At 43.3% G+C, this 144179-nt stretch overlaps 1 long non-coding RNA gene across 1 annotated transcript; it reads right to left on the reverse strand.

Moving 5' to 3' along the window:
- Positions 1–64107: 64107 nt before the first annotated feature.
- On the reverse strand, positions 64108–100400 carry LOC135967889 (uncharacterized). Its single transcript, XR_010582188.1, has 3 exons — positions 100067–100400; positions 64420–64509; positions 64108–64245 (listed from the first exon to the last, which is right to left on the reverse strand). It is a non-coding gene; the product is annotated as an uncharacterized lncRNA (long non-coding RNA).
- Between the last annotated feature and the right edge of the window lie 43779 nt (positions 100401–144179).

Genomic DNA, 144179 nt, shown 5'->3' on the forward strand with positions numbered 1-144179 from the left:
GTACTATCACCACTTCCCCTGTTACCTCAGGTGTTGTGGGCTCAATTGTGTGTCTCCTCCCCCACCCCCAAATTTATGTGTTAAAGTCCTAACCTCCAGTACTTCAAGTTGTGACTGCATTTGGAGATACAGTCACTGAAGAGGTAATTAAGTTAAAATGAGGTCACGAGAGCAGGTCCTAATTTACTATGACTGGTGTCTTTATAAGAAAAGGAGGTTGGGACACAGATACCCTCAGAGTAAAGATCATATGAAAGCAGAGGGAGGCAGCTGGGCACGGTGGTTCATGCCTGTAATCCCAGCACTTTGGGAGGCCGTGGTGGGTGGATCACTTGAGGTCAGGAGTTCGAGATCAGCCTGGCCAACATGGCGAAACCCTGTCTCTACTAAAAATACAAAAATTAGCCAGGCATTGGTGGCTCATGCCTGTAGTCCCAGCTACTCGGGAGGCTGAGGCTGGAGAATTGCTTGAGCTTGGGAAGTGGAGGTTGCACTTAGCCAAGATCATGCCACTGCACTCCAGCCTGGATGACAGAGCAAGACCCTTTCCAAAAGACAGGAAGGAAGGAAGGAAGGAAGGAAGGAAGGAAGGAAGGAAGGGAGGAAGGAAGGAAGGGAGGAAGGAAGGAAGGGAGGAAGGAAGAAAGGGAGGGAGGGAAGGAAGGAAGGAGAGAGAAAGAGGAAGGAAGGAAGGAAGGAAGGAAAAAAAAAAAAGAAAGAAAGAGAAAGAAGGAAGGAGGGAAGGAGGGAAAGAGGGAAGGAAAGAAGGAAGGAAGGAAGAAAGGAAGAAAGGAAGAAAAGACAGGGAGAAGACAGCCAACTGAGCCATGAGAGAGACCTCAGAAGAAACCAACCCTGCTGACACCTTGATCTTGGACTTCCAGCTTCCAGAACTGCAAGATAATAAATTTCTGTTGTTGAAGCCACCCACACTGTGGTACTTTATTATGGCAGTCCCTTACAAACAATACACTGGGCAATCCTCAAAATAACCTGCTATTAACCCCCTTTTAAAAAGAAGAAACAGTGACTTGGAGAGTCTTAGTCACTTGCCCACTGTCACACAGATAGCTGGTGGCAGAAATAGATTCAAATCCCTTTCTTGTCATTCAGAGTCCAGTGTTCCTTCTAACGTCCCTCCAGAACGTAGTGGAGAGAAAGAAACACAAACAATGGGCAACACCTGCCTGGGAGGTCAAACCCTCGCTGACGTCGACTGTGTTTCCATCCTGCAGCTCAGCAGGGACAGGCCTTCCCATCTCATAATGTGGAGACACAGAGTTTTATTTAATAGGGAACCCAAACGTGGGCAGGAAGACCCTGTCAATTGCAAAGCAAACGGGGCAGAAGGGCTTCTCAAGGTACTCTTAAAATGCAAGTTTGGGGCCGGGTGCAATGGCTCATGCCTGTAATCCCAGCACTTTGGGAGGCTGAGTCAGGTGGATCACTTGAGGTCAGGAGCTCAAAACCAGCCTGGCCAACATGGTGAAACCCCGTCTCTACTAAAAATACACAAATTAGCCAAGTGTGGTGGTGCACGGCTGTAGTCCCAGCTACTTGGGAGGTTGAGGCACAAGAATTGCTTAAACCCAGGAGGTGGAGGTTGCAGTGAGCTGAAATCACACCACTGCCCTCCAGTCTGGATGACAGAGAGAGACCCTTTCTCAAAAAGAAATAAAAATGAAAAAATAAAATAAATGCAAGTCTGAAAAAGCCTAACTGGCTCCTCAGGGGGATAATGCAATGGGTCAGTGCATCTAGAACTATAAGAAAATTCCTTCAGATGAAAGAACATGCTGGTCATCACCAGGCTAGGAAAAATGTGGATTTAGGCCTTCATAATCAGACTTCCACTTCAGTACAGGGGCATGATCACCATTGAATTAATAGAAATGGATGACTAAGTTCCACAGTCCAGCTCTAGCTCTCCACGTCAAGGTAGGAGATGGAGCCTACAGGAGAGGGCAGTCCTAGGTGCCAAGGGCTCTAAGGGGCCCCCCAGAGATCATCAGGATCTGGCTTCCCTGGAGGAAGCTGCTTTCTGGATGGGGAAGTGGCATCAGGAGGCGGTTGTGGGATTTGCTCAGGGATCTTGGACCAGAGGAGATCCAATGTCCTCTGATTTCTGCCCATGAAGGGTACAGTCTTTGTATACCACAGTGATGACTACCACCTATGACAGGTGCTGTGAGTACCAAGTACTTTATATCTATTTTATTTCAAGGCTTGGTAACATTTCAAGATATTCTTATTTTATATGGGAAGAAACAGAAGCACAGAGAAGTAATTAAACAGAAGCCACACCAATCATAAAACTGGCAGATCCAAGCCTTGAACCCAAGTCTGCTTTATTCTAAGACTCCTGCCCTCTAAAATATGCTGTGTTTTCTCCCCACTCCTATCTTATCTTTGCTTTTCAACCTTCAGCCTGATGCTATACCCAATACGGGTGCCCAGTTCTGCTGTATCAAATAACAGCCGTGATAAAACGCAACCCAAAGAATCCATCTCTCCATTGGACCAAAGCATTATTTGAGTGTTTCTCAAAGTGCCCATTGGGATGCGTTGCTCCTCACCAAAAGTGTTCTATGGTGAGATAAGAGTGAGGGCCATGCATATCACAGCCCCTTCTCTGGGAACCACAAAGCACATCAGAGTGTGGAAGGAGCAGAGGATGCTGGGTGGACTCAGCCCAGCCCAGCCCTTGACTTCAGGAGGAGCTCAGCAAATATTTATTGACCAAACAAATGAATGAATGAATGACTGTGTTGAAACCTGTTCACCTGGCTTACCAAAGTGTAGTAGCCTGCTCAGGCAGCCATAACAAAATGCGGTAGATCCGGTGGCCTCAACAATAGAAATTTCTTTTTTCTTTTTCTTTTCTTTTTCTTTTCTTTTTTCTTTTCTTTTCTTTCTTTCTTTCTTTCTTTTTTTTTTTTTTTTTTTTTTTTTTGAGACGGAGTCTCGCTCTGTCACCCAGGCTGGAGTACAGTGGCCGGATCTCAGCTCACTGCAAGCTCTGTCTCCCAGGTTTATGCCATTCTCCTGCCTCAGCCTCCCGAGTAGCTGGGACTACAGGCGCCCGCCACCTCGCCCGGCTAGTTTTTTTGTATTTTGTAGTAGAGACGGGGTTTCACCGTGTTAGCCAGGATGGTCTCGATCTCCTGACCTCGTGATCCGCCCGTCTCGGCCTCCCAAAGTGCTGGGATTACAGGCTTGAGCCACCGCGCCCGGCCTCTTTCTTTCTTTCTTTCTTTCTTTTTTTTTTTGAGACAGCGTCTTGCTTTGTCACCCGGGCTGGAATGCAGTGGTACAATTTCTACTCACTGCAACCTCCACCTCCCAGTTTCAAGCGATTCTCCTGCCTCAGCCTCCTGAGCAGCTGGGACTACAGGCATGCGCCACCACACCTGGCAATTTTTTTTGGTATTTTTAGTTGAGATGGGGTTTATCCATGTTGGCCAGACTGGTCTTGAACTCCTGACCTCAGGCGATCCAGCTTCCCAAAGTGCTGGAATTACAGGTGTGAGCCACCATGCCTGGCCCCAGAAATTTATTTTCTCACAGTTCTGGAGGCTGGACATCCAAGATCAAGGTCTAGTAGGATTGGTGTCTGGTGAAAGCTCTCCTCTTGGGTTGCAGACAGCTGTCTTCTCACTGTATCCTCACATCACCTTTCCTTGTTACACACAGAGAAAGAGAGAAGGAGAGAGAGAGGAAGAGAGAGAGAGAGAAAGTGCACTCTGGTGTCTCTTCTTTTAAGCACACTAATCTCATTGAATCAGAGCTCCACCTTAGTTACTTTCTTGGAGGCCCCATCTCCAAATACAGACACACTGGAGGTTAGGACCCCAACATATTAATTTGGGGGGAGACATACATATTCAATCCATAGCACCCAGTATCTCAAACTTATTTATCTAGCAAATCTCCCCTTGGCAGGTATGTATCCCCAAAGCATTGTGTTCTGGAAGCCTTTCTTATAGAAAGGCTGGCCGGTGTTAGGGCTGCCTGGCAAGGCACCCCCAGATAGCTGTGCTGGGGTGGGAAATTCCCACAGGGCCAGGTTTTTCAAAGTCTCTCAGTAGAGAAACTGGAGACAGAGTGGTGAATGAGCTCGAGGTTTAGGGAGGAGATTCGGCCATGTCCAGATGCTATCTGAGGGTAGAGTGAACAGAGGGAAACAAGACATAAGACCAAGCTCAGCTGGGGTGAGACAGGCAGAGTTCAGGGCCATTCTTGGGTCAAACTTCAGGTCACTCTACAAAGAGCAGATTTTCCCTGAAGCTAAGGGGTATCCAGGAGACCTAGTGTCTTAGTCTGTTAGGCTGCTGTAACGACAACAACAAAAAAATCCCACAGGCTGGGTGACACAACAGACATCTATTTCTCGTGATTCTGGAGGTTGGAAAGTCCAAAATCAAGTCTCCAGCAGATCTGGTATCTGGCAAGGGTGTCCTTCCTGCTTTGCAGACAGCCTCCTCCTGGCTGTGTCCTCACATGGGGCAGAGGCAGAGGACGTGTCTCTCTGTGTCTCTTCTTATAAGGGCACTAACCTCATCACAAGAGCTCCACTGTCACGGCCCAATCACCTCCCAAAGGCCCCAACTCCTAAAACCATTACTGTGGAGTTAGGATTTCAACATATGGATTTGGGGTGGGGGACATAAACATTTAGATCATAACATCTAGGAAAAGGATCCTAGTATTTTTCTTGGAAATTGAGAGGGGAGAGAAATTGGAGAGAGATTGAAAGAGAGAAAGAGAGAGTGAGGAGGAGGAGGGGAGAGAGAGGGAGAGGGAAAGAAAGACGGAGAGGGAGAGATTGAAGACTGAATAAGCACAGCCTGGACACCTAGGGGTAGACACAAAATGACCTCGCAGAAGGCAAAGCATACAGCAGGATGGAGGCAAAGTCAGTGAGTGCCTGTAAGAACTGAATCCAGTGCCACAGACCCATGCTGAGCCCATGGGTTGACAGCGGCTTGCTCTGCTGCAAACTTTGAACCCTTCATGCCCACTGGTGGACACAAGGGCAGTGGGGCTGGACGAGTTGGCAGGATGAAGGCTCAGCATCAAGTCGACAAAGTACCCACTGGTGCCCTGAGTGACTCAGGCTGTGCCATACCCAGGGGAGCTCTGGCTCGGGGCTGCGGCTTCCTGGGGAGGGGGCGGCCCCATCACGCCTCCCCTCAGAAAGCGCACTCAGGTTCTCCTCCTGCCTCTGCTGCTGACCCAGTTGTGCTGACCTGCGGTGGTCCACTCTGGCCTTGGCTTTTTACCTTCCCAGGGCCCCTCTGTAAGCTCCCTTCCAGTAGTGACGACATGGCTTTACATGATCGTGAGGGCATCTAGGGAGGCTTAGAGCCCATCGGCCAGGAAGTGAGAAGGTCTGGCTCCATGGGAAGGAGGAAACCACACCACATCCCCTTCCCTTCTCCAAAGCAGGAGCCCAGTCTTGTTGAATCCATGACATGACAGAGACAGTTTGGAATATTTTTGTTCCATTCATGGAACTCTAATGGAATCAAGACCAGGCTATTTATATTTACAGATGGTGCAAACTTGAGTGGAACATCAAATGTGCCAGATGTCGTTAGGACAGAGGAAAATTAGCGAACTTGGCTAATCGAAATCAAAGAGCTCCCCCTCCCACCCCGCCATCCCAGAGAAGGCTTTCTGGTCCCAAAATGCAAAGGGCTCTGAGTGTGCAGAAGATAAGGAACTCCGGGATTGGAGACCCGCTTGATTTAGTGCAACTTCTGCAACCCAGCATGGAAAGTTTGTTCTAGCTTGTTTTGCTTGGGGAAAAAGAAAAGCAGTCACTGTCTGCCTCCATTGTTTCTTCTGAGACTGTGCGGGGGACCAAGCAGCAGGCGTTTCATCTCCAATTATTTTCAGCCAAGGGAGAAAACAGATGGTAAATAGCATTGAAAAAATTCTTTTTAGAATTAATATTAATAAAAGATGTGTTGGAGGCTCTGACTGAATCCCAAGGAACTAGGGCCAGCCTCAAGTGTGAGATGGGGGAAGGGGAGGTGGAGGTGTCGGAGGAGGGCCGGGACAGGAAGAGGGGGCACTAGAGGAAGACCAGGCACATGGGTCTAAGCTGAATGCTCCCCAAGTGACCCCAAGGTGCCAGGGGACAGTGCGGTGGTGGTGCACCCTTGGGACCCCAGCATGTGGCCAGGAGCTGGAGCCCTAATGCCACGTGGCGCTTCTGGAGGTGGTGAGCACTGCCGGGGAGGAGGGTGGTGGGGCCAGGCGAAGGGCTGCCCAGTGCTCCCAAGGAACACTGGCGCCACTGGGCCCCCCCTTCCAGCCGGGTGTGACCCAGATGTCTCTTTTGTGAAACTGCAACACACAGTAGAGGTCGGGGGCGGTGGTAGTGTCCTCACCTCCCTGGCCAACGCCAGACTCTGTTCCCACCCCAAGTGCTATTGAGTGTCCACCAGCTGCCCGGCTGCCCTCTGAGAGTTGAGATTCCACATTCGAGCAGAGAAACTGTTTGGCTCCTTTGGGGTTTCTAGACTTCACTGGGAGAAAGGGCTGACACAGAACGGGACATGTGTGGAGGGGGAGAGGCTGGTTCCTAAAGACATTCATTTATTCAGAAGAAAACCTCTTGGGCACTCACTCCATGCTTGAGATTATTCTAGGCCAGCAGTCCCCAACCTTTTTGGCACCAGTCATTTGTTTCACGGTAGACAACTTTTTCCACTGGCTGGGGTGGGGGGAGGGGTGGTTTCGGGATGATTCAAGTGCATTACATTTATTGTGCACTTTATATCTATTATTATTACATTGTAATATATAATGAAATAATTATACAACTCACCAGAATGTAGAATCAGTGGGAGCCTGAGCTTGTTTTCCTGCAACTGGATGGTCTCATCTGGTGGTGATGGGAGATGGTGACAGATCATCAGGCATTAGACTCTCATGAGGAGCACACAACCTGGATCCCTCACATGCACAATTCACAGTAGGGTTTGCGCTCCTATGAGAATTTAATGTTGCTGATGATCTGACAGGAGGTGGAGCTCAGGTGGTAATGCCAGCCCTGGGGAGCAGCTGTAAATCCAGATGAAGCTTGATTTGCTCACCAGTCAATTACCTTCTGCTGTGCAGAAATGGGCCATGGAGGTTGGGGACCCCTTTTCCAGGCCCTAGAGAGACAATGAGGAGCAAAACAAATGAGGTCCAGCCCTCCAGTGAGGGAGAGAAGCAATCATCCAATGCACACTCAAGTGTGTGTCAACTACTGTTTACCAAGAGGTTTCTTCTAGCTTCTGTCTCCCTTCAGCCCAGAGGTCAGGGACACATGAGTTTGGAGAAGAAGCTGAGTAGAGAGTTTGTATTGCAGTTGTAAACTATAGACACTAACATTAAAACAAAATCTATCTCACAAGATAGAACTCCCAACCTAGGACCATCCCATTGTCCTGCCTATCCATTCTTGTTTCTTTCCTTGCCTTGGCCGCTAGAAAGCTTAGAGGTGAAAGCATGGCTTACTTAAGCAACAGACATGAAGGACTTCAAGGTATGTCCTTGTGAAATGATCTCATCCGCAGCTTCAGCTTCTCTTTTCTCATATCCCCTCTGTTTCATTTATTTCAACTGATATTTGTGGTTTGTATTTTATCTTATTATATATTTATGTCTTTTTGTATGCTGTTTGAAATCCTTTCTGAAACCCATTGTACAGTACATAAACCAAACAGCATGGACATTGTTGGGGTTCAATTAAGGCCTAAAGATCATCTTTACTTTACGTGATTCTGGATAGATCACAAAAAAAATAAGAATTGCTATAATGGACACATGTTGGGGGTAGCTGATGAAATTGGAATAGAACTGTGAATTAGATAAAGCGTTGTCTTAATGGAAATGTCTTGAATTCAGTAATTTACTGTAGTTATATAAGAGAATGTTCTTGCTCTTAGGAAATGCACATCAGAATATTAAGCGGTCAAGGGCTGCAAGGTATGCAACCTACTCAAATGGTCCAAAAGTGAGGGAAAAATCTCTATCTATCTATCTATCTATCTATCTATCTATCTATCTATCTATCTACTTATCTACCTATGTACCTACCATCTATCTAGAAAACCGAACAGGAAAAGAGTAATGGTTGCAATCTCATACTTGAAAAACGAGAGCACTTGTATGTCCATATGAATTTGCTCCACAGTTTTCATTACAGAGGGTGCCCCTTTAAAAGGGAGTCTCAAAAAAATGATTTTGTCTTGCTTTCCACACTCCCTTTTCTTACTGCCTTCTTGTATCCTCTCTCCCAAGATTCCCACCCCCGCTGGAACGCTAAAAGAAGACCGAATTGTAGAGCCATTCCGGGAAGAATTGTTTTCAGACAATTAGGCATGGTCCGCATTTGCCTCTGGCACTGGTGTAGATCTAAAAATCCCATCTGGGTCATCAGTGAGTGTTTAAGCTTTTAAGCATTTTCTTTTGGAGGTTTTTATTAATCCATGAAGAAACACCCTCAGAGTCTCTCCCCAAGCCCCGAGTTCTTGTCATTTGCAATCCAACTGCTTTGGGCTTCAGAAGAAAAGAAAGAGAACACTGCCAGTAAGGGTAGTCACAGATTCTCTAGAATCAGAAATAAGCACTTTCCACCAGCTCTGCTGCAGCTGTTGAGTCCCTTCCAGCCCTGTGCCCCTCCCTCCCTCTCTCTTACAGCTCACTCCCCACCCCAGGAAGGTGGGCTTGGCCAGAGCTCTGCAAGGGAACTGTGAGCTCAAATGTGTACCTGTTGTTCAAGAAAACCCAGTGTGCTCCAGACTTCTCCCCACTCTGTACTCTTATTCCCGAGGCATCAAGAAGTCAAACTAAGGAAACACCCTTCTAAGAAGGTGGCGCATATACACATCCTGGTCCCTGGGCTACCTGGCCAGGTCTTCAGTTCTGGCCAATGCTCCCTCTCTCCACTGTCTTCAGACTACAGGGCAAACACCCCAGTGCCTTCTGGGCTGGCTCAAGCCCAGTTGAAAGGACTTTGATTTGTACCCAGCAAGAGAAAATTGATTACACCTGCCTCTCTACTGAGCGAAACCTCAGTGGCCTTCTTATTTGTTCACCTTCCTCTTTCTAGTGATCCTCAACCTTCTGTGGGTATTCCACTCATCTGCACTTAAGTGAATGATAAAGTGATCTTTGACTCTCTGATGGTCCCTTTCTACAAGTCATGGAAAAGGCTATTGAAACACACTTCTTTAACCCAAAGCAATTCCAGGTGACTGGGGCTCAGTAGGAGTTATCCCATTCTGTGTATGGGGGTGGGCAGGGAGAGGGAGGGAAGAAAAGATGGTAATGGCAGAAAGGCTTTTACTGAATTAAAAGGTGGGCCGGGCACGGTGGCTCACGCCTATAATCCCAGCACTTTGGGAGGCCGAGGTGGGTGGATCATGAGGTCAGGAGATCAAGACCGTCTTGGCCAACATGGTGAAACCCCATCTCTACTAAAAATACAAAAATTAGCCCGGTGTGGCGACGCACACCTGTAATCCCAGCTACTCGGGAGGCTGAGGCAGGAGAATTGCTTGAACCTGGGAGGCAGAGACTGCAGTGAGCCGAGATCGTGCCACTGCACTCTAACCTGGGTGACAGAACGAGACTCCATCTCAAAAAAAAAAAAAAAAAAAAGGTAATGGGAATTCAGAGAAGCAAAGCAACTTTCCTTGCCACACCTAGAAGTGGCATTTTGTCCCCATAGTCCATTATCTCACTCTTTTCCAACACTCTCCTTCGAACACTTTCATACACGCAGTTCAACGTGTTTTTCCAACTCAGAGCTCTTTAATCCCAGCGATAACTGCCTGACACCGCAAATGATGACGGTGATTAAGCTGGGAGAGGGAGGAACCGAGGCCCGGCAGAACAAGGGGATTAAGCCTGGGACACAGTCGAGTTGACCTTGGCACCCCACAAGCTGCTTCTGGGAGGTTGGGCTGGAGAAGGACTCCAGGGACAGGTGGAGGCATTGGAAGTGGGGAGAGTGGGCTGACCCGGGGCTCCTGGGTCTCTCCAGCCAGGGGCAATGATGGCTGAAGGCCAAGGTCAAGATTGAAAATAGACGCCCTTCATCTTGAATCTGCACAACCTCACTGCTCAGCCCCTGCTCTGCCTCAACCCTCTACTCTGTCCCTGGGTCCCTCATACTCTCAGACCACCCATCCTACAGATGCCAACTGGTAGGTTGGAACTTGAGCATATTTTGGTGTCTCTGGGGAGTCAAGGTGTCTGACTTTCTTGAGGTGGTCTGTACTTGACCTGGACAATCTCATCCTTCTCTTTCTCTTGTTTATTTATTTATTTTGTTTGTTTTTTTTGAGACAGAATTTCGCTCTTGTCGCCCAGGGTAGTACAATGGCATGATCTCGGCTCACTGCAACCTCCGCCTCCTGGGTTCAAGCAATTCTCCTGCCTCGGCCTCCTGAGTAGCTGGGATTACAAGTGCTCGCCACCATGCCTGGCTAATTTATGTATTTTTAGTAGAGATGGGGTTTCACTATGTTGGTCAGGCTGGTCTCGAACTCCTGAGCTCAGGCAATCTGCCCGCCTTGGCCTCCCAAAGTGCTGGGATTACCATCACACCCAGCCCTCTCTCTTACTCTTAAATGAGTTTGCTTTTATTTTTCTTGGAGCCCTTCTGCTCTCAGCCTACAAATCAACTTATATTGAGGCTGATGTAGGCAGATGGGTGACTGGGGTTCCCCTTCTGGGAAAATGTTCACATTAATTATTCAGACCTTGTGTCAAGGGCTAAGTGGATGACAATTGGCATGTGTGTTGAAGAGATGCATTGGGCAATCTGCCTCCCCTGCCCCTTAATAATAGCAGTGACAATGACCACCACAGCACTTACCACCAGAGCCACCAGAGCATTTACTAAGCATTCATTCTGGGCTGGGCACCACGCTCATTTTGCCCCAAACCAGATTGGCCTGGTGTGGTGGCTCACACCAGCACTTTGGGAGGCCGAGGCAGGTGGATCACGTGAGGTCAGGAGTTCAAGACCAGCCTGAACAACATGGTGAAACCCCGTTACTACTAAAAAAATATATATAAAAATTAAAAAATACAAAAATTAGCTGGACATTGTGGTGCCCAGCTACTCAGGAGGCTGAGGCAGGAAACTCTCTTGAACCCAGGAGGTGGAGGTTGCAGTGAGCCAAGATGGCGCCACTGTACTACAGCCTGGGTGGCAGAGTGAGACTCTGTCTGAAAAAAAAAAAAAAAAACAAAACATAGGCTGACATCGTCCCCATTTTGTAGATGAAGACACGGAGGTCCAACATGTTTACATAACTTATAGAAGGTCCTCGTGCTGGTAAGTAGCCAAACCGTTCCTCACATCTGCCCAAAGTCATCATCTTGAGTCAAAGGCACTTCAAAGAGCTCCCAGGAAACAGACAAAGGGCAAAATTTTATCCATTAATTCAAAAAAAATGTGTATTTCCATTGCCAAGATGTGCCATGTCTTATCCTAGGCACTGGGGAAAAGTGGTATATCAAATGCAGACCAAGCCCTTGGAGAGTTTCCAGTCTGGTGTGAATTGCATCCTTACAGATTGTGGTAAATTCCCAGAGTGAAGGGGGCAGTACCTGGCAGGGAAGGGACCACTTTGGGTCACGTGGTTCGCAAGGGCCCCATTGAGGAGGTGACATTTGGGCTGAGATCTGAAGGAGGAGAAGGAGCTAGGAGAAGCAAAATCCTGGTGGGGATTACTGCAGGGACAAAGGTCTAGAGGCAGGACTGAGTCTGGCAAGTCAAAGGACCCCAGACTGGCCCAGCATGGCTGCAGAGAAATGAGCTCAGGCCAAAAAGGCCACATCAAGGGGGCCTTTGCAAGTCATAGGAAGGTGTTAGGGTTTTATTTTACTGGTGAGATTCTAGCAGGGAGCAGAATGTTTTGATTTGTGATTTAAATAGATGGCTCTGGTGTTGAGGGATGGGTTGGAATAGAAGCTGGAGACCCATCACGAGTGTCAGGGAGGAGGCCTATGCATCTTACACTGTGCAGAGAAGAGTCTTAGGAACAAAATCAGTAAGCAGAACCCTAGCACCTGTACTGACACTTTGCTGAGCCTGGGAGGCAGCCGATGCAAGGCACAAATAGGCCACATGGAGCCCATTGGGATGGGGCTCAGCCTGCTTAGACATAGCACAATGATAAGGTCCATTGCAGGCACCGTTCAGAGGGGTCAGCACCAACTTCGCCCTCCCCAGAGCTCCCTCTCGAAGCAGCCCCTCCAGTGGCACAAACGCTCCTCTGGGTAGACAAATCCCCAACCATTCCCCCTTCCCATCAGCAGCTGCAGTTTCAGCCTCCGTTTTAGCTCCCAGCTGTGAGCTCTTGTCCCACACTACACAACGGGCAAGCTCAGAAGGTGATTAAACCCCTTATGTGGAGCTATCGGGGGCATGAGGCAAGGAGCAGAAAAATCATGGTAGCTGACAGTCTGTGGATGTTTCCCTGTACCAGGCACTCTGGTCTCGTCCTCAAACAGCCTTATAAGGCAGACACTAGGATTATCCCCACTTTACAGGAAACTGAGGCACAAAGCAGTTAAGCAACTTCCCGAAGGTCACAGAGAGAGTCAGGGAGCAGCCAGCATTCCAACCCAAGCTGTCTGGCTGTGGAGTTCCTGCCGTTGTCTTATGCTGACTGCCCTCTCAGAAAGTCTCTCCCAGGGGCTAAGAACGCACAGATCCTTCAAGGTCTAAGCAGCCTCAGCCTTCTGTAACCAGAAGCAATTCATCTTCCAAAATCATGCCATCAGAAAATGGGGAAACCCCAAAGAGAAACGAAAAGGATGAGAATTCTGAGAAACCCTAAGGTGCAAAAATAGTTAAAGAAACACAGTCCTGTGATTATCAGAGGAGAAAGGCCCCTGTTGTGGCTGAGTCCACAGCCTCGCTTCCCTGGGAAGGCAGAGGGCTAGGGAAACCCTCTGGTGCTTGGTTGCTGATGCTGGGAGAACCAAGCCCTTCTGTGGGAAAGTCAATGGTGGAAGTGACTTTTTCCCGGTCACAACAAACCTATACTTAAACATGATTAAATACACTTTCTGCAAAGGAAATACCCTATGGTTTATCCAAATACGGGGTCACCCTCTCCCTCCCATGCACCGTTCTGGTGGTTTACGTGGCATACTATATTCTGAACGGACTCAAGTCTGTTAGGCCAAGTTCCAAACTATTTTTTTTTTTCTAGCAGTCAGACCTCACTTATGCCAAACAGGTCAGACCATGGGTGCTCCATCCCTGAGCCCCACTCTCCCCTGAGACTGAGGAAGGGCAAACACCAAACGTCCCCAGATGGTTCCTCTCTGTGACTCTGTGTCCACCTGCGGACTTTCCAGTTCATTTTTCTGAGTCTGAAACATTCAACTTCCCTTCTCCAGGGGGAAACATTGGGAAGAACAGTGTATTTCTAGGTGACAAAAGAAAAACATATATATTTGTCCCTTTCTCATATCAGGCAATTAAAAGAATTAGAGGGTGACTTGGTAAAACCAATCCCCTTCCCTCTCCTCCCACCCCCAATTCAACTCAGAAATAGAGATAATGGTTTCCATTTTCCCTCTCCAGTGTAGTTGGAGGAAAGCCATTTTATTCCCCTAATTATATGGACACCCACTCACATACATAAATATCCTCATATGAGATGATACGTGTGCTTGTGTGTGTGTCTACACCCTCACGCTTCTGCTTCCAGATCCTGTAATTAACACCCCATAAAGGACAATTCTCTGCACTTGAAGACACCAGCCTAGATCCTGGGTGATTGACAAGCCAGAAAACTGAATTTTCCCTCTTTGTAGGAGAGATCTTTTAAGCTACTGTTTGATAGCCTTACCAGATTAGCTAGCTCTGAACTGCTTTGGAGAATTTTGTTCCTTTACCCAAACTCCCTGCCTCTCCCTCCCCGCCCCCAGAGCGATAAGGCATCTGTAAACACTCTGAAACTCCTTCCCCAATGTTCCTGGGTTTGCCACTTTGAAGTAGAATTGCAGGAAGACCTCTGTATGAGATGAAAATGTCTTGCCAACTGATAAAGAAGTGCGGATCCAGCTAAAATCCACTCGGTAATAGGGATTAGTGAACCTGAGAAGGTTTGTTTGGATTGAAGACTGTGTTGAAAAAAAAAATGTGAGATTTGGATTCCATCAAAATGAACCCAAACCCCAGTCTCCCACCCTCCCAGCCCCACCTTGTAGACACTGTGAGTGCCCCTACCTTCACATTCAGAAAGTCCTTCAATTTCAGAAATGGTTATCACTTTTCCTCTACATTGTGGTTCTCAAATTTCATCAGATGTTCAAATCACCCAAAGAGCTGGTTAAAATGCAGATTCTTGGGACGATACTGCTGCAGGATCTTATTTGCATAGCCTAGGTTGAGACCTAGTGAATCGGATTTTTAATAAGACTCCAGGGGCTTCTAAAGTGATCAAGACTAGATTTTTTTTTTTTTTTTTTTTGAGAAGCAGTATCACTCTGTCTCCCAGGCTAGAATGCAGTGGCGCCATCTTGGCGCATTGCAACCTCCGCCTCCTGGGTTCAAACAATTCTCGTGCCTCGGCCTCCCAAGTAGCTGGGACTAGAGGCACGCCACCACACCTGGCTAATTTTTGTATTTTAGTAGAGACAGGGTTTCTCCACATTGGCCAGGCTGGTCCAGAACTCCTGACCTCAGGTGATCCGCCCACCTCGGCCTCCCAAAGTGCCGGGATTACAGGCGTGAGCCACCGTGCCCAGGGCAAAACTAGATTTTTAAAAATACTGTTCTAGAACCAGCTGACCAGTGGCTCCAATACCACATATGCAGGGCTGTGATCCAATGGGACATCCTAGCACTGGGGTGAAAATATTGAAATACTGGGCTAATGGTTGATAAACAGCCACAGCTTTTAGTTTCTTGCATGCCATCTGTGTCCCAACTACTTGCCTGCTCTCCCAGGACCTGCTGGACTTCCCCACATTTCAGACACCTAAGAGTGAATGACTGATACAGCAGAGGGTCTCTGGGTCCCTGAACCTGCTGCTGGGGCCCGCATCTGCTCTGACTGGCCTGTGTCTTATCACTGGCTAAGTATTTTCACTGCTCCCCTACACATGCAATTGTACGACAGAAGCATACCCAGCCATGGTTGACATCGGGGACGTGGTTAACCACTTGTTCCTGCCTACAACACCTCCCCTGCCACCTGCCTGGTGTCCTCCTACCCTTGACCTCTGTCTGCTGGGTCTCCTTTGCAGTTCCCTTATTTTTGTTCCGTAAGTGTTGAATTTAAGCTCCATCTAAATGTCCTGAACTCAGAAGGCAATAGACAAGCTTATCAGACTTGTGTAAAAAGTAAAAGTTAATAATTCTGAGGAAGGCAGAGACTCTTTCTCAAAAAGAAAAGATGCCTATGGTTTATTGTGATGGTCCCCAGACACTCATTTGTGGACTAACCATAGCAGAATTACCCAAGACACATCTGAACAATGAAGATTCCTTCAACTCCTTCCCTAGAGGACCTGTTTCAGTAGGTATGGAAAGGGTTCTGAGAATCTCTATTTGTTCAGAAGCAGCCCAAGCAAAGGACATGAATAGATAGTTCTCAAAAGAAGATATGCAAATGGCCAAGAAACATATGGAAAAATGCTCAAATGCATATCACTAATTATCAGGGGTATGAAAATTAAAACCACAAGGAGCTACCTACCACCTTACTCCCACAAGAATGGCCATAATTTAAAAATAAAAAAATAATAGATGTTGGTTTGGATGTGGTGATAAATGAACACTTTTACGCTGCTGGTGGGAATGCAAACTAGTACAACCGCTATGAAAAACAGTATGGAGCTTCCTTAAAGAACAAAAAGTAGAACTGCCATCTGATCCAGCAATCCCAAAAGAAGTTGTACGAAAAAGACACTTGCAATGCAGGTTTATAGCAGCACAATTCACAACTGCAAAAATATGCAACCAGCCTAAATGTCCATCAACCAATGAATGGATGAGGAAATTGTGAGATTTATATATGTGTATATAAACACACCATGGAATACTACTCAGCCATTAGAAGGAACAAAATAATGGCATTTGCAGCAACCCTGGGTGGAGTTGGAGACCATCAGTCTAAATGAAGTAACTCAGGAATGGAAAACCAAATATTATATGTTCTCACTTACAAGTGGGAGCTGAGCTATGAGGATGCAAAGGCATATGAATGATATAATGGATTTTAGGGACTCAGGGGAAAGGTGGGAGGGGGGTGAGGGATAACAGACTGTACATTGGGTACAGTACACTGCTCGGGTAACAGGTGCACCAAAATCTCAGAAAATTACCGCTAAATAATTTATCCATGTAACCAAACACCACGTGTTCCCCCAAAATCAGTGAAAAACAAACAAACAAACAAATAAATAAATAAATAAATAAAAAAGCAGCCCAAGCTGTTCTCATGCTTATTTGGTAACTGCTAGCCTGGTGCACAGGCTGCAGGGAGAGACTTTACCGACTGCCTCTGTGACTTGCCACTATTGACATTTTGGGAGGGGCAATTCTTTGTTGTAAGAGGCTGGCCTATGCATCCTAAGGAGTTAAGCAGCACCCCTAAACTACCTTCTGGATACCATAGCACCTCTCTCTCACTGTGACAACAAAGTGTGTCTCTAGATATTGCTACGTTTCCCCTGGGAGGAAAAATTGCCCCTAGTTGAGAAACTCTGCTCTGTTCTGGACAGCTAGATGGTTGATAGGAGACCTCTATATCCTATGGTCTAGAAGATTCAGTTACCCAAAATATACAACAGTATACGCAGCTGCTCATAAGGCCAACTTCTTGTATACGAAATGATTTCCTAAGCTGATAGCCATCTGTGCTGCCTAATTGTGTACACGAAAATCAAGAACAGCTTTTCACTAATCAAAAAGAGATATCCTGGTCAAAGCTTATTTGAAGACTGCCATGTTTTAAAACTCGACACGACTTAAAACAGAATCCTATAAGTTCCTTTGCTAAAATACTTTCAGGATGTGTTAGGTATAACAATAGTTTGCTACATGAAAATGGCTTTGAAAATCTTAAAAGTGTTTTAAAAGAAAAGGGACTTTTTTTGCAAGGCATTAAATCAGATGTGAATATGACAGATTTCAAAGACTGTCAAAATAACGAATTTACATCATAAATGCGTCGGCTTTCTTTTTAAAGGCTCTTCCACCACTCAGGAAGGCATTTAATGGTGAGCAGGTTCAAAATGTCGCCAACTCCCACTGGTACAAAAGGGAGGCGATCCCCACCAGAGTCTCCGGGCTTCAGATAATGTTTCTGCCTCTTTTCAAGTTAATAAACTGCACTCCTGTCAAATTGCAGATAAATGAAAGAGACGGCACCATTGTTTTCTCCCACATCTTGCTAAGAAAGATATCTCCCAATATTTCGGGAGGACCAGTATGCCAAAAAATAAACTTGAAATAAATCCACCCTGCCGTGACTTTACCGGATCAAAGACGATGGAATTTCCACAGAAGCACTTTTCTGAAGTTTGCTGTGTTTTAGTTCAGATAGTGGCTCATTATGAAGCTTCTAATGCATTTGATTGTTTCAAAGTTAGCCATCTAAATTTTTAATCATGTGTGGATGCAAGATAGTCACAGGGTTGGGCCCAAACACTGCAAATCCTTGATATTCTAAAGAGTCATGTCAATATAATATTTTCCTGAATAATCAGCAGGTAGGCTTGGGGAGGGGGCTGCTTCAAACAGCTCCACTCTTTGATGGAGGGTGGACAGGTTTCTGAAGTTGCCTTTTGAAAGAAAAATAAGTCTGAGCGTTTGAAATCTGGATTCCTTTCTTTTTCAGGGAGTGAGGCTGCTGGTCTCTTTTTTCCTCTCTCTCCCTTTCTTTTGGCTGAGATGGGACCGCTGTTAATAAGATGGGGAGCAGAAGTGTTTAACTGGGATCCCACCCTCTTCAAGTGGGGTCTTTAGGACAAGAAACACACTCATTTACTCACACTGTCAGGTTAAGTTTCTTCCAGCACAAACCACAAAATGGTTTTTGTATTTACCTCCTCTTTGGGGACAGTCTGGTTTTCTTTCTCAAGACCCTAGTATTTGATTGGGAGCACAGAAGGGCACAGGAGCTTGCTACCCACAGCTGCGTAGCTCTCAGCCTAGTCTCAGGGCATCAGCTGCTTTGTGCATGTTGGAGTAGGAGCTGCACTTACTCTGGGCAGAAGATGAGGAAGGGGAAGGGGCTTGGAAGAGACCTGTCTGCAACCTCCTTGTAGAAAATATGGCACAGTTGACCTGGATCAGAAGAACCTTGAGGGGCCACCAAATTCATCCTTTGGCCTTGAGACAGCTCTTAAGCCACTCCATATTTATTGAGCATTTACTCTGTGCTGACCCCTGTTCCAAGCATTTTATACAGATTAACATATTTAATCATTACATCAACTCTATGTGGCAGGTTCTTTTATTGGCTCCATTTTATAGGTGAAAGAGCTGAGACTCAGAGCTAGTGAGTTGCAGAATGAGGACTTGAACCTAGGCACTCAGACTCTGGAGTCCATGCTACGGATGTCTGGATGTTGTTCTCATTGATCAAGTCCAGGTAGCAGAGTTGGTTGCCAAGCCTACAGTTTTTAGAAATACAATTAAACTTTGCTGTTTTCCAGGGCCATGAAACTGACCCTTCTCTCTGCCTCAACCAGCCCTTGACAATGAACATGACCAGAGACAGGAAATGAGATGAGCTAAAGCATTCAGAGCAACCAACTCTTCCACTGGGAAGATGGCCCTAGACAGGAGGTCCGTGGCCTTGCCTTTAAAGATGAAGTGACATTGAGCATCAATGGCTTAATTCCATCATCAGACGACTTGATATTTAGGGTAATGAGATTCTGCCTGTTCATAAATTCCTTTATGCCTAACCTCTCTTTCGTGCTTGGATACCTTATACTTTATCTCCTGCAAAAACTGTCCTATTTAAATGCTTTGTTGTCTAAGTGGATATCAGGATGATATTTCCCATCGAGTGTTGCTTTTTACTTTTTCTTAGAAGTTATTATATATTTTCCAAAGACTCCCATTATTTTGATGCAACATCCAGGAAGAAATGGCCCCTGTGTTTTGTAACAGCAACAACATATTCCATTTACCAAGTTTTTATTATGTATCAAGTACTGTTTTAAACATTTAATATATATCAGTGCATTTAATCCTCTTGTCTAAAGTATGAGATTTTGCAATTATCACAATGGGAAAAGTGAGGCATAGCAAAGTTAGGTTACATAGTTGAGGCCATATAGCTAAGAAGTGGTAGAATCAAGACTATATCTAGATAACTATATCTACACCTATATCTATACAATCTGTATATGTCTATGTCTATATGTCTTTATCTGTGTCTGTCTATATCTATAATTATCTATATCTATATTAGAGCAGTATTTATGCTTTTTTTTTTTTTTTGAGATGGAATGTCACTCTTGTTGCCCAGGCTGGAATGCAATGGCAAAATCTCAGCTCACTGCAACCACTGCCACCCGGGTTCAAGCGATTCTCCTGACTCAGCCTCCTGAGTAGCTGGGATTACAGGTGCATGCCACCACGCCCAGCTAATTTTTATATTTTTAGTAGAGACAGGGTTTCACCATGTTGGCTAGGCTGGTCTCAAACTCCTGACCTCAGGTGATCCACCCGCCTCGGCCTCCCAAAGTGCTGGGATTACAGGTGTGAGCCACCACACCCAGCCTATTAGGGCAGTATTATACCATGACCCACTTTTGTTTGGTGATTATGAATTCATCTTAGATCTTATTTTAAAAACCCTTCCAGAAACACAAGAACTTTTCTAAACTTACAGTTCCTCTATGTGTGCTGCTTTGCACAGGACTCTGAACCTTAGAAGGAAGCCATGGCTGTTGTACGGGAGAATGCTCCAGAAAGTCTCCCAGGAGGTCTCAGATGAGGACAGCAGGATACATTTGTGGAGAAAGAATCCATGGTGACTCAGAACCCACTGCCAAGAGATGGGCCAGGTCACTGTCTGGGTAGCAGAGCAGGAGCAGGCTCTTATCAGTCCAGCCAAGGGGGTCCCCAAGGTAAGACAAACATGTGAGCAGAGAAGTGCTCATGAATACTATTCTATCTTTCTGATTAAAAAAAAAAGATAAAACTCAAAGTGGGCACAGATGTGGGGAAATAGGCACTCTCATAGTGTCAGGGTGAGACAGTAAATTGGCGCTACCTATCTGGAGGGCAATTAAACCAACATAAACAGCCCTAAAAATGTGCATACTTTTCAATGCACCTAGCAATTTATTCTAGAAGAAGCCTACATATACACAAAGATTTAGCTGGATGTTCCTTGCAGCACTTTTTATAAGAGTGATATATTTGAAGCCATCTAAATATGCAAAAAATAGAATATTGCTTATATAATTTGAAGTAGGTCTACAACAAAGAATATTCAATATTAAACATGTTGCAACCACTACATATGACATATGAAAGAGTAATGACATAGTACACAATGCATACCATACAATTAAGATAAAAAGCAACTTACAAAGTAATATATAGTACGATTTCATAAATAGGAAATAAACACATTCACAGAGAAAGAAGGGTATAGAGACGGTATTAGTCTGCTCAGGCTGCTCTGACCAAGTGCCATAGACTGGACAGCTTAAACAACAGAAATCAATTTTCTCATGGCTTCAGAAGTTGGGAAGTCCGAGATCAAAGTGAAGTTGATTTGTTTCCTGTTGAGGGCTTTCGTCCTGCTTTATAGCCAACTTTTCTTTCTGGGGTGACATGGTCTTTCCTCAGTGCATGTGTGTATTTAATAGAGAGATCTCTTTATTTTTCTCTTCTAGTAAGGCCACCAATCCTATCAGATTAGGACTCCATTCTTATGACCTCATTTAACCTTAATTACCTCTAAAAGCTCTATCTTCAAATACAGTCACATTGGGGTTAAGGCTTCAACATATGAAGTATGGAAGGACACAGTTCAATCCATAGCAGAGAAAAAAATGTTGAGTAATTATATGCAAATGATGCTGATGATAGATTTTTAGTTCCTTTATTTCCACCCGATTTTTTTTTTTTTTACAATAAACATAATTTATTTGGTGTAATAAGAAAAAAAAAACTGTTTATAAACTTCAGACTTTTGGTCCAAGTGATTTTAATCCACTTGGTACATATGAATCCTGCAGGCCTCACATTTAGCAAATCCTTTGGCCCCATCCCTCCACATCTAGGGTTATTTTATTTTATTTCTTGAGACAGAGTCTCACTCTGTCGCCCAGGCTGGAGTGCAGTGGCGTGATCTCGGCTCACTGCAACCTTCGCCTCCCGAGTTCAAGCAATTCTCTTGCCTCAGCCTCCGGAGTAGCTGGGATGACAGGCGCCCGCCATCACGCATGGCTGATTTTTTGTAGTTTTAGTAGAGACAGTTTCACCATGTTGTCCAGACTGGTCTCGAATCCCTGACCTCAGCTGACCTGCCCACCTTGGCCTCCCAAAGTGCTGGAATTACAGAAGTGAGCCACTGCGCCTGGCCTAGGGTTATTTTATAACATGGAGCCCTGCCTTTCTCTGCTCTGAACTAGCCTGAGAAGTGCCTAGATCAGAGCATCTCCTGAGGCTGGTTCCCAAGCAGGCCCTGTGTGTGACTGATGTTGTTGGACCAGGTAGAACCTGGCAGTGGCTGCACAGTGGCTGGGACTTCTGTAGATAGCACCTTTTTGTAGCCATGCTACTTAGAAGCGGAACCAAAGTGCATTTGGCAAGGTGGTAACTTGAGAGACAAATATTTGGGGCTCTGTTCAGGAGAATGCCAACAAATCCACAGCCTGAATGTCTGGGAGGAGAAATTCAGCAGACTGGAACAGCCTCAGCTTTGTGGCCAAACCATGAGGTTCAATTACCACGTGGGAGGCCCTAGACAGGGAGTCTCCACTTACAAATTCCACCATTCTCAAGCAGGGAAGCCAAAAGGATCACTGTCCTACCAACCTAGAAAACATATCAAGGACAAGATCCAGGCTTTGACATTCGTTCAAGTGTTTCTTCCCCAAAGTTCAGTCTCTTTCTAAGGTCAGGCCTGCAGTCTTCGACTGATTTGCACAGATGAGCAGGAAGCATGAAAATGAACTCAGATATGCACTGTTGCAGTTATCACTGCAATGCAAAGTATGGCCTCAGCCAGGAGACCTGCACCCTGGCCCTCCTCTACTGCTGACTGCAGGTGTAACTCTGGGCAACCCATTTGCCTCTCTGGTCTCCATTGACTCAGCTTTCAAATCAGAATAAAAATATGTGCCTGCCTACCTTATAGGATTGTACTGAACATAGAGTCCCTCTTGTTTACTGGTATATCCCTTGTGGCTTGTGCAGTGCCTGGCAACAGGACAAAGCTGTAGGGAAAGATTTGGAAGTTGAAACTGCTTAGCCCAGGGCTGGGGTCAAGTCGCTGTGCAGGTAGCAGAGCAAGAATGAGCTCTCATCAGCCCAGCTAGGAGGACACCTAAGGGGGAGACAAACCTGTGAGCAGAGAAGCACCCACAAATGTTTCTAGGGACAAAGAGGAAGTGCAGAAGGCCACTCATGTCTTCTTGAGCACACAGTGGGTGCTCAACAAATATATCTTGAGGCACTGGATAAAGAAAAGAAAAACATGAGTTAATACCTATGAAAGTGGTCTTCAAAGTATAAGGAACCTTAGCCTTTGTGGCAGAGGCTGAGTAGCTAGGCATCTTCTCTCTTTCCTAGACTCTTTTTGTTGTTGTTGTTGTTGTTGAAACGGAGTCTTGCTCTGTCACCAGGCTGGAGTACAATGACGTGATCTTGGCTCATCGCAACCTCTGCCTCCCGGGTTCATGCAATTCTCCTGCCTCAGCCTCCCAAGTAGCTGGGATTGCAGGCGCACACCACCACACCTGGCTAATTTTTTTTTTTTTTTGTATTTTTAGTAGAGACAGGATTTCACCATGTTGGCCAGGATGATCTCGATCTCCTCACCTCATGATCCGCCTGCCTTGGCCTCCCAAAGTGCTGGGATTACATGCGTGAGCCATCGCGCCTGGCCTCCTAGACTCTTTTGCTCTTATGGCAGTGTGGTAGCACGAAACCTGGCCATGAAAATACCTGGGAAGCCAGGCGTTGGACACAGCTCAGCCATGAGATGAAAGGAGACTGCATCTCTGAATGTCCATTTGAGGAAAGCCTGCCCCCAAGTCACCAATTAGGCTGACTTCTTTTGATTTTATGTAAATAAGTAACAAACATCTATTTTGCATGATCCCTTATACATCTTGGAGGTTGCTGAGCATCTAGTGGTATCTTAACTAACACAGAGTCTCTGATATAATTCCCATCATTGCACTCTGACGTTTCTAGAGGCTGTGGGATGTTGGACCCAATTCTATGGCAGTGACTAGCATGGAAATAAGCCTCAAGAGAGTTGGAAGCTTGTAAAAATGTAGCTGTGACTATGCAGTTTCAAATGGTCCCAGTGCAGACTCACAAGCGGATATGCCTGAAGAAACTAAATGTAAAGGGAATGCCCAGAAAGCTTACATTCTAAAAGACACATATAACAAAAGGTGAGAAGGTCACATAACCAAGAACAAAGATGCTAATTGTGGACAGGTAGTTTAGAATTAGAAGAATAGCATCAGGCAGGTGAGACTTCTGAAAAATACTTAGGATAACTCTATTAATTAGAGCAACACTAGCCACTGAAATCAACAAAGCACAGTTCAATGGGCATATCATAATTAAAGCTTCTTTCTCATTCATGTAACAGTTCAATGAGGGTGTTCTTATCACCAGGAGGTCTTCCATGTGGTGATGCAGGGATCCATGCTCTTTCCACCTTGTGTTTCCACTTTCCTCCAGGAGCCCTTTGCTGTCAGCCCACAGGGGCAGGAGTAGGGGAAGAGGAAAACAGCACTCACATCTTAAGCTGTTAAGCCCAGAAGTGACACTTATCACTTCTTCTAGCATTTCACTGGAGAGAACTAGTCACATGGCCTCTCTAGGTGCAAAGAAGGCTGGGAAATGTAGTCCTTGGCAAGCAGTCCTTCACAGGTAAAACCCTACACCATGAAAGGGAAAGGATACATTGCTGATGGATATCCAGCTGTCTCTGTTACAGCAATATGAAAGACTTTTCTTTTTTAAAGTGATAGTTAAAGCAAGAAGATGACCAAGAAAGGGGTAGACCTACCTTCTGTGCCTAATGTTAGAAAATTTATAATGGAAAAAAGAATAGGAAGTTCTTCATCTCCTCTTGCTTTGATTCTCTGTCTGGAAAGAGAATAATCAGACTGACTAGAGTAGAGTTGACACTGGTAAGAAGGAACTAAAGCCCAACCTGAAATACTGACTCCAGTTGGATCTCCTCTCTTGACTGGATGGTTCTACCCTAGAGATCTCAAGAAGACTTGATAAAATAGCACCAAATCAAGCATCACAAATAACAATAAACATCAGACAACCAAAGATGGGTAAAATGCACTCTTAATTGTTATAAAAAAGAAGATGGTGTTTTCATGCATGCTTGCTTGGTGATTGATGACCAATCCCAGGTTAACTCCTAGAAAATCCTAAAAACAATATTTTAAAGGGTAGTTTGTATGATCTTAGAAAGGTAAATAGTGATAGTTAAGAGTCAGCATAGGATAGGTGCGGAGGCTCACGCCTATAATCCCAGCACTTTGGGAGGGCAAGGCAGGTGGATCACGAGGTCAGGAGTTCAAGACTAGCCTGGCCAAGATGGTGAAAACCCATCTCTACTAAAAATATGAAAATTAGCCAGGCTTGGTTGTGGGCGCACGTGCAATCCCAACTACTCGGGAGGCTGAGGCGGAAAATTGCTTGAACTCGGGAGGCAGAGGTTACAGTGAGCCGAGATCATACTACTGCACTCCAGCCTGGGCAAGAGAGTGAGACTCCATCTCAAAAAAAAAAAAAAAAAGAAAGAAAGAAAAAAAAAGGAGTCAGCATCGTTCTCCAAATCAAGACAGGTCAGGCTAGTTGCAGTTTTATCTTCCATGGTCTTGATAATCTGTAAGTCAAGGAGACCCAGTGAACCCTGGTAGCTGAGTTTTATGCATCATTTAACAAGATCTCTTATAAAATCCAAGGGAGGCTATATGGCCTGGCAGATGGTACAATTAGGTGGATTTATAACCGGTTGAGAAATCATACCCAAAAGGTGCTGATAAATTGGGAGTAGAGGCTACTAACTTAATACCTTTAGGAGTGAGATAGGTATCATCAATGAGTGCGAGTGGTCAGGTGCTTAGTAACAAGGAATAATGTGGGAACAGAGGCAAAATAGAGAGCCCATGTCTTGCCTAGTGGCTGTGGTCACTACACGCATCCAGGTGGAATGTGCAGTCTAAAACCTATACAATCACACATAGCTGCTCTTGTTGTTGAATTGTGAAGTCAGTGTTGAGACATCTTTGATCATCCAGGGAAAGCTAGAAGTCCAGATGTTGGCCACTAATTCAAAGTTTAAAAAAAAAGAAAACATTATGCAGGCCAAACAAAACACATCTGCAGGCCACATTTGGCAATCAGACCATCAGCGTGTGGCTTCTGACCCCAAGAAAGATTTCTAGTAGCACAGGGCTGTTGTCATTGGTCAGGTTCTATTCAACATTTTTATCAATGGCTTGGATTAAGTTCTAGAAAGCATGCGAATCAAATTGGCTGTTGACCCAAAGCCAGAAGGACAGCTGGATGACCGGCTCGGGATTTTGAATAACCTTGACAGACTAGGGAAGGGACTGAGCTGCACGAGAAGGAACTCTTGGGTAGTCAAATGTTAGATCATGTACTTACGTCAAAAAAAAATTAGCAGTACAAGTACAGAATGACTTAACAAGGGCTCATGTTAAGAAAAAACAAACACTGTCAAGTTTTAGTTGCCTGCAAATCAATATGAGGCAACGGTGTGATGTGGTTGCCAAAAAGCAAAGGCGATCTTAGGCTGCAGCAAGAGGAACGAATCTTGCACTGCTCAGGCCAACTGTATCTGGAGCTTTGCCTTCAGTTCTGGGAAACATTTGAGGAGGAACATGGAGAAACTGGAACACATTTGGAGGATTTCAACCAGGAGGGTGAAGAGATTAAAAAGTATTCAAATGAAGGACAACTAAAGACGCTAAGTCTCCTTCCCTTGGAGAAGGGGAGCCTCAGAGATACATAAATGCTGGGTTTCAACATTTTGGAGAGTTGTCTTGTAGATGAGGATGCAAATGCCAAGGCGGAAATGGTACAGAGAGCCAGAGCTCAGTTCAACGTTCACATGCCCTTCAAACATGTGTCTGGTTAGGGGAAGGGCTGCCCAGGATGAAGTTAGCTCCCCAATCCCACCCCTAAAGATAGAAATGTGGAAGCAGTGGGTGGGTAACCTTTGGCCAGGGATAGGGTGGATGGAATGGGTGGCCATCACAGCAATGATGGACACACCTGAGATGGAATGCACAAAGAGTCCAGGAGGGGTGGAGGGCTTTCCTAATCATTGCTGAAAATAAATAGCCACACAATAAACCTGTGACAGACAGGGCTGGTAGGGAATAGCACATCAAAGAAACTTACGGGGGAGGCAGGCTGGGCATGGTGGCTCATGCTTGTAATCCCAGCACTTTGGGAGGCCGAGACAGGTGGATAGCTTGGGTTCAGGAGTTTGAGACCAGACTGGGCAACATGGTGAAACCCTATCTTTACAAAAATACAAAAATTAGCCAGGTGTGATGATGTGTTCATATAGTCCCAGCTACTTGGGAGGCTGAGCTGGTAGGATTGTTTGGACCTGGGGGAAAGAGGTTGATCACGCCACTGCAGCCTGTACAACAGAGTGAAACCCTGTCTCAAAAATAAAATAACATAAGAGAAAAGAAACTTATGGGAGAGGGAAGGGCAATGACAGTGTGGATTTAGAAGAAATATAAGTATGAGCATCATTGCAAAACATAGTCTCAAAAGAGTAAATCATGCAAATTAGAGTCAGTTGAAGATGGCACATAGTCCTGTGGGAGGATAAGGGGACTGAATGTTCTGTTGAATTTTCAGTAAGGTTGTGGAAATTCTGGGTCCCCTTGTAATTGTCTTCCAATTAGCTTAATTGTGTATCACCAATTGAGCTACAGTTCTAGAACCATGTCTCCTTGAGTCCTTCAACCAGAAACCTCATGGATGAACGGTTCAACCTCTTTGTAGCATAAATTAGGAATTTGATTCTCAGAAAGGAAAAATGTCTTGTCTAGGGTCAGATAGCTGGTAAATGACAGAAAGAGAACCTGAACCAGGTCTCCTGACCCAGGCTTTTTTCATAATCGTCATGACTCAGTTTGGACATGCCACAGAAAACTTGACCTTGGAATCACATTCATGCTCAAAATCATCCCCATTGTGTGGCGTTAAAAATGGTCTTGGTCGTCATGACAATGGTTTTCAGACATGGAACCCTCAAGAACCTCAGAGATGAGTCTTCAAACACATCCATTCTGGTTTCCATGTATTTTCCCTCCAGGTGGATTGGTTTTGAGACTCATGTTTCATATACATTCTTTCTGTATTATAGAACTCTATTCTCTGTGGTTCCTTTGGCATTTTCTTGCCAAAAAGCAGGTCCAGTAGGGTCCCTGGGGAGAAACTGGAGCCTTCTCAGTTCATCTGTGGAAGCCAATTTCCAAATCCCCTTCACAGTCGTTTCTCTTCTCTGAAGTCCAACTGGCATGATGAGGCAGGTAGAGGCTGCCAAGGTCCACCCATCCATCAGACTGGGCCTGAATTCATTCCATGGGTGGAGTTCAGACTCTGCCTGAACTCATTGCCATGCCAATCTCATCCCTTGATCTCCTGGGAAATATTGCTGAAACACTGCTGTGTGGAGATGAAGACAGCCCCTGCCCACAAGGGTTGGGTCACTCCATGCTGGCATACCATCACAGTTCAATGAGTCCCCTTCACCTTCCGCCCACCAGTGGCCAGAAAGGGTGATGCAGCAATGCTAACCGGAGAGTCTATGTGTCGTCACACCAAGGTCCCCCGGGTAGAAGCTTTCTCTTGGAGGTTTGGATGTTATTCTCTTGGGACAAGGCTTCCTGAGAATAGAGCTGAGGTGGCATCCACAGGGTTTTGACTCCTTGCACATCAGCAGAGACCTTGGTTCTCTCTGTTACCTTTCCCTTCTGTCTTACTGAAGTTCAGTGATTTCATACTTCGATAGTTGTGATTTTCTCAACAAGTTATGTGACCTTTTTCCACTCCCAAGTTCTGAAACAGGAGAAACCTGGACCAGGTGGGGTAGCTTATGCCAGTAATCCCAGCACTTTGAGAGGTCAAGGTTGGAGGATGACTTGAGGCCAGTAGTTCTAGACCAGCCTGGGCAACATAGGGAGACCCCATCTCTAAAAAAATGAATAAAAATTAATTGGATGTGGTGGCTCATGCTTGTAGTCCCAGCTATTAGGGAAGTTGAGGTGGGAGGATTGCTTGAGCCCAGGGGGTCAAGGCTGCAGTGAGCTGTGATCATACCACTGCACTCCAGCCTTGGCCACAGAGCAAGACCCTGTGAAAGAAAGAGAGAGAGAGAGAAAGAAATAAAAAAAGAAAGAAAGAAACCAAGAAAAAAAGAAAGAAACCAAGAAAGAAAGAAACCAAGGAATCAAGGAACCAAGGAAGGAAAGAAGGAAGGGAGGAAAGAACCAAGGAACCAAGGAAGGAACCTGCGCCCTTAAGCCTAACTCAAAGCAAAGCACGGGGATCAATTGTCTTCCAATGACAGGAGGAAATGTACATGTTACTATTGCCAAAGGAGGAAGAGAACCTTTGGAGTCCAGAGTCTTTTCCTATGCTCATGTAGGCCTAAGGCTGCTCTAGGAAGTATTAAAAGCGCTTGTCAGAACAGGAAGTGAGATGACCTCTAGGTAAGGCAGGGAATCTGAGCTAGGGCCTGACCTCCTGGTCCTCTTTTACTTCATATCACTTCATACTGACTGTCCTGTGGTTGAACAAAATGGACCCAAATTTGTTGCAGACCATGAGTTTGGTCCTTGGTTTTGCTCAAGAGGGTTCTGCTCATGAGCCTTTGTTGGCAGTGCAGTGATGCTGGCTCACAGTGAGCAGAGAAGGCCTTTAGGCTGAGACTAATCCTTTTTGTCTGTACCTTTAAGGTGACCTCCCACTGGAGCTTGAGTGTCATCGAAATTGTGCACATCAATGGCACAGTAATTTTCCTGAGTGCAAGAACATCTAATTCAATTTCTGTCCTTAGTACTTGGCCTTGCTCACCACTCTGTGATAGCCAGCCTCCAAGATGGTCCCTAATCATTCTTGTTTTCTGAGGCTCACACCCATGTGCAAATCCTTCCCACACTGAATAGGGCCAACCTGAATAAGGCTGGCCCCTGAGTGAACATGATATTGCAGGAATGATAGGGACTACTCAGCCAAGGTTGTAAAAAATATTGCTCTTTCTTAAATCACTTACTGTAGGAGAAGCCAGTTGCCATGGTGTGAGGACGCTCAAGGAACCCTACGGAAAGGTCACATGTCAAGGAACCAAAGTCTCCTGCCAACATGCGAGTGAATGAGCCACTTGGAAGCAGATCCTCCAGGCTGAATCAAGCCTTCAGACAACTGTGGCCCCAGCTGACCCCTTGACTACAATCCTGTGGAGGACCTGAGCTGGGACCACCCAGCCAAGCTGCTCTTGAATTCCTGAGCCATAGATATTATAAAAGATAATACATGTTTATTGTTGTTGCTACATTTTGGGGGTAATCTATCACACAGTAATAGACAGCTGATACATTCTCCATAAATTCTTGGTGAATGAATAAATGAATAAAAAATGAGTGAATAAATATGACAATGTCTTACAAGACTCAATGGTCAGTGCTCTCAATTCTATTGAAAAGAGGCAAATGGACCATGTCCTGCCACAAAAATTCCTCAATACCTGTCAATACAGCAGGAAGGGAGTGGAAAGCCTGACATGGCTCCCGTTCTGCCAAAATAAACTCATTTTTCACCATTCCCCATCAGGCAAGATCCTTTTTTCCCCCTACAACAGACCATCCTAAATATCTGAAACCTGTTCCTTCATACCTCAACACCAGTGCATGGGCTCTCTACCTTCTCTGGGAGGCTCTTCCCTCGTTCTTTCTCCTTGTAACTCCTACTTATATCTTTAAAAAATGAGAAGTTATTTTTATTTATTTTTTTTGAGATGGGGTTTCACTCTTGTTGCCCAGGCTGGAGTGCAGTGGCGCGATCTCAGCTCACTGCAACCTCCGCCTCCCGGGTTAAAGTGATTCTCCTGCCTCAGCCTCCCAAGTAGCTGGGATTACAGACATGTGCCACCATGCCTGGGTAATTTTGTATTTTCAGTAGAGTCAGGGCTTCACCATGTTGGCCAGGCTGGTCTCGAACTCCTGACCTTAGGTGATCCACCTGCCTTGACCTCCCCAAAAATAAGAATTAAAAAAATGTCCAGAGTGAACTTATAAATCCCTATAAATCTTCCAGGGACTGTGGACCCCAGTTTAAGAAACTGAACAATATGATGGAATATTATAGTCATTTAAATGGATATTGCAGAAGAGTCCATGAAAGAAAAATGTTTGTAAGATACTGCTAACTGAAAAAGAAAAAACAAACATGCACACTTGAACAACTATTACATCATGTAATGTTTGTAATTACTTATATTATTAATAAGGATTATATAGTTGTATGTATAAATGTATGGATAACAAAATAAATCCTTCCAGGTATTAACTCTTATGTAAAAAATAAAATAAAATGCATCCTCATATAAACTTAGAGGTAAGTCGATTGAGAGAGAGAGAGTATACACAAAATGCTAAGAGTTCACATCCCTGGGAGGGTATGATGAATAATTTTTAAAATAATTTTTGATGTTCTGTAATATCTAAATTTCTACCATGAACACGTGTACATTGCTTATAAGCAGAAAAAAAATGAGTTTTTTTTTTTTGAAAGGCTGAAGACAGGGCTTGTGGCTGACTCCTCACTCTCTGGGAGAAACTCTGCTCCGGGGAGCTGGAAGAACAAAGGGACAGTCGTGCCTACTGGTCCTTGGAGAATCTCCCGCAGTTACAGGGCAAGGCCCGATAGGGAGCGGAGGCCTCGTCAGGCTCCCACAGGCACGAGGAGCTGGGAGCAGCCTAGGGGCCACCATCTGGGCTGGAAGGTCAGAGTCTTTTCCTTCTAGCACAGCAGGAGTGGGATGAAGGGGTGTTGGGAGAGTAGGAATACAGAGCAGGGACAGGGAAACTAGGTCACCAGGAAATCGAGGAAATAAACAAAGGGTTCCTGTGGAGGGAAGCTCGCTTTGATCCCGGGTGGGAATGGGATGGACCAACTCTGGGAAGAGTGACCAAGTAACTCTGACATCCTCAGCCCACCGCAGGCTGACACAGTGAGAGCCTTAGAGCTGCGCAACTGGGAAGGGGACAGGTCCCAGGAGCCACTCACCAGCCTCCCTCCGCTCTCTCACTCCCCCACTGGCCACCCCACAGCTCCACTCCCACTTCTGGTGACCACACCAACCTCCGAATGAGGTCTCAATCAGACACCCACCTTTGCCTCTGCCGATCCCTCTGCCCGGACCACTCTCCTCAGCTCTGCTTGGTGAACAACCCTCCCTTAGGAGTAAGTTCGGCTCTCCATTATCCAGAGCAGAATTATCCATGTTCATTTTCTTTCTTTCTTTCCTTTAGTCAATTTTTAGAAATCATGGTGCAATGCACATAACACAAAATTTACCATTTTAACCATGTTTAATTATAGAGTGGTGTTGAGTATATTCACATCATTGAGCAGCCATCACCCCTGTCCATCTCCAGAATGCTTCGTCTTTCCAAACTAAAACTCTGTACCCAACACACACTAATTTCCCATTCCCTACTCCCCCAGCCCCAGGCAACCACCATTCACTCTCTATATGAATTCGACTATTCCAGGGACTTCATATAAGTGGGATCATACAATGTTTGTCCTTTTGGGGCTGGCTTATTTCACTAGCATAATGTCTTCAAGGTTCAGCCATGTTGTAGCATGTATCAGAATCTCCTTCCTTTCTAAGGATGCATTATATTCCACTGTATGTATGTACCATATTTTGTTTATCCATTCATCTGTCTTTCGATGGACACTTGGGTTACTTCCAGGTTTTGGCTATTGTGGATAAGGTTGCCATGACCTGGGTATACAACTGGGTTACACTTTGACTGCAAAAAATCTTACTTTGGACTTTGCTGACATCCAGCAACACTATTAGCTCAATAACTAGCTTTATTGGTGTCGGAATTTTATATTCTAAAATTCTAAAAATGCTTTTCTAAAAGAGGACATTGGAAACCTTCTTGTCTCTTGTGTAAGATAAGTTTTCAGAAAGGGTAAATCCTAGGGCTGCACCTTGCATCAATCTAAACCACAAAGGCAATTGATACAGTTTTTGTCTTCACTGAATACTTACAAGTTAGGCAGAATAATGCCCTCCAAATATGTTCACATCCTAATACTCTGAACCAGTGAATATGTTACCTTATATGGCCGAAAGAACTTTGCAGATGTGTTTGAGTTAAGGATTTTAAGATGCGGAGATTTTCCTGGATAATCTCAGGGGACACACCGTAATCACAGAATCTTTATAAGAAGGAGACAGGAGGGTCAGAATCAGAGGAGGTGATATGATAATAGAAACAGAGGTCAGAGCAATGCAAGGACGAGACCATGCACCAAGGAATGCAGGTGGCCTCTAGATGCTGAAAAAGACATGAAAATGGATGTGTTCTTCCAGAAAGAACACAGACCTGTTGTACCTTTATTTTAGGACATTTGACCTCCAGAACAGTAAGTTAATAAATGCGTGTGTTTTCAAGCCATTACGTCAATAGTGATGTATTGCAACAACAATAGAAATGAACACACTGACTGCATACCAAACTTGTTCTAAGCATGTCACTCACTTGTTACCCTTAACCTCTTGCTACCCCAGGAAATAAATGATATTATTGTACTTATTATATGGGTAGGAAACTGAGGAAAGGGAGTGACTTGCCCAGAGCCTCCTGGTGATAATTGCTTTAGCTGTCCAGAATCTTTGCCCCCTACTTTTAGGAAAGCAGCCCCATTTCTTTGTGGCAGATTATTTCTCTCATCGAGGCCAATGTGGGGTCACATGACATAAACCGGGCCAATCCTAGGATGTGACTCTTGAGTTGAGTCACCTAAAGACAGAGTGGTTGCAGCAAATTCTTTCCAACAGAGGCATTTTCATAACTGCCTGCTACTTCTCTCCACCCACTGCATTCCCACTGCAAGAGTGGCCCTGGTGCCAGCTCATTTTCCAAGTCAGAGACAGTTTCTGTTGTTATGTATGAGGAACTTTGCACAAGGTTACAGCCTCCACCTGAGATAAAGTAGACAGCAGGAGTAAGGGGAGCAGATCAGACTTCCTGAATTCCAAAATACCTGCCACAGTCAAATACGGCAGATTTGGAGGGTGTATTAGTCCGTTTTCACACTGCTATAAAGAAATGCCTGAGACTGGAAAATTTATAAAGAAAAGAGGTTTAATTGACTCACAGTTCGCATGGCTGGGGAGGCCTCAGGAAACTTACAATCGTGGCAGATGGGGAAGCAGGCACATCTTACAAGGTGGCAGGTGAGAGAGTGTGTGAAGGAGGAACTGTCCAACACTTATAAAACCATGATAACTCATTCATTTTCATGAGAATAGCATGGGGGAAACTGCCCCCATGATGCAATCACCAGGTCTCTCCCTCAACACATGAGTTATTGACACAATGGTGATTACAATTTGAGATGAGATTTGGATGGGGACACAGAGCCATACCATATCAGAAGGTCACATTCCCTGGTTATAATTCTGCACCCCTCATCTGAGCACAGATAGCCAAGAGTGAACCACATGGTAATACACACACTTTTTCATCCTCTTGAACAAGCAGGGGAAGCAGTGACAAGCTGGAAGACCTTAAAGACAAGCCTCTAAACTTGCAGTTACAATCGCATCCAATAGAAGTTCCCCAATCTGGCAAATCTTACAGGGTTTTTTTCCCAAGAGGTCCCTTAGGGCCCTGAGTTGCCCTCATGACTCTCACCACCCTGCATGGTGATGATGTCATTTACCTGTCTGTCTTCCCCAAAGCCCTATTGAGACTATTCTTATTTGTTTTGTGTCCTCAGTGCCTACAGAGTGTCTGGTACGGTTTCCATGCTCCCACATTGTAAGTAGGTGAGTGAGCAAATAATTCCAGAAAGAGGATACGCTGTTTGCCTAGATGATAGATTTCTATTCCACCCAGAACTAATCTTCAGTGGCTAGATGCTTGGGCCTGCCTGGCTTTGCTTGATGTTCAGAGTAGCATGTCCCAGAGAGTGCAAGTCATTCTGACATCCCAGCATTTTCCCACGCGAGGCAGAGCTGCAAGCAGGGGCAAGCCACTGCTCAAATGTTTCTGCTGTCTTCTTACTTCTGTGTATATTATGCACAGAAATGCATTATTTTAATTTGTACCCAAACCTCCCTACCCCCTTCACATCTATATCCCAAACATGTATCCCTTAGGTCCAGGAGGCGGGCAGCATGGTGGCCTCAAATGCATAGCACTACAACTAATTTTAAGGAAAAAATCCAGAAAACAAAAGCAAGAAAAGGCTGCCTTTGTCTATTGCTACTCTTTGGGGTTGGCTTGACCAATAATAAAATGAGGATTAATCAGCCTTCAGATTGTCTCTTTCTTTCTCAGACCTGCTAAACACAAGCTACAGTAAGTACAATTTATTACCGAAGAAAGAAATTTTTAAATATTTAGTGTCACCTAGAAGTACAGTGCTTATAAGTCTACAGTCACGTGCAGTAACCTCCTAGGCCCTCACATTCACTCACCCCTCACTGACACACGGGGCAACTTTCGGTCCTGCCAGCTCCCCTCATGGTAAGTGTCCTATCCAGGTGTACCATTTTTAATCCTTTATATTGTATTTTTGTTGTACCTTTTCTATGTTTAGATATACAAATACCTCTGTGTTACTGTCGCCTACAGTAGTCCATACAGTCACATGTTACACAGATTTATGACTTAGGAGCCATAGGCTATACCATATAGATAGTAAGCTATACCATCTACGTTTGTGTGAGAGTACTCTATGATGCTTGCATAATGATGAAATCACCTATCGATGCGTATCTTATAATGTATCCTCATTGTTAAGTGGCACATGATGTCTCAATGTTGCTGTGAGGACCCGAGGGGCAGATAACTGTCAGGCATGTAGCATGGTGGGAGACACTGTAAAGGCTCTGAATAATGACCACTATGGTTGGATAGCAGTCCCCATGACTCCAGTCAGAGCTAAGTTAATTATTTCTCTGGCTCTTGACTGCTTTGTCCATCAAATGAGAGAGGAAAGGGCTAGGCTGTGCACTTCAGCTGTACAGATCCCTCCATTCCCTGTCTGTATCTCATTCCTTCTCACCATTGGGACTTTGTGCTCATTGTTGGGGCACAGAATTAGTTAGGATTAAATTAATTAGTTAGCATAGGTAGGATTAAATTCAGCTGCATAGAGAGAAAAAAAAACAACCAGCGTGTAAAATGATATTGGAGTTAATTTCTCTCCAGGTAGGTAGTCTAAAGCTGATCTACCAGTTTCAAAACAATCAAGGACCCAAGCTCCTTCTATCTTGTTGTTGCACTGTTCTCAACCCGTAGTTTCTACCTTGGGGCTAATACAGCTACTCAGTTTCGGCAATCATATCTACATTCAGCTAGCAGAAAGTTGAAAAGATAAGGCAAAAGGCACATCAGCCCCTTTTAAAGACACTTCCTGGAAGTTGCACGCAGACTTCCACCTATATCCTATTGGTCAGAATTTAATCACATGGCCTCACTTCCTGCAAAGGAGGCTGGGAAATATCGTTTTCATGCTGAACAATCGTATACACAACTAAAATTTGTTGAAAATGTGTCAAAAGTTTAGTTAAAACTGAAATATGTTAAAAATCCTCTAGTACTATCGAGGAAACAATAGATATATCAGGTATTGAGGAAAACTAGCAGTCTATGATACAGTATTCTCTTACCTTCCTTTTCTTCTCCTAGTAAACTCCCATTCATGAATTAGGTGAACAATTACTTTCACAAGGAAGAATTATTTCCATCCTAAAAGCCTATTCATTTCCTTTACAACATTTATTTCATGTTGTAATTACACATTTTAGTGTGATTATTTAATTAGTCCCTCTTTTTTCCTAAAGTATAAACACAATGAGAATGACGATATTGTCTGATTTTATATACTCACTTTATCCCCAGTGCCTAGCATAGAATCTAAAATATAGTAAACACTCAGTTAATAACGGAGTGAAATAATCATGCGTTGTAAGGACTCTACTAGCTCTCACTTACCATGGCCCTGTGATGTTTATTACATTAGTCAGAGTGCCTCATTTGGCACCTCTCTAAGTCAGCACTTGAATTTCTTCTTCACAGATACATACAGCCTCCCACAGGACTCACAGCTCATCCTCAAAACTTACTGTAAAACTACAGCAATCAACTACTGTAAAAAACAAAATATCAGTGTGATATTGGTATAAAGAAAAACTGATCCACAGAACAGACTAGAGAGTCCAGAAATAGACCCATGCATACCTGGGTTCTAAATAACTGACTTTTAAGAAGAGTGTAAATGCAATTCAGTGGAGAGAGAAGAGTCTTCTCAACAAATGGAGCTGGAACAATTATCATTAAAATGAATTGGACATAAATTCAGTGGAGAGAGAAGAGTCTTCTCAATAAATGGTGCTGGAAAATTGAGTACCAATAAAATGAATTGGACATATTGGAAAATATTGAACATGAATAAAAGTGGACAATAAAAAGGGAAAATAAAAAGAAATAAAGTTGATTGTCAATAAAAGTGAACTTGAACATCAAAAATGAATAAATAAATGTTGAGTCATACTTTATATCATGTGAAAACAAATTAACTTTAAATGGATCATTGACTTAAATGCTAATACGTAAAACTATAAAGCATCTGAAAGGAACTAAACTTTTGTGACCTGAGGATTAGGCAAAAGTTTCTTAGAAATGACACCAAAAGCATAATTCATAAAATGATAAATTATTAAATTAGACTTCACCAAAATTTTTAAAATCTGCTCTTTAAAAAAGACTGTTAAGAGAATGAAAAGACAAGCTACAGACTAAAATAAAATATTTGTAAAGCATATATCTAATTTTAAAAACTTAAGTATAGAATATGTAAAGAACGCTCAAAATTCAATAATAAGAAAGCAAAAACAAAACAACCCAATTAAAAAATAGTCAAAAGATTTGAAAAGAAACTTTATCAAAGAAGATATATGGATGGCAAATAAGCACATAAAAAGATCCTCAACATCGATTAATTTAAATTAAAACCAGGGAAAGATACAATGACATATCTATCAGAATGTTTAGAATTGGAAATGTCTGACCATGTCAAGTACTGGCAAGGATGTGGAGGAACTGTAACTCTCATACACTTCTGATGGAAGTGTAAAATGTAAAATGGCACACTATGGTACCTTGGAAAATAGTTTGCCCGCCCTTCCTTCCTTCCTTCCTTCCTTCCTTCCTTCCTTCCTTCCTTCCTTCCCTTTCTCTCTCTCTCTTTCTTTCTTTTCTTTTATTTCTTTCCTTGGGTATCTCACTCTGTCACCCAGGCTGGAATGCAGTGGCAGACAAAGGCTTCCTGCAGCCTTGACCCTCTGGGCTCAAGTGATCCTCCCACCTCAGCCTCCCAAGTAGCTGGGACTACAGGTGTGTGTCACCATGCCCAGCTGTTTAAATTTTTTAATATATATAGAGAGATGGGGTCTCATTATGTTGCCCAGGCTGATCTCAAACTCCTGGGCTCAAGCGATCCTCCGATCTTGACCTCCCAAAGTGTTGGAATCACAGGCATGAGCCACCATGCTTGGCTTCAGTTTAAAAAAAAATTAAATACTTAGCTACCATATGATCCTGCCATTTTACTCCTGGGTATTTACTGAAGAGAAATGACATCATATGATCTACAAGGCTTTTGCATGAATGTCTACAGCAACTTTATTTGGTTTTTTAATTTTAATTTTAATTTATTTGTTTTTTTAATCATCCAGCCCAAAATGTCAAGCAACTTTATTTGTAATAGTCCAAAGCTGAAAACAACATAAATGTCCTTGAACTATGATATATTCATACAATGGAATACCACTCAATAAAAAAAGAAATGAACCATTGATACATATTACAACATACCTACATTATGCGGAGTGAAAATTCAAACAAAAAAAGAGTACTAAATTATCTTATGTGTCTAAAATTGTAGAAAATGCAAACTAATTTATGGTGACAGAAAGCTGATCATGATTGCCTGGGGACCATCGGGAAGAGGGGAAGGGGCAGGGAGGAAGAAAGGTTCTAGGAAGACATTTCTATAAATACAAAAGAGGAAAGAAGAATTGCTGTGGAGAGTAAAAAAAATACTAGCATATCAAATTCAGCTATATATATATATATAATTCAGCTATATATATATAAAATTCTGCTATATATATAAAATTCAGCTATATATATATAGTAAAGACTAAGTTGTAAGCCTAACTTCCATAGAAAGTATTCTAGGAATATGTTTCTAATTAACTTTAGAAAATCTAGGTATGTGTGGCCAGGAATGATGGCTCACATCTGTAATCCCAGCACTTTGGGAGGCCAAGGTGGGCAGATCACTTGAGATCAGGAGTTTGAGACCAGCCTGGCCAACAGGGTGAAACCTTGTCTTTACTAAAAATACAAAATATTAGCCAGCTGTGGTGGTGTGCACCTGTAGTCCTAGCTATTCGGGAGGCCAAGGCATGAGAATTACTTGAATATGGGAGACAGAAGTTGCAGCAAGCTGAGATTATGCCACTGCACTCCAGTCTGGGCAACAGAGTGAGACTCTGTCTCAAACAAACAAACAAACAAACAAAGAAAAGAAAAGAAAATCTAGGTATGTGATTCAACACATTAACATATTTTTAAATGACAACCATATTATCATCTTAGTATATGTGACATAAAGTATTCAATAAATTTACCACCCAACAAATCAGTAATATAAGGGAACTCCCTCATCCAATAACTTTAATACATTTCATACCTAATGTAGAAACATTACAAGCTTCCTTTTAAAGTCAGAAATGATATAAATGTGGTCCCTATCACTGTTTCATACATCTACTCAACATTGCACAGGTGATCCTAGCCAATGAAATAAGACAAGAAAAATAAATGAGAGGTAAAGTTTGAAAAAGAACAAATAGTTTTGGCGAAGATACAATTTTCCACACAGAAAATTCTTAAAGACTCTACATAAAACCTATTCAAACTATTAGTATAATTTTTAAAGTTGATTACTTGGGTATAAATTGCATGTTGAGCCAGAGTCAGGCATCCAGGGCTACAAGGGACTGTGATGAATAAATCTAGTTAACTTCCCTACTACTAAGTAAAATAACAATAACTACTGCTTATTAACAGTCTGCTATACCACACAAGTGCAATAAAAATTACACTTTATTAACCATAATATCATCTACCTATAATGAAAATATAAGATGGAATATATGTATAAGACATAGTATTTACATAGCCTATCCATAGTGCCTGGTGCTCCTGCAAATATGCATAAGTTGAAGTAACCTCACCAACCCTAGATGTCTGCAACTAACAGGTTGAGATCCACTGCCATGGAGAATTATAGCTTTTGGAGTTAGTTAGGCTAAACACTATTTCCTTAAATATTTTTGTCCTGTTTATGCATGTGTCTTCTTTCCTTGTATCTAGTAGTAGGGAAACAAAAGCTTTCTTTAGACTTAGGGAAGTCACAATATTTACCTCTTAGAAGAAGTATGTGATGAGCAGCAAATGCCTTTGGTGGGGAAAGGGAGAGTCTTTAGATCATAGATATTGTTTTCCATATTTGCAACAATTTTTTTGAGGCTGATACTGTTACTGTCTACACATTATAGTTAAGGAAATTAAGGCAAAAAGAAGATATTAATAAGTCAACCTGCTTAGGATCACACAGCTACTAAGAGATAGAGTTCAGATTTCATCCAGGTCTGTCTGATCTTAGCTTCCAAGCTCTTTCATCCTGCTAGGCTACACCACTCCAAAAAGATGAAAGGTTACACTGTTTTAAAAATATCTTCAGATGACCATAGTAAACAAAGAAAACAGTCAAGCAGGTAGTTCAAATTGGCAGATAATAAAACATCAATGGCTTTGAAGTCAGACAAGTTTTAAATCCCTGCTCTGCCATTTCTACCTGTATGACTAGCAAGTTTCTTATTCCCCTGACCCTGTTACTTTATTTATAAAATGATAATAATAAAATTCCAGTTTTACAAAGTAGTTTTGAAAATTATTTAGTCATTAATTTATTCAACAAATACGTGTTGAGCAACTGCTATGTGACAGGTATTATAGTGCTTGAGATTCACAGAACAGACAAAAATTCTGTCTCCATGGGCCTCTGAGCAATAACAACTCAGTAGCAATAATCACATCTGGAGCCCAGATCATGGTTTCTAACACCATTCTCTAATACAAAGAACCAGGACTTCTTGGAGAAATGGCTGTTTCTGGGCTTTGGGCACAGAATATACAAGATGAGCTTGTAGCATCTCATAGTGGTAGAAAGTAGGAAAGTGCTCAAGGAACAAAACCATGGGGGCATATCAATAACACAGGTGCCAACCAGAAAGGGATCCCAATAGCCAAAACTGAGTAACAAGATAAATAACAGTATTGGGTTACAATCTAGGGTGTAAAATAAATATTCATGAGCCCATACTGATATAAAAATGATTGCATAAATAATTGAATGGGGGCACTGCTCAAAGAAACCAGAGATGACACAAACATATGAAGAAACAGTCCATGCTCATAGACAGGAAAAACCAGTATTGTTAAAATGGCTATATTGCCCAAAGCAAATTATAAATTGAATGCTATTCCTATTAAGCTACCATGACTTTATTCACAGAGTTAGAAAAAACTATTTTAAAATTCATGTGAAACCAAAAAGGAGCCTGTATAACCAAAGCAATCCTAAATAAAAGGAACAAAGCTGGAGGCATCATGTTACTTGACTTCAAACTATACTACAAAGCTACAGTAACCAAAACTGCATGGTACTGGTATAAAAACAGACACATACACCAATGGAACAGCATAGAGAGCCCAGAAATAAAGCTGCACATCTATAACCATCAACAAAATAAGTTAAAAAACAAAACAAGCAATGGGAAAATGTCTCCCTATTCAATAAGTGGTGTTGGGATAACTCACTAGCCGTATGCAAAATATTGAAACTGGACCCCTTCCTTACACTATATACAAAAAGCAACTCAAGACGGCTTAAAGACTTAAATATAAAACCTAAAACTGTAAAAATTCTGGAAGACAACTTAGGAAATATCATTCTGGACACAGACCCTGACAAAGATTTCATAATGAAAATGCCAAAAGCAATTGACTAAACTTGAAAAAGTGGACCTAATTAAAGAGCCTCTGCACAGAAAAAAACAAAAAACAAAAAACTATCAATAAACAGACACCTACAGAATGGGAGGAAATATTTGCAAATGATGCATCTGACAAAGGTCTAATATCCAGACTCTATAAGGAACTTAAACAAATTAACAAGCAAAAAACAATCCCATCAAAAAGTGCGTAAAGGACGTGAACAGACACCTTTCAAAATAAGACATATATGTGGCTAACAAGCATATGAAAAATGCTCAACAACTCTAATCATTAGAGAAATGCAAATCAAGACCACAGTGAGATAGAATGGCTATTATAAAAAGCCAAAAACAGTCTTGCTCTGCTGCCCAGGTTGGAGTACGGTGGTGTGTGATCTCGGCTCACTGCAACCTCTGCCTCCCTGGTTCAAACGAATCCCACACATCAGCCTCCTGAGTAGCTGAGATTACAGGCAGGCACCACCATGCCTGACTAATTTTTACATTTTTAGTAGAGACAGGGTTTCGCCATGTTGGCCAGGCTGGTCTTGAACTCCTGACCTCAAAGGATCCACTCGCTTCCACCTCCCAAAGTGCTGGGATTACTGGCGTGAGCTACCGTGCCTGGCCCCACTGTCATTTCTTTAGTTGTGACAAATGTACCATAATAATGTAAGAAGTTAACAATGGGAGAAACTGGATGTGGGGTGCATGGAAACTCCATTATCTTTGCAATTTTTCTGTAAACATAAAACTCTTCAAAAATAAAAAACTGTATTTTTAAAAATTTCCTGCCCTCGTGGACTTATGTTCTGGTAGGTGGACAGGGACAAACAACAATAAACAATCAGTTTACATTCAGTACATTATATGGTATGTGTGAAGGAAATACATACTCTTTCTATAATTATTCATGTGGCAGCTCTGCTTTCCAAATATTTTGGTGGATGTTCAAATGAATTGCATGATAAAGTCCACATAACAGAGGGCAAGGAGAAACAACCCTAAAACTTGCTCGTTCACAAAAGGAAGAAAGATTTAAACATTTGCCTACAGGTGATCCACAAAATGAGATGAAATTTACCAACACACCTGAGACTGATGGCTGTCTATTCCACTAAAAATCTCCTGGGAAGGGAGGGGAACATCACACACTGGGGCCTGTCTGGGGATGAGGGTCAAGGGGAGGGAGAGCATTAGGACAGATACCTAATGCATGAGGGACTTAAAACCTAGATGATGGGGCTCACGCCTGTGATCCCAGCACTTTGAGAGGCCGAGGCTGGTGGATCACGAGGTCAGGAAATCAAGACCATCCTGACCAACATGGAGAAACCCCATCTCTACTAAAAATACAAAATTAGCCAGGTGTGGTGGCGCACGCCTGTAATCCCAGCTACTCGGGAGGAGAATCGTTTGAACTCGGGAGGAAGAGGTTGAGGTGAGCTGAGATTGCACCATTGGACTCCAGCCTGGGGAACAAGGGCGAAACTCCGCCTCAAACAAAACAAAACAAAACAAAACAAACAAACAAACAAATAAACATAAAACCTAGATGATGGGTTGATAGATGCAGCAAAACACCATGGCACATGTATACCTATGTAACAAACCTGCACAATCTGCACATGTACCCCAGAACTTAAAATAAAATTAAAAAAAAAAAAAATCTCCTGGGAAACAGACTTTACAAAAGCCCACTCTTTTAGGTAACAAACCCAAGATTTGGAAAGTTCTATTTTAACATTCCCATTATTGGTGATAAATAATGATAAGAAAAAAGAGTTAAAGCTATGTATGGAGCTATGAAAAGAATTATAGTCACGTATCCTAAGTGTAGAGTATTATAAAGTCTACAGCAGTGAGCAGTAACATCCTAGGCTTTCACGTTCACTCGCCACTCATTCACTGACTCTCCCAGAGCGACTTTTAGTCCTGCAAGCTGCATTCCTGCTAAGGGCCCTGTACAAGTGCACCATTTTGTATCTTTTATACTGTATTTTTACCGTACCTTTTTAGGTTTAGATATGTTTTCTATGTTTAGACATGCTTTTTGGCGTGCCGACTGGGTGTCATAATAACCTCAGAATAACCCTGCAAAGGAGATCATATTTCACCCATTTTACAGGTGAAAAAAACTGAGGTAGTGTGTGTTTAGAAAACTTGCCCCAAGTAGCCAGTAGCCGGGTGCGGTGGCTAACGACTGTAATCCCAGCCCTTTGGGAGGCCGACGCAGGCAGATCACCTGAGGTCAGGAGTTCGAGACTAGCCTGGCCAACATGGTGAAACCCTGTCTCTACTAAAAATACAAAAGCTAGCCAGGTGGGGTGGCGGGTGCCTGTAGTCCCAGCTACTCGGGAGGCTGAGGTGGGAGAATAGCTTGAACCCGGGAGGTGGAGGTTGCAGTGAGCCAAGATGGCGCCACAGCACTCCAGCCTGGGTGACAAAGGGAGACTCCATCTCAAAAAAGAAAAAAGAAAAAAAAAACAAAACAAAAACTTGCCCCAAGTCGTGGAATTGAAACTTTAGTACCTAAATTCCTCCTGTTAGTCTTTGACGTGGAGGACCAAGTACGAGGTGAGGTCAGCTCATTTGTTCCATTCTTAGGAGCCATGAGGGCCCACTACCCCACGCTCCCTTAAAATAGGCTGGCCAGACACCCCCATCCCAACCCACCTCAACACATGCCAAAGAACCAGAAAGGCTCCATTTATGTGGTCCCACAGGAAGCGAACACACGCAGGGCTGATGACGGTGACTCACAACTTCTAACCCTCCTCCTGGTCCATTGCATCAACTTTTCCAATGTATTGAAGTCTTGCAGAAACAGTGCTTCATGGGAAGATATCAAGGAAGGCGTCCCAGGAGCCAACCAGCAGGACCTACTCGGAATCCTCGGCCCCTTTTTGAGGTTTCTCTTTTTTTTTCCCTCAGCAATTCCTTTCAAAAAAATTTTTTCCCTCACCATTGACCTTGTTAGAGTTGCTAGTACTTTTTCCCCTTACACTGTAGCACTTCTGTAAATGTTTTTGTTCTTTGTTCTACTTCCTGCACTCTTTGAGCTTGGCTGTGATGTCTGTTCAGTGGGGCCTTTCTGATCCAATTGGCCCTTGCCTGTACATCCTCTCCCCAGGTATCAAAAATGAGGGCAGCACAGCCTGGAGAGCCCCTCATTAGAGGGAGGCGGCTCAGCTCTCCCACCAGTCACAAGCGGAGAGGGCAGAGCCGACTCCACGAATGACCAGTATTGAAAAGAAAGCTCCAGGGGTGAGAGAGAGACACAGACTGGCAGAGTCAGAAGCAGAAGGTTAAAAAAAGAAAAGGGGGAGAAAAAAACCAAAAAAAAAAAAAAAATTCTTTCTGACTGCCTAAGCGGCTTCCTTTCAGGACCTGAGGCTTTCCAGAAAAATGTCTTGTAAAGAGCAGACCATTTCACGCTGCACACTCTTCCATCAGAGGGCAACACCTTGGTACATGGGGCATTCATTCCCAGGCTTTGGGCCGGACTTGGCTCTCCACTCTGGAGATGAGGAGATGCCTTTTATCCCAGGAAACTCTGCCATGGTAATCAGAGGGTGTGTTGGTGGCCAGCTCCAGTAGGACCAGAGTCCAGGAGCTTTGCTTGGAATCCAGATGAGTCAGTTTCCTTGGAGGGAGGAGGATGAAGAGAGAAGTCTTGGGCCTCTGCCCAGGGTGGGCCAGGGCTGGGTGCAAGACCTGGGCAGACAGCTACTGTGGTTGGCAGGGACATTGGCTTTCCCCAAAATGGAGAGGCTTGGTCCTCTACAAAGAGCACCATTTATTCTGCAGAGTGCAGGCAGCACTGGCTGTGGGCAACTGAAGACCTGGCTTTGAGCCCCGGCTGACCCAGTGTGACTTTGAGCAAACCATCCCAACCCTCTGAACTTTATTTCCTTTTCCATAAAATGGGGACAATGCCTTGTCTTTATTCTGCGTTGACTGTGTGTTTTCTTGAGCACCGACTCCATGCCAGCTGCTGGAAATAGAAAGACATCAAGATGGCAAGATGCCTGCCCTCAAAGACCAACCACTCTAGTAGGAGAGGTGGACACTGGACACTTAAATTTATCATTAAAGTCCAGAGGGATGAGTACAGTGAAACAGGTATGTTCAGGGTGAATAAATAACACAGGGGAAACAGGTATTCTTTCTTTCTGGGGAGATTATCGATGCTGATGCAAGTCTTGAAAGTTAACTGAGGAGTTAGATAAGCAGATGAGTGGGCAAGAGAAAATGGCATTGTAAGCAGCAGACACCCTTGGTAGCAAAGTATGAGGAGCTCAAAAAAACTGGGATGTGTTTTGTAGAGGTGGAGAATAGAGTACCAGTTGCGCGTGCGTTGTGTGTGTGTGTGTGTGTGTGTGTGTGTGTGTGTGATGCAGGGCCATGACTAGAGTGAAGCAAGTGAGGCATTTGCCTAGGGCCCCAATTTTAAGTAGACAACAACAAAAGAACAACCTCAGTCATCAACATAAAGAAAATGTCCATGCAAGATTTTAAAAACTCAAAATTAATGCAAAAAAATCGATGATGAAAACAGTGACAAAATTTTAAATAGAGGCAGGATTGGGCCACACGCTTGCACAACTCCCCTTAGTTGCCTCACCCTAATCGTGGCTCTGTCAGATCCTCCCACCCTTTATCCAGCCCAAACATGAAGGTTCAATAAACGTGGGTATTTCTGAGCAAGCGTTCTGTGTAACACAGCATCTGTTCTCTCTTTTCAAAGAGCATCTTCCTCTAGTCTATGGGGGACGGTGGGGGTAGAAGGAGGTCAGGGCTTGTTAGTTTTTCTGCTGATTGTCATACTGTCCCCATTTGACACAGTGCTGTGCTGCTGTTGTGGTACCCTCAGAGGAGAGATAGTTCGAGGGCAGACCCCACTTCCCTTGACCGCTTTAATTCCCCTCAGCACACATACATTGCCAACATAAGGCTGTTGTTTATATAGTGGACGTTGCTGAAAGTATAGAGATAAATAGAAAAAAAAGTAATGTAAGGAAAAGTGTTTCAAACTGAATATGAAATATGAATGTTTCCAGAACTGAAGGGAATCAGGAAAAAAGAAAATAGGATAAACTCTTCCAAGCTGAGCTTCCTTGCCTTAAGGTCTTTTTCTTTCCTTCTTTCTTTAGACATAGAGTCACCTCAATCCTTTTATCTCTGCTTCTCTTTAGGAAACACAAAACATTTTGTTTCTCCTAAAAGTGTTTGAGGCCGGGCATAGTGGCTCACGCCTGTAATCCCAGCATTTTGGCAGGCAAAGGCGGTTGGACCACCTAAGGTCAGGCGTTCAAGACCAGCCTAACCAACATGGAGTGTTTTTAGTCTCTACTAAAAATACAAAATTAGCTGGGTGTGGTGACGCATGCCTGTAATCCCAGCTACTCAGGAGGCTGAGGCAGGAGAATCACTTGAACCTGGGAGGCAGAGGTTGCAGTGAGCCGAGATTGCGCCATTGCACTCCAGCCTGGGCGACAAGAGTGAAACTGTCTCAAAAAAAAAAAGAAAGAAAGAAAGAAAGAAAGTGTTTGAAGCATGAAACAAAATGTTTGTTTTGTCTGGGAGCTGTTTTGTCACCACCAGTGCAATTCATGGGATGCAATAATCTCTGAACTACAACCCAACCACCTGAGTTACACAGCCTGTAGTAACACTGTAGGGATCTTCTGTGGGGCAAGCCAAGGTGGGCACTGGTGCTGCAAATGTAGTCTCTTTCAAAGTCTTGGCACCAGTGAGACTTTAGATTTGGACAGAATACATATAACTTCCACGGATATCATACAACTCTCAGAGATAGTGGAACCTAAACTCATATTCAGAGTAATAAATATTTTCTTAAAATGACATAATAGGTCAAGGGTTTCCCAGTCCCTAATACAGAAATATAGGCAGAGAAATTTCTATTTTTCTTTTTTATGAATTCTTCTGCTTATAGAACATGTCCACCAGACCTAAGAAATGGGAGCTGTTCCATTACCTTCACAAACAGTCACGCACTCTTTATGTCCATCCTAGCTACATGAAGGCTAGGTAGAAGCTTTGAAATTCCACTTTTTCTCCACTTTAGCTAATACAATTCTTAATCATGCCTGTCAGCACTCTGGAAGTAGAAGAAGGGTAGCAGAATCAAGGTTTGTTTGCCTCAATCCAGAGCATGTCTTCAAAAGTAAGGAAAGAGAGGGTTTCTTCCATAAATTATATCAGGCACAGAATTCCTCTGCCACGAATTCTAGGCTTATCATAGGCATTACTGTGTTTTCTCCCTTAAGTAAAAAAGGAGGTGGGAACAAATAGTAAAACTGAAATGTTATGACTCTAAGGCCACTGCAGCTTGAGCCACATGCAGTTAGTGATAGGGAGAGAAAAAAAGCTTGTATTCTAACAGGCAGTCCAATGATTGGTCCAGGAGATGTTGCTATTTCTAAATCTACCCACTAAATCCAGTGGTTTAAACTATATGTTGAGGGGATATAGCAAAGTCACCTTATAAGATGAGTGCAATTCATATAATACTGATTATGTGATGATTAAATTATGCCATCTCAAACTTCGCTTCCAGGAATGCAGAACAGGGTAACTTAGACTAAAATCCCAAACTATGTACCATGAGATAAACTGGACAAAGTAGTCTTAAAATCACTCTAAGGCAGGAGAGTATTAACAAGGTTCTGAAGAATTATTGGGCCAAGATCTAGGAGAGGATGGCAACCCAGAGAGATGAGCCTGCGTTTTAGGACTGCTTTCTTCTGTGAGCATTTGGCTGTTCTAGAAGAGACACTGAGACACTGAAAGGCTGAATAGTACCTTCTGCAGACTCCCAGTAGTAAGAGAATAAAGTTGTTGTCCAGCGTCTTCCAATGTTGGATGGCACCTGGTAAGACTTCTGCACTTAGAAAGATCTATGGCAAAGACTACAGTCCAACTTTCAGTAATCTCAATGGAAATGGGATTAAGGCAAGGCCATATTGCTGATGTTCCCTACAGAAGCAAATGAAAATTATTTCTAGAAGATAACCATCATCTTAGTCCACAAATTATTTCCAAAAGTCATTTTTCAAATATAAATCCTAGCTCACAGTCATCATCATCATTATGATCATCACCATCATCATCAAATACAAAAAAGACAAGAAAACATGAATGGGAACTAGTGAGATAAAGATAATAGAAACAGATCTACAGGAACTCCAGATATTGAAGTTATTAGAAACAGATTTTAAAATAACTATGCTTACTACGATCATGAAGAAGAGATAATTTTTGACAAGTAACTCTAAAATACTTTTTTTAAAAAAGAGAGAAGATAGCATATTTTAAAAGAAACCAAAAAGAAAATATAGAACTAAAATACATAATAACAAAAATTAGAACTCAATGAATAGATTTTTTAATAAAATTAGGCAAAACTGAAGAGAGAATGAAATGGAAGGTAGGTAAAACATAATCACAATGAAGGAGAGAGAAAGAGAGGGAGAGACTAAATTGATGTTATAAAAACAATTAGAGCCAGGAGTGGTGGCTCATGCCTGTAATTCCTGCACTTTGGGAGGCTAAGGCTGGTGGATCCCCTGAGGTCAGGAGTTTGAGACCAGCCTGACCAACATGGAGAAACCCTATCTCTACTAAAAATACAAAATTAGCATGGTGTGGTGGCACATGCCTGTAATCCCAGCTACTTGGGAGACTGAGGCACTTGAACCTGGGAGGCAGAGGTTGCAGTGAGCCCAGATTGTGCCATTGCACTTCAGCCTGGGCAACAAGAGCAAAACTCCGTCTCAAAAAAAAAAAAAAAAAAAAAAAAGTAAGTTAAATAAAAACATTTTAGACGAACAAAAACTAAGTATTCATCACAAACACACTTTCACTAACGGAAATACTGAAGTGTATTTCAGACAGAGGAAAAGTTATCTCAGATAAAAAATAGGAAATGCAAGAAAGAATGAACACCAAAAACATGAAAATATGTGGATAAATCTAAATGGATTGTCTAAAACAGTAATAATAAAGAGATAGGTAAATAGCCCCCTGCTGATAAAAATTGTTCCAGGGTAATCACTAGAGAAAGAGCAACAGAGTGTGTAACTTGCAAGTTACTAGATAAATAAAATAGGATGATAAAATACACTTAATCCAAATGAACCCTCGCTCTTTCAAAAGGAAAAAAATAAAGACAATAGATTAGTGAAACCATAGGCAGTTCTGAGTAAAATAATAGATGTCAACCCAAATACTTCAGTAATTGCATCAAGTATAAATGGATTAGAATGTGCCAATTAAAAGGCAAAGATTGCTAACTTAGATTATTATTATTATATATATATATTTTTTGAGATGGAGTCTCACTCTGTTGCCCAGGCTAGAGTGCAGTGGTGCAATCTTGGCTCACTGCAACCTCTGCCTCCCAGGTTCAAGCTATTCTCCTGCCTCAGCCTCCCGAGTAGCTGGGACTACAGGTGTCTGCCATCATGCTGGGCTAATTTTTGTATTTTTAGTAGAGATTGGGTTTCACCAATCTCTGGCCTGTTGGCCAGGCTGATCTTGAACTCCTGACTCAGTTGATCCACCTGCCTAGGCCTCCCAAAGTGCTGGAATTACAGGCATGAGCCACTGTGTCTGGCCACCAACTTAGATTATTTTTTAATAACACCTAACTATTTGACTTTCCCCAGAGATTCATATAAAATATAAGGACATAAAAAATTTCAAAGTGAAAACATGGAACAAGGTTTACCGTGTAAACATAAAACAAAAGAAGGCCTGTATAACTGTATTCAATCAGACAATGTAGATTTTAAGGGAACAATGACAAGAAAGTTTAAAATGCAAAAAGTTAAAATTCATAAGCAAGTCAAATAGTAATTCTGAATTGTATGCAGCAAACAAGACCACTTTAAAATATATAAAGCAACAATTTTCAGAAGTATAAGGAGAATGAATAAGTCCACAGTCACAGAGAAATATTTTAATACAGTTCATAAGTTACTAATAAAGCAAATAGACACATAATCAGTAAGAATATAGTAGATTGGAATAACATAATTAGCAAACTTGACTTAATTGATATATATAGAATGCTGGAATTAACAACTCCAGATACACATTCTTTTCAAGCATTCCTTAAAAGCATGATCTATAAATGAATATATGCTGGATCATAAAGCAAATATCAACAAATTTCAAATATGAAGTCATACTTAATAAATTCTCTGAACACAATGCAATTAAGCTAGAAATCAATAATCAAACAATAAGTAGAAAATTCCCATGTTTATTAAGCAATATACTTCTAAAACATATACATGTAAAAGAATAAATCATAATAGAAATTAGAAAATATTTTTAACTGAATAATGATGAAATGTGACACATCAAAATTTGTGGGATATAACTAAAGTAATGCTTAGAGTAAGCTACATAGCCTTAGTTTCATACATTAGACTAAAGGAAAAAAAAGCCTGAAACTCAGCAATGTAAGTATCAAACTTGAGAAGCTAGAAAAAAAGAACAGTAAATTAACCTCCCTCCACCACAAAGTAGACGGTAATAAGAAATAAAGCTAACAGCAGAAATTAATAGAATAGAAAACAAATAAAAATGTAGAAATTAAATAAAGCCAAAAGCTGATTCTTTAAAATAATTAATAAAACTGATAATTCCCTCATAAGGTTAATCAACCTTATGTCTGTTAAGAAGACAGAAATAACCATTATCAGGAATTAAGTTTAAAAGGAGATATTACTGTGATTCTTAAAGGCATGAAAATGATAATAAAAGAAGATATTATAAATAACTTTACACTAATACATTTGAAAATTTAAATGTAACAATCATTTAGGAAAATTTAGTTTACCAAAACTGACACTAGAAGAACTGAGAAATGTGAATAGTTCTAAATCTAACAGAAACAATAAATCTGTAATTATAAAGTTTTCCAACATTGAAAGATTCAGGTCCAGATGGCTTCACCAGTAAATCATTTCAAACACTTAAGAAAAAAAACACCAATTTTGTATGAACTCTTCGAGAAAATAAAAAAAAAATGAAAAGTTTTTCAGTTCAATTTGTGAAGACAGCGTAACCTTGACACCAAAATCTGATGAGGCATTTATAAGAAGGGAAAATTACAGGCTGATGTATCATATAAATAAGATGCAAATTCTGAACACAAGACTGGAGAACCAAATCCTGAGATATTAAAAAAAGGTAATATATTACAACCAAGTTGAGTTTATTGCAGTAATTCTGGGTAGACTTTTATTTTAGTAATAGACTCAACTTTGCTTAACACTAGAAAATTAACCACTGCAATTCACCATACTAGCAAAATAAATAAGCAAAATTGTATTACCTCTATAAATGTAGAAAATTTGCTTTATAAAATTTTACAACCATTTATGATCAAAAAATAAAAGTCTTTATAAATTAGGAATAGAAGAGAACTTTCTTAACCTGATAAAGGGTATTTACCCAAAACAACTTACTAGAAACATTATATTGATAAAGTCTCCCCCTGAGATCAGGAAAGACACATGGCTGCTCACTACAACCACTTCTATTTAGCATTATACTGAAGGACCTAGCCAGTGCAATAAGGCAAGAAAAAGAAATAAAGGTGTAAGAAATATTATTCACAAACAGCACAATTATGCTTGTAGAAAATGTAAAAGAATCTCTGATAAACTGAAATAAATAAGATATTTAGAAAATTATTTGAATATAAATTTAATATTAAAAATCTAATGCATTTCTATATACCAGCAACAATTAGAAAATAAAATTTTATTTTTACATGCATAAAAAGCCATTAAACATACAGTTAGTCTGAAAACTAGTAAAGCTCTTCAGGACCACTATCATAAAAGTTACAAAAGATTATTGAGGAAAATCGAAGATAATTTTTAAAAATATAAAATTATATCATATTCATGTATTGAAAGATGTTAATTCTCCCTAAACTGATATGTTGATTCAGTGCAATCCCAATCAAAATCTCGACAGACATTTTATGTGTGTGTTGATCCTAAAATTTATACTGAAATGCATATAGCCACGAATAGCCAAGATAATATTGAGAAAGAATAATAAAATAAAAGTACTAGCTGTACTTGTTATGAAGATATTAATTGCTATATTTAAGACATTGTGGTAATGGTGACATGTTAGATAAATGAGCCAAAATAATAAAATGAAGGATTCAGAAACCTACCAATACATATACAAAACCTTTATATATTATAAAGGTGGCACTACAGGACAATGAAAAAAGAAGGATACATCTTCACAATAAATAGTGCTGGGTCAATTGGATATGCATATAGAACAAAATTAATACTGATTCTTTTTTATACCATCTATGAAAATCAATTCTGGGGTAGATTTTAGATGTAAATAGTAAAGCTACTACACAGAAAAACATCTTCACTATCTCAGAGTGAGCAAAGATTTCTTAAACAGATCTCAGAAAGCACTTACCATAAAGTGAAAGTTTAGCAAGTTGGACTACATCGAAATTAGTAACATCCTTTTTTCCACCCCCCCAATGACACCATCATAAAGTGAGAAGGAAAGCCACATGATGGTGGAAGATATTTACAGTAAATATAACAACAAGGAACTAAATGTAAAATATATAAAGAACTCTTACAAATCAATAAGACAAAGCCAGAAATCCCAATAGAAACATGGTCAAAAGATATTAGTGGGTAGTTTACACATTGGATATTCAAATGTCCTCTAAACAAGAAAAGGCGATTAATTTCGTTAGCCATCAAGAAATGCTAATTATAATCACAGTGACTTACTTCTATATACCCATCACAATGGCTAATATTTAAAAAGCAAAAACAACTAGTACTAATAATTGGTAAGGATGTGAAGTAACTAGAACACTCATGCATGGCTTATGGAAGTGTAAATTATTACAATTACTCAGGAAAACTATTTGGCATTCTTTATTGAGGTTGAAGATAGGCTTATCCTATGAGCAATTCTACTCTTAAGTATATGCCTCAGGAAAACTATTTGGCATTCTTTATTGAGGTTGAAGATAGGCTTATCCTATGAGCAATTCTACTCTTAAGTATATGCCTACCAGAAATATATGTACCTGTGTACAATGAGGTTTACACACAAGTGTCCCTAGCAACATTATTCATGCTGGCCAAAAATTGGAGACAAACCACATGTCTATCAACAGCAGAATGAATAATAAATTGTGGAATATTCATATAATGGAATGCTATCTGGCAATGAAATTGAATGAACCAAAGCAACACAAGAGAGTGGATCTGTCTCACGATGTTGCACAAAAGACATCAAATGCAAAAACGTGCATTCCTTTGTATCCTGTATTATTCAATTTATATACAATTCAAAAAAGCAGGCAAACTATAGTGTTTAGGAATGCACACTTGGGTGATATAGCTATAAAGAAAAGTAAGGAAGTGGTTATAAAATTTACTCATGGTGGGGAGGGAAAGATTAGTAATGGGGAGGGGATATGAGGGGATATGAGGGATAAGTGATAGGGAAGGGATATTAGAGTGTGTTTTTTGTTCTGGCTACATGGGTTTTCACAATAAATCTGTGGTAATTTGCTGAGCCATACATTTTTGCTTCGTACACTTTTTTGTATGGATGTTGTCAATCTTGTGTTTATGTTCAGCTGCTCCTGCTGAACCTCTGTGGAAGAGGGATGGGTGCATATACTATGGAACAGGAAGCAATATGCGAGTTCATTCTAATGCCCCATGAGGGATCCACTCTCAGCCTCTCCAAGGAGGAAGTGACTGTTTTCACCAAACAAGGCTTGAAACCCTGGCCCATCTCCAGATCTCAGAAGAAAGTAGACTCTTCCAGTCAACAAAACCATCATCATCTGCTTCAATAGCTACCCCCAGGGAGGAGAGGGGAATGAGGAACCCAGGCTGGAGAGACTGACTTTCCTGGTGGTTTCTTATTATAAGCATATATTACAGTCATTGAAAAAAAAATTTTTAGACATGGTCTTGTTCTGTCACCTAGGCTGGATTACAATGGCTTGATCTTAAGCTCACTGCAGCCTCAAACTTCTGGGCTCAATTGATCTTCCCTCCTCAGCCTCCTGAGTAGCTGGGACTATAGGTATGTGCCACTGCACCCAGCTAATTTTTTGTAGAGATGGGATCTTTCTTTGTTTCCTAGGCTGCTCTCAAACTCCTGGCCTCAAGCAATCCTCCTGCCTTGGCCTTCTGAAATGCCGAGATTACAGGAGTGAGCCACTGCATCCAGTCTGAAGACAGAAAAAGAGAGAGAGAGATATGATGACCATGTTTAAAAAGAAAGAGGTGAGCAGGGCATGGTGGTTCATGTCTATAATCTCAGCACTTTGGGAGACTGAGGTGGGAGGGTCAGTTGAGCCCAGGAACTCAGGACCAGCCTCAGCAACATAGTGAGACCTCATCTCTATTTAAAAAAAAAAAAAAAAAAAAAAAGAATGAGGCAGAAGACATGAACTGAAATAGAAATATCAGATAGATAGGTAGATAGAGAGGTAGATAGCCAAGTTCAAAGAGCAAGTCACAGAATGATATACAAGTATGTATATATACGATAATCTGAAGATTTAGCAATAAAAATAATATGCATATGTATATTACAAATTTTGAAGCTTATGTCCAGATGTCCAAAATAATTGACTACTTTGAAATTCAACTTAGTGGTAGGAAATGGAGTCACAGTTGATTCTAAGGAAACTCACTCCGTAAGATTTTTTCCTCTTTTGTTTTTCCCCCAGGTGGCCTCTGACCTTGGAAGGAAGACTGCTCAGTGTCCTGCTGCTAGAAGAAGGGTCTCATCTGGGAGCTGTGTCTGTCCACGCCAGATTCCCCATTGATGGATGCTCCAGTATGGCCCCCAGGAGAGGCTCACACCACACCCGCATCACTGGAGGGGTCTCCACTGCTCGCTCTCTACCTCCCAGGTCTTCTGAGCCTCCCTTCTAGCTACTGCAGCTGTCCTTTTATTCGCAACAGCAGAGGCACATGAGGTCGGCTCTCCCTCCAGCTCCCCTCTAGGACCATGGGACACCCAGTGGCACTGCCTCCGGTCCTCTCTAGCCCTGGCAGCCCTTGTGGCTGCCTCTATTGTTTCCACACTGTGGAGACCGAGAGCTCCTCAGTGGCAGCCACTTCCCAGCCAGGGAGCCAGGGGCACGTTCCACTGTGCTGGTGGATTTCCAGACATTTCCAAGGGAGGGTTCTTTTGCCACCTTCCTGCTCTTGCAGCTTGCTGGGAGTGAGGGCAGCACGTGAGTAGGGGTCTGTGTAGGGTTCACGTCCACCAGCCCCTGACTCTCTGACTCCTGAGGGAGAGTTGTGACCACAAATGTAGTAGCACCTTTCTTGGAAATTTGTCCTAAGAACTGATCAAAGATGCATACAATAATTAATATAAAAAAATTTCATAGTAACATTTATAATGGCCAAAAATTAGGTGCAATAATAGGGAATTTGGGTGAGTTGTGGTGTAACCATATTATGAGCTACTACATGGTCATTAATATGGTGATATGGGCCAGGCACGGTGGTTCACGCCTGTAATCCCACCACTTTGGGAGGCCAGGGCGGGTAGTTCACTTGAGGTCAGCAGTTCTGGGTATCCAGCCTGGGCATCACAGTGAAATCCCATCTCTACTAAAAATACAAAAATTCACCGGATGTGGTGGTGGGTGCCTGTAGTCCCAGCTACTCAGGAGGCTAAGGCACGAGCATCACTTCAGCCTGGAAGGTGGAGGTTGCAGTGAGCCAAGATGGTGCCACTGCACTTCATCCTGGGCAACAGAGTGAGACTCTGTCTCAAAAAAAAAAAAAAAAAAAAAAAAAAAAAAAAAAAAAAAAAAACGAGAATAAAATGGTGATATAGAAGAAATGTTAATGGAATAAAGTAAGGTGCAAATTGCATATGATTCAGATTGATTGATGGGTGGATTAATAGATGAATGGATAAATAGATAGGTGTGTATCAGTCAGCATTCTCCAGAGAAACAGAACCAATAGGAAATATATGCATGTATGTACATATAAAGGAATTGATATTGCAGTCTTGCAGCAGAATTTCTTCTTTCCTGGGAAACCTCAGTCATGCTCTTAAGGCCTTTCAACTGGTTGGATGAGGGCTGTATTAGTCCGTTCTCGCATTGCTATAAAGAAATACCTGAGACTCTTGTAAAGACAAGAGGTTTAATTGGCTCACAGTTCTGCCGGCTGTACAGGAAGCAGGATGCTGGCCATCTGCTTGGCTTCTGGGGAGGCCTCAGGAAACTTACAATCATGATGGAAGGTGATGGGGAAACAGGCTCATCTTACAAGGCCACAGCAGGAGGAAGAGAGTGAAGGAGGTCGGGAGTAGGGTGATACACACTTTTAAGCCACCAGATCTCATGAGAACTCTATCATGAAACAGCATGAGGAGGATGGTGCTAAAACATTAGAAACTGCCCCCATGATCCAATTACCCCCCCATCAGGCCCCACCTCCAACACTGGGAATTACAATTTGACATGAGATTTGGGTGGAGACACAGATCCAAACCATGTCAGGGGCCAGCCAGATTATGGAGGAGAATCTTTTCTATCCAAACTCAACTGATTGCTGATGTTAACCACATCTGCAAAATACTTTCACTGCAACATCCAGATCAGTGTTTGATTCAATAGCTGGATACTACAGTGTCTTAAAATGCAGGTTTTATTATTATTCAGGTATGGTATTCAGATCAGGGGGCAACTACCATTGAACCAATAGTTATGCTCACACATCCCATGAGGAGGGGTGCACCATGCCACAGTGGGGGCCACGAGAAGGCACACAGGGGAGTACCAGGATCTGTCAGGAGGCACAGAGAGTGAGGGGAAAATGCAGGCAAGAGCCTTTTTTGTGGTTTCTGCAGGAAGGAATGGGTGAGTCAGGGTAGGCAGGCTTAGGATTGACTCACCTAAATAATTTCACTGGGCTCTGGGGCAGGGTGGCTGTCCCTAGTTGCTGACAGCTGGCTCTGGAATGACTGCAGAAGGGCAATAGTAAGTAGCCCTGAGTATAAGAACCCAATTTTATTAGTCCATTGTCACCCTGCTTTGGAGAAATACCAGAAGTTGTGTAATTTATAAAGAAGAGGTTTAATTGATTCACAGTTCTGGATGGTTGGGGAGACCTCAGGAAACTTACAATCATGGTGGAAGGCACCTCTTCACAAGGCGGCAGGAAAATGAGCTGAGCAAAGTGGGGAAAACCTCTTATAAAATCATCACCCCCATGATTCAATTACCTCCCACCAGGTCCCTCCCATGACACATGGGGATTATGGGAAGTACGACTGAAGATGAGATTTGGGTGGGGACACAGCCCAACCATATTATCAATAAGGGAGGTGCTTGGGGTGTGGGCTCTGGATTCGTTGGTTTGCATGTGCCAGGAACTCTAAGTGAATCTCTTACTATCTGTAGAAATTGGCTAAACTTGGAGGAGCCCGTACCTCGAGGGTTAGCAAGGCCTCAAGATGTTAAAGCATTAGAGTAAAGAAAAGGTGTGATTAATTAAACTAAGCATGATAATAGGCAATTAGAAAAATGACTAGAAAGTGTAAACAGAATTGTTAACAATGGTTATCTCTCAGTGAGCAGTGAGATTGTGTTGTGGAGTATTTTCTTTTCTTTTCTGTCATTTCTACATTTTCTGTATAATCATGAATTTCTTATCTGATGGGCACGGAGGAGGAACTAGATTAAATCATCATTTTTGGTGTCCAGAGGGACAAAACTATTAAATAGCTAAGCAGCTGCCCTCTAGAGTTCTGCTCCTGTCTGGGCTGGTGGCAGGTGACACAGGTGACACTATGTCCCTGCCCTCATTGTCTTCTCTGTCCCCAAGGGCCAGGCTGACCCAAGGATAGCAATACCTCCTCTTTCCTTGCCCAGGCACTCTGAGAAAAAGGGACTCCCTTAGAGGACACTAGGGTGTTTCTTCTGAGGAGCCTGTATGGAAACCTCTGCTTTTGGGGGGCTGTGTGTAAGTGCAACTGTGAGTGCCTGTACATGAGTGTGTGTGTACAGGTGTGTAGGTAGGTGTATATGAGTGTGTGACCAGACATCACAGTGTGTAAGTGTGTGTGTCAGGAAGTATGCATATGTGTGAGTACATACATGTGTGTGTGCATGTGTTACTATGTGTGTACATGAGTGTGTGTGCATACGTGTATGTAAGAGTGAGTAACTCTACGTGTGTGGGTATTTTGGGGTCAGCAGGCAGTGGGAGAAGAGTGGAAGACAGGAGGAGGCACAGACACCTGCGCTCTGGTGTCCTGGATGAACTATGGTTACAGAACCCAACAGCCACAGAAGGAGACCAGTCCCAGCATCCTGTTCTGTCCAGGTTATACCCATGAATTTTCAGGTGCAGAACCCCCTGCCAGGAGGTCTGCATGGCTGGCCAAAGGGGCAGGTCTCCACTGTCACCGAGGCCCTCATTACTTCTCAACCAGGAGAGGGACCAGCCCCCTCAGGGGGCATTTGGAACTGTGGGGGGACATTTCTTGATTGTCGCATGTCTAGGGAGGACTCTGATTTAGTAGAAAGAGGCCAAGAATGCTAAATGCCCCTCACAGTGCAATGGGCCTGTTGCAGCTAGGGGCTTGGTGGCAGCTGGGGGCCTCATTCCCGCTGTCTTCCCAGAGCCCTCACTCCATGCTTGCTGGGTCTGCCTCTGGGGAATGTCAGCTAAATGTGAAACAAGACACTGGTGCAAAAACAGTCTCCAGTGAACCTACCCAGGGCCATCAGCATTCCCGAGGTGCAAACAAAAGCACCCGAGGCAATCACACACCAGGAGAGGTCGTGAGTACCAAACTCCCACCCCTCCCAGCCCCACCCACGTACATCTTCCTGGACCCAGACTGAGATGACATGAAACAGATGAAACAGGGGGTGGGAAGAGGAGGAAAACAAGGTTTTTCTTTCAAAAGGGATGTCCTTCCCCTCTGCGATGAGAAGGCCTTTCCTCCGGGGAGTCACCCGCAAAGTGCTAAGGCTTCTCCGAGCGGGAGCCGGCCCCCAGTCACACATTGTCTTTGAAGCTGACCTCCCGGTGCTGGGGCTGCGAGGGCTTCATGGGATGTCCCAACCCCTTGGTGGGAAAGTATTTGAAGTGTCTGGTGAGGCCGAGCTTCTGAGCAGCTGAAAGAAAGTTCTGCATCAGACACTCAGGCAGGAAAAGGGTGTGGACTCCTCAGGTGGGGAAGGACAGGGGATGGAGAAAGGCGCTGAGCCTTGTGTGAAGTTGAACAGGAGCCAAAATGAACAAGGGGCCAGGGGCCGTTCAAGATCCTTGTCCCCACCCTGCCAGGCTGTCAACCCTGGCAGCTGATCCCTCAGATGCTGGGGAGGCCCCAGGCCCCAGGCCCCAGGCGCTTCTGATTCTGCCCTTCCTGAAGTCAAAGATGGGGACCTGTCCCCTAAGCCCCCTATCCCTGACAAAAGCAGCCAGAGACACCCGCTGAAGGGATTCTCACTCTGTGAGCCCCTCCCCCGGCCCCCCTGTCCTCCAGGGCCCTGCCACTCAGGGTGTGGGCCAGGAACCAGCTTCATCAGTTCCATCTGGGTGCTGGGAAGAAACGAAGCACGTGGAGCCCCACCCCAGACCTGCAGAATCGGAATGGGCATCTTAACGAGATCCCCCAACCAGAATTCAGGTGCACGTGGAAGTTTGAGGAGCACCACTCCACAGGAGTAAATAACCTCTTTGCCTGTCTCTGGGAAGAATATATAATCCCTGTCTGGAATAAAACTGCAGTGGAGAGGAAAGTAACCCAAGGCGGCATTAACTGGCACAGGACAAGCTGTCTATTCTGCAAAAATTCCTCAATCCTGGTAACAGCTGGTGAGAGTTATTTTATTTTATTTTATTTTATTTTATTTTATTTTATTTTATTTTATTTTACTTTCGAGATGGAGTCTCACTCTGTTGCCCAGGCTGGAGTGCAGTGGCATGATCCCAGCTCACTGTAACCTCCACCTCCCAGGTTCAAGTGATTCTCCTGCCTTAGCCTCCCAAGTAGCTGGGATTACAGACACACACCACCACGTCTGGCTAATTTTTGGACTTTTAGTAGTTATAGGGTTTCACCATGTTGGCAGGGCTGGTCACAAACATTTGACCTCAAGTGATCCACCCGTCTCAGATTCCCAAAGTGCTGGGACTACGGGCATGAACCACAACACCCAGCCAAGAGTTCTAATATGATGAGTGTTTCCATTTTGGAGACAAAGAAATTCATCTGGGCTTGTGTAGAGGGAGGTTATGAGATTTAATGAAGCCACACAATCTCTGACAAACAGATATAGGACTGGGACTCAGGTCTCCTGGAAGGTCAGCAGGCCAACTTTCTACCACCCTGGTGACCATTTATCAGCCACCCCAGTGGAAGGATGCTGGATAGGATGGAGTCAGGAAACCTCAAATTGTCTCAGTTTGGTCCAGGCTTGGCTGGATGACCTTGATCAGGTCAATTAACCCCTCTGGGGTTGGGACCACATGACCTAAAAGAACAATTTCTGCCCTGAAATTATGTGCCTCTTTCCTCTCTGGAGGAGTTCACTAGAGAATATTTTCTTTGTATATTTCAAAAGGCGATTCAACATATCAAAATGCTGTTTACATCCACCCATTACATAAAACACGGCACTTGGATGTCCCTGGAGGTCACCAGGGAAGGAGAGTTAGACTCAGGTTTCACATGTCACTAACAGGGAGGTGATTGTTGCTCAGTGCTCAAAGCAAGGTCAAGAAGAAGCCTGTCTCAGAAGAAAAGGATGCTTCCCAGGTAACCACAGGTCTCAGTGAATGCCCGCTGGCAATTAACTACAAAATAAACACTGCAGGTCGGAGGGAAGCCTCCCCTTGCTCACCTCTCCTCTCCTTCCTGTTTTTGTGGCTTTTGTCCCTGTGACTTAAAAAAAATTTTTTTAAATGAATAAACTTTATTGCTTTTTTTTTTTCAGGGTCTGGCTCTGCCACCCAGGCTCAAGTGCAATGGTGTGATCATGGCTCACTGCAACATCTGCCTCTTGGGCTTAGATGATCTTCCCACCTTGGCCTCCCAAGTAGCTGGGACTATGGGTGCATCCCACCACGCCTGGCTAATTTTTCTATTCTTTGTAGAGATGAGGTTTCACCATATTCCCCAGGCTGGTCTTGAACTTCTGAGCTCAAGCAATCCTGCCTCCTTGGGCTTCCAAAGTGCTGAGATTACAGGCGTGAACCACCTTGTCCAGTCAGACTTTATTCTTTCTTTTTTTTTTTTTTTTCATTTTAATCCAGATCCTGGCCAGGACTTTCATTTTTAGAGTGGTTTTAGGCTTACAAAAAATAAGTGAAAATAACAGAGTTCCCATATTACACCACCACCAAATTTCTCCTATTATTAACATCTTGTTAATAACACATTAGTGTGGTAGATTTGGTACAATTGATAAGACCATATTGATACACTATTGCTAACTAAAGTCTATAACTTCCATGAGGGTTTTTCCTTTTTGTGTTGTATATTCTACGAGTTTTAACAAACATACAATGATATGTATCCATGACAATCTCATGCAGAAGAGTCTTACTGCCTTAAAAATGCCCTATGCTCCACCTATTCACCCTCTTCCCTCTCCCCGCTGGCAACCACTGACCTTTTTATTGCCCCTATAGTTTCGCCTTTTTCCAGATGTCATACAGTTGGATTTGTACAGTACATAGCCTTTTCCGATTGGCTTCTTTCACTTAGCAACATGCATTTAAGTTCTTTCCACGTCCTTTTGTGGCTTGTTAGCACATTTCTTTTTAGCCCTGACCCTGACCTTTTGATATGGGGCTGAAGGTCCTGGAGGTTGGGCCAGGATCTTCATGGGAGACCCTCCAGGGTCTGGCTGTGCAGTCTCAGAGCAGCGCACACAGCAGAGCCTGCCTCCCTCAGCTAAGATGTGCCAACACGTGAGGGACAGAAACAGAAGAAATGGGCCCAGGCTGTTGCCAAAGCCTAAACAAAATGGGTAGAAGGAGCACCAGGGAGAGCTTGTGAGATGGGCTCTTGGCATCCTCAGATACACACCTCCCTGCAAGTGATGCAAAAGCCATCACCTGAATACGGGGTGATGACTTGTGACAAGGTGACCCCTCAGCACCTCCATGCTCTGTCTTGCTCCCTTCCCCTAACTAGGGAAAGATAATTCTGGGAGGAGAAAACCCAACTTCCAACATGCCTTAAATCACTGTCATCAGTCTGAGCTCACCAGCCCATGAGCCATAACAGTTGCCCAGGAACTGGCCAGAAAAGCAGATTGGCTGTCTCCCAGCCCCTCCCCTGGTAGGTGGTTTTCCAGAGAAACCAGACAGTGTCCTGAACACCCCCAGCATAGTCAGGGTCAGCTTGATCTCATCTGTCTAACTCCCTCCCGGGCCAGGACAAAAGTGTCGCTCTGTGTCTGACACCGAGGCCTGATTTGCTCTCACCCCTGCTGTCCCCGTCAATGACTCCCAACTTTCGAGGCCTCATTCCTGGCTTTAGCCTGTGGCTGCAGTTATTTATCACTGCAAAATGAACAGAGGAACATGCTTTTCACTCAAGGACACCACCCTTCGGGAGGAACTTATCCAAAGTTTTGGAAAACTTGGGCAGAATCAAGGTCTCACCTCTTTCATCTTGATGGGCTCAAGAAGGTTCAGACTCAAAGAATTTCTGCACAATCAACCAAAGGTGGGGTATAGAGCAGGAGGAAAACAGGAGACACAGACTACCCCCAAAAGAAGAAAAAGTCCTTTAAACACCATCTGATAGCTCCTCTGCACAGGGTTTGGTGGAGCTGTTTTTAAAGTCTACATTTAACAATCTGGTGTACCCGAGGCCTGTGTATGTCTTAATGCCTCTGAAGCAAAAACTACAAAGGTCTCTGATGTTTCTTCTTTCAGACTTTTTTTTTTCCACGATATGAACTTTTTTTAAGGCTCCCGCTTCCCAGTGAACTTGCCTCCATCTCTTTTTCTTGCTGAAGCTGCAGATGTACATTGCGGTAGTGTGAAAAAAGCTAATTAAACTGCAGCGGCTCGGCGGGAGGCAGGGAAGGCCCCGCGGAGCACACGGGATGATTGATTTGCACTGTCACACGGCTCTGCTGGGTGTCATAACTTAGTGACAAATCAAGGATTACAGTGGCCCAGAGTAACTCTCTTCCTTTGTTGTTCCATAGACATCAAAGCAGCCAAGCATATTAGTGTTTTTAATAAGTAGTTAAGTCAGGAGTAGCTTACAGTTTGAAATTACTCTGTGTACAGTCGAAGGTGTTGGGGGGCAGGGGTAAGGAAAACAACAGCCCAAATGTTTTAGTTAGATTTTTAAAAATTTAATAAAATAAAACAAAATAAAATAAAATGCAGGCCATGCACCAGGAGTAAGTTCTTGGTAGGGGTTGTTGGAGATTTTTGCATTATTTGTGTAAGCCACGTGGAGGCCTGCTGTGGTAAGGCATACCCTCTGGAAATTAGGTTTTCTAGGGAGAGAAAAAAAAAATGACTATCAATGCCACAGGTTTGGGGGGTTTCCTAAGCAAACGGCTTCATTTTAATCAGCACAGAAGGAAGCTGGGAGGGCCGCGGTGATGTGTTTGAGGATGAATATCCTGTTCCCCAACAATTAGGATCATAAAATGATTGGGGCAACTCACCTTATCTTGAAAGTACACAGATCCCTGAAGACAGCTGCAGCCAAGGTTTGTTTTTCTTGGGATATTTACCTTCCACCACAGAAGAGAGGCCTGAAAATCAGAGCAAGGTGGGAATCTGAAATGTATTCCTGCCTATTACGCAATTATCATCACTGTGTTGCTCATGGTTTCTCCCTGGATGGGCTTGAGTCCCTCTGGAAGATGCTGTTGGGGCCAGGGCCGTGATGAGATGCTGGAATGGATGGCCACCTCTCTCTGTGGGTGCCCATTTCTCCTCAGTGAGTTTAAGCTCGGTTAGCCCCAGGCATGGAGAAATACCACCGTAATCCCAAGATGCACCCTGAGATGCACACGTTTCCATTGACTGTGGCACAATCCAGCCCTTTTGGACCCAGCCCACTTGGGAGAGGAGCAAACGTGACTCAGGACAAGTCTGTCAACCTCCCTGGGCCTTGGTTTCTTCATTCTTCACAATTGGAGATCATCCGTTCCTCCTCACTCACTAGGTTATGAAAATCTAATTAAACAATGCTGGTGGAAATATTTCACAAATTCCTAAGCATTATGCAAATCAATCAGAAAATGGGAGCACAGGATGAAGTCATCTTCCTATGCCCAGGCTTCGTTGGTGTGGGTGGAGGAAGCCTGTCAGGGAATCACCCCTGTGAGCACCCATGACAGATTGGAAACTCCAGCATTTCACTGAAATTCACTTTGGTCTATGTTGTGTATAAAATCCATTTGGGGTTAAACAATGGTCTAGATTTTTTTTTTTTTGGTATATCTATGAATCTATGCATTCCTATTTGCATCATTATGAACAAAACCCAAAACAATTTAAAATTTCAGTCATATGTTCAGTTTTCATTATTATGAATTAAATGAGGGAATTGGCCAGTTTTATGTAAAACAGTGAGGGTGAGCGAGGCGGGCTTCCCCACACAGGGAGAAGGAGGCTGATAAAACAACACCCACTGGGGGAGATGAGGCTTTAAGGAACTGATGGTCCTTCAAGTAAATTCATGTTGACTGATGAGCCAGAGGGGACAATTCCATCTGAAAACTGGGATTCACTAGTTAGTGCCATGGGTAGCCCTAGCATTCCCTGACTCTTTCTCTTTTGGCTTTACCTCAAACACATCACAATTATGTGCATCACACTTTTGCCTACTTAGAAGAGTCCACTATCTAACAGGAGAAGCACCCTGTATTCATCGATGCATCCCACAGCCTGAGCTCCTTCCATGTATGCCAAAGTTCTTTGTTTATGTGGATTCTTATTTATTAAAATTGCAGACTTACTTTTTAAAAAATTTAATAAATTCCTTTGTAATGGTTAGAGAAGCTACTTTTGAATCCCCCCCAGACCTATGTTCCCCTTTCCTAACTACAGAGAGCTTTCTTCAAATGACAGCTCTTCTGGGGAAATAATAAAATAAAATAGTTCTGTTTTGTCTGATAAAGTTGAATCTGCTCATAACACTTTGAACCAGGAATTCTGTTCACCAGTGTATGTCCATGTGCACCAGGAGGCAGCACAGGGAATGTTCATTACAGCATCGTATGCAATAGTGAAAATCAGAAACTGCCTGTATGCCCATCAGCAGAAAGGACAAATTGTGGCATTTTAATATAAAGTAAAACTATTGGTTAGAGAAAATATCTAATAACTATGGATATGAACATGAGTAAATTTCAACAACATGAAAAAATGATGAACAAAGAAATGTGTCATAGAAGAAGCCATAGAATATGTGTATGATTTCATTAATACAAAGTGCAAAAACGGTAACAGTAAACAATAAATTGATGACGGATACATACGTAAAGAATGAAACTATGAGAAGGAAGAAGAAAGGAAACATGGAAAGAGGAAGAGAGAAAGCAAGGAAGGAAGCAAGGAAGGAACAAAGGAAGGAAAGGAAAAGAAAGGAAGAAAAGAAAGGAAGGCAGAAAGGCAGAGGGAAGGAAGTGAGAAGTGTTCTCATTTCTGGGGAGAAGTGGTGTCCTCTCCTAACTCAGAGAATTACTGTGTTAAAATTGAGAGTAAAAATAATGAGGATTTCCTAGGAACTTGGAGTCCTTAGCATTACTACACAACATTTAGATCTATGGTTAGTAGGTACCAAGAGTTTGCTAGCCAGAATGCTTACATAATTGGCTTATTTTCTTCTGCAGTCCTTTGGAGAAACAAAGGAGGACTAATGTAGTTCGCGCCAGGGATGTATTAAAAACAAAGAGTGTCTAAAAGACCGTCTAAGGCTAGCAGACATTCAGGATGGCCTCCCACACTTCCACAATCTCCAACTTGCATCATACACTTTACGTATTCAACATGCTGCTCATGAACTCCTCAGATGGAGTGGGGAACATGTGGAGTGTATAAGGACAGGGGAGAATGGGGTCTTAGTTCCGATACAAGAAAGGGGGTGGAGGGAACAATAGGCGGCCCCAGATGGTGAATGGTCTGAGGCTGCCTCTTTGACTGTTAATGTGTGAATGTCAGTGTGAGTCTGTGTAAGTGAGAGATGACATACACATGGCATCGGAGCGACTCTCCACATTAAGTACGGTTAGAGATTAGAAAGCTAACAAAGAAGGAAGAGATGTACCAGTTATTCATATTATTCACCTTAAAAGCCGTCTGCTCACAAAGAGGCGGAGTGACCACCCAATCACTTACCAACATATCAGAGTCTCTTTTAATCCTCTGCATAGTACTTAACACTTAACAGTATCTCACATTTTATGATCTGTTTGTGTGTTTGTTTACAGCTGGATTCTCCGAACCTCAAACCTCGTTGCCTGCCACTATTCCCACCATCAGGACAGAAGCTTTGTTCTCTTTTTATTCTGTTTTTGAAAAATGTACATATCTTTTTTTCATTTTTAATTTTTGTGGTTATATAGTAAGTATATATATTTACACAGTACATGAGATATTTTGATACAAGTGTACAACATGTAATAATCACAACAGGGTAAACAGGATATCCATCACCTCAAGCATTTATCCGTTTTTGTTTGTTTGTTTGTTTGCTTTTGAGATGGAGTCTCGCTCTGTCACCCAGGCTGGAGTGCAATGGCGCGATCTCGGCTCACTGCAACCTCTGCCTCCTGGGTTCAAGCGATTCTCCTGTCTCAGCCTCCCAAGTAGCTGGGATTACAGGGGCGGGCCACCACGCCTGACTAATTTTTGTATTTTTAGTAAAGACGGGGTTTCCCCATGTTGGCCAGGCTGATCTCAAACTCCTGACCTCAAGTGATCCACCCGCCTCAGCCTCCCAAAGTGCTGGAATTATAGGCGTAAGCCACTGTGCCTGGCCACTCTATACTTTTTTAATTGACTATTTTACCAAGCACATGTATTTCTATACTAAAAGTTTACCTTACTTAAAATCTCTTTCTCTAAACTCTCTCTCTCTCTCTCTCTGTGTCTTTTCCTCTGCTTCTGTCTCTGTTTCTTTATGAATTCACCAGAATGAATGTTTGAAACTACCTCATTTAAAGTCCTTTGGACCTGACTAATGATGTTTCAAGGTTCACCTTCAAGTCTCTCCCGCATTTTAGAATTTAGATAAAATACATGGGTGTTTCTTTTGATTTTCTTTTAATCCCCTTCACTGTCTTTTTCCCTGGAGGGGAAAGGAGAAATTTCCAGAAGAATCTTGGGACGTGATCTGCTAGTCTGCCCACCTCCAGAAGCGAGGGTTGGACTTGTTCTCCTGAGCATTTGTTGGCATGAACCGTAGCAGCATAAACAAAAGCTTTCTCCTCTCTCTTGCTGATGTCCTGCTGGGTTGGACCTCTGCACCTGAGCACCCCAGCACGAGTCTCCCCAGAGCCGGTCGGCGCCCTTCCGTCTGCACTGGAAAGAGCTTCACTCTCCCAGAAGGAACCAGGTAGAGGGGACTGTCCATCATCCGTGCCCGTTGGCCAAGTTCCTCCCTCAGCGAAATCAGGAAGCTCATAAAAAGACCTTATCTCTGGGTAAGCCACGACTCTTCAGTTCCCACCCGCCTGGCGCCTGGGAAAGGACAACAAAGGGGTGTTGAGAACAATGACCATCTGTAGAGCCGAGCCTGCACCAGCAGACTCACGGGAACCCCAGGGTCTCAGTGCCTCCCTTCCCCAGCCCGGTGCCCGGCGGGATCAGGTATCCTCCCGGGTAGACAGGTGGCCCTGGTGGCCACGTGTGCTCTAGGGCTTGTGGTGTTACCCACATCCTATCTTAAGTGTTACACCTCTCCTAAAACAGCCTGATGGGTGGCCTAGACTTCTCCTTTTATTTCTTAGAATGCTCCTAGTGTCGCAACTGCAGAGTAACTGTGCCATTTCATTTCTTACCACCCCCTTCGTGAACTGGGCTAAAGACAATGTCCAGTGCAACATGCCACACCCTGCCCCTCACTTGCCCCCTGCCCAAATTGAATCCTTTGTCCACCAAGACCACAGCCCTAGGAGTTAGGAAGTGGTTCCATTTTCCTCTGCCTTGCCTGAGCCACACAATTACCTGTAAATGCCAAGGCATCCAGTCGTCTCTCGCATGAGGCATGGTTTCCCCTGACCCTTCAGGCATTTAGGGCCCCAACGCAGGCCTCCAAACTCCCCCATCAGGGCCCTCACCTCTGCTGAGTAACTTCATAATCTTTTCTTTACAATTCCCGCCTGCTGTTTCACTAGCATTTTATTCACCAACCTGAGATATAAATAGATACGTGTTTTATGCATAAAGAGACTCAGGCATGATTTGTCTAAGGTCATTATGGGTTGCTGACTGACAGAGAACTCAACACCTTTGACAGCTAACCTAAGGCGTTTTCAATTCTATTACCATTTTGGGTACACATCACTAGATTTCGGTCCTAGTCCATGTCTCAATTCACATCATAGACTGCTAGGGCTGGGAAAGACTTCAGAGTGTATCCTTGTCCCCCACCCTCATGGTGAAACTAAGCCCCAGAGAGAGAAGTGGCTTCCAAGGTTATGTAATGAGTTGGTGGCCAAGTTCGGATGAAGTGGTTGGGCCAGTCCCCAACTCGGCCTCATGCCAGACCTCCAGGCTCCCTGTTGCCAGCATCTAAAGCCCTTTCACCCTGAGCCCTCTCCTCCCCTTCCTCCCTGCCAAGGTCAGCAGGTTTACCAGGCAGTCCTTGGCCTCCTGGCCCACAAGTCCCTCTGCGTGGTGCTTGTTGGTGCTGGTACTCTCTGAAGGGGGCAGGAAGCAGGGAGAAAGTCTGGGGGACTCCTGGGGTCCAGGGGACAGAAGGGGAAGAAAGCGTGAGGTGAGAGAGATAGGAAAAAGGACAAAAAGTGCAGTCATAAGGGACATGAGACCTTGGGAAAACCCCTCACCATTTATGCTGATTATTGGTTCAGTCCAGAAGAACTAATAAAATGAGAAAAAACAACAACCAAACAAACAACAACAACAACAAAAACGGTGTTGGTTCTGTAACACCACCACAAATTAGAGGTGATGAAGCAGAACGCTGTTCCCTGGGTCTGGTTGTTGTGTGGCTCCATAACTGTGCGTCATCAAGCATATCAGACGGACTTGCTGCACGCCATACTTTAGTAGAACGGTAAGCTGTATCCTGCCTGTTCAGTCTTCCAAGCAGGTTGTCTCGGCAACACGGCCACAGCTTCAGGGTTAGAAGGGACTTGAAAGGACAGACCCCTATTTAAAACAAACCTAAGCGAAAAAATGGTGTCCTTGAGTTTTGCCTGTGGCTCCTTCCCTTTCTGGTTTCTAAGAGGTCACACTGAGTAGCCAGCGGGGCTGCTTAGGTCACTTATCAGCCCTGAGTTAAGTTCTAGAGAAGCTGGGGTGAAGAGCAAGCTGCTCACTGACCTCTTTCATTCCTGAGCAAGAGGGGTGAGTCACCTTAAAGTGGGGACAGGAGCATCGTGCAGCCAGGATGGCAGGGACACTGAGTTCAGAGCATGCAGGGAAAAGGGTACTTTCTAGCTTTTGGCCTGGAGGTTGTAAGTTTAGTGGATTTCCTCACCTTCCTTTGATGGGAGGTGTGAAACTGACATCCCTCCCAACTTGTAGCAGCTCCTCCCAAAAGCTGCCCAAACTATTATTCTTTCCAGTAAACACATGCTTGTTTTGCAAACACAGCTTTAGGACTTATCCTCCAGCCTCCCCTTCTACCAGAAGGATGTCCCCAAACTCTCTCATATGGAAATCTGGGAGCCGTCACATAGGCCTAGAAGTTATTGCCCTGGAGAGTAAAAAATCCTATGCAGAAAACACACACACACACACACACACACACACACACACACACACACACACACACACACCCCTAGAGGGAAATACTCTAAATATTAATGGTGATTGTATTTCTTTGGTTGGTGGGATAAAGCCTAATTTTTTCCCATTTATTTTTTTCAATTTCTAAATGGGCTATAATGAGTATATAATATCTTTATGCTATAAAATATAGACTAAAATTTTTAGCAACACTAATTAGCACTGTCGTCCATGTAACAAGAATACAGTGAGCTATCTCCATGCAGACAGGGTCCCCAGAGGGAAAGTTCTTCCCCGAACGAAAGCAGGTCCTGAACTATATCCCCAGTGCTTTCTGTGAAAAGCTCAGTTTAAGGATCCTTAAAGAGGTTTACATCCTTCAAGAGCTTCTCATTCTCTCCTGACCTCACAGAGATAGGGCCATATGGGGAAAGATAAATCTCATTATCCTCCAGCTCAGCTAAATGGTGAGAAAATATAGACTGGTGCAGGCACCTGCGTTTTACTATGAAGTTTCAAAAACTGCTTCTAAGTCTTTCTCTGGCTTGCTTCTCTCCCCCATCTGGTATAAATATCCTCAGATAATAAATAAATATCTCTTCAGGTAGCTCCAATGCAGTAAAGGATTTTAACCTTTAATGTCCTGCACGAGCTCTGATCTTAACTTCTTTAACACATTAAAAGCTTTAGCTACTTTAAACATAGACTTACCAGGGGATTTCTGGAGCAATTCTATTCCTAGGTATGTAATTAAGAGAGTTGGAAACATACACCCACATGAAAGCTTGCACGTGAATATCTATCTGTAGCGCCATTATTTATCAGAGCTAAAATGTGGAAACTACATAAATCTCCACCAACTGTTGAATGAATAAATAAAGTATTGCATATCTTCACAAAGGAACATTATTCAGCCACCAAAACAAATGAAGTACAGTCTGTTCTCCTTATCTGTGGGTTCCACATTTGTGAATTCAGCCAACTGTGGATCAAAAATAGAAAAAAACAAAAACAAAAACAAACAAACAAAAAACCCCCATGAAGCTCTAAAATGCAAAACTGAATTTGCCATACCTCAAGTACTACACTGAATCCAAGTGAATGAAGTGATGTGTAGCCTTGTTTGGGGGTATTTATAAGTGATCTAGACATACATGAGAGGATGTGCATAGGTTAGATGCAAATATTACGCCATTTTATATAAGGGACTTGAGCATCTGTGGATTTGGGTTTATGAAGGGAGTCCTGGAACCAATCCTCCTCCTGGATACCAAGGGACGACTATAATGACACATGTTACAACATGGATGAACCTTGAAAACATTATGCTAAGTAAAAGAAGCCAGACACAAAAGGCCACATCATATATAATTCCATTCATATGAAATGTCCAGAAAAGGGAAATTGATCTACAGAGACAGAAAGTAGACTAGTGGCTTCCAGTGAGGGATTAAGGGGTTGGGGGAAGTAGGGAGCGATAATTCAAGGGACTGGAAGTTCCTTTCTCATCATTGATGATCATATTCTCAAACTGATTGTGTTGGTTGCACAACTCTGTGAATATACTAAAAACCATTGAGATGTACACTTTCAGTGGGTAAATTTTATGGTAAGTGAATTATAACTTGACTTATTTTTAAAAAGCTTAGCTAGCTTATTCACAAATAAATCACATGCACACACTTGCATGCCAGTTGTGTAGCAGCTCTGAGGCAGGGCAAGAGAGAAAGTCAAGGTTGAGCCCAGCTCCTAGGTGGCCAGATCAACAATCCATGCAGAAAGCAAACATCCGGCTCAGGATCCAGGAGGCCAGAGAGATGTGCCAAGAAGTCAGAGCAGGCATGGGAGGGCTTTGCAGACATCCTGGAAACCCCTAAGTCAGGTGCACCAGTAAGGGGTGGGAGAGGAGCAACTGCTCAGAAGAAACCAGAGGTTGCAAGAGGGGCTGGATTCTTTTCTCATGAAAAGCAGCGCGGTTCCCTTGAGCCATGCTGGCCCATGTTTTTTCACCTGGGCTTGCTTCACCCAGGGGCTTTTTTGCTCTGAGGTCATGCTCTGTGCCCTAGTTTCTTGGTGCCCTGGGTGGGTTCCCTTCTCCCTGGAAGGCCGACAGGCAAAGGGGAAGGGGCAGCACTCAGATCACCTGCACAGGGTTTTGTGAGGGTTTGCTTTATGGATGCTGACCCCTGTACTTTGGAACATTTTAGTGCTTGAACTAAATTGCAAAGCCAGGAACAAGAATTTCTTTGTACCAGGCGAGGAGCCGATCTTGACATTCCCTATTTTCCATTAGAGAAAACAGGAGACTGATTCAATGTCACTTCCACACACAAGACCTTTGCACAAAGGTTGCTGCTACGGGGCAGAGAAGGCCAAGGTTAGAATCAAGGGGAAAACCACTCACTATGTGCTAGGCACTGTGCTTTATAGACACGAACTCATTTGAGCCTCTTAATTATCTATGAGCTTCAGTTTCCTCCTCTGTATAGTGAAAACCAGGCCTCAACCCTGCAAGTTATTTGAAAGAGTTGAGTGAAGTAAAATATATGAGATTTTCCAGCACTCTTAATGCATCACAAATATTAGGTCTTATCATTGTACAGGATATTTAGATACTGTAGGCATGCTTTCATTTGACCCTGGCTGGAAGATATATTATCTCCCTCTTAAAGATGAGAAAGCTGAGATCAAGTAACCAACCCACGGCTATACAGAAAACTAAGGAATCATGGAATTAAAGCCACCTCCCCTAGTGCCTCTCCCATCACCAAGGGTCTCAGAGTTCACTTACATCTGAACCATGCGGGCACCTGTCAAAAACAGAGGCCCAAGACCTACCCCAGACCTATGGAATTCAAATCCCCAGAGGGGGCCCAGCCACCTGCATTTTTAAATCTTCCTCAGGTGATTCCTGTGCATACTATAGTCAGTCTCTGCACTGGCAAGAAGAACTAGGCAAGAGAAAACCTGAAGGAAAAATAAAGAAGTAACCAGAAAAACTAAAGGGTAAAGAAGAAGCTAGAAGATACAACCTGGTTATATATTACAGCTTTTACGCAGTGTTTACCACATGCAGGGTATGGTTGTAAGTGCTTTGTAAGTCTTATATGAACTTAGTTGAGTCTCAGAGTAGCACCCTACAACACAGGTGCTATTATTAGCCCCATTTTACAGATGAGAAAATTGAGGTTCAGAAAAGTGATAAGTTATTTGCCCAAGGTCACATAGCCAGTAAAGAAAGGCAGGAGAGAATTTTTTTTTTTTTTTTTTTTTTTTTTTTTTTTTTTTTTTTTTTTTTTTTGAGATGGAGTTTCACTCTGTCATCCAGGCTGGAGTGCAATGGTACAATCTCGGCTCACTGCAACCTCTGCCTCCTGGGTTCAAGCCATTCTCCTGCCTCAGCCTCCCAAGTAGCTGGGACTACTGATGTGCACTACCACCACTGGCTAGTTTTTGTGTTTTAGTAGAGACAGGTTTTCACTATGTTGGCCAGGCTGGTCTCGAACTCCTGACCTCAAGTGATCCACCCGTCTCAGCCTCCCAAAGTTCTGGGATTATCCAGCATTGTGAGTCATTGCGCCTGACCAGCAAGAGAGAATCTTAACTAACCACCTTGATACAGCTGTAGAGAGGAAAGTGAGCCAAGATAATGAGAAAGGAGAAAGGGCAAGAAAGAGGCACCATGGAAAGCTAGCATGAATCAAAGCTGTGTCCAGGTCCCGATCTACGTCTTCAGAAACCCACCTATGGACTTGGCAAGTTTGAGAACGGGACTTGGGTACCTGTAAAAATGTTCATGGTGTGTGGATGGCAAAGCCAGTCCAAATGCTTCCCTGCCACCTGGGGACAGGGGCACCCCACATTGGCTATAGTGGTTTGAATGGTGACTCCAAACTATATGTCCATGTTCTAACCCTCAGAACATATGAATGTGACAGTCTATGGGAAATGTGACAGTCTTTGCAAATATAATTAAAGATCTTGATTTTTGAAATTATCCTGGATTATCTGAATGGACTCTAAATCCAATGACAAGTGTCCTCATAAGAGGAGAAGACACAGAGAGGAGGAGAAGGTCATGTGAAGATGGAAGCAGAGACTGGAGTAAGCAGCCACAAGCCAAGAAATGCTGACCACCCCAGAAGCTGGAAAAGACAAGGAAAGGAAATTCCTCTGGAGCCTCTGGAGGGAGCATGGCCCTGACAACACCTTGATGTTGAACTTCTGGCCTCATGTTGCTTTAAGCCACCAGATTCTGGTCATCTGATACACGGTATAGCAGCCCCCAAAAACTACACACTGGGCAATGTTCTATTGATAACTGTTTTGTTTGTTTGTTTGTTTGTTTCAGACCGCGTCTTACTCTGTCACCCAGGCTAGAGTGCAGTGGTGCGATCTCAGTTCACTACAACTTAGCCTCTCAGGTTCAAGTGATTTTCTTGCCTCAGCCTCCCAAGTAGCTGGGATTATAGGTGTGTGTCACCACGCCCACCTGGCCTGATAAATGATTTAGTGGACACTGCTGTTTAAGTCTGCCTAGCATCCCTTTTTCATTTTCTCTGGTTATAACTCCTCCCTCTCCCTAGACACCTGTTTCCCAAAACCTCTTGCATGTGATTCTGATGGCCCATTCTAGACACAGGAAGTGCCATTCGTCCAGAACTGGCCAGTCAGAGAACCCCATCTCTTCAGCTACAGTGATTGGTCCAGGGGTGGCTCATGACCCAGGCTGGGTCAATCAGAGTCTTTCTCTAGATTTTTGTAGAAGTGAGCTGTGAGAGTTATACTTCTCTTTCCTTTGGAATTATTAAGTTGATGCACCACTGAGGGGCATGTTTTTCTGTATGGAGAAAGCCCATCCATGTACAGTAGGCAGGAACGAGGCCAATGTGCAAAGGGAGACAGAAATGAGTGGTGGAGTTAGAGCATGAGGGAATCCTGATAGTATCTAAGTTTCCGGAGCACCTGTAATGTAGTACACACCCATTGTTAAGTGTGAAACAATGTTTCGCCCTTAAGTGAAACAATGTTTTGGCTTAGGCTACCTTAAGTTAGCTTCCTGACCTTGTAACCATCAGAGCTTGGACTAACACAAGGGACTTAAAGCAATTGCTGTTTTCTTCAGGCAGAAGAGAAGCATCTGGGGATAAACTTTACTGCACCATTTGCATCTCATCCATTTCAGAGAAGATCTGAGGATAAGGTCAAGAGCTAGTGGTGAAGAAAAGACGTGGTGAAGAAAAGAAATGAGAGAGAAACATGCTTGAGAAAATCAATCTCCTTTACCTTGATAGCATCAGGCAGAATGTCCTAAAGACGGAATGGGGACCATTTCCAGGCAGAAGCAGGTTCATTCTCATTTGGCAGAGCATGGAAAAGAGAAGGAAATGAAAAGATTCAGACAGGGAAGCAAGTCAGAGGTGGGCAGAGAGGTCCTGATTCCCCTTTTCATAACCACACGAAGCTACCTCTACATCCAAACGCCAGCCTCAGGATCGCAGTGACATCTGAAACTTCATTTAGCCATTTCCTTCCCTTTTCAGGTCTCTTTGGGTTGCTCAGCTCATACGTTGCTAATTTTTCATCTTTTCAAAGCTCTCCATCGCATGTAAAGTCAGAATGCATCCTATTCATCACTTCTGAATTTGAGGCGGTGGAGTACAGAGGTCAGCAGGCCTTGAATATAGAAAGTAAATGAGCAAGCGAAGCCGTGCATGAACATGTGTGTGCATGTGAGCACACACATAGCTTATTATTTCCTGCCTTAATCCACTTTTCAGCTCCACTGTGCAAGATCACAAGAAAGACTTGGACAGTACCTCTTAGAAAGGTTCCTCACTTCTCCTTCAAGAAGCTTCTTCCTAAAAGTTGCCTTTTGTTGTTCACCAGGTCTGCTGTGCAGGCTTCAGCCAAGCTAATTACTGGTCAGCCAGCAGTCGCTTTCAACTAGTCACACACCAGACGCCCTCCAAGGATCTTGTTTGCTAGGTGACTGTTTTCATACAGTGCCTATTATGTTTTCACATGGCAAAGGGCTCTTTCTCTCTCACTTGAGGCAGAGCAGAGAGGAAGCCCCTCCAATTAAAGCAGCGACAAAGAAATGGAGGAAGGCTGGGGCACATGGTCTTCTGACAAGGCTCAACAGAAAAGGGGCTCACAGAGAAACCAAATTTGGCTGCTATAATCCACTTAAAGGAAAAACTAAATCAAAGGAAGAGAGTGTGTGGAATAGGGGTGTGAACCATTGGCTTCCTTCAGGCATAACCACTAGATTTCCAATCTGTTCATGGGCATCTGCACCATCTGCAGAGTTCCCAAGGGAGTTGTATATAGGTTTGGACATACGGATCCTACTCACCTGAGGTAGCTTAGAGTGGGTGCCAGGAAAAGAGAAAAGTGTCAGAGGTCATTCCTTTTACCAAATCAGGCCTTTACAAGATAAGTAATAGGGAAAAAATAGTGAAGACCAAAAAGTTGATGGCATTCAGTCCCAGGCTGTTAATAAATTCATTATAAATATGACCTTAATTTCCGTACCAAAAGTGAAGACAAATGGTCTTATGACTAGGAGTATACGTGGAATCCATGGAATAGAATTTTTAAAATTTGACTGCTCCTGAAATTATAGAGTAGTAGTTCTCAACTAGGGGCAGTTTTGGCAATGTCTGGAGACAATTTTGATTGCCATGATTGGGAGGGTAGGGTGTGTGTGTAGTATTGGAATATCTTGCATAGAAGCCAGAGATACTGCTCAACATCCTCTTGGGCACAGAACAGGTTCCAACAACAAAGAATTACTCCGTCTTAATGTCAAATGTGCCACTTTTGAAAAATCCTGAGTACAGGTTGTATAATTGGCAAACCCATCAGAGTCATCTGATATGGTGTGGCTGTGTCCCCACCCAAATCTCATCTTGAATTGTAGCTCCCATAATTCCAATGTGTTGTGGGAGGCACCTGGTGGGAGATAATTGAATCGTGGGGGCGGTTTTCCCCATACTGTTCTTGTGGTACTGAATAAGTCTCATGAGATCTGATGGTTTGTTTTCCCTTTTGCTTGGCTCTCTTTCTCTCTTGCCTGCCACCATGTAAGACATGCCTTTTGCCTTCTGCCATGGTTGTGAGGGATCCCCAGCTATGTGCAACTGTGAGTCCATTAAACCTCTTTTTCTTTATATATCCAGTCTTGGATATGTCTTTATCAGCAGTGTGAAATCGGACTAATACACCATACGAGACCATTTTAACCCCTAGGCAGTATCTTCCCTAAATTACGAGTGCATTTCTCACTAAAGACCTTGGATGCCTCCTCTCTGAAGAGTAAGATATTTTTCTTACAAACTCTCCTTTTGGAAATGATGAAGCCAGGCACATTTTAATCATGATTTATGTCAACCCCAACTACATCTTATTGAACTGAGATGGACAACTGACCCAGGCTAGGTCGTTCAGATTCTTCCACCAATAATTTATACTCACACAGGGAAACAGTCTATTAATTAGGAAAGAATAGGATATGCTGCAGTAGTAAACAACCCTAAGATCTTAGTGGATTAAAAATAGTTTATTCCTTGCTCACCTGTTTATTCCTGGCATTACATGCAAAGGTAGGTTGCCAAGTGTGGGATGGGGGGGTGGGAGACTTTCTCTGTTCCACATAATCACTCAGGCCCCAGGATGACAGAGGTTCACCCATCTTACGACACTGTCATCTCTACATGAGGCTTCAGGGTTCACCTTAGCAGAGGAAGAAACCACGGAAGGGGCTCCTGCTGGCTTTAGAAGCTTCGACTGGTACGTGACACGTGCTCCCTTCCTCTCACAATCCATTGGCCAGAGCTAGTCACATGGCCCCACCTGCTTGCAATGGTGTAGAGGTGTGCAGTCTTCCCAAGACCCAGGAGAAGTGAGGAGCCAGTGAACTGTGAGAAGGTGGGCTGCAAGGCCATGTAGTACCAGGGCTTGAGTGGACATCAGAAGGAGCCAAAGCTGAGGTTATAGGAGAGCAGACCTCAGGAGAAAACAGAAGAGGCTGGTCAGGAAAGAGAAAATGAGGCAGGTGTGCAGGGGAAAGCAGAGAGCAGGAGGTTCCTGAGAGATCCAGAAAGTAGATGCTTCAGTCTTGGGCAGCTTTCTGCTCTCCAAGTAGCCTGCTATGCTCTGTTTCATGAGAACTCTAGGTCAGTACACCAATGCCTTGCTCTGAGCCAGCGTGAATAGATTTCTCTTCCTTGCTACCAAAACAGCTTTGACTCAGCTTTGACTGTAGTACTACAGCTAGTACTATAGCTTTGACTGTAGTACTCATGCTTGCCATTTGTCCTTCTTTAATACGTAATTCCCTGTTAGGATTGTTGGGTTGTGGAAGGAAGCTGGACTCTCAAACTAATGGAACTGCCCAAAGATGACGAAACTCCTGGGGTGAACTTTTCAGAAGAGCCCAACTTTCCAACAGCCCCAGCCTAACACAGCCAACTGAGCCCAGGCAGGTAGCAGCCACTGAGGCAATTTAAGAGGCTCAGAAGGACAATCCCTGTGTCCCAGTGCCGCCCCCACATCCAAAAGATGCTGATGCAGGGCTTCTGGCCTGCTTTGTGCCATGGTTCCCTTCTCAGAAAAATGCTTTTAAATCATTTAAATATTTTTAAATGCAAGAAAATAAAACACATAGGATTACAAAGCAAAGCAATTACACTGAAAAAGAGTTAAAATATTTTAGAATCGAGACATAGTATTATGTGCACTTGTTGTTATTGCTTTTAGAAACTCTAGTGACAGCTTTTTACCTATCATAATTTTAGTAACACTGAGAATAAATAACTTCAAGATATATGCAACTACTATACTTCATATGAAAATATTTATTTGTTTTGATGGTAACAAAATCAACAAAGTCACAGACACTTTTACTATGTAAATGTTTACTCTGTAAGTGTTTATTATGTAAGTGTTATTTTACTATGTAAAACAGTAAAAACCATTTTACTATGGTTTGTTGCCTGCATCTGTAACGAAAACATGTGTCAAATTTCCATTAGGGGTTTGTGAAAGGAATGATGTATTTTATTGTTTAGTTAAAAAAATACATATTTTGTTATTAGTGAAAATAAAAACATATTTTCCCAGCCATGTTCATGGACCCCTTGAATTCTATGACCCGTTGGCCATCCATAAACCACAGATTGAGCATCTCTGGCCACAAAGCCCTAGACAAAACTCAAATAGATTTTCTGAGCAGGAAAACAGTTGGTGAAGAGGAAACAGAAATTATTTATTATTGTAAGGCTAAGCCATAAACAATAAACAATGAGTGATACCTAAGGCAATATTAGTTGATCAGCTTAGCTCTTGTCACCCATTAGAGACTTGAGTATGAACAGAAGAGGTAAGTCTTAACGAGAACTTGGTGTCTGTAGAGGATGCTGAATCAGAAAACATGAGTGTGGGCTCACTGGGGTGGAACAGCCACTGCCTGCAGGACTATCTTCGGGAGCAGGGACACATTGGAAGTGCCACCAGAGCAAAGGAAGAAATATCTGCCACTAGGTTTCAGGCCTGGCCACTTGAAGGAAATGTTCAAAATGTTCTTCAGAAATTAACCTGATAATTGAGAAAAGAGAAAAAGTGTTGGAGCGGGGGGAGTGGTGGTGGGGAGTCAAGGCAGATGGAATGAAATTCATGGGAACCAAGTTTGTAGAGTGGAAGTGGGGAGGCTGAAGTCAAATTCCTCAATCACTGCAACCCAAGCCCTATGTTCTTTCTGTGGCTGAAGGTGCCTAAAAAAACAAAGGTTGTATGTGTTTGGGGAAGAACCGAAAATCTTCTGAACACATTTACAAAGAAGAAACAATGAACTGGGTTCTAATTTCCTTTTTGCCTCTCTCATCTGCTGGGCCATCTGAGTCAAGTCTTCTCACCTCTTTGGGCCTCAGTTTGCTCGTGTATAAAATGGGAGAATTAGATTAGATAATCTCATGGGCAATCATTTTACAACTTCAAGAACAGCCACCGATACCCTAGCACTGTGATTCCCAATCCTGGCTGCACATGGAACTCTCCTGGGGAGTTTTTTTCAAGAAACAAACAAACAAACAAATACTGACGCTTGGGTCCTGCTTCCAAAATTCTCATTTAATTGGTCTGATGTGGCTGGAGCATGCAGAGTTTTGAAGTTCCCCAAGTGATTCTAACACACAGCCAAGGTTGAGAAGCAGTGTTCTAGCACAAGTTTGTTTATTAGGTTGACTCTAGTTACTTGAGAGAGCACTTTGAGCTTGGGTAGAGGACAAAAATCAGACAGCTGGGACAGACCAAAGGTTCAATAGGCTCAGCCACATTGAGACATGGGAGGACCCACAGAAGACAGTGGACATCGTGTAGGGGTGAGCAGGTAATGAGGTAGTTTGGGCCTGGAATGCAAGGAACGAATCTGTCCAACTAGCTTAGTGAACTTGGGCCAGTAACTTCCTGTTTCTGAACCTCCATTTTTTCATCTGTAAATTGAGCCCTCTGTAGAGGAAGGGGAAACCAACATATGTTAAATACTCCCTAGGTGGCAGGCCCTGCCTGAGGTGCAGTACCTCTGTTACCCAATCTAATTCTCACACTGTATTTGACAGATGAGGAAACTGCTGATGGAGAGGTTAATTAACCTCTTTCCCTATCTCATTGAGTTACTGCAGAGCGAAATGAGAACAAGTGTAGGAAATAGCGTTGCCACCTTCCGCAAATAAAAATACAATATGCCCAATTAGAGTTTTAGATAAACAATAATTTTGTTAGTCTATCTCAAATGTTTTGTCTGACAACTCAAGTTGGAAATCATTTTATTAACAATGAAGTATCATTTAGAGTCTTATTGGGTTATTTGGCTTACTAGTAAGAAATTTTTCTGTATTAGGGATATTAACCTTCTGACATGCGTCCTAAACATTTTTCTAGTTGTGTTTTATTTTTTACTTTGTTTTCAGTGTTTGTCGTACAGAAGTTTTTAATTTTTATGTTGCCACATGTTCTAATCTTTCTCTTTTGGCTTATGGCATTTGTGCCATGCCTACACGTTTCCGTCCAAAGATTATACAAGTATTCATCAGTGCTTTCTTTGAGTACTTTTACGGCTTTATTTTTTACATCTAAAGCATCTGGAATTTATTGGGGGGGATGATGGCACCTTCCCCCCAAATGGCTAGCCAGTTGTTCCAATAGTGTTCAATAAATTATCTTTTCCCTTGCTTGTTTGAAAATATCCTTTATCGTAGACTGAATTCTGAGATTTACATGTTGATATTTCTGGAACCTCTAATCTGTTCCACTACTTTGTCTTTTTCTTTCTCAGTGACACTATTAAAATAACTGCAATTGAATAGCATGTTTTATTATCGGGGTGGGGGTGGCTTTTTCCTTGTTTTCCTTCTAAGGATTTCCTGTTTATTCTCACCTTTATATTCTTCCAGATTAATTTTAGAATTATTTTTATCAAGTACCCAAAACACTTGTTGAGGTTTTGATTAATGTTGGGTCGAATTTTCAGAATAGTTGAGAGTGAAAGGACTTCTTAACAATACCGTATGTGCCTATCCAAAAACAAAGGATATCTCTCCATTTAGTTTTCTCTTTATGTTAGAAGCATTTTCTTCATGTAAGTTCTGCACAATTCTTATTAAATTTATTCTTAGCGTTTGATATTCCATTGATATGTTCTATTTGATTATTATTTTTGTGCAAGGTGTTTATCTTTTCTTTTTCTCTCTCTTTCCTTGTTTTCTTTCTCTTTCCCTTCCTCTCTCTCTTTTCTTTCTCTATCCTTCCCTCCCTCCCTCCCTTTCTCTCTCTCTTTCCTTTTCTTTCTTCTCTTTCTCTCTTTCTTCCTTTATTCCTTTCTCTTTTTTCTCTCTCTCTCTCTCTTTTTTTTTTTTGTAAGTTCTCATTCTGTTGCCCAGGCTGGAGTACAATGGTGTGAAGCTTCAAAATCCTGGGTCCAAGGATTTTCCCGCCTCAGCTTTCAGAGTAGCTGGGACCACATTCATGTGCCACCCTGCCTGGCTAACGTTTTTATTTTTTTGTAGAGATAGGGTCTTGCTATGTTGCCCAGGCTGGTCTTGAATGGCAGTCCTCCCAACTCGGCCTCTCAAAGTGCTGGGATTAAAGGTGTGAGCCATCACAGCTGGCATGAGTAGTTTCATTAATGGGAAGAAGGCAGGAGTAGCAAAGAAGGAAAGAGAGATAAAGGCAAATTTGGTCAACCTCAGAGTGTTACCTTATCTTCCCAAGAGATTCTAGGGAAGGTTCAATTCATGATGGTGACACCCCTAAAGGAAAGATGGTATGTTTCAGGGCACCATTTTAAAAACTGGAGAGTCAGAAGAACCAGATACAATTCTCCCACATCGTGCTACAATAACAGACTATTTCTCGGCTAAGGAGAGGCTTGGAGGATGAGGACCGGCGCCCTTCCCACAGGAGCCCGCCATCTTTGCCCCGACCATGCCAGGCATCCCATTGGCTCTCAGGGAAAGCCCTGCCCCTTCCTGCTGAGGCTCCACTTCCGGTTCAGAGAAGCCAGTGTTCTCTGGAAATTCTCTCTATCGTTTTTCATCTCTGGGCTTCTTTCATGATAATTTGCTCCTCTGAAGGGAGTCTGGCATCTGCCTGACAAACACGTTTGCTGAAAGATTTACATTTTCAATTTCCTCGCCCATTTTCTGACTGCATACATAAAAGAGAATTGTAAATGTTTAGAAAAATCAAAGTTCTTCTTAGACACCTGCAGTTCCACCCAGTTAGTTTTCTCGATAATTCATGCCAAGAAAAGGCTGAAGAAATGAGGTGGAATAACCTGGCCATTTTCTTGCTGAGGTTTTCCAGACTTTATTTCCTCTCATTCTTGGAGTAGCTTCAAACTCTCAGGGCAGTTGGGAAGCTTGTCAGATAGAGCTCCCTGCTTTCCTGGGGCTAGAGGTAGTCCTGGAAGCCCCCGGTCACTCCTCATGGGTATAAGTGCCAGGGGAGGAAGGGCAAGGACAGCAGCCACTGCTGAGGCTTGGAACATTGGCCTGGTCCTGGTTAAGGGCTGGCGCTCAGCATGTCTACTAGACACTGCCTTTCCCACGCCACAGTGTAGACCCTCTTGCCAGACCCTGCCCCTGTCCATCCTTCTCTGCCTCTTCCTTCCTTCCTTCCTTCCTTCCTTCCTTCCTTCCTTCCTTCCTTCCTTCCTTCCTTTCTCTTTCTTTCTTTCTTTCTTTCTTTCTTTCTTTCTTTCTTTCTTTCTTTCTCTTTCTCTTTCTTTCTTTTTCTTTCTTTCTCTTTCTTTCTTCTTTTCTTTCTTTCTTTTCTTTCTTTCTTTCTTTCTTCTCTTTCTTTCTTTCCTTCTCTCTCTCTTTCTTTTTCCCTCCTTCCTTCCTTCCTTCCTTTCTTTCTCTCTCTCTCTTTCTTTCTTTCCTTTCTTTCTTTTTCTTTCTTTCTTTCTTTCTTTCTTTCTTTCTTTCTTTCTTTCTTTCTTTCTTTCTTTCTTTCTTTCTTTCTTTCTTTTTCACCCTCCTTTCTTCTTTCGTTTCTTTCTTTCTTCTTTCTTTCCTCACTCCCTCTCTCTTTTCTTTTCTCTTCTCTTCTCCTCTCTTTTCTTTTCTTCTTTTCTTTCCAGAGTCTGTCTTTGTCACCCAGGCTGGAGTGCAGTGGCATGATCTCGGCTCACTACAATCTCTGCCTCCAGGGTTCAAGCTATTCTCCCGCCTAAGCCTCCCAAGTAGCTGGGACGACAGGCCCATACCACCATGCCTAATTTTTTTTGTATTTTTAGTAGAGACGGGGTTTCACTGTGTTGCCCAGGCTGGTCTCAACTCCTGACCTCAAGTGATTCACCCGCCTCAGCCTCCCAAAGTGCTGGAATTACAGGCGTGAGCCACCACCCCGGGTCTCTGCATATTCCTTTTCTTTCGTTTAGTATCTGTGGGGTGCCAGTGGCCCTGCAGAGGGCATTCAGGGCTGAAGAAGGCTGCAAGCTGTTGACAACTAGCAAACATTTGCGTGTTAATAAAACATTTGAGTGTTAATAAATTCACACTCAGAAAAAGCATAAGCTGGGTTGTCATTTCCAGTTTTTCAGATGGGCAAACACAAATGCTGAGAATCTCAAGGCTGTCCCTAAGAAGATGTGGAAGGGGAGTGCCCTTACTGGTCTCAAGAAGGACCAGTCCTAGACTCATGCTCTTGGCCCATTGCAGGGAATACTTGCTGAGTGAGTCTAGGACTTCTAGGCTGAGTGACATTTATCTGTGGAACACTGGCGACGAAAGCTGATTGCACAACTCTCTACAGGCTCCTTGGACACTGACTTTCAAACCACCCCAACCCAGATTGCTAAGAGAACCGCACTATCACGTTTCAAGTTCACATCACATTGCCTTAAAAACCCCATGCTGTTCCTATGACCACACCTACAACTTTCCCTTGAAAATGGAAAACTCCGTTCCATAAAACAGGTTTCCTCTTTCAGGTGCCCCACCAGGACCCTTCAAGAGAAGTCTGAACTATAATGAATCAAAATTTCCCACATTTCCCACATCCCAGTTACGAAGGAGTGGACCACATTACGATTTCCCCAGGGCTTATATAAGACATCTTTCTATTTCTCACTTTCCATTTAAAGGAAGGACCCTTTTGGTCATCTTAATCCTCTGGGCAGAGACAGAAGAAAAGACCCTATTCTCCAATTCTTTTCCCTGTTAGACACAGTTCCTTTGAATGTTACAAAGAAAAGATACAGACCAGAAGTACCTTTCCAGGAACTGATTTCAAATGTTGATTCCATATACTACAAGAGACTGCTGGCATCCACAGCTGCAATCTTCATTGAATTGTGCGTCAGGAGACAATTGTCAAGAGCTTGAGACCGTTTTGATTGCATGGAGAGTTGGGTTGGGCAGTTTGTGCTATACTCAGCAGTATAGTAAGTTTGGACACACCGAAGTTAAAGAAAAGAATGAATTCCGGACAAGGACCCTGCTTCTATCCCTGGGACATTCACAGTGCTCTTCCTTTTTGGCCTACTTATGTACCATTCATGGGTCCTAATTTCGTGCAAGCTTCTTATCCTTCAACCCAGCCTATAAAAATGAGAGCATCTGGGAATTCCAAGGCAGGGGGATAGGGGAAACAATCTCATGGCTCCTCTCCCTCTCCCAGCCTCATAAGTTTTTATTGCTTCACAATTCATGATCTCACTTCTTCCTCCACCTCTCACCACCATCCTTCTGTTCACACAGGTCCTATGGGACAGTTCATCTGGAGGGGAATTCATGTTCCTTTGGAATAGCCACTGGATGAGGATAGGCTCAACCAAAGGCCCAGCTAGGAATATCCCTGCCCCCTTCAACATTCCCTCCATCTGGCTTACTATGGAGCAATTTCAAGGCTTGCCACAGCTAAGGCTTGGGGTGTTTCCTTGATTTCTGCTTCTCATCTGTTGTACATTCCCCAGGAACAGTCTGGGGATGAGAGTCAGGTAGCAACAATGCAGTGAGTCTCTGAGACCAAAAGATAATTGAAAAATCCCAGTAAGTCCATTCCCTTTGGCCTTGAGTTCACATATGGTCACCACATTAGAGACCTTGTCCAAAAGACCAGCTTGGGACATGGGGTGGAGGTGATTTCTGGCATTAACACAGCCACATCTTCCCCCAAGTCAATGGGCAATCAGGGCTCTGTGTACTCTGATTCATTGCAGGGCTGACCATGTCACTGGTTTTAACCCAACATGATGTCCTTTCTAGAATGGTCCTCACTCTAGGAGATAAAGTAGCTGTCTTCATGAGTGATTGCTTCCAGACCCAATGAAGAGAAACTCATGCGTTTGAAATGCCTGCCATTCTTCTCCGTTTCACCATAAAGTAGCCAACTTAATTTTGCACAATACTGTTTGATAACAACCATGTGTGTGTCTTCTGTATTTATATACTCAGGAAAGGACCTACTTGGTCAGTGTGAGATGATTTCACAAGAAAAATGGAACCAGATGTGACTCCTTTTTATTTGGCTCTTCAAGCTCAAGAAATCTAATTCCGAGGTCAGCCTTTACGCGGGTTTTCGGTTACCTTGCAGAAGAGGATACTTTTACACTACAGCGTTTGCTTTTCCAAGGTCCCTGACAAGCAGAAGTAGGTAAAAGATTTTAGGGAATTTGTTCTCAGCTTAGCACTTTCCAACATTTCCAGGCGTAGAGATTCAGTGGGACAGACTGTTTCCTCTTTTGGAATAATAGAACATGCCTGTTCAGTAGTAGACATCCCCACCTTTAATTCAACCATTCTTCCAACTTCCCAGAATGCACAAGCACTTTGGGCCTGGAACCCAAGATCAGATAGTGCTAAAGTCACTCACTCAAAACTCCAAAGCCAAGGAGGTGGATGGGACTGACATCAGAGAAGGGCAGGCTTTTCTCCTTTCATCTTGGTTCTTCTTTTCCTAAACAAACAAACAAACTTTCATCCCAACTTGTGCTGGTAGGCCTGCCATGTACAGTGGTACAGTTTGTGCACTGCACAAAAATGCTTAGCCAAGGGAGCAATCAGGGACTGAAATGCAGTCTGTGCTACACTTATCAAGCCGTGTACCCCAGAAAGTGATACATCTGTTTGGAAGAAGAAGCACCCCCCATGAACCCCTCCCCCCAAATATTAACTGCTCACCAAGTTGGCAACCCTGTGCGTGCATCTTTACAGCAGTGCACTTTTCTAAGAAGCAGCATGTGCTAGTGGTACCTTGCATACTGGTGACAGCCTGAGATATGAATAAATATGCAAACCCCAGAGGATGTGTTATCTACTCCTGTGTTTATTAGTACTGTTCAGTGAGCCACACTCAACCCCAAGATAAGTCATCTAGAGAGGCTTTAGATGCAGAATAATGGCTACACTCCTACAGCAGATGTGACTCCTACATCAGATGTGACTCCTACATGCCATGACTCCTACAGCAGATGTGACTAATCAGTCCTGGAGTTCTTTCATACTCAGCCCAAATTTGTCACAATCCTTTTCCACTCAGTGGATCACTCTGCTCAATCACTACCAATTGAACAGAGTTGACATTCAAGAGAACACCTATCTGCCATCTGCCCCAGCTAGCTCTTGCCACGAAAATGCTGCATAACAAACTACCCCACAACTCAGTGGCTGAAGACAGGAATCATTTATCTTTATTCTCCTATCTCTGTGGGAGCTGTGCTTTGGCTAATCGAGGCTGACAGGCCAAGAGTGCTCTGCTTCGAGCTGCCATCCAGCTGAGTTTGTCTTCTTGCTGTGAGTTGGACTTGAGTCTGCTCCATGTGTATCCATTCTGGAGTCTGTGTGAAAGGTCAGCAGCCAGCCAGGGGCCATTCTTCTCATGGCAAGAGAAGAGGCACAAGAGGGCAAGCCCAGCCACACAAGCTCATTTTTAGTCTTTGCTTACGTCGCATCCACTAACGTCGCATTGACCAAAGTAGGTGATGCAGCCGAGCCCAAAATCAAGGGGTGGAAAGGCTGCCCTCTCACTCCAACACAAAGGCCAGGTGAAGAATTGTGAGAAAGGCTGGGCACAGTGGCTCATGCCTGTAATCTTTGCACTTTGTGAGGGCAAGGCAGGAGGATCATCTGAGCCTAGGAGTTTGAGACCAGCCTGGGCAACATAGTGAGACCCCATCTCTGCAAAAATAAAAAAATTAGCCAGGCATGGTGGCACAAACCTGTAGTCCCAGCTATTTGGGAGACTGAGGTGGGAGGATTGCTTGAGCCCAGGAAGTCAAGGCTGCAGGGAGCTATGATGGTGCCACTGCACTCCAGCCTGGGTGACAGAGTGAGGTCCTGTCTAAAAAATTAAAAGAGTGAGCAAGACTTGGAGCTGCCACAGCATCTGTGCCACAGGCAAAGGGGCAGGAGAAGTATCAACCCACATTTGGTGTGATGTTCCCTGCTTGGCTGTGCTCCTATAAAACTGTCATTAAACCCACCTTCCCTAGACAGCCAATCAACCTCTTGGCTTACTGAGGGAAATCTGGGAAGGCTGAACTTCAGAGCCCAGGATGAGGGATAGAGTGGCTCTTTATATAGTCCAGCTGGTGAACCTGCTGAATAATGAGAATTAAGCTGGATCTGAAACAGGTATTTGCTCTAGGAAATGGGTCCATGTAAATAAGTCAGAGGGCCAGGTGGATTCAGGGTGCTCAAGCTTCAGGGTGTGTGATTTGGAAGAAACAAGGGAGTGAAGTAACAAGAGCAGGAGTGATGGCTGTTTAGGACAGAGCAACCCAGAGCATGCAAACCCCTGCTGGGCCACGCCTGAAGGACTTTTCATTTTCGCTCATCAAAAGGAAAGCATCCCTTCAGGCCACAACATCTCTGATGATGATGCCCATCTTCAAAGGTTAATCTAGAAAATTACAGAGCCAATGTCCTGCTCTTCAGGACTTCACAATCTGAGATAGAAACACAAGCAGCAATTCTGAGTAAAATATAAACAAAGAACCAAGACGGTGTGAGGCAGACAGGTGGCAAAGGAAGTTCCAACTGTAGAGAAGGAAAAGCAGGGATCGATCCCAGCAGGCTCATGGGAAGAATGAGCATTCAGAAGCTCCTCATGGGAGTGCTGTGCAACCAGAACAAGGATGCGACTTAACAGAGGACAAGGAAGTAGAGGTGAGGGGTGGGGAGAGAGGGCATTTACTATGGATCTGGAGAGAAGAGAGTGGAGGGAAGGGGCTGGATCAGGAGCTCAGTCGTGTGCTGCTCAAATGATGGTCAAGAGCTTTACACCAGCCTGACAAGGAGGCTTTAGAATGGTTGTAAGGGGCTGGGCATGGTGACTCACACCTGCAGAACCAGCACTTTCAGAGGGCAAGGCAGAGGGATTGCTTGAGGCCAGGAGTTCAAGACATGGCAAAACCCTGTCTCTACAAAAAATATAAAAGTCAGTCAGGCATGGTGGCATGGACCTGTAGTCCCAGCTACTTGGGAGGCTGAGATGGGAGAAATCGCTTGAGCCCAGGAAGTCGAGACTACAGTAAGCCATGATTGCGCCACTGCACTACAGCCTGGGTGCCTTGTCTCAAAATAATGTAATAAATAAATAAATAAATAAATAAATAAATAAATAAATAAAAGAAGGGCTGTAAAGATTTCCCTCTAAGAAAAGTTTAGCTGCCTCTTAAAAAAAAAAAAATTACAATGCTGAGTACAAAACAAAAAAGTTGACAGGAAGACTTGTTACCTCCCAATCGGACATCTTAGAAAGGGAGGTCTTAGAATTAAAAGGGGAGGAGGTCACCAAGTCTGCATAACCCCCACCCGCAAGGACACCAAACCAAATCTAACCCGCCTGTATCCCATCCTAATTGTGTGGATCCATCAGGCCAGGCTCTGTGGGAAGTACTTTACATATTTCCACAAAACTGTAAAGTAAGTACTATTATCATCCCTTTCTACAGATGAGGAAACTGAGGCTTCCAAAGTCAAGTGGTTAGAGAATGCTAGTGCTAGAAGTTGAACCCAGGCCATCTGAATTTAGAACCCACATCCTTAACCACTGTGTGATACAATTCCTAAGAGGCTTCACTTGCTTAAAAGACACAGCAGACCAGGCCAGGCATGGTGGCTCATGCCTGTAATCCCAATAGTTTGGGAGGCCAAGGTGGGTGGATCACCTGGGGTCAGGAGTTCGAGAGCAGCCTGGCCAACATGGTGAAACCCTGTCTCTCCTAAAAATCCAAAAAATTAGCTGGGTGTGGTGGCACACACCTATAATCTCAACTACTAGGGAGGCTGAGGCAGGACAATCACTTGAACCCGGGAGGCGGAGGTTGCAGGGAGCCCAGATCGGGCCATGGAACTCCAGCCTGGGCAACAACAGTGAAACTCTGTCTCAAAAAAAAAAAAAAAAAAAAAAAGACGCAACAGACATTGAATTTACTTTAGCTAGGCCCAGCCAGCAACTGTAGGACGTGTTTGTCCATCAAGATGCCAAAATATGGCTGTGAAGTTTTCAGCCACCCAGAAAATTGATGTGGCCTCATTTTCCACATTGTTCTGAAAAGCATGCTTCCTAAAACATCCGAGACCCTTGGGAATGTTCTTTTATCAAATGGGTCCCAGGTTGTTCCCTCTGTGCTGCAAAATCCTGGCATGTTTTCTTTAGGAGAGAAGTAAAGTGTTAGTGACAGGCAAAGAGAGGCTGAGGGAAATATACTCTTCCCTTTCAAGCCGGGTTAACCGAGTCTGGTTTGTAGGCAGGTGAATCATTGACTTTCCTCTCTTCTCCAGAGAGCACTGCCATAGTTACATGGATAAAAGCCGAGGAATAAAGACAGAATTGAATGGTCCAGGTTGAAAGGAAACTTTTGAAACAGGTTAGAAGACTCCAGTCGGGGGTTGGTTTGCAGTGTGAAATGTCTACTATCCAAGCAAGATGCTCAACATTGTTTAGTTGTGGTTGAGAGGGAGGAGAGGTTACATAATTATCATGCCTTCCGAAAGCTTAAAGGAAACCATTTTCTTTTGTCTTCTTTGTTGTTACTTGCAGCTTGTACCCGCTGTTCTGCAAGTCTGACTTTGAGCCTGGATTTTTCTAAAAGAGTTTAGGGTTTTTGCTTTTATAATGCCAAACTTCACACAACCCACAGTCAACTTTCATTGATGCTGAGGCCTCCATCTTGCAAAGAACAGTCTCAAAATCACCACAGAGGGACTGACAATGCTAGGACAGGTGGGTGGGAAGGAAGCCACTTTGCCGGGATGCCTAGTGAAGCATGCCCTGCTCTGGGACCCTGGGTAATATTCTTGGAAAAATTGTCTTCCAGTAGAGATCAGTCAAGATGTTATCACATCTTTCATGGGAGGTAATTCATCTTTGGTAAAAAGAAGGTAGAGGGAGGTGGTGGGTGCGACTGCAAAATAGGAAACATCAATTCACATCCACATATATTCTTTGAAGGCCAGAAAATGTACTAAATAATGCAAAGAACCAAATACATTTTAGCCACTTTTCATGAGAACCTCAGGAAACAATCTTAGGAAGAGGTAAGAAAACAAATGAGCAAACTGGGTTCTCTTTCTAGGCCAAAGAACCACAGATTTTTTTTTTTTTTTTTTGAGATGGAGTCTCACTCTGTCACCCAGGCTGGAGTGCAGTGGTGCAATCTTGGCTCACTGTAGCCTCTACCTCCCAGGTTAAAGTGATTTCTCAAGCCTCAGCCTCCTGAGTAGCTGGGATTACAGGCACCTACCACCACACCTGGATAATTTTTGTATTTGTAGTAGAGACAGTGTTTCACCATGTTAGCCAGGCTGGTTTTGAACTCCTGACCTCAGGTGATCCACCTGCCTCGGCCTTCCAAAGTGCTGGGATTACAGGCATGAGCCACCGCACCCAACCATAACCACAGATTTTGAATGGAATCAGTTAGGAGAAAGAGAATTCTATGCATAAAAGTTTGTGACAGTTGATGTGAGGGCTATATCCCTGTAGCCCCATGTGTCCTCTGACTAAGCCAGAAAAGTCAAGAGAAAGATAATTCTGCAGACCCATCATCAAAAGAGCACAGACTAGGAGGTGATTTTCCAACATGAGATGGGGTAAGTTGAGTTGAACCATCTGTGCTTCTCCACTGAGTGTGTCTTGTGACAAACCGCAGATATTTGCAAGGTGGAAGATCAAGGTTAAAGATTTGGTCTGAGCAAAACTATTTGGTCCATCTGGCCCAAGGCAACCCCTCAAGTCTTGGCCACATTAACGCTGTTCTTGCTTGTCAACCAGTTCATGCTCTAGTTCGCTCACTTCCTTTTTCTTCTAGGTTTCTTGACACATGAAAGAATTTTCACCCAGTTCTTCCTCACTAAACTCCATTGTGGTTCTCTTTGGAAAATAATGACTCTCCTTCAGCCCTTACTCAGCTGGAGAGACTCAGAGATTGGGCCAAGTCATAGAGTTCCTTTGGGCTCAGCTTTCAAGACCACTTCATAGGTCAAGCCAAGTTTTGAGGGTGAATGAAAATTAGAACAACCTGTGCAGCCAAGTATGTGGGGGTGAGGACTTTGGGACACACAAAAGTCCTCAGAGCCATCTGCCTGGACTGCAGAAAGAAAGCTGTCTGCACTCTGCAGATGGCAGGCCCAGTTCTTATGAGCAGGAATATTGTTTTTGCACTTTTCGCCAGTAGCAAAGGCTGCTAGTAGCCTTTCTTGCCTACATTCTCAGGAATGGCACCTCCCCTAGCTCTTTCAGGCTGGGCATGTGGCCTGATGATTATATTGACCATCCTTTCTTGCAGTGACTAAGCACTAGCCAGTGAGGTACACGAAGCTGTAGGTGCCATGCTGGGAACATCCTCAAAGGGAAGGGAGTATGCTCTTATCCTCCTGCTTTTCTCCTTCCTGCTGGCTGCAATGCAGATGTGATGGTCTGAACTAGAGTAACACTTCCATTCTATGAGGACAAGGGTCTTACCCTAGGTCTTCAGATTTTTTGCTCTTAGGATCCCCTTGTTATGGTGTGAAGGTCTGAATGTCTGTGTCCCCCCAGAATTGCTATGTTGAAATCATGCCCCTCAAAGTGAGAGTATTAGGGAGGTGATCTGGTCACGAGGGTGGAGTCCTCATGAATAGAATCCATGGTGCCCTTATTGAAAAGAGCCCAGAGGGCTAGCCCCACCCTTCCATGTGAGGACACAGTGAAAAGTCACCATCTGTCATGGACAGCCAGACTCCAGATTCCTCATGGGAGAAAAAGTAAATGAAGCTTCTTTGTAGTTGAAGAGGCTGCTATTTGGGGCCTTTTGTCCTTTGTGGAAAAACATAATCCTAAGTCATCTGCTCTTTGAGGGGAGGGTTAGTGGAATATACACAGTATCTCTGGCCCTATTTCTGCGATTTTTTTGTCTCCCCAGAGGCTAAAAATAACACATGCATTCTCATGCAATTTGAGCAAATTTTTAAAAGACAAAAATTTTCAGGAAGGCATTCCTTTTTCTCTTTTGTCAGCTTTTAAGATAAAATACCTTCTTACATGCATACGTATGTTCACTGCAGCACTATTCACAATAGCAATGACATGGAATCAAGCAAATGCCCATCAATTATAGACTGGATAAAGAAAATGGGGTACGTATATGCCATGGAATACTATGCATCCATGAAAAGGAACAAGGTTGTGTAATTCACAGAGACATAGATGGAGCTGGAAGCCATTATCCTCAGTAAGCTAACACAGGAACAGAAAGCCAAATACCAAATGGCCTCACTTATAAGTGGGAGCTGAACAATAAGAACACAGGGAGGGGAACAATACACACAGGGGACTGTCAGGGAGTGTGAGGGGAGGGAGAGCATCATGATCAATAGCTAATGCATGCGAGGCTTAATACCTAGGCGATGGGTGGATGGGTGCACCAAACCACTATGGCACACATTTACCTATGTAACAAACCTGCATGTCCTGCACATGTATCCCAGAACTTAAAATAATAAATAAATAAATAATAATAAAAATATCATGTTCGCTTTTCCTACATAATGAGGGGAGCCGTACATGGAAATTCTGAGTCACGGGGTTCACTTGATGTGCAGTTGCACCACATCATTCTAAATATCATTCCTGAATTTAAAAGCACAACGCAGGACAGAGTTAACATTGATTTTCCCCAAACCCCTGCGAGATGAGTGTGATTATCCCCATTGTGCAGATGAGGAAGCCAGACCATGAAGGAGCTTGCCAATTATTATTATATCATGCTTGGCATTTTCAAAGCATCCCTGTTCATTAATTAGCACATCCTCTCAATAAGCCTGTCAGGTACATAGTGTACTTTGCCCTCACATCCAAGCACTCCTATATCCTTTATGAATCCTGAGCTCATTAATAATCTTCTAACAACCCCTGAAGTTTGTGGAGTATCTGGAAGAAAGAGGAGTAGGTATGCAGAGGAAGGAAGCTGCAACCCCCTGGTTAAAAAGGAATGAATGAAGTGGTCAGGTCATGCCTGAAGCAAGATCACAAGATTGTTAAATATTAACCTGTTGTCCAGATCATTAGAACGCCCATCTGGGACTCTCTCCACTCCTACTATGAGCTCCTCTCTCAGAGTCCAATACCAATTATGTTCAGGGTAGGACCTACTGCAGCTAGCTCCCTGTGAGTGTGTCTTAAATACAGATCCATGAAACGTTGCTGCGAGGCCCAGCAAGCCTCCAGCTTCACCTGTATTCTCTTGGAGGCACCCTTGTTGAAGAAGTACTAAGACCATTCAGTGGTCTCTCCCAACTTCTCCCAAGGTATATTTCAGTGGGTTTGAAATAGACTAGGGAAAGGAAAAGCCATCAAGCTATTAATACTCCTCTAATGACTATAGGTGGTTGAGAGAATGACTGTCAAAAAATCTGGTAGTGGATCCTGCTGTAAAACATAACATGGTACTTACAGCACGCAACATACTGCCATAAATTGTGCATGCTCTAATGCCATAGGGCATTCAATTTAATTTTTTAGTGCGGGGAAGAAGAAATGGAAGTAGGGCAGCCTTCTGGGGGTTGGGCATGATATTCCCCAAGCACTTTATAAGTCTATAAGGAATGAAATAGTCCAGTTACAGATAACATAATTGATCATATTACAAGGGAAAATGAATAAAGTAGGTTACCATAATTTTTCAGAAGAATGAATTAAAAAAAAATACGTGTTGATTTTTTCCCCATATCTCTACTCCACAGATAATTTCAGCAAGGCGTGAATGTATTATTGATGAATGAGCAAAGATGAACATGATATTATGACTTAGGATAACACATAGAATCTACTCATTTTCAATGTGATAATGCAAATAATATTATTCTCGCTCATACTTCATCTCTCCTTGCCTTCTTCCTTGCTAAAAATGTATTCATGGGCAAAATAAAAAATACCTATCTCTATCAACATCACAGCTCTTAAGGGCTATAATAAGTCACAATTGGCACAACTCTCAATGATACATCAGTATTTGTAATTCATGACTGGCTTGGCACTCTTATAGAGATACACTGGAATCCATCCTAATCCATTGATTAACGTAGAGACCAAGATGATAACCTCTTTCATTCCTTCCCATGATTACGATGTCCATCACCGACAGAATTATGCATCCATTGTATTGTGAGTAACAAAGTAACCTGCAACACCTGAAGTAAAAATTGGAGCTGTTGAGAAAGCCTCCTCTAGGCCAAGGCACTCAAAGCGTGGTCCACAAACTGATGTTGGCCCATGAACTGATCTGACTTTGCCACAACCTCTTAGATGATCCCAAATGATCGTGGATTTGTGTCATTGAACAGTGTATAGATCATTTCTGAAGCTGTCTGACTTCCTTGGTGAGCCATTTTGGTGACACCTGACACCAGTTTTATGCAGTAGAACAGCATGTTGGTCTGCAATTGACTGAAAATTAATGCAAACAAAAATAAAATAAACAACCACAGTGAGGTTAAGAAGCACCATGGTAGCCCATTTTCATCATGGAACCAGTATTCTCTGCAGAGGTGAGTATCTTGCTGCTGGACAGAGTTGAATATAAAGATTTGAATTTCTTTCTTTTTGAGACAGAGTCTTGACCTGTCACCCAGACTGGAATTCAGTGACGTGATCTTGGCTCACTGCAACTTCCACCTCCCAGGTTCAAAAAATTCTCGTGTCTCAGCCTCCTGAAGTAGCTGGGATTACAGGGGTGCACCATCACACCCAGCTAATTTTTGTATTTTTAATAGTAAAGACAGGGTTTCACCATGTTGGCCAGGCTGGTCTTGAACTCCAAGTGATCCACCCGCCTTGGCCTCCCAAAGTGTTGGGATTACAGGCCTGAACCATGGTGCCCAGATGAGATCTGAGTTTCTAATAAGTAAACCCCTTTGGGTAAACATGTCCCTCAAAGCTAAGAAGTGGGCATTTGGGAGAGAATGGAGTTCATTTAAAGGGGAAGGACATAACTCTTTTGTTCTGGAGATTGCCAGGACAGTAAATGGAACATGAATTGAGTCCATTATGTGGATCAAACCCTCAGCCCAACAAATCTAATTTCCCAGGTACATCCAGATCCCCAGCTTTCCAATTCCTGGAAATTATAATGCAAGGCTCAAAACCTCTCCCTTTATAAATCTCTTTACAGACATAATACTTGATCAGAGAGAAGTTTGAGTCCGTTCTTTTGTCATTGAGTGGCTCAAGAATATAACAGGTTTGCTCATCGAGGAGAAGTATCAGAGGTGCTTAATGACGGTGTGGCGATGGCAAGCACAAGCACAGTTCTTCCTGGTCCCCATTGTCGTCAATGAATTTCCTTGATCATTTCCTAGGTTTACATTTGTGAAGTTGAGTTTGCACCAATATGTTCACTCGGGGTCTTTAGAAACTTCCAGCAGCTGGAGGCATGGTACCCAGTATCATTCTTCTTCACACCACCTGCCAATCCTCTTTGTCATCCCCAGATCCCCAGATCTTCTTTTTTATTTTTTTTCTCTCTTTCTTTTTTTGTTTTTTGAGATGAAGTCTTGCTCTGTTGCCCAAGCTGGAGTGCAGTGGCACAATATTGGTTCACTGCAACCTCTGCCTCCCCGGTTCAAGTGATTCTTCTGTCTCAGCCTCCTGAGTAGCTGGGACTACAGGTGCGCACCACCACACTGGCTAATTTTTGTATTTTTAGTATAGACGGGCTTCACTATGTTGGCCAGGCTGGTTTCGAACTCCTATCCTCAGGTCATCTGCATGTCTCTGCCTCCCAAAGTGCTGGGATTACAGGCATGAGCCACTGCGCCCAGCCTACCCCCAGATCTTCTAATAGCCAAGTTAGAATCAAACACCCAAGAGAAAAATATTTTAAAACACCATCCAAAAACAGTATGCCAGTAATTAAGAGAAGATTTTAATCCTTAAACAGGCAAGCCAACATATGTTAAATGCACGGAGAACCAGACCAAAAAAAAAAAAAAAAAAAAAAAAAAAAGGCTGAAAACTTGAAACGTTTCATTTTTTTAAATATGTAGATTTCTAAGAAAATGTTCCTGCTGAGGGTATCTTAAATTTTGGCTTAATATTAATTGACAGTCACATCAGCATGAAAACAGTGGTTTGAAGAAAATTTCTTTGGCCAGATTGTTACATACTGCTTTGTTCTTTCATACTTTTCAGCAATTACGAAAGAACGGTTAAGTATCCCTTAGCATTGAATCATAACAGAAAGAACTAAAATTCAAGAATGATCTTAACAGGAATAAGTTGGATACAGTTCTGCCTAGAAATGGGCATGACCCAGAAATGGGAGCTAAGATTCCTTCCAAGTTTAAACTCCCAGGATAACTAACTTGAAACTAAGGATCAGTCTATTGATTGATTCAGAGAAGCTTAATTAAAAATGCTTTTCCTAAATGTACTTTGAACTTGAGTTTTTACAGAGCCCTTCTCTTGAACACCTTATCAACAGGCAGCCAACGGAGCCTTCCCTTCCTTCTTCTTTCCTTCTTTTCTTTCTCCTTCCCTCCCTCCTCTTTCTTTTCTTTTCCTTGTTTTTTCTTCCTTCTTTTTGTCCTTTCTTCTTTTTTTCTTTTTTCTTCTTTCCTTCACTCTTAATCCTTCTTTCTCTTAATTTTACCTTTCTTGCCTTTCTTCTCTTCACCCTGTCCTCTTTTCATCCTTCTTTCTTTTTTCTGTCTTTCCCTCCTACTTTCTTGTTCCTCTTTTCCTTAACCCTCCCTTCTTTTCTTCCTTCCTTCTTTCCTTTCTTCCTTCTTTCCTTTGTCTCTCTTCCTCCTTCCTTCCCTCCCTTCCTTCCTTCCTTCCCTCCTTCCTTCTTCTCTCTTTGCATTATTCTTTCCTTTTTCTGCTTTATTTCTCTCCTTCATGCTTTTCCTTAGCTTTCTTTGTCAACTTCCTGTATTTTCTTTCTCATTGCTTTCTTCTATTACGTCTTTCTCTGTATTCTTTCCTGCTTTTCTTTCATATCCTTTTCCTTTCTCCTTGCTTTTTTTTTTTTTTTTTTAAATTCTAGATGTGTGGGCAAAACACTTTCTCCAAATTGGTTCCATGCAATACTTATTCATTAGCTCCAAGTTGTGAAAGCAAAAGCAAAAAGCTTACAATCACTTCTTATTTCCAAGACAATAAAATGTTTTGATATTATAGAACATAACTTAGTAAAATTAGTAAAAACATTGCCCCCTACTAACGCTTTCCTTTGAAAAGTTGCTCTGTGCAGGTTTCTTTAAAACCTCAGAAGCATTAAATCCTCATTAATATAAACCCAGTGTATTTATGGTGTCAAAATATGTTTTAGAAAAGCCAAAAGCAACCGTTACACAAGTTGCCTCATTATCAATAATCTAGCATTATGCCTTTTATGTGTCATTTCTTTACACAATATACTATCATTGATGACTTTTAGCAAATACATCATGGCAAAGGATTACTCTCATCAGAGGCAGCCTTTGAAAAGGATATGCTAATTTCTAGGGAGCAAGAAAACATCAAAACAGTGCCAGCAAATAGCCAAGGGACTTTTATGTCTTAATATCCCTCAGAAGTGCTTTATCTCCTAGTGCAACGTGTATGATAGTATAAACAGGAAATGAAACAGCCACAGCATCAAAGAAGCGCCAGGCCATGGCTGTAATTTCAGATCAGGTTTAATAAAGGTTATCTATAGTAGGCTAATCAAACAAAAGGGTGCATGTTTTAAAGAGCCATTTGATAATTTCCACTTAAGGTGCCCTATCAAAGAGATCCCAACAATGTCTTAAGACTCCCACTGAGTCCCAGCACCTCCTTTCCAACACGACTCCCTTGGATGGTTGCAAGCCTATCTAGATGTCCTAATTTTTAGTTGATTCTAATTTTGAGGTGATCAGCTTACCAGAATTTGACTTCTTGCAGGCCTTGATTTAAAATATATATATATATTTTTTTTTCTATGTATGCATATATATATTATATATATGAACAAAAGAATCAAAACTGGAAAAGAGCTTGAGCACCAAGAGAAGAGTATCTGGAAAGGCACCAAGCAATTATGTCCAGATCCACAGCTAAGCAAAGGCAAGTATCAGCCTTTTACCTGTCCGTAGAAAAACTTGGTGCCTCCAATACGGCACTGAATTTAAGTCTAGTGCAACGTCAACTCATGGCTTTCACCAGAGCCTGAACTTGAGAGCAACCACAAGAAACAGTCCTTCTTCTACTTATCAGTTAGGTAGAGGAAGTGTCATTAAGTAGTTCAGCCTTCGAGGTTCTCATTTAGGTACCAAAAATGTGTCCTGCTATACCCGTGTCAGTGAATGACCAAGAAAGCAAATCCAGTCTTCTCTCTGCTCCGTACTGACCATAAACGCCTTGACAGTCACAAACCTGAGATCTGCAGACCGAGAGCAGAAGGCAGAGGCTTCGACATCGGGCTCAGCTCTGAAATGGGAGTCATCCTGTGTCTTGGGTGACACGGCACCATACCCGCGTCCCCATGCAACCATGCTGCAGTCCAGCTGGGACTCGGCCCACTTCCCAGCTGGGCAGAGAACACCCCTAACATTTGCAAATCAAACGCCCCATTCAGCTCCTCCCAGTTGATGACCATGAAGATGCTGGAGGACAGATGGGCCACCTGTCAAAAAATCTCACCAGGGGAGACAGTCAGGAGAGAAAAGGTCATCTGCTCAGATGAGGTCCTGGCTCAGCTGGGGTCCAAGTAAGTCATTCTGCAGAGTCCTCCCCTCCAGGCATTTCCAAGAAAACTGAGCAGGCTATGGCCAGTCTCTGGGCTTATTCTGTTCCATGGGGGATGTGGGGGGTAGAGTGGGTAGGGGAGTTTCTGGCTGGGGACACCTACAGTTTTGGATCCCCCCACCCCCACCAATGTCCCAGCTCTAAGCCTCTCCAGAAAGCGAGGCCTTCCTGCTTTTCCCCAGGCTGTGCCCCCGAGCCCCTCCACAGACCCCAGGGAGGGGCAAAGACGAGGGCCTCAGGCACATGGCCGGCAGCCCATCCATCTCAGCCCATCAGGCAGGCAAGGCTGAGCTGCATCTCCCCACCCCCTCCCTTCCCCCAGCTGTTGCCATGACAGGCCTCTGTGCAGTGGAGATCCAGGCAGCCCAGACACTGGTGGCCAGGGCACAGAGGGTCAACGCCATGGCTGGGGCAATGCCATATGCCAAGGCCCGCGGCACTGGGCTCTATCCACCAACAGTCGCCGACTGGGACCCCTTCAGCTCATTGTTGAAGCAGCCGGGGGGCGGGACATTTTATGCTTTGTTGAGAGATAGTCTGCCTTTTTCATCTCTTCCCTAGACCTCTGGCCCCCAACAGAGGCCTAACTGTGTTCAGCCCAAGCACACCAATCGGCTACGAGCAGGGGCTACGTGAGGGCAATGTTGATGGGGCCAGGGTCGCAGAGTGGAGTCAACGGTCCACACCCCCCACTCCCACCCAGGCCCAGAATCTAGCCCCCACAAGCAAAACTCAAGTTTGACACATTCCCACAGCACAAGCGACCCAACCCATCCGAATTCCAAACCTGTACTGTAATGTCTCCACCCTATATTCTGTGTGTAGGAATCTGATAAAACAAAAACTCAATCACTCCCACAAACAATGCCTGCCGCCCCATCCATTCAGGGTAACAGATCAAAGGCACCAAGGACAGATAGAGTCATAAACATCAATCTCAATCCCCCAAGAGCTTTATCCCTGGATCTCCACCCCACCCATTACAAACGTACAAATGTGGTCTGGAGGCTCTGGGATGAGTTTCAGGACAAGTGTCTTCCCTTGCTGTGAAAACTGGCCATGGGAAAAGTTCCAGGGAAAATAAGCTTGTCAAAATCAATTTTTAAAGGCTTGCTTGTAACGTAACTGGAGTGAAACTTTTAGTTTTTTTCCTTCCTTATAACTTAACTTTTAGCCAATAGGGAAGTTGCCTGGCTAACAGGTAAGTTTGTGTCAGTTGGGGCTACAGGTAACTACCTATTACCATTATTTTTAATTTTATTCAATCATTAAGTATTTCTGGAAGGGTTTCTTTCTTTTTTTTTGAGACAAGGTCTCACTCTGTCCCCCAGGATGAAGTGCAGTGGTGTAATCTCAGCTCACTGCAACCTAGACCTCCCGAGCTCAAGCCATCCTCCCGCCTCAGTCCTCCAAGTAGCTGGGACTACAGGTGTGAGCCAACTTGTCTGCCTAATTTTTTTTTTATTAGACTTTAAGTTCTAGGGTACATGTGTATAACATGCAGGTTTGTTACATATGTATACACGTGCCATGTTGGTGTGCTGCACCCATTAACTCGTCATTTACATTAGATATATCTCCCAATACTATCCCTCCCCTCTCCCCCCACTGCACGACAGGCCCCGGTGTGTGATGTTCCCCATCCTGTGTCCAAGTGATCTCATTGTTCAATTCCCACCTATGAGTGAGAACATGCAGTGTTTGGTTTTCTGTCCTTGCAATAGTTTGCTGAGAATGATGGTTTCCAGCTTCATCCATGTCCCTACAAAGGACATGAACTCATCCTTTTTTATGGCTGCATAGTATTCCATGGTGTATATGTGCCACATTTTCTTAATCCAGTCTATCATTGATGGACATTTGGGTTGGTTCCAAGTCTTCGCTATTGTGAATGGTGCCGCAATAAACATACGTGTGCATGTGTCTTTATAGTAGCATGATTTATAATCCTTTGGGTATATACCCAGTAATGGGATGGCTGGGTAAAATGGTATTTCTAGCTCTAGATCCTTGAGGAATCACCACACTGTCTTCCACAATCGTTGAACTAGTTTACAGTCCCACCAACAGTGTAAAAGTTTTCCTATTTCTCCACATCCTCTCTAGCACCTGTTGTTTCCTGACTTTTTAATGATTGCCATTCTCACTGGTGTGAGATGGTATCTCATTGTCGTTTTGATTTGCATTTCTCTGATGGATCTTTGGCTAATTTTTTAATATTTTGTAGAGATGTGGTCTCGCCATGTTGTCCAGACTGGTCTCAAACTCCTGAGCTCAAACAATCCTCCCACCTTGGCCTCCCAAAAGCACTGGGATTACAGGCATAAGCCACTGAGCCCAGCTAGGGTTTCTTTTTACACAAGCTCAGAAGGACACCTACTAGAGTTCAGAACCCACTCTGTTTTACATGAATATAATATTCCACTCCTCAGAGGGCTGTTACAGCAGTGGGTTACTCTAATTGCTATATTGCCAGGAGTTTTTTTGGGGAGTCCAAGTGACACATGAGAACTTGGATAGACCTGGATTTCAATCCATCACTGCAATTCATTATCTGTGAGAGCCTTGATCTCCTCTTCTATAAACCTTATAAGACTGTTGTAAGGATGAAATTGTCAATAATTATAATGGCAAATTCATTGAATTCTTAGTATGGACTAGGCATGGTACTAGGCACATAAACCTTTCTTATTTAATCTCAACTACACTATGAGATAGGTACTATCATTATTTATATTTCAAAAATGGAACAGAAACAGAGAGGTCAAGCAAGCTGCACAAGATCACACAGTTACCTAATGGTGTAGTTGAGATTTGAACCCAGACAAACACGCATACATATAAAATTACAATGTGGAGAACAAGTGAAAAAAAGATAAACCTGTGCTGTCTGATACACGTAGACAGCACAGACAGAACATGACCACCATCACAGAAGGTTCTATTGGAGGCCACGCACCGTGGCTCACGCCTGTAAATCCCAGCACTTTGGGAGGCTGAAGCGGGCAGATCACGTGAGCGTGAGGTCAGGAGTTCAAGACCATCCTGGCCAACTTGGAGAAACCCTGCCTCTACTAAAAATACAAAAATTTGCCAGGTGGGGTGGTGGGCACCTGTAGTCCCAGCTACTCGGGAGGCTGAAGGAGGAGAATCGCTTGAACCTGGGAGGTGGAAGTTGCAGTGAGCTGAGATAGTGCCACTGCACTCCAGCCTGGGTGACAAAGCAAGACTCCATCTAAAAAATATATATCTATATATCTATATATCTCTCTCTCTCTCTATATATATATTACATGAAACCTCAATGTATCACATAAACAAAAGTGCCACTTCAATTAGCATTTATTTATTTTCTAAAGTCAAATTAGGCCAGGGGCATTGTCTCACTCTTGTAATCCCAACACTTTGGGAGGCCAAGGCGGGTGGATTACCTGAGGCCAGCAGTTCGAGACCATCCTGGCGAACATGGTGCAACCCCGTCTCTATTAAAAATACAAAACTTAGCTGGGCATGGCGGCATGTGCCTGCAAGCTCAGCTACTCGGGTGGCTGAGGCACGAGAATGGCTTGAACCCAGGAAGCAGGGGGTGCATTGAGCTGAGATTGTGCCACTGCACTCCAGCCTCCACTGCACTTCAGCCAGAGTGAGACTCTGTCTGAAAAAAGTAATAATTTAAAAATTAAGGTCAAATTAATAACATTTACTAATTACGAAGTCAGTGATAAACATGATTTTTATATATGTTAATTTATATACTACTTATTTTAAAACAATTTTTATTGTGAAATATTACATATGCATATGAAAATGTATAGAAAATAAATGTGGAGTTTAGCGAATAATTACAATGTCGACACCCAGGTAGCCACCCCCATGGGAAGAAATTGAACATTGCCTGAAATTGAGTTTCAATTTCCTTTCCACCCCCCGCCATCTCTGCCCCTTTCCAATCACATCCCCTTCCACCCCCTAGAGTTTTCTGCCATCATGAAGCTATTTCAGTTGATGAAAACAATATTAAATTTAGGGTTATAGATGCAAAATCAGCAAACAGCTTGTGAGTTAACAATGATTTCTAGGGCTACAGTGGCTCACACTTGTAATCCCACCACTTTGAGAGGCTGAGGTGGGACGGTCCTTTGAGTTCAGGAGTTCGAGACCAGCCTAGGCAACATAGTGAAACCCCGTCTCTACAAAAAATAACAAAATTATTCAGGTATAGTGACACACACCTGTAATTCCAGCTACTCAGGAGGCTAAGGTGGGAAGATTGCTTGAGTCTTGGAGGTCAAGGTTGCATTTAGTCCTGATCTCGCCACTGTACTCTAGCCTGGGTGACAGAGCAAGATTCTGTCTCAAAAGAAAAAAAAAAAAGGCTCTACCTTTTTCCATGGTTTCAAAAAAAAAATCAAAAGAACATTTCATGACACATGAAAATATATGAAATTCAAATTGCAAGGTCCACAGTCCACAAATAATGCTTTATTGAAACAAAGCCATAATCATTCTTTTACATATTGTATGTAGCTCCTTTCCTGCTGCCAAAGCAGAGTTGAGTAATCAGGACAGAAATTGCATGTTCCACAAAACCGAAAATATTTATCATCTGGCTCTTTACAGAAAGAGTTCGCCTACCCCTCTTCTAGATGATAACTCATTCTTAAACGAGCCTCAACATCCAATGTATAAATTATTTCTACATTTTATTTTGGCTATACATTAATAAAAAAACTTTTGATTTGCACAGACTAGAGGTTGAGAATGGTTTGTTTGTTATACATCTCACCTTGCAATCTCAGAATACTCTTCAATTTTAAGTGGATCTGAAGACTCAAAAGAGACGTAGCTTGAAATTTTATTTTCAAGTTGAAACACATACAGTATCTAACCTTGGCTTACATTCTTTATCATACATATAGAAGTGAAAGAGGAAGCATCTTAACCTAGAACAAGTGCAGAAAATATCTATAATACATATTATCAGGACACATGTTATGTTTACTCATTATCATGCAATTGATAAGACAATGCCAAGAACATGCGCTGAGCAGATGTGCCTGAGTTATGTCTGCCTGTGAATGGAGTTGAGCCCATGTCAGCTGTGGCAGTACAAAATCATGTGAGCAAACCTGCAAAACCTGAACTTAGGAAAAAAACAATTCATTCTTTCTAATCAATGACACATTGATAAGGATTTAAATAGACCTACAGAGACAATAAGTCAAGAAAGATATTGGTAGTTTCTGATGTGTTACAATTTGGTAGATAACACTCATGTGTAGACCTGTTGTTTTTTGATAACAGTTTTTGAAAGTCTTGATTTCTTAAAATAGAAATTGAATTCAGTGAATGGGGAACCCCCAGTTACTCATGCATGTTCCACCGAAATGTTCCCAGGATGAGAGAAAGAGTTGGGATTTGTTGTTGATGATTCTAAGGTAGTAATTTTCAGAGTCCCAAGATGGAGATGACTCTGCTCTGCATATCAGAATTGGGGAAGGAGATGTTATATTTATAACACAGACCACACAGAGTCAAGTCCAACAAAGCCTTCTTGGGGCCTGTGTTGTAAAAGGTTGATGAGCTCTGCCCTGGGACTGAGCTGAGCTGTCATTAGCATGCTTTGTGGAGAGAGGAATAAATTAGCACATAAGCAATGGCTCCATCATCTTCCCAGCACCTTCTAAAATGGGCTGCTAACACTCCCTCACTCAGCCAACTATCTTTTCTCGTTTTTTTTCTTTCCTGTTCTCCAGCCCCACAACTTCACTGTCACGGACCACAACTTTCCTGACCTCCTGCTGCTCTTTCCTTTCTCAGTGCCAGGCCCAGCTGTACCATGTCATCTGCAGACTGATTCCAGGGGCCCCTACCGTCTACCAGGTGATGGCTAACAACTGAAACTGGCCCAAGACCATCAGTTCTTGCTCTGTCCCACTCCAAAACTACATTTTCCTGGACTGATTCAGTATGCATCCTTGTGCCAGCTTCATACCTTTCGCCATATATAAGACTCATGAATTTTACTCAAAGATTCTTATTATATTACTAATGATTAAAATACTATTAAAGTTATTGACTTATTTATTTTAAAATATTATTTAAATTTTTAAATTATTTCAGTATTATTAAAATACTTATTTTAAAAGGAAATGTTCTATTCACCCCTTTGATGGAAAAGAAGCAGGACTGCCATGCATAAAAGATACCTCATAAAAATCAATGCAGTAGGAACAAAGCAACATTAAATTAGATTCTCTGTGGGTCCTATTTCAACTGAGGGTTCTAAGCCTGGATCTTGTTCTCTGCCGTTTAAAGGTAGGGGAGATTAGCAGGTTAGAGGGGTGTTAAAGCCACTCTCATCCCAGACTGAGCCTTTCTTCTTGCCTGAGATCAAGAGGATTTAAAGAAAGTTGCAGGGAGGGGTAACTGTCTTGCTGTGTGATTCGACACTATTTAGGCTGTATTCCTTTACAATCTAAAATCATCTCTCCTTCCTAGAAATCACACACATCCCATAGATTGGGAAACAACGCACAGGCATACCTCGGATATTGCGGGTTCAGTTCCAGACCACAGCAATAAAGTGAGTCACATGAAATTTTCGGTTTTCTCAGTGCCTATAAAACTTATGTTTACACCATCCTGTGGTCTATTAAGCGTGCAATATCATTATTTCTGGGGGGAAAAATAAAGGACATAATTAAAAAACACTTTATTGTCTAAAAATACTAACAATTATCTGAGCCTTCAACCTGCCATCATCTTTTTGCCTTGATGTTGATGGCTACTGACTCATCAGGTGGTGGTTGCTGAAGGCTGGAGTGGCTGTGACAATTTCTTATAATAAGACGACAATGAAGTTTGTCACATCAATTGATTCTTTCTTTCACGAAAGATTTCTCTGCAGCGTAAGATGCTGTTTGACAGCATTTTACCCACTGTAGAACTTCTTTCAAAATTGGAGTCAATCTTCTCAAACCCTGTTGCTGCTTTATCAACCAAGTTTGTGTAATCTTTCAAATCCTTTGTTGTCATGTCAATAATGTTCATAATATCTTCACCAGGAGTAGGTTCCATCTCAAAAAACCACTGTTCTATCAATGGAGCAGAACAGAGAACCCAGAAATAAATCCACATATTTGCAGCCTACTGATTTTGACAGAGATATCAAGAACACACTTTGAGGAAAGGACAACCTCTTCAATAAATGGTGCTGGGAAAACTGGATGACCATACACAAAAGGTGGGAAGTAGACCCCCGTCTCACACCATATACAGAAATCAACTCAAAATGGATTAAAGACATACATGTAAGACCTGAAACTATGAAACTGCTAGAAGAAAACATAAAAGAAATGCTTCAGGACATCTTCTAGACAAAGATTTTATGAGTAAGACTAAAAGCACAGGCAACAAAACCAAAAATAAACAAATGGGACTACATCAACTAAAAGGTTTCTGCATAGCAAAGCAAGCAACAAGCAGAGGGAAGAGACAACACACAAAATGGGAGAAAACATTAGCAATCTATTCATCTGACAAGAGACTAATATCTAGAATATACAAAGAACAGCAAAAAGGTAAATAATTCAATTTTAAAATGGGCAAAAGATCTGAACAGACACCTCTCAAAAGACATACAAACGGCAAACAGGTATATAAAAATGCTCAACACTACTAACCATCAGGGACATGCAAATCAAAACTATAGTGAGATATCCTCTTACCCCAGTTAGAATGGCTACTACAAAAAAGACAAAAAATAATAAATGCTGGTGAGGTTTCAGAGAAAGGGAAACACTCATGCATTGTTGGTGGAAATGTGAATTGGTGTAGTCATTATGGAAAACAGTATGGAGGTTCCTCAAAAAACCAAAGAGAGAACTACCATAAGATCCAGCAATCCCACTACTGGGTATTTATCCAAAGGAAGAAAAAAATCAGAATACCAAAGAGTTACCTGCATCCTTGTGTTTATTGTGGCACTATTCACAGGAGAGAAGATGTGGAATCAACCTAAATGCCCATCAACAGATGAATGGATAAAGAAAATGTGGTATGTATACACAGTGGAATACTATGCAACCATAAAAAAAGAATGAAATCCTGTCATCCACAGCAACATGGATGAGCCCGGAGGACATTAGGTTAAGTGAAATATGCCAGGCACAGAAAGATAAATACTTCTTGTTGTCTCTCACATGTGGGAGCTAAAAAAAATTGAGCTTACAGGAGTAGAGTAGAATACTGGTTATTAGAGGCTGGGAAGGGTGGGTGAGGGGAGGATAAGGAGAGGCTGGTTAACGGATGCAAAATTACAGCTAGATAGGAGGAATAAGTTCTAATTTTCTAACACAGCAGTCACTAGCCTTTCTGGCACCAGGGACCAGTTTTACGGAAGACAGTTTTCCCACTGACCAGATTTGGGGTGGGATGGTTTCAGGATGAAACTGTTCCATTTTAAATCATCAGGCATCAGTTAGATTCTCTTAAGGGCTGTGCACCCTAGATCCCTCGAATGTGCAGTTCACAATAGGGTTCAGGCTCCTATAAGAATCTAATGCCACCACTGATCTGAAAGGAGGTGGCGCACAGACGGTAATGCTGGCTGGCCTGCTGCTCACTTCCTGCTGTGTGGCCTGGTTCCTAACAGGCTGGACCGGTATCAATCCACAGCCCAGGGATTGGGGACCCCTGTTGGGTAGCGCTATAGGGCACACATGGTTAAAAATCATTTATTGTATATTTTCAAACTGATATAATTTTTTTTCTTATTTTTTTGAGACACAGCCATGCTCTGTTGCCCAGGCTGAAGTGCAGCGGTTATGATCTTGGCTCACTGCAACCTCCGCCTCCCAGGTTCAAGTGATTCTTATGCCTCAGCCTCCTGAGTAGCTGGGACTACAGGCAGCCACCACCATGCCTGGCTAATTTTTGTATTTTTAGTAGAGACAGGGTTTTGCCATGTTGGCTAGGCTGGTCTTAAACTCCTGACCTCAGGTGATCCACCTGACTCAGCTTCCCAAGGTGCTGGGATTACAGCTATGAGCCACTGCACCCAGCTCAGAAGAGAGATTTTAAATGTTCACAACACAAAACATGATAAATGTTTGAGGTGATGGATATACTAGTTACCCAGATTTCATTTTTACATATTGTATACATGTATCAAAATATCACTCTGTATCCCGTAAATATGTACAATTATTCCATGTCAACTAAAAGGAAAAGAAGTTTTATCATGAGATTGCAGCAATTCAGTCACATCTCCAGGCTCCACCTCTAATTCTCTTGCTATTTTTCCTACCTCTGCTGTAACCTTCTCCACTGACATCCTGAATCTCTCAAAGTCATCCGTGGGGGTTAGAATCAACTTCTTCCAGACTTCTGTTCATGCTGATGTTTTGACCTCCTCTCATGAATCACGAATGTTCCTAATGACATCTACAATGGTGAAACCTTTCCAATTGACTTTGCCCAAATCCATCAGAGGAATCACTATCTATGGCAGCTACAGCCTTATGAAATGTATTTCTTAAATTATAAGACTTGAAAGTCAGAATGACTCCTTGATCCATGGGCTGCAGAATGGATGTTGTGTTAGCAGACATGAAAACATTAATCCCTTTACGTATGTCCCCCAGAGCACTTGGGTGACCAGGTGCATTGTCAATGAGCAGTAATATTTTGAAAGGAATCTTTTTTTTTTCCCTGAGGAGTAGGTCTCAATAATGGGCTTGAAATATTCAATGACCCATGCTGTAAAGAGATGTGCTGTCATCCAGGCTTTGTTGTTCCATTTATGGAGCACAGGCAGAGTCAATTCAGCATCATTCTTATGGGGTCCAGGGTATTCAGAATGGTAAATTAACATTGGCTTGAACTTAAATTCACCAGCTGCTTTAGCCCCGAACAAGAGAGTCAGCCTGTTCCTAGGAGTTTTGAAGCCAGGCATCGACTTCTCTCTAGCTATGAAAGTCCTAGATGGCATCTTCTTCCAACAAAGGGCTGTTTCATCTGCATTGAAAATCTACTGTTTGGTGTAGCCAAGTGCATCAATGATCTGAGCTAGATCTTCTGGATAGCTTGCTGCAGCGTCTGCACAGCACTTGCTGCTTCGCCTTGTACTTTTATGTTAAAGAGATGGCTTCTTTCTTTAAACCTTATGAACCAACTTCTGCTAGCTTCCAACTTTCCTTCTGTAGCTTCCTCCCCTCTCTCAGCCTTCATCGAATTGAAGAGTTAGGGCCTTCCTCTGGATTAGGCTTCAGCTGAAGGGAATGTTGTGGCTGGTTTGATATTTTAGCCAGACCACTCAAACTTTCTCCATATCAGCAATAAGGCTTTCTCACTTTCTTATCATTTGTGTGTTCACTAGAGTAGCACTTTTAATTTCCCTCAAGAACTTTTCTTTTGCATTCACAACTTGGCTAACTGTTTGGCACAATAGGCCTAGATTTCAGCCTATGTCAGGTTTCAACATGTCTTCTTCATTAAGTTTAATTATTTCTAGCTTTTGATTTAAAGTAAAAGATGTGTGACTCTTCCTTTCATTTGGACACTTAGCGGCCATTGTAGGGTTATTAACTGGCCTAATTTCATTATTGTTGTTTCTTAGGGAACAGGGAAGTCGAAGGAGAGGGAGAAAGGTGGAAGAAAGCTGGTCAGTGGAGGTCAGAACACACACCACATTTACTGATTAAGTTTGCCATCTTACGTGGGTCCAGTTCATGGCACCCAAAAACAATTACGATAGAAACATCAAAGATTACTGATCACTGATTACAGATCATAATGGATAAAGTAATAATGAAAAAGTTTAAAAATTGTAAGAATTAGCAAAATGTGACACAGGGACATGAAGTGAGCATATGCTGTTAGAAAAGTAGTGCTGGCCAGGTGCGGTGGCTCACGCCTGTAATCCCAGCACTTTGGGAGGCCAAGGCAGGCAGATCACTTGAGGTCAGAAGTTCAAGACTAGCCTGGCCAACACGGCGAAACCCCATCTCTACTAAAAATACAAAAAAATTACCCAGACATGGTCATGCATGCCTATAGTCCCAGGTATTTGGGAGGCTGAGACAGGAGAATCGCTTGAACCCAGGAGGCAGAGGTTGCAGTGAGTCGAGATAGTACCACCGCACTCCAGCCTGGATGACAGAGCAAGGAAGGAAGGAAGGAAGGAAGGAAGGAAGGAAGGAAGGAAGGAAGGAAAGAAGAAAGGAAGGAAGGAAAGAAGGAGAAAAGGAAAAGAAAGAAAAGAAAATAAACAAAAGAGGTGCTGATACATTTGTTCTACACAGGGTTACCACAAACCTTCAATTTGTAAATAACACAGACTATCTGCAACGTGCAATAAAGTGAGGTGTGCCTGTAGTTACTGGCACAGAGGGCAAGGCTCAGGACTGCTGCTGCCACTCCTGAGCTCTGTGTCCCTGGCAAGTTCTTACAGTTACTATGCCTTCCTGGTCCCTTCTGGACAAGGACAGTAACAGCCTCTACTTCAGAGCGACAGTGCCGGCATTAAATGTGAAGTTTTTAAACACGGCTCCCATCACATAGTATATGTGCGACAAATGCGTTCATTTATTCAACAAATATTTCTCGGCTACCTGAAATGTGCTGAGCACAGCTCTGGGCATTGGGGATTCCACTGTTAAAAAAAAAAAAAAAAAAAGCCCGAAGAAACTCCCTGTCCTTGGGGAGTCACATGCTGTTGTTTAACTATGACAGCCACAGACGATCTGATGAAAAGCACTTAGATTACTCCTGGTCTTCAGAGTGACATCATTTTGGTCTGAAACTTGGGGCAGGCTTAGGATCTGACCACAGTCTAGTGTTCTGTGCAGTTGTCCCTGCGTCATCCTCTCCCCCTAATGCTTTTGTCAGTGAGCTTACAGGGGTCATCCTTTGTGCATCAACTGAAAGCTTCATGGTAAAGATGCCTGCTCTCAAAAATGAGATCAAAGACTCCAGGTAACCAAGGCAACCTGTGAGGGAGACTCCAGGATGCCGGCCTCCCATTCTGAATCATCTCTGGCTGCAGCTGAGCTGTGTGGCAAACGTTTTCCTAGTGGGGCTGGTGTGCTTGGAAGAACAAGGTCTGTGGAACACACAGAACCTTCCACTTTTCCTCTTGTGAGGAGGGAGGGCCTTACCAATACTGATGATGCCTGAGTTTCAGGACCCCTCACTCACGTGGGCCCCTCTGAGTGCTGGCAGGTGCTAGGAGTTCTTGAATGTTCTAGTGGGGAGGAGAAGCCAGGTGGCGATCAAGACACATTTCTCTGTAAGCATTTCTGACACTTTAGTAAAAATTTGTATTCTTTCTCTTAAAGAGGAGACCCCAAAACTGTGTAAGCTACAGACCCTAGAAAACCTGAGTTTGGTCCTAACTGGGGGTTTCTAGACATGCTCTCCGGAGGATGCCAGTCCAGGGAAGAGCAAACCATGAGGCAAGCAGGTTCTAGCCCCAGCTCTTGCCACAGACAAGCTGGGTGAGCATGGGCAAGCCCCTCTCTGGACAATCACCAGGTAAAGGGGACAGGAAGGCTGGCTTCTCTGAGCCTTCTTGCTCTGTTTGTTGAGTCACTCTTCTCTGCCCCGGCAGGCCCTGGAGCCAGGGGAGCCACAGGCAGAGGGAACACCAAGAGCACGGCTTCCACACCACTGTGAACTGGAGGAGGGTGGGGGCTTCTCCCATCCCACTCCCACTATATGGACCACCCCCACCGTAGGCGTGACTGAGGAGTTTCTGTGCATGCGTTTTCCACTGCACTGTCTCCAAACTGGCAAGTAATCTAGATATTAAAACCACTCTGTATTTTATTCATCAGAGTATGAATTGAGATGGGCATCTTTATTTTTTGTTTGATTTTATTTTTATTATTTCATTTATTATTTATTTTATTTATTTATTTTTTCTGAAATGGAGTCTTGCTCTGTCGCCCAGGCTGGAGTGCAGTGGCACCATCTCAGCTCACTGCAAGCTCTGCCTCCTGGGTTCACACCATTCTCCCGCCTCAGCCTCCCAAGTAGCTGAAACTACAGGCACCTGCCACCATACCGGGCTAATTTTTTGTGTTTTTGGTAGAGACAGGGTTTCACCATGTTAGCCAGGATGATCTCGATCTCCTGACCTCGTGATCCACCCTCCTCAGCCTCCCAAAGTGCCGGGATTACAGGCGTGAGCCACTGCGCCTGGCTGAGATTGGCATCTTTATAATGAGTATGAATTGAAATGTGCATCTTTATAACGAGTATGAGTTGAAATGTGCATCTTTATAACAGGCAGTACATGATTAAAGGTTGCTGATACACACAAGCATGCCCCTGTGTGTGGAACTTTCGTTTTTTCTTCTTCTTTTCTTTCTTTCTTTCTTTTTTCTTTTTTTTTGAAATGAAGTCTCACTGTGTTGGCCAGGCTGGAGTTCAATCGTGCGATCTTGGCTCACTGTAACCTCTGCCTCCTGGGTTCAAGCGATTCTCCTGTCTCAGCCTCCCAGGTAGCTGGGATTATAGGCAGGCACCACCATGCCCGGCTATTGTTTGTATTTTTAGTAGAGATGGGGTTTCACTATGTTGGCCAGGCTAGTCTCAAACTTCCAACCTCAAGTGATCCACCCACCTCGGCCTCCCAAAGGGCTGGAATTATAGGCGTGAGCCACCACACCCAGCCTGTGCATGGAACTTCATGATATATGACATCTCAGCTGAACCAGCCCAAGGTCATTCTGGTTAAGCAACTCAAGGAAATTCCATATAAAGAAGGTGTCGCCGGTCGTGAAGCTTGCATGCATGACTTCATTCATTAGTCTGGTATTTAATACAAAAAATGTTATTTATCTAAATAAATGGTTAGATAAATCTCCATGTAGCAGTGAGGATGTTTTTGGCTACAAATGGCAGAAAACTCATATCGAGCTAGCTTGAATACAAAGGGAAGTTGTTGGTTCTTATAATGAAAAGTGCAAAAGTTGTGTGAGCTTCAGGAGTGGTTTGATCCAGACATTCAAACTATCATAAGGACTTGATTGATTTTTTTGTTTTTTGAATGTATTTTCTCTGCCCTTTATAATATGTCACTATCTTTGGTTGGGTGCCTGGAGAGGCAGAGTCTGATAGCAGGATTCTCAGAGGCAAGTGGTTTATTTGGGATTCCCATACAACTCCAGTAGGAATTGGGGAGATGAGACGGGAACAAGGAAGATGGTGAAAACAGGGTGTGTTGTCAAGCAAGTGACCACTAAGGGCAACTGGAGCTTAACCCACGGAGCAACGCAAAGAGACAATGTAGAGCATGCATCTTCAAATTACCCTGCCCAAAGAGCAAGGGAGGAGGGCATTTATCTGCCCATCCCAGTCAGTAGTTACTGGTTTAGGGTAGAGTTCCCTTATGGTAACAAAGATTCCAAAGCAGTCAAAGGCCTCACTCCTCACCCCCCACCGAAGGAGAGTACAGCTCTCTCCCAGCTTTCCACACCAAGCCTGAGAGCCACTCTGACACACCGATGAATTGCACACCCAATCAATCCTGAACGAACTGTACGGCAAGGGAGGGGACAGGATGTGCTGAATAGCTTAGTGCAGAGTAGTGCTGTCTTTCCCCAACCACTACATGGCTTTCCAGCGCAGACCGAGGACTTTAGAAAAGGGGAAGGGAAAAGAGGATGCAGGCATCTACTGCACAATAATTAAGTAATGGTCTGGACTAATTAACAAACACTAGATTATTAAACTCGAAGGCACCAGAGGTCTCCTGCATGGTCATAGACCAAAATGCTCCAGTGTCAGGCAATAATGCAAACTGTCAAAGTGGGCCAGCGGGAGGCTGCTGTGTTCTGCAGGCGCACACCCAGCCAGAGCAACCAGACTCTGCACTCAGCCCTGGCCAACGGCTGCCACGAGAGAATGTGGGCCCAGGGGTGCCAGATTCTCTGATATTTCAAGAGTAGCCAGAAATCTGGATTTTTAAATGAAATCTCCCCCTCTGAAATGTTGGAAACGAATTCAAAATGTTTTGGATACTTCGTGGGCCAAATGACACACATCTGTGAGCCAGACGCAATCTTGGATTGCCAGTTTGCAGGCTCTGATGCAGATCCACCCCTTAATTTTACAGAAGGGAAAACGAAACAGTTCCAGAGACACTCAGTGACTTACCCAAAGTCACGCAGCTGGTCAGTGGCAGAGCTGGGACTAGAACTGTTGTTTCACCATTGTGGTTTGTTATAATCGCTGATCAACTGTGCTTAGGAAAGATCCACTCAGTGCCCAAACTAAGGATGGCAAACTAGAACCCCTGGGGCCAATTCTGGCTGGCAGTCTGTTTTTGTAAATAAAGTTTTATTGGAACACTGCCACACACATTTGTTTACATATTATCCATGGCTGTTTTCCCAATACAACAGCGGGACTGAGTCACTGGAACAGAGATCACATGGCCCACGAAGCTTGAAAATATTTACTATCAGACCCTGAACAGAAAAAGTTTGCCAATCCTTGTTCTAGACTCTTGATATTTTTAGATGTCGTAATTTTTGTTTCAACTACTCATGAGATGTCTCAATGGTCTGAGGATATTATTTAATAACCCATCTGAATGCTATTTGCAGTGTGGCAGGTCTGGGTTGCAGGTCCCAGGAAGGAACAGTGATTGAGCCAAGCACCTGAAGCTTATCTCATCCTATGCAAGTCATTCCCATGAGATGATGAAAAGAAAATTACTGCTATCACCACCACCATCAATGATGGCAACAACAAAAACACCTTCTCTCAATAGCCCTGAAAGAAAAAAAGAATTAAGAGGCCTAAGAATATAAAGTTTCTTTTCTTTTCCTTCTTTCTTTTTTTTTAATTGAGACAGAGTTTTGCTCTTGTTGCCCAAGCTGGAGTGCACTGGTGTGTGACCTCGGCTCACCGCAACCTCCGCCTCCCGGGTTCAAGCGATTCTCCTGCCTCAGCCTCCCACATAAAGTTTCTTATAAGTAAATAGCAATTTTAGATAAATAGTAGAATTTGGTGATGGCAGTGAACAGGAAAGACACATGTACACACAACCCTCTGGAAACAAGAAAATGTGATTTGTGAAGAAATTTCAGAGACTGCTCCAAGCTGCATAAAAATTGCATGCAGCCAATGAATGGAACAGCATTGATGTGGATGAAAAAGTTGCCAAACCAAGTGAGACTCAGCCAGGACTTCCACCTCTTGCAGGAAACATGATCTCAGGAAGGGCTTCTGTTAGGGGCATTTCATCTCCCTGGCTTCAGGCTTCCACCAGGGTAGTGTCCAAGCCTTTCTCCCCACCCACCTCTGCCCTGCTCCTGGGAGCAGGGCTTGCTGGTCTGATTGGTGAGGTTGGCAGGAGAAACTGGGCATACTCAGCTCAGTCCCTCCTGGGCTCACGTTGGCCACAGAGTGGCAGTGCATTCTCAATGCTTCTCTACCACATGGAAGGCTCTCACCCTGGCAGAGGGGACCTTTGCCTCTGCCAGGGTCTGGGTGGGTAGGAATGTCCAGCTCAGGGATGAAATATTAGAAAGCCCATTGGGGCCATATGCCTAAGCCATGTCTCCAATCCAGCTTCAATCACTATCTCCAGCCATCTGACTCCTCTCTCTTGATTTGGAACTTGGAAAAAGGAAAGAGGTGTTATTTATTAGACACGACTGTTTATAAGGTAGCAGTGCTGCTATTTCACAATGCATTTTGTAGGGGAATTATCTGCTATGGCTGAAGTCACAGACTTGGAGATTTTTATGTTCCCCACTCAAATGCCAAAGGCCCTATTGCTGATCTAGAAGCTATCAATGCGGGACAAGAAGCCCAGCCCACAAGATGTTTATCATCTATCCAATAGTTAGTAGATGATCAATAAGTTAGTTGATGATCAGTTAGTAGATGATCAATGTGTTGCTTAATATATTAAATAAATTGTTGAATAAAATATCACAAAATAATTTGGAACATTATAGAGTACAGGTTTTTATATATATATATATAATATCAAATCAAATGGATATTTATTAGGCATTTGCCATCTGTGATTCATACTCTGATATACTACTGATACATGCTTTTTTTCATCAAATAAGTGTGTAAATAAAAGTTCTTTGGGAGGAAAGGAACAGTTTCTCAAGTCCCATCAACTAAGAAGTAAAATCATGTTGCTTCAAAGGACAGGCTTGTAGATAAACAACTAGAAAATAAAAGATACTTTAAAAAATCGACATGCTCCTGGCCAGGCACAGTGGCTCACGCCTGTAATCCCAGCACTTTGGGAGGCCAAGGCGAGTGGATCACAAGGTCAGGAGTTCGAGACCAGCCTAGCCAATACGGTGAAACCCTGTCTCTATTAAAAATACAAAAATTAGCTGGGTGTGGTGGCGGGCACCTGTAGTCCTAGCTACTCTGGAGGCTGAGGCAGGAGAATCGCTTGAACCTGGGAGGCAGAGGTTGCGGTGAGCCAAGATCATGCCACTGCACTCCAGTCTGGGCGACAGAGTGAGACTCCATCTCAAAAAAAAAAAAAAAAAAAAAAAAAAAAAATTCTACATACTCCTCTGACATCATGCTCTCCCCTAACCAAAGGGTCATTCTTCACTTGAAATCAATTCATTAAAGCTCTCAGAATCCACCAGAATGCATGGGAACTGAAGTGAAACTTGTTCAAAGAGCTATTTCTTCTGGTCTTTCATTCTAAGATTCACTAGAACCAAACAGAGTTAGAAGGCTAATTTGGAAGCATGTGTGTATGTGTGGGTATTTATTTACATCGACATTATCTATATAACACACACACACACACACACACATATATATATACACATAAATAGCATTTCATTCTAACTTTTCTGAGCATGAATCAACTGACGGCCAGTGACCGGAACCTTTCTGGGTGGCCTAATAGAAGTGAGATGTGTTATGGAGATATGTAAATGAGCAACTAATTGCAGGTATATGAGCTAGTGTAATCTATCTGGAGAACAAATTAGCAATTTGGATCAAGTGCTCTCAAGTTCAAAGACTTGGACACTGTAGTAGGAACTTAGGGCTCTATGCTACAGGAAGAATCAGGATGCAGAAAAAGATGTACTTTTTTTTAATCAGAAAAAGATACAAGACTGTTGGTTGCTGCTTTATTTATAATAGAGAAAAAAGGTATTGATCTGAATGTCCAACAAGAAGACAACAAGTAATTGTGCGTTTTGCTACTGAAAGTAATGGCAAAAACCACAATTACTTGTGCACCAACCTAATATCCAATCAATTGCAATTTGTTTATATGGGGAGAAGCAGGGGCAGGTGTCATGATGCCTGACCAGAAAGACAGTGTGGCAGAGTAGTTGAGCGTGTGACCTCTTAATCAGATTGTTGATGATCCCTCATGATGTTAACCTAAAGAAGTTAGCTTTTTGCATTTGGTTTTCCTCCTCTGCAAAATGGGGATAATGTTGATAACCAACCTTGTAAGGTTTGGTGAGGATTAATTCACTTAGTGCGGGTAGTCTTTAGAACAGTCCCTGGCATGTAGTAAGTGATCAGCCATTGTTAGCCATTTTATGAAAACAGGACATTTTGTAGTCACTGGACAGCATGTTTTAGAAAAATCTCTAGTGACACAGGGAATCTCTGTACGTACATTCATAAACATTGAGGTCTAACATAAGTACATAAATCTTAAGCTTACAGTCAATGAGTTTAGGCACATAGGTAGTCCTATGTAATCTCCACTGCACACCCACCTGAGAGCTAACCACTATTCTGACTTTATCATCATACATTTATTTTGCATATTCTTGAATTTCACGTAGATGGAATCAAACTGTCTGGAGACTTGTGTTTGGCTTCTTTTGCTCAACTTCATGTCTGTGAGATTCATGTATGTTGTCATGTGTAGCAGAAGTTGATTTTTTAGTGCTGTATAGTATTTCATTGTATGAATGTATCACATTTTTAAATCTTTTCTACTGCTGTGGGCATTGGGTTACTTCCAATTTTTGGTTATTATGAATAAAGTTGCTATGAACATTTTTGCACATTCTTTGGTAAACATAAGCACTTGGGTATTACTAGGGAATAAATTGTGCCCCCTCATTCATATGTTGAAGTCTTTTTTTTTCCTTTCTTTTTTTTTTTACAGACAGAGTCTCGCTCTGTTGACCAGCCTGGAGTGTAGTGGTGGGATCTCAGCTCACCACAACCTCCACCTCCAGGGTTCAAGCGATTCTCATGCCTCAGCCTCCTGAGTAGCTGGGATTAAAGGCACACACCACTGCGCCTGGCTAATTTTTACATTTTTAGTAGACTTGGCCAGGCTAGTCTCAAACTCCAGAACTCAGAGATCAGCCCACCTCAGCCTCCCAAAGTGCTGGGATTACAGGCAGGAGCCACCGCGCCTGGCCCCATGTGTTGAAGTCTTAACCCCTAGTACCTCAGAATGTGACCATATTTGAAGACAGAGTCTTTACATAAGTAATTCAGTTAAAAATGAGGTGATTGGGGTCAGCCCTAATCCAATATGACTGATCTCTTAATAAGATGAGGTAATTTGAACACACACACGTATAGAAAGAAGACCATGCGAACGCACAGGTAGCGGCCATCCACAAGTCAAGGAGAGAGGCGTGGAAGAGATCCTTCCCTCACATCCCTCAGGAGGAACCAGCCCTGACACCTTAATCTTGGACTTCTAGCCTCCAGAACCATAAGGAAGTAAAATTCTGTGTTTTTAAGTTACCCAGTCTGGGCTGGGTGCGGTGGCTCACGCCTGTAATCCCAGCACTATGGGAGGCAGAAGAGGGTGGATCACGAGGTCAGGAGTTCAAGACCAGCCTGACCAACATGGTGAAATCCCGTCTCTACTAAAAATACAAAAATTAGCTGGGTGTGGTGTTGCATGCCTGTAATGCCAGCTACTCGGGAGGCTGAGGCAGAAGAATCGCTTGAACCCAGGAGGCAGAGGTTGCAGTGAGCCAAGATCGAACCATTGCACTCCAGCCTGGGCAACAGAGCAAGATTCTGTCTCAAAAAAAAGAAAAAAAAAAGTTACCCAGTCTGTAGTACTTTGTGATGGCAGTCCTAGCAAACTAACATAGACATACACCTAAGAATTGAGTTGCTGAGTCATAAAGTACTTATATCAATCATATAATCATAAGCTCTGGTAGATACCACTGGACAGCACACAAGTTAAATTTAAAAATCAGGGGAAATTATACATGCTTTATGTTTCCAATTGTATGTGTGTACATAGATATAAATACAGACACATATATATCCAGATAGAAATATAGACAAATAGAGATATATGATAGAAAGAAATTTATCTGAAAGTTAACTGTAGATTTTTTTTGTCTTTTTAAAAATAATTAACATGACTCACTTACGTAATATAGAAATGTCATAGTTACTACAATTTTAATAGTGGTCATTCTGGGCGATGTGATTGTCAGTGTTTGGTAGTTAGTATTACACCAGTTTCTGTAGTTTCAGATTTTTCTACAGGGGACACAAGTTCCTTTTCTAACCAGAGGAGGGAACTGTTCCTAATAAAGAAGAGAGAAAAGGCTGGAAGAAAATATAGTAATGTGTTACTGGCATTGACCTCTGGGTTGTGAAACTTGGGGTTATTGTTGCCTGTCCTTCATTTTAATTATCTGCATTTTCCATGTACTGTAATGACCATACGTTACTGTTATCAAGGGGGTGGAGAGAAGAAAGGTTTTTCTAGAAAATCAGCAGGAAATAAACTACAAATCTACAATAAACTACAAATAGAAATCGTGGTAATATCATATTTCAACAATTGTTGACATACGACAATTGTATGATGCATTATTATTTATTTACTAGTAAGAAGAAAAAACACTTTCAACTGAACTATAACCTTTCATCAGTTATAAGATACCTACTGATTTCAGGGATGTTCAATTGTCGGGAAAAAAAAATGCATCTCACCACTGAAGACATTCAGTGAGTAGCATCACACACACTATATAAGAAGCAATGTGATTTCAGAGTCCCAGAGCCTAAGCAGTCCTCGCCCACACCCAGTAGCAGAAAAGATTGAGGGCTGGGAGGGTCAAAACAGAGCCCAGCAGAAGGCTGAAGCTGGAGGAGCTGGGGTCTTGGCTCTGACCACCACTCCCTGGTGGCCAAGTGGGGAAGGAGTCACCCACTTGCTGCGTGGTTCCCTCCCTGGAGGACACCCACTGACTGGGCAGAGAACTGTGACGTTTAATTGGCTAATGTCTGGAGAACGCTTTGAAGATGAAAAGTACCAGGTGGGTATCATCACCATACACTTCTTAAGATGATGCATGAGAATAATAATAAAGTTCTCCCCAACTGGGCCTTTCATCCACGGATTTCAAAGCACTTAGCGAACCTTAATTAACTCTCCCAGCACCTCTATGAAGTAAGCATTAATAGCCTCTTACATTAGAGGGACCGAAAGAGGAGGTGAGTGACCTGGCCAGGCCCTCAGAGAGTTAGAGACCAGGTGGACAATATGCGCTCATCAGGCAGGCGTGCATTCAGTGTCTCCTCTGTGGCAGATCTCATGCCAAGCGTTGGTGAAACCCTATGAGGTGCCAGAGCTGGTCAGTGCCAGCTCGCAATCTCCAGTTGTCAAAGTTTCAAGAATTTTGCAAACCAGTTATGAAACAAAGTCATTATTCAAAGTTAAATTATATGAATGTATAATTAAATAAATTGTATTGGAAACGCAGGTAATGAAAGCTCAAAATGTACTCCTAATTATTTTACAACTTTCTACTGTTATCTACACACTCGGGGTTATTCACCTGTAGAATATCTGTGGGGTGGAAATAGTGCAGAAAGCCGTGCTGCTGTGCAACCCCTTCCCAGCTCTCTGTTCAGTGACATCCCAGTGGTCCCTTGAAATTGACCACGGTGAGAGTATTTACACCACAGAAATTGGCAGATGCTACAGACCAAGGCTTGATTTACTGTCTTCTGGACTTCTAGACTTTAAAAAGCGATGGAGAAAATGTTAAAAATGCAGGTTAATATTAAAAGTGTGTCATTTCTATAGCCATTACATTGTGAATGGCACACACAAAAGATTGAGGAAAGACTTCCAGGCTTCAAAAGCCATTATCTAATTCAGCAAAGAAATCACTCACAACGTCCTAGACAAATGAGTGAGGTTCCTACGTACATCCTCGTTGTTTCACTTCCATCTTACTCCGGACTGAGGAACACATTCCACCAGTCTCCATCAAGAGAGCCAAAAGCCAAGCATGGGCCCTCACCCATTAGACAGGCCCAAGATCAGGGATCTGGACAGTAGATATGTCTGCCCCATCCAGTTTCCCATCCTGCCACCCCCTGCCCCCGACCACCACGTGACTAGCATAGAAACAACCACTTTATATAACAAAACCCTGCTGCCTTCCTGGCCACATTTGATTGGTCAAAGGCAGGCTCCCGGTCACTTCTTAAGAAATGTGGGACTGGCACTGAGAAAGAGAGCCAAGCCTTCTGGTAGCTGAAGCTGTAAAATATCAATCTATGAAGCTGTGGTAGCCAGGTCACAAGGAATCCACCTTACAGATAAAGCCAATCAGCGGAGAGCAGAAAGAAGGCAGCCACAGCAGAAAGATTCGGGGGAGAGATATGATACAGTTTGGCTGTGTCCCTACCCAAATCTCACCTTGAATTGTAATAATCTCCATGTGCCAAGGGCAGGGCCAGGTGGAGATAACTGAACCATGGTGTGTGGGGGGGGAGGGGGGTTCCCCCATACTGTTCTCATGGGAGTGAATAAGGCTCACAAGGTCTGATGGTTTTATAAATGGGGGATCCCCCTCACAAGCTCTGTTGCCTGCTGCCATGTAAGATGCTACTGTGCCCCTCATTTGCCTTCTGCCATGATTGTGAGGCCTCCCCAGCCATGTGTGAGTCCATTAAACTTCTTTCCTTAATAAATTACCCAGTCTCAGGTCTATCTTTATTAGCAGCAAGAAAATGAACTAATACGAGATATCTTGGCAATGTGTTGGTCCCTGATTCCAGGTGGCCCTGAATCCATGTGCTTTCCTGACCCTCTTGCCACTTGGAGTTCAACTCTTCTTTGGATTCTACATTATGCCCCAGTGATATGGTTTGGCTGTGTTCTCACCCAAATCTTACCTTGAATTGTAGCTCCCATAATTCCCACACGTTGTGAGAGGGACCTGGTGAAAGATAATTGAATCATGGGTGCGGTTTCCCCCATACTATTCTCATGGTAGTGAGTAAGTCTCATGAGATCTAACGGTTTTTTAAGGGGAAACCCCTTTCACTTGGCTCTTATTCTCTCTTGCCTGCTGCCATGTAAAACGTGCCTTTCACCTTCTGTCATGATTATGAGGCCTCCTCAGCCACGTGGAACTGTGAGACCATTAAACCTCTTTTTCTTTATAAATTACCCAGTCTCATGCATGTCTTTATCAGCAGTGTGAAAACAGACTAATACACCCAGTATTTTTCCAGCAAGTTCCCCTCTTTTGCTAAGCTAGCTGGGTTTCAGTAACTTCAATTAGAATTGTCCTATCATAACTACCAAGGATGCTAAGTTGATTCTTTCAAAAATCTTCATTGGGCTTCTCTCTAAGTTCATGGCATGGTATAAAGAAATTGTGAGCACTCAATCCCCGAACACCAAAGTTGACCACCTAGGATATACAGCAGGGGGATATATGCATTCCAAAGACAGACAATTGGATAAAACCCAAGAACAAACCCAAAGCAAAAAAGGTAATTTCACACAACATCAGAATTAGAAGTGAACTTTAAGGCCACCAAATCCAGTGCCTATCTGACATATGAAATGGCTCTAAATTTCGACGTCCTGAAGGATTTCAATCCATTTTCAGTGCGTTCTTGTGACAAAAAGATTCATCTAGGTTGAACCAAAATCTGCTTCCCTGTAACTTTGAACCACTGGTCTTAATTATATGCCTAGGAGCTATACAAAATAGATCAAAGACTTCCTTCACGTGATAGCTCTTGAAATATTTAAAGTCAAAATACTATTATTACTATTTCCATTTATTGAGTAATTACTACATGCCAGTACATGGTTATCATGTTTAATCTTCATCACACGCTGAGAAGTAGATGGCATCTGGAGCCTTATTTTACAAATGAGGATACTGAGACAGAGCTGGGGGTGGGAAGGGAAGGAACTGAGCTCTGATCATTGTCATATGTTACCACCTTCCAGCGAGGCATTCTGAAGACTTCAAGAATTGGACCTGGAAGGTTGTTCTGAACTTACATATGTCACAATGGGAGGATGGAACATATTTCATAGTTTGTGGGCTTGATTTGTTCCTTTCAGTTGTTTAGATATGTGTTGCATTGGCCGCTATTTGTACTCCCATCCTGAGCCCCACAAATGTTAGGGGGGAGCCTGTTGGGATATCTTCGGGAGGGACTATCTCTTGGTGAACAGCAGCTACACATTCCTTGCCATCTCAGCCTCCTACTGCTTACTCTTTAGGGTTCTCTTGTCTCCTATTTCCCACAAAGGGGGTTTTGCCTCTTATTCACATTTCCATTTAACTGTCACCACCTTCTGCCCCTTCACTCTTGGGTGCTGAAGGCCAGCTGGGTTGAATTCATTCCCAGCTCAACATGTGGGTAGCATCTCCGTTTTCTATTGCTGCATAACAAACTATCCCAAAACAGACTGGCATAAGGCAGCCATTCTATTATCCTGACATTATATGAGCAGCAGTGTGGACATGGCACTGTGAAGCAGGCTGGTCTCTGTTCCACAATGTCTGATGCTTCTGGTGGGAAGATTTGAGGACTAGAGATGACTGGAATCATCTGAAAATACCATTATTCACACATCTGATAGTTGATATCAGTTCGGTTGAGATCTCAGAGTGGTTGTTGGCCTACGCTGGCCTCTCTATGTGGTCTTTTCATATGAGCTAGTTTGGCTTCCTTACAGCATGGTGGTCAGATTTCAAGAGCCTAAAGAGTGAGCATTCCCAGAGAGCAAGGTGGAATTATGTGATATTTCTTCGCTCTAACCCCAGAAGTCACACAGTGTCACTTCGGTCATAGTCTACTGGCAGAGGAAGTGAACAAAGGTTTTCCCAGGCTTAAGGGAGGGGACATGGGCCCCCACTCAATGGGAGAATTCTACAGTATAAGAAGAGCATGGCATGGGAGATACTGTTGTGGTCATTTTGGGAAAATTTTATTTTACACAGGGAAGAAAAGAAGAAAGGATGGAAATGATGCTTGAGATCACGCTCTATATTCGATTCTCTGTACTAACAACTCCATTGACCATGCCACGTGGGAGTCCTTATTCTGAATTTGCAGGTGAGCAGACGAAGGCTCAGAGAAGTTCTGGTTCTTCACTCCTACACTGCTGGTGGGAATGTCAACTAGTACAACCACTATGGAAAACAGTGTGGCGATTCCTTAAAGAATTAAAAGTAGAACTACCATTTGATCAGCAATCCCACTACTGGGTATCTACCCAGAGGAAAAGAAGTTATTATATGAAAAAGATACTTGTCACGCATATTTATAGCAGCCTAATTCGCAACTGAAAAAATGTGGAACCAACCCAAATGTCCATCAATCAACGAGTGGATAAAGAAACTGTGGTGTGTGTGTGCGCATATATATGTGTCTCTGTGTGTGTGTGTATATATATAAATGCATATATATGGTCTCTCTTCCACAATGTCTGACACATATATATATGCATATATACACACACACACACACATATATAGATATATATATACACCCTTTATATACCATTAATTCATTCCTTTTTATGGCTGAGTAGTATTCCATCATATATATACACACACACATATATGTGTATATATAGTAGTATATATTAGTATATACATACTATTTTATATATAATATATAATAGCATTCCATCATATATATATACACACACACATATATATACACACACACACACATATATATATGTGATGGAATACTACTCAGCCATAAAAAGGAATGAATTAATGGCATTTGCAGCAACCTGGATGGGATTGGGGACTATTATTCTAAGTGAAGTAATTCAGGAATGGAAAACCAACATTGTGGGTTTTCACTCACAAGTGGGAGCTAAGCTATGAGGAGGCAAAGGTATAAGAATGACACAATGGACTTTGGGGACTCAGGGGGAAAGGGTGGAAAGGAGGTGAGGGATAAAAGACTACAAATTGGGTTTAGTGTACACTGCTCAGGTGATGGGTGCACCAAAATCTCACAAATCACCACTAAAGAACTTACTTATGTAACCAAACACCACCTGTTCCCCCAAAAACCTATAGACATAAAAGAAATAAATTTAAAAAAGAGAAGTTCGGGTTCTTGCCCAAGATCACACAGAAAGTGATAGCATATACCAGTGGTACTCAAACTTTACGGAGCAGCAGAATCAAATGAGGGGCTTATTCAAACACAGATTGTGGGATACCATCCCCAGGGATTTGGAGTCGATCAGTCTGGAGTGGGCCTTGAGAATTTGTATCTCCAACAAGTTCCCACGTGATGCTGATGATGCCAGCCCAGTGACCACAGCTGGAGAACTGCTGGTATACAGTTTTTGAAGCCATATCTGGGTGAACTTCTGCCTCATTATGCTTGTGTTGGAGAGCATTGGTCTTCCTCACCCAGGACCAGAGAAACAGAAGGATGACTCACAGCCATCATGTCTTTAATTCTAAGAGAAAACATTACATGTAGCAAGATAGGATTTTCATTATTCCTTAGCCACTTCTCTCTCTCCCTGTTCCACTCACACTTGGAGTTCTTCAGTAAAACAGCATAAGAGAACACAGACTTCATCAGCACGATAACCTACCAAGGCATTCTCTGAGAGGCCATCAATAATAGCAAAATCAGGGAGGATCTCATTTGGAGCTTCATTCTGAAAAACCAAAGATGTCCCGTTACATGGATGTTTAAGATTGATATAAGATGTAATGTGGCCATTAGCATTCTTCATGGAATGGGACTCCATGAAGAGAAAAGAGAGGGGCAAAAAAGAAGTGAAAATCTTGAAGAAGAGGAAGGGACATTAAGAAAGTGTAAGTGCTTAACATCCATGGTTTCCAGTTCTTGCATAGGTAAGATCGCCTGTCCTGGCCCACTTCCTGTTGGGTGGGGTCAGGTGGCTAGTTCATGCCAACTAAGCCAAGAAGAAGTGATGGGCATTGCTCCCCTGCTGGGGTATTTGATTACCAATGAGAGACCCTTCAGCACTCTCCTTTTCTGTTAGCATGGTAGCTGGTGATGTTCACGATGATGGCAGCTACATCAGTCTGGGGCAGAACACCTGCCATCCCACGAGGCACAGGTGAAGTGGGTGAGAAACAAACATTTGCATAATTTAAACTCCTAGATTTGAGGGAGTATTTGTTATGGCAGCATGGCTAGCCTATTCTAACTGATACAGGAGAAAAGATAGAGAAGGAACATCCAGGTGTCTCTCCAAGGAGCATTATGAAGACACCAAAGGAAGACTGGTTAGGAAAAGCAAATGAATCCTTTGTATCATTCCCTGGCCTCTGTGAGATTGATGACCTTCTTATAGTAAGACTCGTACGTCTCTTCCAGATTTTACAAAGGCATCTAAGGAAATTTGGATCTGCACTTCCTGTCATTCTCCACCCCATCATTTAGTTCTAACCATGTTAAACCACAACTAAACCTTCAGAGTACAGATGCCCTCTGAAGTGTAACTTCAATACAACATCCTGTAGCCAGATTCAAGGCCGAGATTCTATGACTCCTGCCCCTCACTGAATCTCAGTTCTGGGTCCTAACAGAGCTTGCTCAGCAACATACTGTTTTCTGCAGGTTGGTGAAGGTGCCAAGGCTTTGTCAATGCTGTGCCTGCAATATTTCTCCCGCCACCTACTTACTGAGCATCCTTTGGAAGATGCCCAGGGCTGCAGCAGCCGGCATTCATGGCATTCCTGAAAGTATGTCCTGCCAGGCAGGAAAAAGGGGAAGCTTTGTGCTGCTGGGTTCTCAGCTCCCAGAACTGCACCAATGACCAAGGGGCCTGGTTCAGACCATTGTCTTGCTTGATGGACATAGAGGGCCCGAGTTCCAGCAGAAGCAGCTGGGATCCAAGCCTGGATGGCAGAGGGTGGGCCAGAGCTACCCCAATCCCCCCACCTCACCATCTGCCTCTCTGGGTTTCTGTTGCTGTCTGATTTTTAAAAATAAGTTCAAATGGAAAACAAAGCAAACTTGTGAAAAACAATGTGAAGCATTGAAATAATTTATATTTAGACTCTGACCCAAAAAATGTATCTCCCCCATGTTTAGCTCTATAGTCCTATGTTTTTCATCAAACTTTGAAAAGGAGAACAACAACAACAACAAATTATGGCATGCCGTTAGTGTACTTGGTGTCACTCTAGGAGTCTCTGTTTGGTCTCCTCACACCCTCATAACATTATCTCCAAACTACTCCATGTTGGAAACAGACCCTGAAACGTCCCCTGTGAACACTAGCCACCCCCCCGCCACACTGCATTCCCTACATAGTTATTTTTCCCTTCATGGTCTGCATTTCACCAAGACAGAAGCCAGAAATTTACTTTCCCATCCTCCTCTGCAGCAGGGGCATGGTCATGTGACTTAGGCTCAGCCAATCAGAAGCACCTTCATGGGATATGGATTCAGGGGCACCTCCAAGAACTGGGCACAGCACAAGATTCATTTAGTAAAGGATGACTGTGTAACCAAACATCTGGCTTCCAGCATAGACGTGGAGCTTCCAGAGCAGAGGCTGCAGAGGCAGTTAAGTCCCAGGCTCTGCCTGCATTTCTCAAGTAAAATGACCAGGGTTTTAGGGTCATTTGGACATCGTGTCAGGCTGCAGAGCTTCCAGGCCTGGTTCTCTGGTCTTTGTTAATATTTTTACATAAATTTCTTATCTGTTTATACTCTCTAGAGAGAATTCTGTTGTTTGCAATTGTGAATGTTGACTAACATGATAGTTAACACAGCACCCCTGTTATCCAAAATGTATGTTCCCTCTTATGTAAGCGGCCTCATAACCAAGAGAAAGATATTTTCTTAAGGCTCTTCTATCCCCTCCGATCCTGGTGTGGTCCAGAGAAGCATCTGGATTAGGAGGCTTTAGAAACTTTATTCATGGCTGATGTGGTTTGGCCATGTTACCACCCAAATCTCATCTTGAATTGTAGCTCTATAATTCCCACGTGTTGTGGGAGGGACCCAGTACCCTCAGATAATCGAATCATGGGGGTGGTTGCCCCATACTGTTCTCGTGGTAGTGAATAAGTCTTATAAGATCTGTTGGCTTTATAAGGGGGAACCCCTTTCACTTGATTCTCATTCTCTCTCTTGCCTTCTCATATCTCTCTCATGTAAGACATGCCTTTCACCTTCTGCCATGATGGTGAGGCCTCCCCAGCCACGTGGAACTGTGAGTCCATTCACCCTCTTTTTCTTTATACATTACTCAGTCTCGGGTATATCTTTATCAGCAGCCTAAGAACAGACTAATACAATGAACAGACTAATTCCTTTATTCAAAAGATAGTCACTGAGTACCTGCTGTGTTTCAGGCAGGACATGATGATATCCAGGATGCTAAGTTGATCCTTTCAAAAATCCTTTTTGGGCTTCTCCCTAAGTTCATGGTGTGGTGTAAAGAAATTGTGGGCACTCAATCCCTGAACACTGAAGTTGACCACCTAAGATACAGAGCAGGGGGATATGGGCATCCCAAAGACAGACAATTGGATAAAACCTGCGCTCATGTGGCTCAGAGTGTGGTCAGAGAGACAGACTTTAACCAAAAAGCCACACACACTACTGCAAAGCTGCAGTTGTGACAGAGCTCTGAACCAGAGAAAAACAAAGTAACAGGTGCCTACACGTGGGAGACTTCACCTTATGCAGAAGGCAACGAAAGACTCAGTTGAGGATATGGCACTTGTGATGGAAACAATGCTATGTAGTCATCAAACTTCCATTTTCCTCCTGGACACGTAAGAAGACTACATTTCTCAACCTTCCTTACACCTAGCTGGGCCCATGTGACTAAGTTTAGGCCAGTGGAATAAAGGCAGAGTAAGGTAAGTCATTTCTAGGCCTGGCCATCAAATATCTTTCATGCAATCTTCCATAGCCACTCACCACTGCATTCTAATTTCTCTTTGAAATTGGCATTCTCAATTCCAAGATGACAGAGCTATGCAAAGGTAAGGTCCTGGATCCTTGAGTGATTGCTTCAAAGAGACACATCAGCCTTTAATAGTACCAAAAAGGCCAGGTGCGGTGGCTCACATCTGTAATCTCAGCATTTTGGGAGACCGAGGCAGGGGGATCACCTGAGGTCAGGAGTTTGAGACCTACCTGACCAACATGGAGAAACCCCGTCTCTACTAAAAGTACAAAAATTAGCCAGGCATGGTGGCATATGCCTATAATCCCAGCTACCCAGGAGGCTGAGGCAGGAGAATCACTTGAACCTGGGAGGCAGAGGTTGCGGTAAGCCGAGATCATGCCATTACACTCCAGCCTGGGCAACAAGAGTGAAACTTCGTCTCAAAAAAAAAAAAAAAAAAAAAGTAGCAAAAATTAGACTAATTGTGTTGAGCCATTGAGCTTTTAAGGGCTATTTGTTACTGCAGCTTAGCTCATCCTATCCTAATACACAGTTGAGCAGAGAGCTGAATAATGAATAGGGTCTAAATAAAGAGAGAGGAAGTGAAAGCATCCTAGCAGAGAGAATGGCCCAATGCAAAGGCTTTGTGGTGGGAGCGAGAAAAGCAAGAAGGAAGAATTGAGAAAGGTCAAGGAAGGTGAACAGAGTTAGAGATGGTGGATTCAAGATAAGGCTGCAGTGGTTGGCAGAGACGAGACTGTGCAGGCCACGTATTGGCCAAGTGAAGGCGTAGCACCTGCGAGATTCATACCTGTTCACATTCCCACTATCCAGAGACTCTGGCTGAGGTCCTGTCTGTTTTCAAGAAAGAGACCCTGGAGTTCTTCACTGTTAGCCTTCCTCGCTCCCAGATGCTGAGAGCCTTGAGAAGACGCTGTACTTTTCCGTTCTACAGTAAGCTGCCCACATCAAAGCCCAAGAAGCCACAGGCATTTGGGGGAGTTGTGGGTCAGATATTTAATTATTCTAATCTAGAAGTCTATTCTCCCCACACTGCCAAGAACAGAAAGTTCATTTTGGAAAAAAGATGAGGACTGAATCTCATCTTTGATCTGCAAAGCTCTCAGACCCACCTCAAGATTTCCAAAGCCCAGAAACCCACAGACACTATCCCTCGCCCACAATAATGGACAAAACAAGAAGCCGCTAGTGCTTGTGGTAGAGGGAGGTGAGGGAGGTCTTGGATGCATTTCACTTTTATTTATTTCTAAGAAATATCACCTTTAAGATGAGGAGACGTGAGTGGACATACATTTCTAAACAACTTTGTTGATCTGATAAAATCAGATAAAGAAATTACTGTAAAAATATTGCCTCATCTACAAAGCTCAGGACATTTTTTTCCCTTTTGCTTTTTTTTAATCTTTGAGAAAGATAATGAAAGAGGAAGCTTGAAACCCCGTTTCCATTGATGTTCGAACACACAACTGCTGGGTTTAAAAACCAGAGGAGATCAAAGGGAATGGGGCCCATTCCGATAAAATTATAGCAGCGCTGGCAGAGGGTGTGGGCTCATTTAGGAACTCGGAGGCAAGGAGTTGTTGACGCACCTTCATCAGAGCTGAGGACAGAAAGAAAAATGCCTGAAATTCCAAGAGATTAATTAGGAGTGTAGCTCATAATGTTACAGCAGCTGCACACACAGTTAGCGGGTACGTTTCCCTCGGTGAACACCTCGAGCCCCGGATATCAGCACCGTTCATAGGAAAAATGGATGGTGGTGACTCCCAGTTCCAAAAGACAGGTCTTCTGCCCTGAAAATGTAACTGGCCTAGGCCCAGTTATATTAAGTCTGGGGTGAGAGATTGGGAAAAACAAATAAATTTGGAAATACAGTGGCAAGTAAGGAACCAAAAACATTTTGGGTTTATATTATATTAAAGTACCAACATTTTGGTATTTCATTAGCCCCATTTTACAGATGAGAAAACAGATTCAGAGAGGCTGAATAATTGTGTATAACTGTGCATAGCCACTTAGCCAGCTTTGACTGAATTCTTTCTGCTTTCCACTTAAAATGAGTATTCCAGTGGTTTTCTAGCCCTCTTCAATCACTGGTGGGTGGGGCCTCCATACGCAATACCTGACTATTAGGCTGTTGAGCAGGTATGACAAATCAGGTGGGAATGTTTGGGAAAAACCCACCTGGGTGGTCCTTGCAAATGCTATCAACAACTACATAAATCTAGTGCTGCTATTAAGAACTGACTCTCTGTATTAAATAGTAGAGACGTGAACATTCCACACTGCTGTCCTAATCCTGTACTCCTTAGTCCATGCCAATTTAAAGGGCACAGGAAGTTGAAAAGCCTAGCCAACCGTTTTTATCCTAAACCAGTCATTGCAAATGAAAATATGTACTCAGGGATGCAACTTCTGACAATCGGTTGAAGTAGAGTCCACCAAAACCAAATGACTTTAGTATTAGCTTAATTCAAGTGTAACCAGGAAGGTGAATTAATTTCAAAAAGAGGGCCAGGCACGGTGGTTCATGCGTGTAATCCCAGCTCTTTGGGAAGCCAAGGTGGGAGGATCATTTGAGGCCAGGAGTTCGAGACCAACCTGGACAATATAGCAACATCCCATCTCTACAGATTTTTTTTTTTTAAGTAGCCAGGCATGGTGGCACACAACTGTAGTCCCAGCTACTTGGGAGGCTGAGGCGGGAGGATCATTTGAGCCCAGGAGCTCGAGGCTGCAATGAGTTATGATCACGCCAGTGTACTCTAACCTGGGTGACAGCACAAGATCCTGTCTCAAATATACGTGTATGTACCTATATATGCTAAAAACATATTTTAAAACATAACATTCCTGTTTCTTTACCACTTCTTTAATGGAAATAATGATATTATTAACAACTAGAATTTGCTTAGCTACAAAGGGTACTGTGTGTCTAATATGCCATTTAAATCTTCTAACAACCCATGGAATAAAGTAATTTACTATCCCCATTTTAAAGATGAGGAAACTGAGACTTGGAGGGGTTAAATCATTGTGTATCAATGTGCATAATCAGACAGTGAATGGGAGGGCCAAGATTTGAATCCCAGTCTATCTGACCACTTTCCCGCCTCCAATGCCCCAGTCAGCACTCTCAGCCGGCTCCCCACCCTGCCTCTCAGGAGGAAGCTCATCAAGTTCCCAGCAATAGAGACTGTAATGATCAAATCAGCAGACAGTGGGGCAGAACTGACAGATGATTCCAGAGCAGATGATCCCATTTAACCCTTGAAAATGAAACTGCTCTGAAGAAAAGTAGCAACCCCCACGCCACCCGCCATGCTTTAGTTGGTCAACCTATAGTAGAATGAATTAGTGAGGAAAGCAGCATTTCTAACTTAGCTGCAAATCGCAGTCCAAATTTTAAACAAAACAAGGCCCGGCACAGTGGCTTATGCCTTGTAATCCCAGCACTTTGAGAAGCCGAGGCAGGCAGATCGTTTGAGGTCAGGAGTTCGAGACCAGCCTGGCCAACATGGTGAAACACATTTTTTACAAAAATACAAAAATTAGCGGGCGTGGGGCGTGGGGTCACACACATATAATTACAGCTACTCAGGAGGCTGAGGCAGCAGAATCACTTGAACCCGAGAGGCAGAGGTTGCAGTGAGCCAAGATCGTGCCACTGCCCTCCAGCCTGGGCAACAGAGTGAGACTTTGTCTCAAACAACAACAACAACAACAACAAAAAGTTTACCCTCCCAGGGTGTACTTGCTTCTTTGCATCTTGGAAAAGCATTCACAGTAAAACATATTGGGATTTAATGTTACCCAATAATAATGATAGGATAAGGTAATGTAGTTACTGTGTATCATGCTCTTGCTAAAAGGCAGGCACAGTGACAGGCATTTGAAATCTCTCATGCCGTCCAACTCACAATTCCATATGTAGGTACTTCCTTTCATCTCATTTTTCAGATAAGGAAACAAAGCATCCAAGATGTGAAATGATTTGCCAATTTCATACAGCTCCTAAGTGGTAGAGTTGGGATTTGAACCTGCATTTTTCCGAAACTTTTCCTCTCTCCTATGACTACAGGCTGCCATTCCTGTTATGACCTGCTTCTATCCCAATCAGTTTCTCCTGCCCCGTTTTGAGCAAGGCACTACAAGCCAGGCTTCCTACCCAAAACCCGAGAGTCTGTCTCGTCTTCTCCACATTTGACACCGCCCACTTCTAATCAGTCAACGTATACCATCGACTCTAATTCTATTACCACTCAAAAGTGTCCCCTCCTGTTTGGATCCTTTACCAGAGGACTACAGGAATGGAAAGAAATCACCAGCACCATGAGGGTGTTGGGGATGATAAAAGAGCATTTGTGGCTAGGCGTGGTGGCTCACGCCTGTAGTCCCAGCACTTCAGGAGGCTGAGGTTGGTGGATCACTTGAGGTCAGGAGTTCGAGACCAGCCTGGCCAACATGGTGAAACTCCGTCTCTACTAAAAATAAAAAATTAGCTGGGCGTGGTAGCGGGCCCCTGTAGTCCCAGCTACTCGGGAGGCTGAGGCAGGAGAATTACTTGAACCCAGGAGGCGGAGGTTGCAGTGAGCCAAGCCAGGCTGTGCTCCAGCCTGGGCAACAAGAGCGAAATTCCGTCTCAAAAAAAAAAAAAAAAAAAAGTGCATTTGTACTTGAAAACCACTTGAAACATAACTACAGGTTTAACTTTCCCCATTACAGGCAGGAGAGGAAAAAAAAAACACAATAAATTATATTTTGAAATTTTTAAGTCTTGCTCCTACTCTCATTGAAACATACTCCTACATCTCTTCTGGCTATGAAAATTGATACAACCTTTTTGGAAAATAATTTGGCCATATATATCAAGAGCCATAAAAATGTTCATCCCCTTTGACCCGGTGATCCCACTCCTGGGAATTTATCCGAGGGAAATCATTCGAAATAAGAAGAAGAAAAAAAGAGCCAGTTGTGTACAGATGTTTGTTACCTCTTTGTAATCGTAAGAATCTAAAAGCCAAATAAATGTAGAATTATAGTGGAATAATGGAGCCAATTTCAGTGTAGTTAACTCAATGGTATATTAGGCAGTTGCAAAAATAATAAATATGGGCACCAGGTAGAACCTTGGAAAAATACACAGGAAATAATGCTGAATGAAATATATATGTTCTGTAATTATAACTACATAAAAACATACATTTTTACAGATGAAAAATGAAAGGGGTCATGGAGGAATGTAAACAATGCATATGATTGATTAGTGGGATTACAGACACGGCTTCTTTGATGCCTTAGAGTTGGATGAAAATGTTATAAAGCCTTTTGGAAGCTCCCTAATGAAGGGAGTGGTCGTGACCATGAGAAGGGACCCCAGTCCCAGACCTGGGGAAGGAAGCGGCTTCCTGCTGCTTTCTGTGCTGCATGTAGGGAGGTCAGCCAGCCCCGCAGACAAGACCATGACTGCCCTACGGTAGGCACAGCCGGCAGAACCCTCAGAGGCTTTTCTCGTCTTGGGCTGGGATGTTGGTTCAGCAGAGTAGCGACAGAATCAGCTCCTTGTCTCCCTGGCTTCTGGGTCTGTGAGAGCAGCCTGAGGCTCTCATTTTACCAACGTAGGGGACCGGATACGGACCCTCCCCTTAGGATAAAGCTTGTCCAAGTTCCAAACAGCAAGCAGAAGCACGGTCAGGCCTCCTGGCCAAGGCGAGGAACCCAGATGAAGATTCCGGTGAGGGCTGGTGGAAGATCAGAGAGACGCGGCAAAGCTCCCACAGAAAGGATTCAAACCTCAAAGGGCCTTGAACCTGGCCTCACTGCTCACTGCCCCATCAGGAGGCGATCGAGCGGCAATACCAACCTAATGCCCAGCCAATCTGCTCAGCCGTCCCGCATGGCAGGGCCCTCTTCCCTTTTGTGTGCCTCTCCCTCCTTTTTATCCTTCTCTTTTCAGCCCTCCTTGACCCCAGACCTGTGAATGACACACACCCAAGGACACAGCATAGTCCCTCAGTGCGGCCCAGTGCGGAGTGGTGAGTGACTCATTAGGAGCAGTCCTTGCAGATGCAGTGTTGGATTCATCCACCACGTCCCTGCTGAGCAATTCCAGATCTGGCCATTTGCTGGAGGCATGGGCGAGGCTCTCCCCAGAGCCATCCTGTGAGTAAACACCCCTTCGTCACAAACAGGATGCGTGCCGACACTGGCTTTCATCTGGCTGCACATAGAAGGGATGGAGAATCCAGGCTTTGGCTGATCAAAACAGTGGGCAGGAAGCCAGCAGGGGTCCATTGTCCCTTTCCGCCACCCTGGACTTTGCTCCCACACAGCTGCCTTCGGATTTTTAAACAGCATTTGTTCAGGAGACAGTGTTTTTGCCAAGGCTGGCACTGGACTCAAAGGAGTTGGAAAGTGGGTAGCTCTGAATCACAATGATTCCTCTTAGCCCTTCCCTCTCTTGGCAGGTGTCCTCTGCGTCCACAAGAAGATGGACAGATCCCACTTACAGAGAAACTTGTGGAGAAGAGGCCAGAATTAATTAACAAGAAGATGTTGTTATAAACAACATTTGCTTAAGAAATGCACTCATTACTTTCATACCCAAAGGTAAATTAAATCAGGCAAATCCAGAAGAGACTAGGAAAGAAACTGCTTCAAGGATATCAGAAAAATGACGCGTTTCTGCGTATCGTTTGTAGATCAGTAGGTCCACCTAAGTTCTCAAGGGCATTTAAAACATGAAAAGCTTGTTTGTTTGTTTGTTTGTTTTGAGATGGAGTCTCGCTCTGTCACCCAGGCTGGAATGCAGTGGCATGGTCTCAGCTCACTTGCAAACTCCACCTCCTGGGCTCAAGTGATTCTCCTGCCTCAGCTTCCCAAGTAGCCGGGACTGCAGGGGTGCGCCGCCACACTGGGCTAGTTTTTGTATTTTTTGTAGAGATGGGGTTTTACCATATTTGGCCAGGCTGGTCTTGAACTCCTGACCTCAGGTGATCCACCCACTTCGGTCTCCCAAACTACAGGGATTACAGGTGTGAGCCAACACGCCCAGCCCCAAAAAGCACTTTTAAATATTCCGTTTGAACTCTTCTTATACTTTGCAGCATTTGGTGGTGGCAGTTGTTAATTTAAGGCAGGGTTTCTCAACCTGGGCTTGATTGACATTAGAGGCTGGATCATTCTTTGTTGTGACGGTCCTGTGCTGTCAAGAATGTTTAGCAACATCCCTGGCCTCCCCTCACCAGATCATGGTAACACCACCTCGGTTGTGATGAGCAAGTATGTCTCTAGACATTCCCAAATGTCCCTTGGGCAGTAAAGCTGCCCCCTCCTTTGAGAACCATTGATTTAGGAGGGAGAAGAAGTTAAGGAGGAGAAAGTTTTCTAATTCAAAGTAAAATTCAACCTAGTTCCTGCACAGATCATCACTTCCTTATAAAGAGGCAGACCTTTATGAATGGGATATTGTGGTGCTTTACATTGGAGCTTGACTATATAGGCAAAGTTTCTAATGCTGTGGTCTCCAGAGGAAAAGCATTCACTGGAAAAAGCAAAGCTGTTAATGTCGGTCGTGTAGGCACGTCTGAAATGTCCCTGCTTTTTAAATGACCCCTGTTTGGGCAGGTTTGCTTACAAACTGACACAGCAGACAAAGTAAGGATATTTCTTCTACAAAAAAAGATTCGTCCCCTGGCTCCTTGAAATGAACCCCCTTAGAACTTTTCCAGTTCTCAGTGTTTGGTGTTATTAACTTGACAGACTGTCTAGGCTGCAGAGAAACTGAGAAGATTAATAGAAATGAAGAAAGCATTTATAAAATTCTTATTCACATCAATTTTGTGTAAAGTGATCTCTCTGTAAACTGATATCTCCCTAATGGTTTTACTCCTGCCTTTTTCAGCTAACATCTATTGGCCAAACTGAGGCTCAAAACAAGGGATCAGGTCTCTGAAAGTTTGCTTATTTTACAGGGATTCACCCTTTGAACACTGGCTGGGCCTGACCTAGACACTCGGTAGTAATGATAAAAGAGTAAAGTATTAGTCAGCCATGTTCAAGGTGCACGTGATCTGTTGGGAGAAGCAGAACATTCACTTTTTAACCAACTATGGAAAACAAGTCAGACAACAAGTGAACTCTCCTTGTCTGGATGGCACTGAGCAGAACATTCTTCCAAACAGGTGAAGTAAATCAAAGGAGACTTCCTGGAAGAGGGGGCTTTGAGTCAGGCAGGGATCAGTAGAGAGTCTCTGCATACCCCCACTGGATCCCAGGGAACACTGCTGACCACCAGAGCCTGGATGAGCAGTAACTTCAACCTTCTCACTTTCTCCTCCCCTCTTTCCTGTGCCTGGCAGATCCTTTTTCGGGGGCTGCAGTGAGTATAGCCATTTCCTAATCATGTGATCCCATCCTCCTGGCCACAGTTGATTGGTTCAGGGTTGGGCATCTGACCCAACCTGAAACCATCCAAATTCCCTCCTCTGGCAATTTGGAATATGAACTACAAGCTTACATTTCCTGTGACTCCAAGTCACATCCGGTTTATCTAACAAACGCATATAATGCTTACTATGTACCAGGCACTGTCCTAAGTGGTTCATAAATACAAATTCATTTAATCCTCATAACAGTTCTATGAAGTAAATACTATCATTGTCCCTCATTTTACAGATGGGCACACAGAGGTACAGAGAAGTTAAGTAACTTGCCCAAAGACACACAGCTGGTAAGGGGCAGAGTTACTAACCATGTTGCCTTGGGGAATTAAAAATAAGCATGGGCCAGGAGCAGTGGTTCATGCCTGTAATCCCAGCACTTTGGGAAGTCAAGGTGGGTGGATAAGCTAAGGTCAAGAGTTTGAGACCAGCCTGGCCAACATAGTGAATCCCTGTCTCTACTAAAAATACAAAAATTAGTTGGGCGTGGTGGTGCGCACCTGTAATCCCAGCTACTCAGGAGGCTGAGGCAGGAGAATCGCTTGAAACCAGGAGGCGGAAGTTGTGGTGAGTCAAGATCGCACCACTGCACTCCAGCCCAGACAACAGAGAGAGGCTTCTTCTCAAAATAAAACAAATTAAAATATAAGCACATACAAAGCTGGAGTCAGCCTTCTTGTCCCATTTCTGCCACTTTCGATTTGCCCTTGAGTAAATTGCTTAGCTTTGCTGCTCACAGTTTCCTCAGCTGTAAAAGGCAAGGGTGGATTAGATCAGTGTTTTCCAAGTGTGGCGTAGATACTGGTGGGATGAGAGATTATAATATTTTTCCATAGCTATATATTTATCTTCATGTATATTAGAAAGGACACATAATAGACGATAGATAGATAGATAGATAGGTAGGTAGATAGATAGATAGATAGATAGATAGATAGATAGATAGATTTTACATACATATAGATATCCCCAAGCCTGTGATATCACAAATAGTATTGCTTGAGATGAAACCAGAGTGGGTAGTAACATCATAGTTTAGAAGTGAGTTCAGGAAACACAGGATCATACAATGGGAAGCGTGGCCCTTGACGTTCACATGTGCCTGCACTGCCTGAGTCAACATGGTTTCAGTGGGGATGACTCCATTCCTGCATGCCAAGGTGCATTTATGACCCAGGCCAGCCACAGTGATTGTCCTGGGGAAGGACATGTGATCCAAGAGGACAAGTGAGGCCCCCTGGGGAATTTTGCTGGACCAATCAGAAAAGCCCGGTGCTGCCAAGGGTATCTGCCACCACCCAGAGAGGACCGAGGCAAGGCAGAGATCCCTTTAAGGGCTGGAAGAGGGAGAGGAGGGCCTGTGAACGCGCCATCTAGCCTCAGAGCCAGTGGAGCTGACATCACATCTACCCCCAGGGCTTTCCCTTACCTAAGGCAACACAGTTTTCTTTGTGCTTTCCACTGACTGTCGTTTGAATTTGCTTTTTGTCCCTTGCAAATAGTTTTGATGAACACAGGCAGGCAATGCAGTCTTAGGACTTAGTGAACAACTGCTACTTTCTAGTACCAGGTGGTGACACCACAGTCTAAAAAACCACAGTGACTTTGGTAGAGAGGAAGGACAGACATCACAGCTTCCATGCTGAAAGTGATGACTCTGTCTCAGGCAGCATGGGGGAGAGAAGAGAGGCCAACTTTGACATTGACTCTCCTCAGCCTCAGTTTCCTCCTCTGCAGAGTGGGAATAATAGTATCTCCGATGCATGGTCATCCTAGGGCCAAATGGCATAATAGAAGCAAGCTATCTAATGAAGTTTCTTAACTCAACAAAAGGTAGCTATTACCATGTTGTGCCAGGAGTTTTATATAAAGTATTGTATCAAATTCCATGTGATCCTCACCACAATCCTGTACTTTAAAATCACCAGCTTTACTCCAGAGAAACTGGGATTCAGAGAGGTTAGGTGACTTGCTCTCAAGCAAACAGCCAATAAAGAACAGAGCTGTCCTTCAAGCCAGATCCAGCAGACCCCATCCAAGGCTGGGTGGTGGGGAATATTCCAAGGTTTTGGAAGCAAGACTCCAAGGAGCCAGTCATCAGGGGCAAAGAAATATGAAAGCCACTGGTAGGGGCAAGTGAACCAGACAAGATAGCACAGGAAATTCCCTGAGAGCTCTCCTTACTTCCTGCCCACTTTGGAAAGTTCCTTGGAAAATCCTGGGGCTCAGATTTGGAGGAAAATCAGCTTCGTGGAACAAAGGCATAAAATAATCCAGCAAAGCACCCAGTCCTGGTGCATCAGGAGGAACTAACATTAATACACGGCCACAGATCCCAGATGTTGTTATGGTTGGATTACACGGACTTGGAAAGTTCAGGCATGAGATGCCTGAATGATAACAATAGAAAACAGATCAAAAGCCCAAAGAAAGAAATCAAGAGAAATGAAAAACAGAAGGAACTGCAGGGGAAGATGAAAGAGGAGAATTATAATTCGACACTGAAGGAGAGCCAGTGTTTAAGGTTTTTCTGGCAGTTGATCCACAGCCAGATGAGACTTTTTGTAGCATTATTGGCAGTATGAAGTTACAATCCTTGAGCCCTTTTGTAGAATTTGGGGACCTTAGGGTTAAAAGAGTTCCCTGAGAATCTCCTAAGTCCATCTCTTCCTTTAAATCATCCTGGAGGTGTTCAGTGCCTGAATCTGCATAGATCTTGTCATATTCAGCTCGTCCATCAACACCAGGGAGAGCAGTAAGGTATAGGAGGAATTGAAGGTAAGGTGGTACAACGCCCTGGCCACAATCCCATAAGAGTCTCAGTGCTCCAAGTGTCAGAAAACTCCAAGTTTCTCAGTTCAGATAATAGAGAACCTAATTTACATTGACAAACAAAAGAGGAAATGAATTGACTCAGAAAACTCAACAGTTGAGCGAGGTCTAACTAGCTTCAGATATGGTTTGATCCAGGAGTTCAAAAGATGTCACTGGGCTCAGTATCTATGTTTCACTCCATATTTGCTTTTGTCTCAAGCTCCACATGGTGACAAAATGGCAAATTTCATATTTGTATCCTCCCATGTTTGAGTCCAACAGAAAGAGAATATGCCCCTCTCCCAAAAGTCTAAGCGCTAGACTCATCAAGACCCATTGGCTCTAATAGGGTCATATGCCCATCTCAGTGGCTAGAGGAATATGATGCTCTGATTGGCCAGGCCTGTACCTAGAACCAGTAGCAAAGTCAACTCCATCCCCAGACTGAGAACTGAGGGTGGAAAACAAGTGATTCCTTGAGAAAAAGTGAATTGCATCATTAGGAGTTGGTAAATGAATGCTGGGAATCAAAAAATAATGGGTCTCCACTATTTCCCATCCCAGCTCTGTCTCCTGCATGTGACACTCTTTTGCCATTTTCTTTCCTCACAAGAAAATAGGAAGTAACAGCATTTTCATCTGGTCCTGAAATATCAATGGCATATACAGTTTCTCCTTGTCAGTTAAAAAACTAAAGCCCAAGTCATTTTACATTTGCTTTTCCAAAATGTATTAAATTGGATGTTTTTAAGTCTTTATGTACAATACATAAATAAACAAATAAAAATATACCAGCAGCGGCTGGGCACAGTGGCTCATGCCTGTAATCCCAGCACTTCGGGAGGCCGAGGCAGGTGGATCCCTTGAGCCCGTGGGTTTGAGACCAGCCTGGACAACATGGTGAAATCCTATCTTTACAAAAGGTAAAAAAAATTAGCTGGGTGCGGTAGCATGCACCTGTAGTCCCAGTCACTTGGGAGGCTGAGGTGGGAGGACTGACGGACCCTGGGAGGTCGAGGCTGCAGTGAGCCATGATTACCACTCACTGCACTCAAGCCTGGGATATATATCATCCGCATAAGAACCACTCGTTGACATCTACTTTTGACCATGCAGTGTCTTAAGCACTAGGGGATACAAAAGGGTTACAAGACCCCAGTTCCTGTTGCTGAGAAACCCACACTCTAATAAGGTTTAGGGAAGCATTGACCTTAACGGCAAAATATCAACCTGAAGTTTCTCATGAAATTTTTAGTTGTTTAATTAAGTCTCTCAGAAAGAGACCTGTCCTGGTACCCTTCCATCCCTCAAATTTTAACCAATGGCTTGACAGTTAATAACACATTTTTACATTTACTTTTGTATCTGAGACTTCCAATATCTCTAGGAGGGTTGATTCTATTTTTAATTGGCATTTTATGGGTGAGGGAGAAAAGTTCAGACAGGATGAGTGACTTGCCTGGGGTCACATAACTAAAAAGTGATTATACCCAAACTTGACATCTGCTCCCTCATTCCTACCTCTAGTCATGGGAACCTACCTGAAGTCAAAAACATCGTTACTAACGCTGGATACAGAGGAAGCCAGAGGTCCACCAAGAGGTTGTCCCGAGACAGAAGAGCCCAGAAGCCATTTGAGGTCCATGCTGTTATCTTGCATTCTGTGCTACTCAAGCCCATGGATAAAACTGCAAGCTTTCCTCCATCATTCTCAGCAAGCTAACACAGAAACGGAAAGCCAAACACGGCATGTTCGCATTCATAAGTGAGAGGAGAACAATGAGAACACATGGACACAGGGAGGGGAACATCACACACCGGCGCCTGTCAGAGGGTGGGCGGCAAAGGGAGGGAGAGCATTAGGACAAATACCTAATGCATACGGGGCTTCAAACCTAGATGATGGGTTGATAGGTGCAGCAAACCATGGCACCTGCATACCTATGTAACAAACCTGCACGTGTGTCCCAGAACTTAAGGTAAAATTGAAAAAATAATTGTAAGCCTTCCTAAAATGGAACAAGGAAACAACAGCCTTTATTTCTTTGTTTTGTTGGCCTGTCTACTAGATGCCAGGCCCTGGGCTAAGCCCTGAGATTACCCAGACACAATGAGTCCCTGTCCTCCAGGAATACACGTTCTTAGGAAGTGGAAGAGAAGGACTCTTGACAAAGTCATGTGATGAAGGCAATGGTTAAGAAGTGCCCAGGCAGCTCAGGGAGCTGGGAGGAATATACCTGCCCAGACTGGGAAGGCTGAAGGAAGAGGGAGAAGGTGGGATCTGTCAGGTAGCAGGATTGGA

Source organism: Macaca fascicularis, chromosome 16, assembly GCF_037993035.2.
Source record: "Macaca fascicularis isolate 582-1 chromosome 16, T2T-MFA8v1.1".
Classification (NCBI taxonomy): Eukaryota; Metazoa; Chordata; class Mammalia; order Primates; family Cercopithecidae; genus Macaca; species Macaca fascicularis.